At 41.3% G+C, this 144,179-nt stretch overlaps 2 protein-coding genes across 2 annotated transcripts; one reads left to right on the top strand and one right to left on the bottom strand.

Moving 5' to 3' along the window:
* Positions 1 to 29,695: 29,695 nt before the first annotated feature.
* On the top strand, positions 29,696 to 50,643 carry LOC145416937 (uncharacterized). The gene is made up of 5 exons (XM_080285792.1): positions 29,696 to 31,582; positions 44,750 to 44,957; positions 45,594 to 45,775; positions 46,667 to 46,810; positions 50,524 to 50,643. The coding sequence occupies exons 1-5, from the start codon at positions 29,696 to 29,698 to the stop codon at positions 50,632 to 50,634; spliced, it is 2,532 nt and encodes an 843-aa protein (XP_080141918.1). The 3' UTR covers positions 50,635 to 50,643.
* Positions 50,644 to 55,436: 4,793 nt separating this feature from the next.
* On the bottom strand, positions 55,437 to 109,779 carry LOC145416936 (uncharacterized). The gene is made up of 16 exons (XM_080285791.1): positions 109,596 to 109,779; positions 109,051 to 109,230; positions 108,211 to 108,374; positions 103,058 to 103,118; positions 101,589 to 101,815; positions 81,242 to 81,348; positions 80,449 to 80,622; positions 73,623 to 73,957; positions 72,516 to 72,733; positions 70,931 to 71,097; positions 70,482 to 70,565; positions 68,610 to 68,718; positions 67,679 to 67,761; positions 66,160 to 66,343; positions 60,876 to 61,066; positions 55,437 to 55,551 (listed from the first exon to the last, which is right to left on the bottom strand). Exons 1-16 carry the CDS (start codon positions 109,777 to 109,779, stop codon positions 55,437 to 55,439), a joined length of 2,583 nt encoding a protein of 860 aa, XP_080141917.1.
* Between the last annotated feature and the right edge of the window lie 34,400 nt (positions 109,780 to 144,179).

Raw genomic sequence — 144,179 nt, 5'->3', positions numbered from 1 at the left:
AGTGAGAATAATGAGGAGGGAGGGAAAGAAGAGGGGAGACTTTGGGTGAGGGTGGGGGTGGGGTGAGGGTGAGTGTGAGTGAGTGGGTGGGGTGGGGTGAGGGTGGGAGTGGGTGGATCATGAAAACCCCATGTTGTAAGCCATTAATGTTCGGGTGCACATAGTTTTTATACACGTACCCTACAGCTCTCTTTCTCTCTCTCTCTCTCTCTCTCTCTCTCTCTCTCACACACACACACACACACACACACACACACACAGAATCGAACACTCATGATACAACGAGGAAGATGAGTCAAGTTGTTGTTGATATATAGATTATTTTCTCCTGCCATCCACTTCTCCTCATCCTCTGTTCTCCACTTCCTCCTTTCCTTCTCTTTACCTCTACCTCTCTCTCTTTTCCTTCCCATCCTCATCTTCCCCCTCCCTTCCTCACCTCTTCCTCACTTCCTCTTTTCCTTCCTCTCTGTCCTTCCCATGTACTCATCTCTTTCACCACTCCTTCTCTTCGCCTCTCTTTCCTTCTCTTTGCCTCTCCTTTTCGCCTCTCTTTCCTTCCCCCCGCCTCGCTTTCCTTCTCTTCCTCTCTCTTTTGCTCTTCATCTTCCAGTTTTCATCACGTTTCCTCCTCTGCCTCTCTTTCTCTTCTTCATCTCCACTTTCTTACCATCGTTCTTTTTTGTTACCTTTTCTTTTCTTCATTTTCCATTCTCTCTGATCTCTTTCTCCTTACCGCCTATCCATCTCTTCTCCATCCTTCCCTCTTCTAGCCTTCCACACCTCTCTTCTTTACTCTCCCCTCTTTCTTACCTCTCTTCATCTTCCCCTCTCATTCTCCTCTCCATCTTCTCCTCTCATTCTCCTCTCCATCTTCCCCTCTCATTCTCCTCTCCATCTTCCCCTCTCATTCCCCTCTCCATCTTCTCTCATTCTCCTCTTCATCTTTCCCTCTCATTTTCCTCTTCATCTTCCACTCTCATTCTCCTCTCCATTTTCCCCTCTCATTCTCCTCTCCATCTTCCTCTTCTTATTCTCTTCTCCATCTCCCTTTCTCCATAGCCTCTTCTTCGCCTTCTCCTCTCCTCGCCCTCACCACCCTCTCTTCCCCTCCATTCTTTCATTTCTGCATCATCTCCTTTCACTTTCCACTTCCACCTCCCTCCATCCACCTCCATCTCTTCTCTATCTCAGCCTTTGTTTCTTCTCCACATCTTCTCTCTCCATCTCTTCATCTCCACTTGTGCCTCCCTCTACTCCACCTCTTCTTTCCCACCGCCCTACCTTTTACTCTCTCTTCATCTCCCTCTCCTCATCTCCTTTTTTCCTCTTCTTCTCATCCTTCTCTCAGCCTCTTACTCCCATTCTCTCTCTCTCTCTCTCTCTCTCTCTCTCTCCCTCCCCGGGAACAGTTTTGCGGGCATTTAGTCTTGGGTTCTTTCTTTGCATTAAAAAAAAAAAATCGCTTCATCAGTTTGGGTATTTCGGGTCGGAGTGAGGGCCGAGCTTGTCATCCATCCGTTCGAATCCTCTCAGGGTGATTGGAGATTTATTTTATTTATTTATTTATTTATTTATTTATTTTATATGTAAGATGTTGACAAAAAAGTAAGTCAGGATTGGTGTTATGGTAGTTTTTCATTATGTCTCTGCTTTTTTTTTTTTTTTTTTTTTTTTTTTTTCCAGAGTGCCAATATTATCTGAGGGAGGTTAGGGTTATATATATATTTTTTTTCCAGTTAATTTTCTGTCCATCAATCTTGACAAGCGAGGGCAATTTGTATCTCGATATTTTACAGATTTGTTTTTATATGTTTCTCAGTTTCCTCGTCCCTCTGTCTGACTCTCCATATCGTATCTCAGTTATGTATTATTGACGGCTGAAGAGTCACACTATCTGTCTATCTATCTATTGCCAGACGCCACAATCCCGTCGTGAACATGAAATAGGAGACAAAAACCCACACTGGCAGACGAAAAAAAGATGTATTCCAAACAGTTTCGGCGACAGGAATACATCGTTTCTCGCCTGCTAGTGTGGGTTTTTGTATCCTGTGTATTATTTGTTGTATTTCTGCATAGGATGTGGATGAGATAGAAAGCGTTAGGAGAAATACATTGAGGTGGTTTGGCCATATGAAGAGGATGCAGAGTGAGAGACTGACGAGAGAGTGTGAGTGAGGTGGAAAAGGGGAGAGGGAGGGGGAAGTCAAGGATGAGATGGGGGAATGGAGTGGATAGGTATATGAGAGAGGGATGTATGAGCTCGGAGCAGGGCAGTGAAATGTTGGGGGACAGAGCGACATGGAGGCGATTTGCTTGTGGTCACCCCATACGGGATTAAGGCGTCGGGCAATAGATAGACAGATAGATTTCTGCATAGTACATTTATCATCGCCAGCGGAATTGGACTGAGGTTATATATTCACCCGTGTTTGTGTGTGTGATTGTGTACAGATTATCTTAAAGAGTTACTTGGTTTCAAAGATAGATGGGCAGTAGGTCAAGGAATACCTAATAAGAGTCTGAGGTGGATCCGGATACAGATTCAGGAATAAATCATAAATTTTATTGGCGTCGGCAGAGGTATTCGCTTTCTGAGATTGTGTAACAGGGCAGACTTTGATCGTAGAATTAATTTACTGACTTTGTGAGACCGTAATAGTATTCGTCTGGTAGGGAAGAGGGATTAGAACAGTAACTCCTAATACTTTATTGACAAGTATAATACAGTACGTACAAGATACATTGGTCAAAATAATAGAGATTTATATTTATCACAAAAACAAGATGAAAGAACGAAGGATGGGAAAAGGCAAGAGAAGGGGAACAAATAAAGAAGGAAAGGAAGAAGGAAAAAAATGAGGAAGGGAAAATGAAAGAATATGAGAGGAAGATGATGGAAAGAAGGGTTGAGCAGAAAGAGATGGTTAAAGACAAGGAGAAAAAAAAAAGAGAAATTTTATAGAAGAGGGAGAGGGAAAGCGAGGTGAGAAGGGGGAAAGAGAAAATGAAAGAAAGAGTGGAGAGGAAGGAGAATTAGAGATTAAAATATTGTTAGTAAGTGAAGTAAAAGAGAAAAGGAAAACGAAAGAAGAGATGGCAAGAAAATATGAGATAAGAGTAAGACGGAAGTGAAAAAGAGGAGAGAAGAAAGAGGAGAAAAGGATAAAGAAGAGAAGAGATTGAGAGATGAAAAGAGTAAGAGGAGAGAGGAGTGGAGTAAGTAAAAGAGGAGAGGAGTAAAAGAAGAAATGCAAGCAAAAGTGAGTATTGAGTAAGAGAAAGGGAAGCGTTGAGAAGAAAGAAGAGGGAGAGAGAGAGAGAGAAGGCGACAAGAAAGAGGGTAAACAGAGGAGAGAAGAGATGCAAGCAAAAGTGAGTAGTAAGAGAGAGAGTGGCGTCGAAAAGAAATAAGAGAGGGAGAGAGAGAGAGAGAGAGAAAGGCCACAAGAGAGTAAAAGAAGGAGATGAGGGTGAGCGTTAATGAAATGACATAAATCTTGCTCATCTTTCTCTTTCATATTCCTCAGTCCTTTTGCGGTGGCAGAGATGGTAGTAAGGGTGGAAGTTTATAGATAGGTAGAGAGATAGACAGATAGATTCATAGATGCAGAAAAATTAACTGGTAGACACAAATATATAGACACAGATAAATAGATAGATAGATAAACAGAGAGAGAGAGAGAGTGTACGAAGACGAGAGTGAAGGAGCGTGTAAGGCTTCTCGGTGCTCTCCGCACCACCACACTCACCACCCTTGCCTCAGAAGATGTCGTTTTAAGCCTTTACCTGCCAGTTACTTACTTTTTATTTGATTCTGGTGGACGTGAGCCCCTTTGCACTGACCACCACTTCAAACTTCCACGATTAAAGGTGAAAAATTGAGAACTTCGTATCTTACTGCATTTTTTGAGAAGTGTTTTGATTTAGCTAAAAGAAAGGCACCGCAAATATAAGGCAATCCCAACACGGTGTATGTACTGCATTGGATATCTTGGAAGGCCCCAGAGAACCACACTCAGTTGTTTATTTATTTATTTATTTATTTATTTTATCTAGGCGAGGATTCACTTGACAGGTTGGTTATGATTGGCTGAATGCAACATGTTCAGATAACATCATTGTTTTTCATATAATTACCACAACGACTACCACAGTGATGTTATTCGGACCTGTTGCATTCAGCCAATCACTACCAATCTGTCAAGTGCATCTTCGCCTCCATTAAAAAAAAAAAAAAAAAAAAAAAAAAAAAAAAGTATAGTTTCTTTCGTGTGGTCGACGGGTCTGCTCGGGGTTAAGCAACAAGTACAACTCCCACAAATTCCAGACTTAAGAAAATGTTGAAATCCCAGGAAATTCGCTGAAAATTGGCCATACTACCTGGAATATCGCCAGGTGTCTTGTTGCTGATCATGTAACCCTTAATTGTGATGGCGTCTTTTGTCCTTAACCTATTTATTTTATTCGTATGATTTTTCCCACCTAAGGGCAGACTTATGTAACTTTTGGGGGTTAAATATAGCCGTCATTAACCCCTTTGAGATTCTCCTTAGCTATGTAACCCCTTCACCCCGAGAAAGTAATTTTTTATATACTCTTTATACTCTGACTTGGCCTGAAATTGCGGTCTCTCCATCCTGATTACTGAGTTTTTGCGAGAGATTAACACGAATATGGTGCTAGTCACGAAGAAGTGCAATGGGGAGGATATAGAGCAGTAGCATTCTCTTTTCCTACCACTGACGTGCGTGATATAAGCTGCAAAAGGACGAAAATCTGGGCAAAGTTACAGTAAAAGGAGTATTTTAGAACCGCAGTTAGGCTAAGATTTATGTCATTTTGCTTTTTATTTCCCATAGTTTAGAGAGAGAGATAGAAAGAAAGAAAGACATTAACACACCTTTATCCATAACACTTCTTTGTGACTAGCATCATATTCCAGCGTTAATCTATTGTTACGGCTCAGCATTCAAGATATGGAGGTGGCAGTTTTAGGCCAAGTTGGAGTGAAAGGAGTATAGTGAGGGAATTGATAAAGGATGCATCTCTCTCTCTCTCTCTCTCTCTCTCTCTCTCTCAAGGTAAATAAAATCGCTAGGAGTTGATAAGAATAAAAGATATGTCCTTGATCTGAAGAAGTTAAATTCTCTCTCTCTCTCTCTCTCTCTCTCTCTCTCTCTCTCTCTCTCTCTCTCTCTCTCTCTCTCTCTCTCTCTCTCTCTCTCTCTCTCTCTCTCTCTCTCTCTCAATAAAATCTCCAGGATCCAATAAAAATGAGGTACGTCCTTAATCTGAAGAGGTTGAGCTCGTCTGGTGGTAATAATGAACTAGTAATGATGCCATGTATGTAGATGCATCACACACACACACACACACACACACACACACACACACACACACAGCTACAATGAAAACTCGATACCCTCCAAGGATAGGGACAAAACCGCAATGGACAACCCCCCCCCTCTCTCTCTCTCTCTCTCTCTCTCTCTCTCTCTCTCTCTCGTGGCCATAGATAAGTCCATAACACATCTTCCTTACAAGCTTATTTTATCATCATCATCATCCACACGTTTTTCTTACCTGGAAATCCTAGTAACAACATAAGTAAGATAATATTCACCCATAGAATCCGATGATATGTTATTATGTTACTACTACTATTACTACTACTACTACTACTACTACTACTACTACTGCTACTTATATTTTACCTTTACTGTAGGTGATACATATACACCAAGAGTATCCTTGCATTTTCCTGTCTTTATATTTTGAAACAGCGAAGCATTTCAGAATTTCTCGTTTATGTATCCCTGGCGTCCTTATCAGTAACCCATAAAGAACGAACTTTATATAACACGTGAAAAAGGAGTCACTCAAAACTATCCTGATTTTAACTTTTTCTAATATTGCCATCTCTCCATCTTAAGTGCCAAGTTGTATGAAGAGATTAACACTAAACAATAATGATAGTCACGAATCAGTGCTTTGGAAAGAATGTGAAGCCTTAGTATTGTCTTCTGCCTCTGGGCTATACGAAATAAGCTTCAAAGGGACGAAAATCTTAGTCAAGCTAGAGTAAAACGAATCTAGATGCTTTAGGAAGATACGTGAGCAGCAGAAATCATCGAACACCTGCGTACCGGTAGATTGAAACCAGATTATGATGCTGGTCACGAAGAACTGCAAAGGATAGGATGTAGAGGCACAACGGGGGCGCAGTATTGTCTACGTGGAATAAGCTACAGAAGGAGGAAAATTTAGGCCAGTTTAAGGTGAATGAAGTAAAGTAAAAACAAGGATAGTGAGACAGGCACAGTTAAACAGGTGGACGCTGTGAATATTCATTATTTTCAGTAGGCCTTAGATATTTGCATAGCTAATGAGAGTTTGTGGCGTGTTTATGGTAATTGTGGTTTTGTCTGTGTGCCTGTGTGTGTGTGTGTGTGTGTGTGTGTGTGTGTGTGTGTGTGTGTGTGTGTGTGTTTGGCGGTGTCGGCAGCAACTAGAGAAGATGAAAGTAAACTAAAAGAGGAGCACAGAGAGAGAAGATGAAGGTTGAGTTAGGGCGAGTTAGAAATATTAGTGTATCCAAGAATGTTACAATAGTGTGTTAATTTAAGCTAGTTTATTTTGAAATTATGCGTGAAGTTAGGGTAGAGCATAGAATTGTTATTAGGAGGGGAAGCTGTTGATGACTGATGAGTTGCTTCTTGCTGGATGTTACGGTTGTGCTTAGAAAGGGTGTTATTGTTAGTTTTATAGTTATTATTATTATTATTATTATTATTATTATTTTGTTTCTCTCTCTCTCTCTCTCTCTCTCTCTCTCTCTCTCTCTCTCTCTCTCTCTCTCTCTCTCTCTCTCTCTCTCTCAACTAGTTACTACAGGGCACATTTCTAGTTTTACCTTGTAGATTTCCTAACACAGTTTCCTAGATGTTATACAGGTGTGAAGCTCGTGTTTTTCGGGGACGGCTCTGCGTTATTAATATCTACAGTACCTGCATCATTTATTCATTTCCTACTGCCACACCCGCGCCCATACCAGCAGACTGAACCATCGCCGGAACACACAAGATACCTCCTGATGAGTTTCCAGTCAAGTGCTATTTACGGACCAGCCTGTAAAAGAAAATAATAAAGTATAAGGTGGATAATAAATCGCAAAAGAAGTAACATTAAGAACACTCCATTATCCATTACATGAGAGAAAGTAAGGTGTAAAATTGGAAATGAATCGCTGAGGAAGAGACGCAACGATATCTTTTCATTTACAGGTACACGTGTAAGATGGAAAATAATTCGGTAAAAATCTGGCATTACGACATCTGTTAATTTATGGATACACGTGTAAGATGGAAAATAAATCGGTAAGAAACTGACATTAGGACATCTTTTAATTTACGGATACACGTGTAAGATGAAGAATAAATCGGTAAGAAACAGGCATCGCGAAGTGTGACAATACGCTCCTCTATCCACTCCACTTTCCTTCAGTCACGCCTCATCCTTCAAGTTGTAGCTTGACCTAGGGGATTACGGGGTCACTCTCGTCATTCTTCTCTACGTCCTTCTTTTCTCCTTCATTCTTCTTCACTCTTCTCTACGTCATTCTTTTCCTTCATTCTTCTCCCCCTTTCATTCTTCTGTACTTCATGCTTCTCTGCTTCATTCTTCTTTACTCCATTCTTCTTTGCTTCATTCTTCTCTCTTTCATTCTTCTATACTCCATTCTTCTCTCCTTCATTCTTTTCTGTTTCATTTTTCTCTGCGTCATTCTTCTCCTTCATTCACCTCTCAATTCTTCTCAGCTTCAGTCTTCACTCCTTCATTCTTCTCCACATCATTCTTCTCTCTTGTTCATTTTTCTCTCCTTCATTTTCCCCAATTCATTCATCTCTCCTTCAATCTTCTCTCCTGTTCATGCTTCTCTGCTTCATTCTTCCCTACTTAATTCTTCTTTCATTCTTCTCTCCTTCATTCTTCTCTCCATCATTTTTCTCTGCTTCATTCTTCTCTCCTTCGTTATTTTCTTCAATCTTCTCTCATTCATTATTCTCTCCTTCATTCTTCTCTCATTCTTCACGTCTTCGTTCTTCTCTGCTTCATCGTTCTCTTCATCATTCTTCTCTCCACCATTCTTTCGTCCTTCATCCTTCTTTACTTCATTCTTGGCTGTGCCATTCTTCTCTCCATTCTTCTCTCCTTCATTCTTTTCTGCTTCTTTCGTGTGTGTGTGTGTGTGTGTGTGTGTGTGTGTGTGTGTGTGTGTGTGTTTAAGTCTACGGTAGTCCCCCACCAGAGTTCACATATTCGCCTCCCGTTTTCTTTCTCAGCTTCCGTTCATCCCTTCTATGACTCACCCTCAGCTGATTAAATGCTGTGGTCTCAGTAGGAGTTAAATTGATAGAGTTACCCGACCATGAAAGGGGTATTGTTCTCTTCTTAATTGTCTCTTTTCATCATTATCTCATCTTCATTCATCTCCTTCATTTGTTTCTTCTTCATTCATCTCGTCTTCTTCGTCGTCTGCTTCATTCATCTTCGTCTTTCGTCTCCCTTCTTCATTCTTTTGACCTTTTCCTCATTCATCCTATTTCTTCACCTCTCTTTCGTTCTTTCCTCTGTCTCTCCACTTCTTGATGCCTCTCTCCTCTTCTTCATTCTTCTCTCCACTTCTGCATTCTTCTCTCCACTTCTTCATTCTTCTCTCCTGTTTTTCATTCTTCTCTCCTCTTCAGTCTTCTCTCCCCCTTCATTCTTTCTCCTTTTCTGCTTTTGTCTCTGCTCTTCTTCAGTCTTCCCACCTTCATTCTTCATTACTTCTCTTCATTCATTTCACCTTCATATTTTTCTTCATTCTTCTCTCCTTCCTTCTTCATTCTTCTCTCCTTCCTTCTTCCTCACTTTCTTACTAATTTTCGCTCTTCTCGTCTTCATTCCTCCCTTCCCTTCTTCATTCCTCTCCTCATTCGCTTCTCCAGCCGATCAGACTCGAAGACGAAGTTTGTACACCTCCCTTGTCCCTGTTCAGCCATCAGTATAAATAGGAACCTTGATAAAACATCGATTATCGCAGGTCGTATTCTAGGGGAAGGGATGGACTGAGAAAAAAATTGATTATCTTCCGATTGACTCGTGGAGTTGATAGGCAAAAGTCTCCTCCTCCTCCTCTTTCTTCTTATTATTATTATTCCTTCTCCTCCTCCTCCTCCTCCTCTTTCTTCTTATTATTATTATTCCTTCTCCTCCTCCTCCTCCCACATCTTCCTGCATTTCCTATTCCCTTTGCTTCGTGTTCAATTCTCTCTTCTTTCACCTTTTTTTCGCTGAACTCATTTTCAACTCCCACTTTCTTCTCTCTCTCTCTCTCTCTCTCTCTCTCTCTCTCTCTCTCTCTCTCTCTCTCTCTCTCTCCACATAAACCGGCGTCGTAAAACCAATTTGCCATCTAAAGAGAAAGTTACGATATTAAAAACCTTCATTTTCCGTTGCCAAGATTAAAGAAAACGGAAGATGGTAGGCAGCAATGAGGGGGGTCTAAAACATTGACCTCTAACAGTCATTATTATTATTATTATTATTACTACTACTACTACTACTACTACTATGCCTTTTTTCATAAACTTAGACCTGAATTAGTGTGTCTATATTTTTTCTCTTGTTTTTCGTCACTGCTTTTCATTTTTCCTCATATTGTGTTGTGACTTTACTGTGTTTGTATTTGAAACTTGAATGATAACTTCTGCTTCATGTATGGGTGAGTGTATCCCTTTGCTCTCATGTATCCTTTCCTGCTTGAGAGAGAAAGAGAGAGAGAGAGAAAGTGGATGAGGTGGGGGGGGGGTGAAGGGGAGAGGAAGATCGAATGGAAGGAAAGAAATTAAGGGAAGGCGGCAGGGAGGGAGGAGAGATGAAATCGGAAGAGCTAGTTAATAGAAGGGGAAAATGTCAATTACTCTCTCTCTCTCTCTCTCTCTCTCTCTCTCTCTCATCAGGAGCGTAGGAACCCGGGGCTAGGCTTCTTGGTCCTGACACTTATGGCAAGGGTTTCCAGCTTCCCTCGGCCCTGAGTAGCATTGTGCGGACTAAGCTCCAACCACTCCTCGGATGGAAACCCTTACGTACCCCGCCCGGTTGAAGCGCCGTAACCCACCAGACCACCAAGTATCCATTTCGTTATATGGTTACCCTTCAGCGTAGTAAATGGCTTTCTGGGTTGCAGGAAACTATTGTCACTCAGTGGAGAGTCACCTGGAGGCAGTGCTACGTAAAGTGAGTGAAGGCTGTACTGCATAATGAAAAACAAAAAATAAGACAAATGAAATGAGAAATAGGAAACTAAGAATGATAGAAAGAAAATCATAAGGAAAGAAGGTTGATAAGTCGATGAAAAAATAATAAAATGACTAATGAATGGATAGAAATTGAAGGAAGACGATGAGAAGAAAGAAATTTTGAAAGAATAACGGAAATGAATGGAAGAAGGAAGAATGCAGGTCGAAGGAAATAATAAGAAGAATGAAAGGTGAAAAAAAGAACGCGGAAAAAGGGGAAGGAGAAAGAGATGCAAATCGAGTACGCAGCGAGAAGGAAAAAAAAAAACGGAAGAAATAGGAGAGAAAATTTCAAATCGTAGGACATTGGGAAAAATAATGGGAATGAAAATTGAAGGAGAGAAAGATGCAAATCGGAGGAAGCTGCGAGAAGGAAGAAAAATTTTTAAAAAGGTAAAATGGGAGAGAAAAATTCAAATCTAAGGAAGCCATGATAGGCCTAAGTCAGAGTTACAGGCAGGGTTCAGGACGCGGCGGCTGTCTCGACCGGATCAACTTCCTTCACATGACGAAATTTGAGACGTACCTGGATGTGTGCGTATGTGTGCGTAATTATGTGTGTTGTTATTGTTTATGTGCACTAAGTTCTGGGATTAGGATAGATGTGTGAGTGTGCTTATATGTATGTGTGGATGTTTTGATGTGTGTGCGTATTTACGTGTGTGTTGTGTTGAGGGGGTTGGGGGGGTGCGCGCGCTTGGTGTGCGTGAGAGGCTTCAGACGTTGGGCTTAAGCACACACACACACACACACACACACACAGACACACACACACACACACACACACACACACACACACACACTTGAAACGAGCTAAGATTGATTTCTCATGTAATAATTTTTTCTTGTTTTGTCGCTTCCATTTTTTCCCCAGTATACTTTATTTTGGCGTGATTTTTGTTATTTCTTACTGGCTGCTTTTATTTTTTGGGGGGTTGTGGTCTTAACCCTCTCATGGTAAGGACAGCTCTAGTATTCCAACTCACCTTAGACGATTTTTATCACTTAAGCCACTGGAGCCTGAGAGAACCCCTTCAATCCATGGACTTTATATATTATTTTCTCCAGTACCAGACGATTTTATTCAGCCAGTGGGACACCTACTATAGAAATGGAAAACCCTGCTCAGGTAGAGCCGGGTCTCTGAGACCCCCCCCCCCCAGTTTGTTAAGTAAACTACCTTCTAAACACCCGGGAACCCTGTACCCCCCAATAGCTGCCTGACTTTTTGTACCCATGTAAGAGGTGAAAGGGCAATTTCGAACTCTTCTCCGTTTCCGGTGTAAGGGGGGGGGGGGTCTCAGAGACCCGGCTCTACCTGAGCAGGGTGCTTTATTTTGTTCCCTGATTGCAAATAAGGTCGCAGCTTCAGGCATCCCAACATCACACCATGAAGCTCCATGATGCTGCTGCCAGTTGCACCACACAAAGTTACAATCAGATTTTGTTTTCATTTTTTCCCTGAATATTTAAAAAGGGAACTTTTTTTTGTTTTGAAAGTTTTTTTTTTTTTTTTAATTGGAAAAAATATATAATGAATTAAAAATTAAGTTTATTTACATGGCTGTACAGTATTGCATATACATTGAAGAATGTCATACTATGTTTGGATCTGTCATAAATAAAACAAAAGTGTGTTATCTGACCTTGTTTCTGACCTGGGTCTGGTAGACCCAGGTCTACCTGAGGCGAAAGGGTGGACAAAGGTCTACCTGTGGGGTTTATATCAAACTTCCCTGTCACTGAATATAACTTAGATTTAAAAGGGAGCATCGTAATGAAGGGATCACTGCGTATGTATTGGATTGGTTTGTTGTGTTTTTGTTAGGCCGCACTTTGTTTATATCGGGCAGTTCTGTTTTGGAGCATTTATTATTTATTTATTTTTAATCGTCGTTTATTTGTGCTGTAGTTGTTTTGTATTCATGTAGTTGTGTATTATTGGGTTATTTTATTTGTTTTATTATTTTTATTGTTTATTGGTGCTTATTATTGGGTATATTTTAATATTGTTGATTATTGTTATTCTCGTTTATTATTATTATTATTATTATTATTATTATATTTTTATTATTGTATATTTTATTATTATTATTATTATTATTATTATTATTATTATCAGTAGTAGTAATAGTAGTGTTCTTTAATCTATATTGTGATTTGTTTTGTTAATGTTGTAATGCTTTGTTATTGTCATAGTAGCATATTTTTGCTCTTTTCTTTGTTGTACTCTTGTGGGTGAGAGTCACAAGATGCCTAACAGGATTATTATTACTTACAAGGAGAACAGTAGGAGGGGTGAGGTAGGTATGCAGGTACTGTAGGTAGAAGGCAGGTGGGTAGGTAGGAAGGTAAAAGGTAAGTAGGTAGAATGTGGGGAGGAAGCCTAAACGAGTAGGTAGGTAGGTAGGTAAATGGATAGGTAGCAGGTAGGTAGGTAAATGACTGGTATGCAAGTAGATGGTTAGTAGGTGGTGGTTGAGTAGATGGTGGACGTTAGGTAGATAGGTAAGTAGGTAGGCAGGCAGATGAGTAGTTAGATAGGTAGGTAGGTTGATGGGTGAGTAAGTAGTAGGTACGTCGGTAAGTAGGTTTGTAGTTAGGTAGATAAATGGGTAATAAGTGTTGGGTGAGTAAATGGTAGACGTTAGGTAGGTAGGTAAGTAAGTAGGCAGGTAGATGGGTAGTTAGGTAGGTAGGTGGGCTGAGTATGTAAGTAGGAAGTATGGAGTTAGTTTGGTTTTTAGAGCCTTAAGTAGTATGGAAAGGAGATGTGTAGACGGGAGAGTTGGGAGGCAAATATAGTGGGGAGAGTTAGAGAAAGATTGATATATGGATGATAGATATATAGACGGTGAGTTAGGAGATAGATAGAAAGGATAGATAGAAGGAAGAAAGAAGCTGAGAGAAACTAGGAGGGGATGGAGCAAGGAGAGGAGTAGAAAAGGAAGACTAGGAAATGGTAAGAGAGAGAGAGAGAGAGAGAGCAGGTCAGAAGTGAACCCGAATGAGATGCCACGAAAGACTATTGATTCTGGCGACTTAATTTTTCGGCCTTTCTTCCATCGTCTCAGTTACCCCTCCCCCCCCACCGGTAGCCTGACACTAATTAGGCCACATCAGGTGAGGTTAATTAAGGTAAGTTTAGGTTGGGCTAGGTTAAGTCAAGTTAGGTTTAAGTTAGAGTAGGTTAGGTTGGGTTAGGTTAGGTTGGGTTAGGTTAGGTTGGGTTAGGTTAGGTTGGGCATAAGGTGGGATAGGGTAGGTTAGGCTAAGTTAGTGTAGTTGAGGTAGGTTAAGTTAGGGTAGAGTAGTTCAAGTTATATTAAGTTCCTATTCATCAAGGGTTCTTACCGAGTTTTACGCTGAAGAAAAATCCACAGCAATGATTTATGATAAGAAGTAACTGATTAATTTTATGGTGTCCTCACAGCGGTAGAGGCCACACTGTATTTGCTCATTTTCTTCTCCCTTCCTTTCTTCCAAATTGTGTGTGTGTGTGTGTGTGTGTGTGTGTGTGTGTGTGTGTGTGTGTGTGATTCCTTCATTTTTCCACCACTTCACTTCGAACTTTGTACATTGTTCCTTGGGCCGTTATCTCCAGCTACTTATTTTTTTTTAGCTTTATTCTAATATGGGGCTTTTAAAGGGTTTCGTGGGGTCAAAGGTCAAAGCATACATAGACATATTTTGGACTCCTGGATCGAGAAAGACAAACACACTTACGACCAATTTCCTGTCGTAAGTTAGGTTTTAAATTGCAGGAAGGACAAGGAAGCGGTCGAATCTTCCTCTCGTCCCCCTGTTCTAATTTCATAATAAATCTTAGTTACGAGACGGATATTGCTGTAGGTTATAATTTTTTTTTTTTTTTTTGCAGGAAAAACAGGGGAGGGAGTGCAAAAATCTTCCCTTGTTTAGTTCTCCCTGTAAAACCATATCTTAAGTTACGATTAGGATTCGATCGTAAATATTTTGAGATTCACACCTTTATTATTATTATTATTATTATTATTATTATTATTATTATTATTATTGTCATTACGAGCTAGTCTCTCGTCAAGTAGTGGCATTTTCTCACATGAGCGGCCCGACCGTAACGCTTTTGAGATGCATATATCTCAGCAACCACAGGGCCGATCACTGCGTGGTTTGCGCCATATGATGCCCAATTCTTTAAGATATGTTTTTGATAGGTTTCATCACACCCAGGCGGTGCACGTGACACGCGCCAAGTGCAGCGTGTCGAAAATCTTCAAAAGAGGGCCACATTTTAGACAGTTTGTCGTTGTCATGAAACTTGGTAGGTAGATAGCCATCAGTATACTCTAGGCATCCTCGGGCTACAAGGCGACATTTCAATGCTTTCGGATTTCAATGGCCTCGCTCGTACAGGGGGTGTATCCAAATATGCTTAACCCCTTCACTGCGATGACGTATTTTGTATGTGCATCATACTGACATGATCTTATTTTTATTTATTTTTTTTTTTTTTTTAATGGAGCGCTGTATCGCTTTCTTGTGAGTGGAAGAGGAGCGCTATATATGAACCACCCTGGATGTGTGTGTGTGTGTGTGTGTGTGTGTGTGTGTGAGAGAGAGAGAGAGAGAGAGAGAAAGTTATGAAATGGTGAGAGACGAGAGGCTTGTGGTTATAATCCCATCATTCTCCTTTCTAAGCCACAGACTAGCCTCTCTCTCTCTCTCTCTCTCTCTCTCTCTCTCTCTCTCTCTCTCTCTCTCTCTCTATCTCACACACACACACACACACACACACACACACACACACACACACCAATCTAGGAATCATTACCTACCGTATTCACATAGGATTACATTTTTACAATATTTTCTAGTCTTTTACACACTTCTTCCTTATCGTATTAATTTACACAACTACACCTCCATAATTTCTTGTATTTTACTAGTCCCGGGTTCACAAACACACGATACTTACGATAACACACTTACGATAAATTTCTTGTCGTAACTGTGACGTATTTTAGCGGGAAAGATAGTTAGGTGAATTCCGATCCTTCAGTGTCTGCCGTTCATCCTGCAAAACGAATTCCTAGTTAAGGGAGGAATGGTATCTTAAGGTATTTTATTTATAGGACGAACGAGAAAAGGTAAATGTTGAATATTATGTTGTATCTTGAGAAAATAAATGGGAGTTACGAGACAGAGTTGATATTTATTTTATGCGTGGATCTAGGTTATGATTTCTTGATATGGGTTTGCCTTTGCTGTTTTTGTTGCTGTTGTTGTAGTGCAGGAAAACGGACACTTCAACCGGTCGCTCCCAGTAATCCTTTGTTGAACGCCTGTGTGTGTTGTGATAGTGTGGTGAATGAGGATAGTGTATTTGGTGTGGGGTGAGTATGCTGTGGTGTGGGATGAGGGTGTTGTGGTGTGAGATGAGTGTGTTGTGGTATGGAGGGGGTGTTGTGGTATGGGAAGAATGTGTTGTGGTGTGGAGTGAGGGTATTGTGGTGTGCAGGGAGTGTTGTGGTATGAGATGAGTGTGCCGTGGTGGGTGAGTGTGTTGTGGTGTGGGGTGAGTGTGTTGTGGTGTGGGGTGTGTGTGTTGTGGTGTGGGGTGAGTGTGTTGTGGTGTGGAGTGAGTGTGTTGTGGTATTGGATGAGTGTGTTGTGGTATTGGATGAGTGTGTTGTGTATGGAGTGAGGGTGTTGTGGTGTGGAGGGAATTTGTTGTACCATGGGGGGTGGGGTGCATAGATTGCCAAAAAAAGAAAAAAAAAATCTGATAATTATGTGGGCCGGAAAGTTTTGTGAGTTTGGGCCTAATGTTTTGTTATTCTGTTTTATTTATTTTCTTTTTATATTCATTGCCCAAAGAGCACGCAAGAAATCTAGTATTTGGTTTGTGATGGCCAAATTGTGTGTGTGTGTGTGTGTGTGTGTGTGTGTGTCTGTGTCTGTGTCTGTGTGTGTGTGTGTGAGAGAGAGAGAGAGAGAGAGAGAGAGATGCGAGACGTGTAGGTCAAAGGTCAACCATATGTAACCCCAAATAGCCCCACCTCCCCCTCTGACCCTCATTCTTGGTGATGGCGGCTGAACAAGAAACCCAATTAACACCTTGTCGGAGAAATATTTACCTGGCAGTTTTTCTACATAACGTCAAGCATTTTTATTCCTCTCAGAAACACCAACTGCAGTAAATAAATAAATAGGTAGATAGATATGTGAATAAATAAATACCCCTTCAATCCGATATATTTTTGCTGAACCCACAGGGGAGGTCAATTGTAGTGCGTTTCTCTAACTGTGTCACTCACTCACTCACGAAGTTTCTGTATATTTTGGAGAGGGGGGTGTTAGGGATGCCAGATTTTTCACATTAGTAGACCTTCACTCAGTCCAAGTTTTAGCCTGAGCGGAACTCCTAGGATTCGCCCCTTCCTCATAAATATGTACTTCTTTACCTTTACAATATTAAGGGGTGGGTGCGGTTATTAAAGGTGTTCTCTGTCATGTAATATTTAATTCTTGCCAGCTTCAGACGATGTTATTCATTTATCGACCTGGAGGGGGCAGCTGTAACCATCTTTAACCCTTTCGTTACAACATGTCCCTAATCAGTTCAGTAGCCAGAAAAAAAAAATGAAAAAAAAAATATATATATCCTCAAGCGAAACTTTCAACCTCTCATGGGCGCGTCTTCCCTCAGTCTTTATTCCGGTTAACGCCAGACGATTTTATTCAGCTGAGAGGGAGGATAAGAGCTTGAGAGTGTTAAGCCTGTCACCGTTTTTCCTCTCGTGTGCATTGTCTCGTGTTTTACTCCAGCTTATTCCAGACGATTTCTTTCAGCTGAGAGTGAGTGTAGGATCCAGAGGGCGTTGGTGATGTCACTACCAACCCATTCATGATCGGGAAAACTCTGGTTCTCAATTACACGAATGACCAGACGATTTTATTCAGCAGAGATTGAGTCATGGGATCCAAGGATTGTTCATATTTTCGGTTTAATGATGTACTTTAATTTTGCTACTGCTGCTACCTGGCCATTTTGCTCTAACTTGGCCTATAATTACCGTCTTACCAGAACATGATGCTAGTCACGAAGAAGTGCTGTAAAATCTAAATAGAGCCGTAGTATTGTCTGATTTTGCCACTGAGCCACGTGAAATAAAATGCAAAAGAACGAAAATCTGAGCCAGGTTGAGGCGAAAGGACCTCAGTAACGAAGTAGGTTGTATTGTTTTTACTTTATTTTGCCCTTGATTTTCGTCCTTTTTGCAGCTTAGTTCACGTAGCTCAGTGACAGAAAACACAACGCTGCGACTGTACATCCTCTCCACAGCACTTTTTCGTGACTAGCACCATATTCGAGTGTTAATCTCTCGTGTCACCTCGGCATTCAAGATGGAGAGAGGGATATTTTAGGCCACGTTAGAGTAAAAAGAGTGTAGTGAAAGAGTCAGGTGGTGATAACTGTATGTAACCTTCCCAGCTCGGAAAATGTGTGTGTGTGTGTGTGTGTGTGTGTGTGTGTGTGTGTGTAACGTAAATATAATCGTTTGGTAATAGTAAAAATAAATACGTTTCATGTCGAAGTAGTTAACCCGCTCACTACGATTACATTTATATTTTTATTTTATTTTTATGTATTTATTTATTTATTTTTTTGCTACTATCAGGCGTTTTTCTTTTCTTTTTCCTGTGTTGTGTCTTCTTTTTCTTTTTTCTTATTTTCTTTCTTTTTTCTTTTTTTTATCTCGTTGCTTTCTCTGTTTCATTTCTTATTGCTTTTTTTCCATATTACTTTTTCGTTTTTCATTTCCTTTTCTCCTTTTTCCTTTTTTTTAACCTTTGGAGGGAGTAACTATTTTTAACTTGGAAGGGTGAGACATAACTTTCATTAATTCCTTCACTACGAGGATCCTTTTCTAAGTTAGGTTAAGTTCTCTTGAAATAACAGGAAATAAGAGAAGGACGTCTTTTTTCTGTCTCTTTTTCTATGTGGCTGTCTCTCTCTGTGTCTGTCTCTCTCCGTGTCTGTCTTTCACTGTGGCTGTCTTTCTCTGTGCCTGTCTTTCTGTCTCTCTCTTTATCCGTCTGTCTTTCTCTGTGTCTTTCTTTCTCCGTGTCTGTCTTTCTCTGTGTCTGTCTTTTTCTATGCCTGTCTGTGTGTGTCTGACCTTCTCTGTGTCTGTCCTTCTCCGTGTCTGTCTTTCTCTGCCTGTCTTTCTCCGTGTGTGTCTTTCTCTGTTTCTGTCTTTCTCTGTGGCTCTCTTTCTCTGTGTCTGTTTCTCCGTGTCTGTCTTTCTCTCTCTGTCTGTCAACTCTCGGCACGGTGATGTCTGCATTATTTTTTTTTTCACGATCAGACGGTTTTATTCAGCTCAGGCCAAGACGATTAAGTGTGTGTGTGTGTGTGTGTGTGTGTGTGTGTGTGTGTGTGTGTGTGTGTGTGCGTGTGTGCGCGCGCCTTTGTGTACCTGTGAGTGTCGGCCTTTGTGAGTGCCGGGGCTTCTCTTTACCTTCCCGGCCTTTCATTTATCACCTTCACCGCGCTTACTTTTTTTTTTTACTTTTCTAAGATTGTGTGTGTGTGTGTGTGTGTGTGTGTGTGTGTGTCAAGATTTTGGTAAACTTAATAGGTGTTTTATTACAGTTTTATTTAGATTTTATTCAGGGTTTATTTTTTCTATTATGCTCAGTTTCTTTTTTCATTTTCTTTTTCTATTTCTTTTTCCTTTTTTTTTTAACCTTTTTCTTGTTTCAGAGGCTATGTTTACACTGTTTGTTGGTAAAGGCAGGAGAGAGAGAGAGAGAGAGAGAGAGAGAGAGAGAGAGATGCTATGGACAATGAGCCGTATTCTCACTCTTAGGTTATTCCGTAGCATCCCTTCCTTAGCGATTTATTTGGCATAGCGCACCTTAACCCTTTTAAATAATCCTTTTTCGTTCTAGTATTAGCATTGGACGATTTTATTCAGCGATAGAGAGATTTTTCGAGTTGGAGGAGTTAGATATTGATTTTTATTATTCTAGCTTCATTGATATCTTAACTATGAGAGGTGAATGAAGTATTATTTTAAAAGCAAGAAAAAAATAATAAAAAATCTGAAGACAAAAATAATCAAAATTTTCATGGATTTCTTGAAGTTCTTTTATGGGTCTCTTGAGGTTCATGGACATTTTAAGAAGTTTTAGGCTGGGGAATGAAAGTGGCACACACACACACACACACACACACACACACACACACACACACACACACACACACACACACACACACACACACTCTCTCTCTCTCTCTCTCTCTCTCTCTCTCTCTGTCCAAGTCAGAAACCTGTCTTGAATGTTAAACAGTGTAGCTTCCCTCCCAGGCCAGGTGTGTGTCAGTCAGTCTTTGCCATTCATTAACACTCTCAGGCTCTTATGCACATTATCGGCTGAATGTAATGCGAGTTGTACCTGCCATAGAAAGGTTAGTAGAGTTGACAAGCGCCTAGCAGCCCGAAAAGGCCGCTTAGCATTTGTTGAAGTGAGAGCCGTTGCTGAACCGTGCTTCGCTTTGCTCGAAACCAACGATTTATCCGTCGACGCAAGAGCACGTTTCTTACTTGCTCCTGTGGAAACACATGAAACTCCACGGAAATGCCCCGCCAAGTTTTCCTCGTAATTTAACATCAAGGGGGACAGTAGTATCAAAACACTGCCCTAGAAAATTTCAGTCAACATGAAACTGGAACGAGCCCACCTGTGATTCAGTTATGAGTTACTGAAGAAAAGGAGGAAAATCAGAACTTTTGTAGGACTCTGTACAGAGGTATACTTTAATCATGTTGCGTAAACTACCGTGTACTGTATTTGTATATTCATAGCTATAGGCTACTAGATACACTGTATACTGGTACAGATCTCCGCATGGTGGTGAATATTACTGTATACGTATTGGTTGTGTTTTTGCAATTTTATGTAATTTTAATGAAAGTTACACTTGTCTTACACTCGATCAAATTGCATGGTATAGAGGGTGGTCCGTAAATTGCGCTTCACCAGAAACTCACATGGCAGTATCTTATGTGTTGCGGGGACGGCTCAGTCGGCTAGTGTGGGCGTGGTCGTGGCATTTGGAATAGAAAAGGAATAAATAATGCAGAGTAGCTACTGGCAGCACTTAGCCGTCCTCACAACACACGAAAACTCGCCCGGTGGAGTGGAAATGGAGCGTTATATACGGGCCACCCTGTACATGAACAATTATACCCTTTTTACGTTTACTTGGCCCAGATTTTCGTTCTTTTGCTGATTATTTCATGTAGGCGAGTGGAAGAAAAAGACAGTGCTACGTCTCTACACCCTTTCCATAGCACTTTTTCATGACTTGCTTCATATTCAAGTGTATGGCCGTATTCTGAAACGTAAAATGGCAAAGTGCGATGCAGACCCCTTTTTTTTTAAGCACGTGATGATGAGGGAACGTACTTGCCCTTCCTGACTGCGTTCTGTAATATGGGATGCAGGCTAACCTTACCTAATAACCACAGGCGTTACATAAATGGCCTTAAGTAATTAGGGATTTGCATTTCACTCTTCGATTAATTTTTAAGTATACGACCTATAGTTCCAAGGCCAAAAATAGTCCCTTGAGTCTCTATGGTCCTTTCACCTTAACTTGGCCCAGATTTTTTCCTTTTGCAGCTTTTTTCCTGTAACTTAGTGGTAGAATAAGACGATACTATACCTCTACATTCTTCCCATCACACTTCTTCGTGACTAGCATCGTATTCTAATGTTAATCTGCTTTTACCGTTCAGTATTCCAGATGTATAGATGGCAATTTTAGGCCAAGTTAGAGTACACAGGGTATAGATAAGTCAGCCTTCCCATATAACTACACCTGGCCATCAACCGAGCTGGAAGGAGTTACGAATTTTTGCCAGGTGAAAATAGATCGACCATAACACCTCCCTAGTGGAGAGATCCGGCCCCACAACGAACCAGTCATGTGTTATCCAGGGTTATGATTTATAAATGGAAAAATGTTCACTGTCGTTGGATTGTGTTAGTTCTGTGTGGTGTTGTGTGTTATGTTGTGTTGTGTTGTGGGTTTGTATGGTGTGGTGTGATGTGGTATGATGTGATGTGTGTTATGGGTTAGTATGGTGTGGTGGTTTGCTATGTGTTTTGATGTGGTTTTGTGTGTGTGTGTGTGTGTGTGTGTGTGTGTGATGAATTTGTATGGTGTGATGGTTTGGTGTGGTATGGTGTGATGTGAGTTAGTATGGTGTAGTGGTGTGTGATATGTTGTGATGTGTTGTGTTGTGGGTTTGTATAGTGTGGTGGAGCAATGCGGCATGATGTGGTGTGGTGGTGTGTTGTAGTATGATGTTGTGTGGTGGTGTGATGTAGTATATGTTGTGTGTTGTGGTGTGGAAGTGTTGTGGTTTGTGATGTGTGGTGTTGTGGGTTTGTAGGGTGTGGTGGTGTGATGTAGTATGATATGATGTTGTGTGTTGTGGTGTGGAAGTGTTGTGGTTTGTGATGTGTGGTGTTGTGGGTTTGTAGGGTGTGGTGATGTGATGTGATCTGGTTTAGTGTTGTGGTGTGATGTGGAGTAGTGTGATGTTTGTGTGTTGTGGGTTATTATGGTGTTGTGTGTTGTGGTGTGGTGTGTGGTGTGATATTGTTATGGTGTGTGGTGTGATATGGTATGGTGTGTGGTGTGATATGATATAGTTTCTGTAGTGGCATGTAGTAACCTAACCTCAAACAACACACCGCAAAGAAAATAACACAGAATTGACTATAAGTTTTTCATTTCACTGTTACAAAGATACAAGTTACATAGACCACTGAAAGGCTGTATTACTCTTTCTTTATCCCACAGAAAAAGGGAAGAAGGATCAGAAGCATCTTTATTTTCTGGATCATGTCTTATAAGAAATCAGAGAGCTTAATGTCCACCTTCTCAGCCCTTGTGACAATGAGAAGTATGTCTGGGATGATGAGAAAGCGAATTAAGCTCAATTATTCTTCTGTTATTGTTTGACTACCTCACCAGAAATGCTAAAAGTTTGCACCAAGATGAAGTTATGGTAGGCTTATATACAAACGCTCACTCGCTCGTCACGCGGTCACAAAGTGCTGTTTACTGGCTTAATTTCACTGAATCGTGCCCGTCTCATTTTTTAGTAGGAAATGAAGTGATGACGGTGGTGGTGCTGCCTGTGGTGATGATGGTGATGCTGGCGGTGGTGTGATGGTAATGTTGGTGGTTGGCATTGATGATGATGGCGGTGGTGGTGGTTGTTGTGGTGATAATGATGGTTGTGGTAGTGGTGGTATTGATGGTGGCGGTGATAGTGGCAATGATGATGGTAATGATGATTGTAGTGGTGGTGGTAGTGGTGATGATGGTGATAACGATGATGGTAGTGGTGGTGGTAATGATGATGATGATGGTGGTGGAGGTGATGATAATAATATATTCCGTGATCTAGGATAAGTGTGAGTTATGTGACACTTACGTATGTTGTACACGTGTCTAAGCTCCTTCCTTCTGACCTCTTTTGTTCCTCTTTTATGTAATCTGTGTCAGCATTAATTCCCTTATGTATCAAGACTATTTTTTTTTTTTTACCTCATTTGGTTCCTTAGCTTGACTTTCTTGTTTGTAAAAGTCTCCTGTTGTTTAATTGGACATATGAAGGATAGTGTGGTAAAGCTTAACTACATATTATAGAAACTGAAGGATATCTGTGCCCTGTTCACTTAAAATTGGCGTAAAAGTGCCCTCTCCCTACCTTGATTTTTGGTATGAGATTAACACTAGAAAATGGTGCTAATCACGAAGAAGTGCTATGGAAGGGAGGTACACAGGGATGAAAATCGCCGTCTAGATAAAGTGAATCAGGTACATACAGATTTGATTACCATGCTCCTTTTACACTAACTTGGCCTAAAATTCCCATCACTCCATCTTGAATGTAAGTTGTATGACTAGAATGACACTAGATTATGATGCTAGTCACGAGGAAGTGCACTATGGAGAGGACGTAGAACCGTAACATTGTCTTTTCCTTGCATAAAGCTACGCGAAATATGCTGCAAAAGGGCGAACAATTAAGCCAAGTTAGAGTAAAAATGGCGTAGTTTGGGTATCGTATTATTTTTTTATTCATTGTTTTTTTCCTTCCTTTGTTCAGTTATAAAAAAAAAAACACGAAAAATGTAGTAATACTGAATGTGAAAATATGCCGTAGCACCAGTAATTACCGATTTACTTTTACTGTTTGTTGAAGTTTCGAGAATTACAAAGATTTGAATGATACGTACATGTACACCATTTCCCGATGTACTGTGATGAGTGTATAAAGTGAGGGAGTTAAACGGGTGCCTTTGTGTGTGTGTGTGTGTGTGTGTGTGTGTGTGTGTGTGTGTGTACTATTGCACTGTGGACTCTGATGTGTGGACCATTTGCACTGGACCAATTATTTGAGTTTTTTGTGTGTGTGGAAGAAGGAACCTAAGGCCACGAGCTGTTGATTCCCCTAATTTAATTCTAATGTGTTTCGTGTTTCTAGTTTCCCCCATCCTCCCCCTTATCAGTCACCCAATCTTGTGTTGCCCACCAAGACGTAGGGTCCCGGGGCTAGGCTGCGTCCTGACATTTAAGGCATAGGTGACCAGTTACTTGCCCCTGACTGGAATTATGCGAGCACCTCATTTTTACGTGAGAAGTAGGATGATGATGATGGTAATAATGATGTTTTTGGTGGTGATGATGATAGTGATGTTTTTGATGGTGATGATGATGATAATGTTTTTGGTGATGATGATAATGATGTTTGTGGTGGTGATGATAATGTTTTTGGTGATGATGATAATGATGTTTTTGGTGATGATGATAATGATGTTTTTGGTGGTGATGATGATAATGTTTTTGGTGGTGATGATGATAATGTTTTTGGTGATGATGATGATGATGTTTTTGGTGGTGATGATGATGATGTTTTTGGTGATGATAATGATGTTTTTGGTGATGATGATGAATTTCCACGTGTAAGCATCGCCCTCACCTAAGATGGATACGCAGAATGGCGTAAAAGTGATCCCAGAAGCGGTAACGACTCAACGCAATATAAATAAATCATCCGTAGACCTGGAGAGAGTTGAATGCAGCGCCGTTATGGGATTTGGGTATTGCGCTCTTGTCACTTTCCCTCCCTCTCACTCCTTTTCCCTTTCCCCTCCGCCCTCTCTGACCCTCCCTCATTTCCTCCCTTCCCCCTACCCCCACTCTCTCCATCCCCCCTTCTCTCTCTGTCCGTCTGCCCCTCTTCTTCTTCCCCTTTCCTCACCTTTATTGCAGAGTAGATTGGTGCAATATTTTTAACATTTTGAGGACCAATATAACTTCTTTTATTCTTCTACCTCCAGACGATTTAATTTACCTGGGCAGTGCCGGTCCTAGCTTTTCTGAGGCCCTACGCTTGATCCCCTTTGGAGGGGGCCCCCCCCCCCAACTCTTATTTACATTTCACCCTCTACCCTTATATTCACCAAAGTTATACCCTATCCTGAGCAATGTAAAGTAAAAAACTATCTATCTATCTATATACCTAGGCTGCTTCCCCCAAGGAAAGGGAGGTAGCCGAGACAGGACGACACACTCCTCATTTACTCATCCATTCAAACACGTTCATTCGCATCTTAGCCCCAAAGGGGAGAACGGACAGATCCTCACCGCACCACACCGCACAAAGGTCAACTGCGCAATGCAATCAGTGACATCCGCAGCAGGGCCCGACAGCAGAACTGGTTTACCCCTGCCACATCATAACAGACCCATCCCCTTACCTGCACCTGACCTGACTAGCTGATCAGATCAAATGCGGGAGAATATCCCCTCAGGGCTGCGTCATCACTTATTCATTCACAATTTCTCTCCATTTATTTCTGTCACGCACTGCATAATCTTGTATTCTCTGAATAAAAAAAAATAATGATACTTTGTGTGAAACTATAATTACAATTTAGTATGCATAATTTAATGTCCTAACTCCAATATTAAGCGCCACGACGCCACCATGGAAGTTTTTGTTTACTCGTATTCGTTATGGAAACGTTTAGTCTTGTAAAATTTTATGAACAGCCTTGTATTTCTAATATATTTTAGCCTGTTAAGGAAAATTTTCTTCCTGAATTATTCAGTGTTTATAAATGGAAAAACCTTTACCATATTTATGAATATTTAAATTTGTTATACTAAAGGAGGGGGGGAGGTCTCTTGTGGCGTTTATCCTATCACATTCCAGTACTATTTTACGCCATAACCAGGTGACGAACGCCTAGCGTGAACAGAAAATTTATTTTTGGTACGAAAAACAGGAACGTCAGATACCTTCGTCAATACTGGCTCTTAGTTTTTATAGTACGGCCATAAAACATCGGTCAGGAACGTTAACAGAAAAGTTTGGTCAGTTTACCACTTTCGATATTAGAAAAACAGTAGCCTACAATCGCATGATGAGTGGCAATATTAAATAATATAATACTAACCTTTACGGTTAGCATCAGCTTCCTCATGTAGCCTTTTCTTTGTTCGTTTATCAAACCTGAGAGATGTTTACGCTTCGATGTCAGTTTCTGACTGACAGCAACAGTCAGCGTGACAGGCGCTCTGCTGATCTGCAGTGCAGCACTCAGTATTGTCACCAGAATTTAATGTGAAATCCCACTAAACAAATTTCTAGTTACCACTATTTTTTGTTACTCTAAAAGACTAATGTAATTTTCGCCTGCAATTATTCAGTTATTATTGTTTATACAACGTTCATGCACGTGGAACCAATTAATCAATATAAGCACCATTCTCGACGTATTTATTTTTTTTATAATTATTTATTTTTAAAATACACATCCTGAGGACGGGAGGCCCCACCAGTGATCGGAGGCCCTACACACTGAGCGTAGTGAGCGTACAGGAAAGACCGGCCCTGTACCTGGGGAAGGGTTGCGCGCAGTGAAAGGGTTAACAGATTTTTATTTTAAACTTTATAATGAGTCTCCGCTAAAATAATGGAATAAATTGAATGTAACAGCTAAAATTAAGGAGTGTCATCGTAGTAAAGAGTTAATTAATCTCATAGTCGTATTCTCCATGTCTGCAGCACCTCTTCCTCAGCGATTTATTTTGCACTTTAATTTCTATGGTATGCTACTAAATGCAAAGTATGTCGATATTAAGAGTGATATAAATAAAATACAGTAGAATATTAATGTGCTCTATGCAGAATAAGTCACTCAGGAGGAATTGCCATGAATCCTGCCATGCCAACGAGAATGCAGCTTATACTGTTTCGAAAAGTTGGCGGTCTCGTACGTGGGACTTCCTTGATCAGTTGGAGGAACGATTTTATTTTTATATAGTTAATCGATTTGATGGAGAAATATTTTTTCCAGCAGTAGAAAAAAAAACGGGGGTAGGGGCTTCTCTGCACCGTAAAAAAAAAGGGGGGGGGGCTTCTCTCCGTCTTAAAATATATATAAAAAGGAAGGGTTTCTCTCCGTTTAAAAAATGGGGGGGGGGCTTCATATAAAAAAAAAAAAAAAAAAAAAAGGGGAGGACTTCACGTCTTCAGCTCCTGCATATTCATGTAACTTTCCGTACCGTACTAACTTCTTGCGCGCGTGGCAAAGAAAACGGAAGACTAAAAGCAATGTTGTCAGCTCTTGTGTTACCAGCTGTGATGCGTGACTGTACTGTGCTACTTTTACGCTAACTTGATCTAGATTTTCGTCCTTTTGTGGCGTATTTTACATAGCTCAGTGACAGGATAAGACAAAGCTTCACCTGTACATCCTCTCCTTAACACTTCTTTGTGACTAGCATCATATTTTAGTGTTAAGCTATTCCTACGACTTAGCATTCATGAAGGAAAGAAGAATTTTAGGCCAGGTTAGGGTAAAAAGGGAGATAATCCTTTCAGCACGAGGACATTTATTCACTTTATTCTTGACACCACCAGACGATTTTATCAACCTTAAAAAATGGAACTTGAGGGCTTTGGTATCGTCATAACCTCTTCATTACTGTGACGCTCTCCTGCGTTGAAGGGAACCGTCTGGAAAAAAGCAAGATTGAAACAGAAAAACACACAGGTGGTTTATCTGTGGAGAGGATGGAGAGAGAGAGAGACTGACGAGGAGAGTGTATGTGAGTGAGGTGGAGGGGGGAAGAGGGAGGGGGAGGCCAATGATGAGATGGAAGGATGGTGTGGAAAGGTATATGAGAGAGGGGGGTGTGAGCTGGGAGCAGGGCAGTGAAATGGCGGGGGACAGGGCGACATGGGGACGATTTGTTTGTGGCCACCCTTTACGGGATTAAGGCATCTGGCAATAGATAGATAGATAGATGGAAATAGAAAAATACATCATGGAATTGAAGGACTTAATAATGTAGGTAGTGAATGATTATACGTAGTAGATGCATAGTAGTAAAGATTGAAGGTTTCCTGGTGTGTGTGTGTGTGTGTGTGTGTGTGTGTGTGTGTGTGTGTGTGTGTGTGTGTGTGTTTACGTTATGAAAGATTGTTCGGGTGGCAGGGAAAGGGATTTATTTATTTATTTATTGAAGTTTCACTACGAGGAAAATTTTATGAACAAGCACGTAGTGGAATATAAAATAATGTTCGTTAGGGTCAGGGTTATATGCTTCCATGTTTTACTGCGTTATCATCACCATCGTCATCATCGTCGTCGTCGTCAATCATCATCATCATCATCGTTATCATCATCACCATCATCGTCATCATCATCATCATCATCATCATCACTTATTACCTCCGCTAAGGAGGTTATGTTTTCACCCCTGTCCGTTTGTTTGTTTGTTGGTTGGTTGGTTTGTGAGCAAGATCACACAAAAACTACTGGACGGATTTCCACGAAACTTGGTAGAAGAATGGGCCTTGGCCCAGAATACACTCCATTAAATTTTGGTGCGGATCCGGATAAAGGTGCTGATCCAGGATTTTTTCTTTTCTTCACTTTCTGTAACATTGCGAGATAGGGCGTTGGCGGAGGTATGCGCTCTACTGAGTGCCATTCTAGTTTATTTATTTATTTATTTACAGTACCCTAGACACTGTAAATAGCGCTTAAATGGTGTGGTGTTGATGCATTTTAGCGACGTTGAAAAAAATGAAGTATGGGATTATGTAACATTATGAGATGGCAACACTGACTGGCAGTATTAGGCTCGTTTTATTTTATCAAAGGTGGAAGGTCTATCTATCTATCTATTGCCAGACGCCATAATCCCTTAAGGGGTGGCCGTTTGACTTTGAGTTACTTGTTTTACGGGGAGGGGCACTAACCCTCCACCAACCCACTTGTTGACACGTAGGGAGGTAATGTATGTTTTTGTGTCAGAGTGTATTTCGGAATTTGCAAAGTTGTGTATGTCTGTGTTTGTGTGAGTGCGAGAAGCCCTAACCATCTCTCCTCCCCCCCTCTCCCTCCCTCCCCGCTACTTCCTTTCAACCCCTACGACCTGATTCTTCCACCCTCCTCCCTGATATCCCTCCCTGCTCCGTTGTCCCTCCCCCCCTTCTTCCCTCCGTTCTTCCTCCGTCTCCCCCTCCTTCCCTCCAGTTCTCCCTCCTCCCCCTTCCCCTCCTTCCCTCCAGTTCTCCCTCCTCCCTCTTCCTCTCCGTCCCTCCAGTTCTCCCTCCTCCCTCTTCCCCTCCTTCCTTCTAGTTCTCCCTCCTCCCTCTTCCCCTCCTTCCTTCAAGTTCTCCCTCCTCCCTCTTCCCCTCCTTCCTTCCAGTTCTTCCTCCTCCCTCTTCCCCTCCGTCCCTCCAGTTCTCTCTCCTCCCTCCTCCCTACCAGTTCTCCCTCCTCCCTACCAGTTCTCCCTCCTCCCTCTCTCCCTCCCTCCTGCTTGGACTGCTCACTTGTCTCGTGCCCTCCGTTGAACGTGCCGGGTCAGCCTCTCCTCAGCTTACCGCCTGCCCTGCCTACCCGCCGCCTGCCTGACCCCATCTTACGACTTAGCAGGGGAGCAGGAGCAGCGAAGGGGGGGACTCTGGACTTAGCAGGGGAGCAGGGGCCGAGGGAAGAGTCAGGGCAAGAAGGGAGTGTCCTGAATACCAACCAGGCTCGTGGATTAAGTAGGTGGGGGGACAGCCTACCTCGTGACGGTGGCTATTGTCTGGCGCGTGTGGAGGCTTAGGGGGAAGGGTATCAACTGGATGCATAAGATGGCTGGGCTGGGATGGATCATGACAGCGGCGTATTTCAGTGGCAGGTGGTGCTGGTGTGGTGAGTGAGGGTGTGGTGTGAGTGAGGCACGGTGGCTCATTGTGATGAGCAGCGACATCACCGGCGACGCCACACGAGCAGCGGGGTGTAGCGGCGCGCGCCACCTCAGGAGTCACCAGTCAGTTCCCTCCGTGGCTGCCCACCACCACCACCTCCACTGCCCCGCCTTCTGCGATAGTGACCAACAAGACATTAGTCCTCCCATCAGCCTCATTGGTGCCGGGTTGGAGTCGTCCACCAGTTTCAGTGACAGCCTCGAGTCTGACAGCTCGGCTACACTCGACAGTGACAGCGGATCATTCTACTCCGTGCAGTCACACCTTACCTGGCGGGGCGCTAACAGCTTATCCTCGCTCCAGCAATCTGATTTTCAAAGTGAATCAACTCTGTACAATTCTGCCCAGTCCCTGTACACGCCTATCACCTCCAGTCGTCCCTCGGTGGCCTCTGTATTAAGTGGTAGTGCCAGAGTGCCAGGTGCTGCCCCCCACAGTAGTAGCCTGACCTGCCTGTCCACCGCCATCCCCACAGCCAGTGGGGACTACACCAGCTGCCCAGACCTGTCGCCCTCTGGTGGTGGTCGTCGTCGCCCCCCTCCCCCGTCCCGTCCTGCCCCAACACGCCCGCCACACACACGTCACCCGCACACCTACACCCACACAGGCATGAACTCTCTGGAGGAACACTCGCCCCCCACACCGACTGATGATGGTGAAAAGAAAAAGAAGGGGCTGATCTCGTCCTTCCGCAAGAGCCGCAAAACGGGCAGGAAGCTACGGCAGCAGAAAAAGTCCGATAGTGATGGAGCCTCACTGAGTACGTCAGTGACCAGTGACGGGGACCAGGAGTCGCTGCAGGAGTCTGAGGTCAGCGCCCCTAGCAGCCCTGCTCTTTCGAAGAGTGAGGTGGTTGACGGGGTAGGGGAGGGGGAGGCGACCCCACCTCCCCTGGACAGCCACCAGGCCACACACGAGCGCCTCAACGGGTCGGCATCACCAAGGGGGTCCTCGGGCGGCAGCAAGAACTCATCACCTGTGGCCATCAAAAGTACCAAGATGGAGGACGCAGCCACAAAACAGGAGGACAGGGAGGACAAGAAAAAGGAAAAGAGCAAGTTCCCCAGTTTCCTTGCAAGGAAGGACAAAAAGAATAAGGCCGACTCTGCCTCCAAGTCGTCCCTGGCCAGCACAGCCTCGGCCGCCACGGATGCCTCCCAAGCCTCTGCCTCGGACACTGTTGGTATGAAGGGTGAGGGTGGACAGGGTGAGGGTGCCCCGGACCTCACCAACCCGTCCTTCCGCTCGTACATTTCCACCGTCCAGTTTATGAAGAACTACACAGTGAACTCAGAAGCACCGCAGGACGCCGCGCCCCTCGTCTCAGTGGACCAGTCGACTCCGCCACCACCTGCCGCGGACACCAAGCCGGCCGGCACGCCGTCCCCTGAGGTAACCTCCCGCAGAACCACCGTCACTATTGTGTCCAAGCAGAGGGGGTCTCCTAAACTTAAACATTCCTTTCGTCATCAGGGGGGTCGGGCCCCTCAGGCCCTTCAGCCCACAGACCCCTCCTCCCTCCCCACCAGGCCCCGTTCCCCCACCCCAGCCCCCGCCCCCAGCCACCGACTTACCCTGGACACTTCATCCCGGCCCACACCAGTGCAGGGTGGCGATGGCCCGCCCCGCCCCGCCCCGTCCCAGCCCCCGCCCCCGCCTCTCACCGTCACCCCACCGGAGGATGATCTGTCGCCCGGACAGGTTGAGGCGGCCCCTGAGGTGAGCCCCTGGGCGGACCACCCAACCCCTAACCCCACCCAGGCCACACCAACGTCCAGCCCAGAGCCAGATGCCCGCGAGACTCCCGAGGGCGACCGCCGTGAGGGGGAACAAGACCCGCTGCTGGAGGAGTCAGGCCATAGCAGCAGCTCCTGGGTAGGCTCACACTGCCTTACCCTAACATGTATCCCGCCCTCCACCCTGCCCCGCCCCGCCCCGCCCCTCCCCTTGCCCCCTGTACAGTGCTCCCTCTCCCCCTTCCATTATATACGCTACTTATGCTTCTCTTTGTAATTTACTTGTTTGTGTATGTAATTATGTATGTGTGCGTTGCTGGGGCTGGTGACGGTGGTAGTGACACTTTTTTCCTTCATTCCTTCCCTTTTCACTCCTTCATTCCTTCCCTTTTCACTCCTTCATTCCTTTCCTTTTCACTCCTTCATTCCTTCCTTAAGTGCCTTCGAAACCCACATTTTTCCTTCTTCATTCCAACCACCATTTTCCTTCCATCTTCTTCATTCCTGCTGTAGGGTATTCATTCCAGTCACATTTTCCCGTCCTTCATTCATTCTGCCCACCTTCTGTTCATTCTTCATTCTAACCACCATTTCCTTCATCATCCATCTTAACCACATTTTATTTCATCATTCTGATTACCTGTATCACCTGTCCTACCATCTTATTTCCTTTAATTCCTTTCAACTGCCTTTTTTCCCCTTCTTCATTCCCCCTACCCATTCTTTTCCATCCTAATCTTTCATTCCTTTTCACCTCCTTCCTTTCCTTCATTACGTCCCTTCCTTCATCCCTGTCTTTCTTTTGGTCATTTTCTCTCCTTCTCTGGCCATAATACAGCTCCAGAAAACAAGAGCTCAGTGCCTCAGTGGACGGAGCGTAAACAGAACTCCCAAAGACACATAAAAAAGCCTATTATATCTCGCTTTTTGTCGAGAATTGAGAGAAAAATGGTACTAAAAAAAAATAGTTATCGTAAATAATTATTCCCCCTATTATTTTGCGAAGAATTCAGTGTTAAAGTAATATAATGCAAGTTTTCTTCTGCAACTCCAACTGTCTTTATCATATTTTTCTCCATCGTTTTTCCTGTTTTATTGTTTTGTTTACTGAGAGAGAGAGAGAGAGAGATTTTGTTTGCTTAGAGAAAGAGAGAGAGAGAGAGTTTTGTTTACTTAGAGAGAGAGAGAGAGAGAGAGAGAGAGAGAGTTTTGTTACTGAGAGAGAGAGAGAGAGGGAGGGAGGAGGGAAGTATAATGTGGTAACGTAATATGAATCTGGTTCGTCACTTCGTATCCCAAATCCCTCCACCCCCCGTCTCCTCCCCTCACCCTCCCTGCCACCCATTCCCTCTCGCCTCTCCCTTCCATTCCTCTCATTCCACTAACTGTCTCCCTTTCTTTTTCGCCTCTCTCTTCCATTCCTCTCATTCCACTTCACTGTTTCCATTTCTCTCACCTCCTCCCTTCCATTCCTTTCATTCACTATTCTGCTTTCCTTTCCCTTTCCCTCCTCCTTCCGTTCCTCGCATTCCACTAACTGCCTCCCTTTCCCTCTCCCATTCATCTCATTCATTCCTCTGTCTTCCTTTCCCTTTCGCCTCTCTTTTCCATTTCTTTCATTCCACTGCACCGTCCCCCCCCCCCTTCCTCCATGAAGGGATGTGGACGTCGCACAAGCCTCTCACCTCAAATATGAAACCCATTGTGGTCATTTGTCGTAATTACTTGTACTTTTATTATTATTATTATTATTATTATTATTATTATTATTACTGCTACTACGACTACTACTACTACTTTACAGTTCCCTTCTCTCTGCCTTCTATCTTCCACTCTTTTTTTATTCTTTTTATTCCACTCCTTCATCCCATCCACTGCCCCCTTTCCCTTTTATCTCCTCCCTTCCACCCTCTCCCCTTGACTCTTCCCTCCACCCCTCCCTTTACCCCTTCCCTCCTCCCTTTCCCTTTAACCCTTTCCCTCCTGCCTCTCCTTTTAATCCCTCCCCTGCTCCCCTTCCCTTTTAACACCTCCCCTCCACCCTCTTCCCTCGCCATCTCACTCCTCCTCTCCATCCCCTCACACTCCCACCCTCTCCCCACCTTCTCACTTTCACCTCACCCAACCACCCCACTGTTATGACGTCTTATTTCATTCATAGTTACCCCAAGACGATTTTATTCAACTGATATGCTACCCCTTCACTGTGAAGAGATAAACATACACTCCAATAACGCATTTATTTTCTTCTTGCTGCAGACGATTTCTTTTCAATTTACGGGAGAGTTTTTGCACAAGGTGGTTAGATAAGTACAGTTTTTGACTCCTTCACCACGAAAAGGAACTTAGGATGAATAAAATCGTCTTAAAGTAGCAAGTATAAGCCAGGAAAACATTGTGCCTCACTTGCTTCCCATTCTCCTGTGATTCGTATTTTTGGGTGAAATTCTCTGACGGATTTATCGTAACAGTGACTTCTTTCTCACCTGTCTCCCCCTCCCTCCCTGCCCCACCTCACCTGTCTCCCCCTCCCTCCCTGCCTCACCTCATCTGTCTCCCCCTCCCTCCCTGCCTCGCCTCATCTGTCTCCCCCTCTCTCCCTGCCCCACCTCACCTGTCTCCCCCTCCCTCCCTGCCCCACCTCACCTGTCTCCCCCTCCCTCCCTGCCCCACCTCACCTGTCTCCCCCTCCCTCCCTGCCCCACCTCACCTGTCTCCCCCTCCCTCCCTGCCCCACCTCACCTGTCTTCCCCTCCCTCCCTGCCTCACCTCATCTGTCTCCCCCTCCCTCCCTGCCCCACCTCACCTGTCTCCCCCTCTCTCCTTGCCCAACTTCACCTCTTTCCCCCTCTCTCCCTCCCCTATCTCTTAAGTGCCAATAGCTTTTCATAAATACATTGTTCACCAGACCACTTAATCTGTTCTGTCATCTTCCCTTCCCCCTTACCCCAACCCTTCGTCAGGTGTTCAGTAATATTTTCTCTCTCTCTCTCTCTCTCTCTCTCTCTCTCTCTCTCTCTCTCTCTTTTCCATCCCAGTTCTTCAGTCAGCCAGCCGCCTTTTTTCTTCCTTCCCTTCCTTCTTCATTCGCTCCTGCCGCCCTTTTCCATCTTTCATTCAAACTAACTACATTTTTCTTCTCTTCCAATCAGCTTCACATTTGCTTCACTCTTTCCTTCCTCCTTTCTCGTTCCGATATTCCTTCTGCCATTCCTTTCTACCTCCCTCCTTTCCTCCCTCCCTCCCTCGTTTCCTCTCTCCCTCCCTCCTGCCTACTCTTGCAATACTTCTTCATCCACTTTATGTACCGTTCCATCCATCCATCTTACACTGCACTCTGTATGCTGCCATTATTCCACTTTTCCTGCATTCCTTTGTCAAAATTCCATAGTATCTCGTCATCCATTCTCCCTTGTATCATGCCACCCACCCTTCCCCTTCATCCACCCTCCCTACACCCTCCATCCACCCTCCCACACCCTCCATCCACCCTCCCTACACCCTCCATCCACCCTCCCTACACCCTCCATCCACCCTCCCTACACCCTCCATCCACCCTCCCTACACCTTCCATCCACCCTCCCTACACCCTCCATCTCTCCTACTCAGATGCTGTTTCAAGATCGTAGATATCTCCCATCTCTCCCCTTCTGAGCCCCACCTTTTCTTCATACCTTTTTTGTATCATATTTTTTCTCTTCGCCACGTTGTATTCTCAGTTTACGTAGTCAAATATCCGGCACGTGACCACATCCACCTCGTGAGCGACGCAGAAGGGCGGAATGATATTTTGAAAGAGTTTGAGTGGCGGGAAGAATTGGAGGGGTGGGGGGATACGGAGGACAGTGATCCGTGTGTGTATATGTGTGTGTGTGTGTGTGTGTGTGTGTGTGTGTGTGTGTGTGTGTGTGTGTGTGTGTGTGTGTGCGTGTGTGAGGTGGTGAAAGGGAATTAAGAATGCGGGTTTAGAAATAAGGCAGCAAATGACACAACTTTAGCACTAACATCATTGCGTAATCCACACCATACAACTTGATCACCAATTTCCGTTTTATTTACTGAACTTCCTTGACCAACCCTCTTTCCTTCCCTCAAACTACCCAGAGAGAGAGAGAGAGAGAACTGAATGGAGAGAGGCACGGATCTTTACCTTTTTCAGTATGATGATATGCTTTTCTGTTTTTTCTCGCAGACCAAGATGAGATTTTTAGTTAAGTAAGAACAACCCCTTGTTTTGAAAGACTTGTAAATCTCTCAGTCCCCCAAGACAAGGATTTTCTTCTAAGATGGGTATAATAGTCTTTGAAGAGCAAGAATACAGTAAGGAAGACAACCGCGCTGAAGGGAAAAGTATTGAAAAGAAAAGAAAAAGTTTTAAAATGATCGTGAGGATGGCAGGAGGAGTCAGGCAGTGGAGGAAAACCGCATCGAATGAAAGCAAGTGCAAGTATAGCCAAAGAAACCACTTAAGTAAAAATAAGAGGGTTAGAAGTGCGGTTACGGCTGCGGTGAGGAGTGTGGTGGTGCTCGTGCCCGGGGTGAAAGCCGGGATTGTGTCTTGTTTCACCGCGGCAGGAATGGATCAGTTGAATTTATTTGGAGAAAGAGAGAGAGAGAGAACAGTGGAAGTCCAGGTTAATTTCACATTGGACCAGTGCTTTTGTATCATTACCATAAATACACATCCAGTATGTGTATATAATTAACTCTATAATTAAAATCGCGTGGATTATACTGCCCAAAGAGACTCTATAATTTTCTTAATGTAGTAGCGTTACGGTGTGGGAATGATTATAGTATTTTAGCATTTTTTTTTTATGAGGTCGGTGCTGTTCAGTGTTCTATAATTAGTGTAGAATTAATTTTGTTGATAAAAGTAGAGAGGAAGGTAGGAAGTTGTAGTGGTAATAGCATTGTTTTTGTTTTGACTTGTTTTTGTTTTTGGTGGTGGTGGTGGTGGTGGAGAGAGTGTGTTTTTGGTGGTGGTGGTGGTGGGGAGGGGAGGTACCGTACTCTTGTAAGGTTTGACCACTGGCACTAAGCTACCTTGTTGCTTCACCTTCAGATCCTCCCACCACCACCGGGCACTTCTGGGCCATTTCTTGTCCGTTTCTACACTCACTTTAACTTGAGATTTATGTTCTTTTGCAACCCATTTCTTATTTCGATGGTGGCAGAATCGGTAGAGAGGTGGCCTGCAGTCGTAATGAACCCAGTTTTGGAATCCCGGCTGGGGCAGGGAACAGTATAAGGATTTGAATTTTATTAAAGCAGACTTTACAGATCTACCAGAAGACCCTCCGACGTGTATAAGTACCTCCGCTAATACCAATACACCACTTCAGTATGAGACAGCCTTAGCGTGTATTCAATATGGACAGTGGGTGTTAGCGCCGAAGTGGTGACATGTGGAGGTGTATGGAATGTAGGGGGACTGCTGGACCTTGGGATTGGGTTGTGAAGTCCATGCTACACCCGTGCAACCTTTCCATAACACTTCTTCGTGACACACACCTTATTCTCGTGTTAATCTCTGCTCCTAGTTAAAGTAAACGGAATATAGTTTCCTCATTATTTATTGACACGAGTCGTTTTACAAGTGACCTATGAGATTTCGTAACATTTTTTACTTATCGATTTATTCTGGTCATTACACCTCAGTATCCTCTTGAAGGTTATATATTCTACACATTACTGTACACCTCAGTATTCTCTTGTAGGTTATTAACATCCTTTCCGTAGCGAATTATCCAGCACATTACACCTCAGTATCCTCTTCAAGGTTACATAATTTTTAATCCCAGTATTCTCTTGTAGGTTATTGATAGAAGCCATGTCGATATTAAAACGAGATTAGCACCACACAAGACAAGGGGGGCAGAACAAACCGCTAAGGAAGAGGTGCCACGGAGCCTCTCATGCCTTCCAAAATGCATCCCAGTGTAAAAATAATAATGATGGTAATAATAATGATAATCATAATCATAATAATAATAATGATAATAATAATCCATCCATCCATCCATCATCCAATCCTACGTTGCCCCATGAGGAGCGTAGGAGCCCGGGGCTAGGCAGTTGGTCCTGACATTTAAGATGAGAGTGACCAGCCTCACTCCTCCCTGAGTGGCATTACGTGAGCAATCAACCCCAACCACCCCTTGGATATAAACCTTCACCGGCTCAATCCGATTGGAGCACAATAATTACCCACTAAACCACCAGGCGCCAAAATTTGGTTATATGGTTACCACCCAGCGAAGTAAATAGTTTCCTGGTGTACAGGAAACCATTTGGCTTGTCACTTAGTGTAGAGTCACCCATAGGCAAAAGGAAGAGGAAAGAATGAAGGATTGAAAGACAAGAGGGAGTGTAAAGTCACCCGTAGGCAGAAGGACGAGGAAAGAATGAAGGAAAGAAAGATAGAAGATATTGATAATAATAATAATTGCTATACCCCTTTCACGCCAGCTTGACCTAAAATCCCCATCTCTATCTTGAATACCGAGTTCTAGCAGCGGATTAGCACTAGAATATGATGCTAGTCACGAAGAAGTGCGTAGAGAGGATGTAGAACCACAACATTCTCCTTTTCTGTCACTGAGCTACGTTAAATAAACCATAAAAGGACGAAAATCTGGACCAGGTTAGAGTGAAAGGATTATAGTGACTGGGAGCTCCCTAACACCTCTTCCCAAGCGATTTATTTTTGTATGTGGCTGTTTAATATCCTTTTCGGCGTTATTTATGCAGAGTATAGCGATATTTGAAAGGATTTATTTAACACAAGAGGACGGTAAAGTGTGATAAAATAAATCGCATAGGGAAAGGTGTTACGGAGCTTCCTCAACCGACGGGCATACGAGCCAAGAAGTAGATGTATAAACCCACCCCGTCCAGTTTCAAATAATAATAATAATCATCATCATCATAATAAAATAGTAAAAATAATAATAATAATAGTAATAATGATAATGATAACAATAATAATAATATTTATAAAAATAGTAAAAATAATAATAATAATAGTAGTAATAATAATGATAATAATAACAATAATAAGCTGAATAAAATCGAATTAAAGACACTGCCTGAGAGAAGTAATTTTTTTCAAGATTGTGATAGGAAGGAAAAACAAATTAATAAAAAAAACATAGGAAGGAAAAACAAGAAATAAAATCCATATACCAGATTATAGGCGTCCTCTGTCCTGTAAAAAAAATCTTAACCCCTTCACCACGACTTACGGCTGATTGAAATCGTCTGAATCGTCTTGTTGAGAAAGGGAAGAAGAAAAGAGATGTTATTTTGTTGAAGGGGGTGAATGGAGACGGTTTTGGAGTCAATTATTGAGTTTGAATTTGATTTGGAAGGAAGAGTATAGGTTAGAAATCGTCACTGCATTATAGGGGTTGATAAATAGATAAATAGATAGATAGATACTGTTGAGACACTATATGGATTTTTTTTTATATGCAAGGAAGAAGGAATCCAAGGCCACGAACCCCCAAACCGTTCCTCTCAAGAAAACAAAAAATACAAGAGAGCCAAATTCAAGATCCATTCGTTTCGAAATGCCTGGACACACTGCGTTTGAAAGACTGGAGATCATAGGAAGTAGGAAATACAGAGGGAGACAGTTCCAGAGTTGACCTGTTGCATAAATGGAGGAGTGAATATGCATGTTTGAAATTCTGTCTGTCTACCTACCTACCTATCTATCAATCTATATCTATATCTATCTTTCTGTCTGTCAACCTATCTGCTTACCTATCTATCTATCTAATGGAATGAATATGTCTGGAACTAAGTCTGTCTATCTGTCTGTCTATTTGTCAGTGTGTCTATCTATCTGTGTATCTATCTATATTTATCTGTTTACCTGTTTCTTTATTTGTCTGTCTATTTATTTCTCTAGCCAAGCGCCTTCATCCGTGGGTCACAAACAAATCGCCTCCATGTCACACCCTGTCCTTCCCATCAGGCTGCCCTCCCCTCAAACCACACCACCTTCATTCATATACCTCTCACCTCTTCCTCGGTCTTCCCCTCCCCCCGTGCACCTTACTCACACACTCTTCTAGTCAGTCTCTCATTTTGCATTATAACCAGACTATCTTAGAGTACTTCCAAATTCTCTCTCTCTCTCTCTCTCTCTCTCTCTCTCTCTCCAAAAAGACTGATTGTAAATATTAACAGAAAAAGATATTAAGACATTATGGCAGTTTTATTTTATTATATTTATTTATTTATTTTTGCATTAGTGAAAAATTGGGCAGAGATAATAGTGATGATGATAATGATGGTGATGATGATGATAATGAATGGGGATGAATATGATGATGGTGTGTGTGTGTGTGTGTACGTTTTTAGAAGAGGTATATGAGTATGCAGGTGTGTGTACTCGTAGTGCTTCTTGTTCGTCTTCTGTATGGTGTCAGTACGCCACACACACACACACACACACACACACACACACACACACACACACTCTCTCTCTCTCTCTCTCTCTCTACGCTAACCCACAGTGACTCAGTGAGGATATATTACCAACTTACACAACGTACACACACACACACACACACACACACACACACACACACACACACACACACACACACACACACACACACACACACACACACACACACACACACACACACACACTGTACCTACATTTTTCGCGTAAAATCTAATAAAGGAGACTCGAAACATGCATCCTTTAGGTATATATAAGATTTTTTTTTATTATTATTATTTTCCATTTCCATAGGCAAAGGCATGTACAGGTAAGACTTAGGTAGGATAGAACTCTCTCTCTCTCTCTCTCTCTCTCTCTCTCTCTCCCGATTATGTAATGTATAAACTGAAGATAACTTGGTATATTGGTATTAAATTTATAGGCAAAAATACTGATAAATATACAGAGTCATCCATATATAACAGCATTGTACTCCGCCGAGGGATTATTTGTGTGTTGCGGGGACGGCTCATTCTGCTGGTGTGGGTGTGGGTGTGGCAGTGGGGGTAGAAAATGACCAAACGATGCAGTGGACATTGATAACACTAACAGCCGTCCCCAGAAGACATTAGAAACCCACTGGCGATCTCAAATATTGTGGGAACGGCTCAGTCTGCGGGAGTGGGCGTGGCAGTGAGAGGAAATGCTTCGTTTCTTAATCCGATATTCGTCAGTTAAGGAAGCTCCCTAACACCTCTTCCTTAGCGATTTATTTTGGATATGGGTGGCTAACATCCTTTTGGTCGTTTTTAAGGCAGAGATGGCGATAGTTAACACATGACAGTGAGGTATAGTAAGCTGAATAAATCGCTTAGGGAAAGGTGTTTGGGAGCCTCCTTAATTCTCACTGCTGTCCCTCCACCATTACTGTTCTGCTGGTTACGTTGGGTTGCCGTCACTGTTCAGTGTTATGATAAGCTTACGTCACTACGATAAGCTTCCGTCACTGTATGATAAGCTTCCGTCACTGTATGATAAGCTTCTGTCCCCTTATGATAAGCTTCTGTCGCTTTACTTACGAGAAGGTTCTGTCACTTTACGTACGATAAGCTTTACTTACAATATGCTTCCGTCACTTTACTCACGATAAGTTTCCCTCATGTTACTTGCGATACACATCCGCCACTTCATACACGATAAGCTTCCTTCACAGTTACGATAAGCATCCGTCACTTCACACACAATAAGCTTCCTTCACTTTACACACAATAAGCTTCCTTCACTTTACACACGATAAGCTTCATTCGCTTTACACACGATAAGCTTCATTCGCTTTACACACGATAAGCTTCCTTCGCTTTACACACGATAAGCTTCCTTCACTGTACACACGATAAGCTTCCTTCACAGTTACGATAAGCTTCCGTCTCTTCACACACGATAAGCTTCCTTCACAGTTACGATAAGCTTCCATCACTTCACACACGATAAGCTTCCTTCACAGTTACTATAAGCTTCCGTCTCTTCACACACGATAAGCTTCAGTCACTTCGCACACGGTAAGCTTCCTTCACAGTTACGATAAGCTTCCGTCTCGTCACACACGATAAGCTTTCTTCACATTTACGATAAGCTTCTGTCTCTTCACACACGATAAGCTTCCGTCACTCCACATAGCTCCCGCCAGTTTATAGTTACGATAAATTTCCATCACATCAGTTACCTCAGCCTTCCGTCACAACAGAGTTACGTTTAAATGCTTATACGGCTACCCAGACTGTACACTCCCTCTTCTGTCTGTCTTTCCTTCATTCTGGGTGCACGGTGGCTCAGTGGTAGAGCATCGGAGTCGTGATCGGGGGATTGTGAGTTCGAGCCTCGTCCAGGATTGCCGTGCTGGGAGTGGTAGCACGCTCCTGTAACCTAGCGGGGCCAAATGGCCATAGTTGCCTAGCTCGGGGATTAAATCCCTTTCCATCATTCTTGTCTCTTCCTTCTGCCTGCGGGTGACTTTACACTCCCTCTTCTGTCTTTCTTTTCTTCATTCCTTCCCTTTCCTTCTGCCTACGGGTGACTTTACACTCCCTCTTCTGTCAGTCTTTACTTCATTCTTTCCTCTTCCTCCTGCCTGTGGGTGACTCTTCACTGAGTGACAAGCGAAATGGTTTCCTGTACACCAGGAAACCATTTACTACGTTGGGTGGTAACCATATAACCAAATTTTGGCGCCTAGTGGTTTAGTGGGTAATTATTGCGCTCCAGTCGGATTGAGCCGGTGAAGGTTGATATCCAAGGGGTGGTTGGGGTTGATTGCTCATGTAATGCCACTCAGGGATGAGTGAGGCTGGTCACTCTCATCTTAAGTGTCGGGACCAACTGCCTAGCCCTGGGCTCCTACGCTTCTCATGGGGCAATGTAGGATTGGATGATGGATGGATGGATACACTGTTACGTTTCCGTTAAATAGTAACAGTGACGCATTGCAGATAACATTTGCTTCTGATACTGTTCATGTTGAGCTTTGTAATTATTATTATTATTATTATTTTGCAGTTAATTTTTTTTACATATCCGTTTCTGTCAGAGATAGAGAGAGAGAAGTTATAATGGATGCTTGCTTGGAGTCTAAACATTTTATTTTTTATTTTTTACCTCCAGCCCAAGGACGCGTTTAGAGAGAGAGTGTGTAATTCACCGGGTCGGTCAGGATCACTTGATGGTCGTGATTGTCAGCTTTTACCCTCCCGGAAGGGAGCTGAGAGCTCATATAGTCCGATCTAAGGGCAAGGCTGTGACCTTCACACACGCACACACCCGTCCCCTTGCTCGAGGGGGACAGTAACCACCCACTTCGTCAGTGAAACTTTTCGCAACCTGAGCGAGGCTCGAACTCCCGTCCACCAGATGGCAAGCGAGAACGTTACCACTGCACCAGCGAGCGGTGTGTGTGTGTGTGTGATCTTGAATTAAAATGAGAAATACATGTAATTTATTTTTCCCCTGAAGAATACTGTACTCGTATATTAAAATGTTTATTGGACGAGAAAACACTTTATACCAGATGTGAACTACCTGATGAGGGTCCAAGCAGGGCTGAAAGTGTTGTCTTCCCATTAGTAGTGTTTCCGTAATGGGTATAATTGTGATATTTCGTGAGTTGGAGGGAAGGCAGCTTAATGACAGGATGGGCCAACATGGGGGCGATTGGTTCATGGACATCCCCTCCGGGATTGAGGCATCTAGTTGGAGATAGACAGACAGAGATAGATAGACTGATAGATAGAATTGATGAGATTTAGTCATCTTGTAAATAAATAAACAGATGGGATTGAGGCGTCTAGTTGTAGATGTAGATAGATAGAGAGATAGGTAAATAGACAGACAGGCAGATAGATGATTAAACAGATTGATAGGTAGGATTAAGTGTTTTCAATATATGCATACATACATACAGTACATACAGACATATAGAAAAGTAGAGATCAAAACATATTCAGTACATACAGACATACAGTATATACAGAATTACAGAAAGGTAGAGAAATAGAATAATTCATGGCGCAGTTATATCAGACCATATTTTTCTTCGCCTGTGTTTCGTCTTGGCTTACACACACAAAAATTACAATCCCGTCTTTTGTCCTGGCGGCGTTTCATATTGTCAGGGCGGAGCAGGGCATTCTCGGGTCCAGCACGACTCGGCCACAAATCTCGTTATGCATTAACACGACTATACCCAGATCTGTGCAGCTGCAGGTCACGATTATTCATGGATTATTCAGCCGCTGGTCACTGTTATTCACCAAGGCTATGTTAGATCATTATTCTTCATTGTTCTGACCCGTTATAGTGTTAGTATCACTGACGTATTCATCATAGTTATCAGCTTATAGGCATCACGATTTTCATGTATATTTCATCAGTCTCTCTCTCTCTCTCTCTCTCTCTCTCTCTCTCTCTCTCTCTCTCTCTCTCGTCACTTTTCACTTGCTTCCATACACTAAATTCACTTTCTCACTCACCGTAACCTTCAGACATTTTCATCACCGCCTCACTTCTTTTCACATTTTCTCATTCTCTCACATCAGTCGCATTCTCACATTTACTTTTTCACTATCATTTTCACACTCATGTTGACCACACTGACACCCGTTCACTCTCACTCATACGCTCATACTCCCACTCCATCGCATACATTCATTGGCTCATATTTCCTGCTTTCACTTTTGTCCACATTTTCTCGCACTCTCTTACCCATGATCATTCCCTTGTAGTCACCCATTCTCGCTCACTCTTGCTTCACTCACATTCGCATTATTTTTCACACGTTTCACTTTCAAACCCTACGTCATATTGATTCACACTCACTCCACTTTCTCATAGACTGGATGTATGAATATATGTATGTATGTGTAACCAGTCATATTGATTCACACTCCACTTTCTCACAGACGATGTATGAATATTTGTATGTATGTGTATACAGTAGGTATGATTTTATGGTCATACTCCATGCATAAGCCAATATTTGCAGTATATAGATAGATAGATAGATACCGAAACATAAAAACATATTCTGTCTATCTGCATGTGAAGGAACACCATTGTATCCATTATACATGTTTATATGCAAGGTGCTGTGACTGAGTTTTACTGAATTTTTATTTTATCTGTTTACAGTTTAAGAAAATTACACGTATACTTTTTTATTGTCTAATTTCTCATCAACAGTTTCCGCATCCTTTATATTTCTCCCACTTTTCTTCCCTTTTATCCTAATTATTTCCTTATTTCTCTTTATATTACTGGTTCATTAATTGTATCCCCTCTTTTCCACCGGGCCAGGCCAACTCCAGCACAGACAAACGGGAGCATCTGTACAAAATCCTGGTGATAGGCGAATTGGGTACAGGCAAGACGTCCATCATCAAGCGTTATGTACACCAGTTCTTCAGTCAGCACTATCGAGCCACTATTGGGGTTGACTTCGCCCTCAAGGTCCTCAACTGGGATACCAACACTGTCATACGTCTACAGCTCTGGGACATTGCGGGTAAGAGAAGAGAGAGAGAGAGTACTGTACTGTATGTAGAACAGGATCCAAGGCTTAGAGTTTGCAAAACTTGTTCTTGTGAAGGTGAATGAAGGCATGGACAGTTAGTCCTATGCCCAATCAGAAACACACACACACACACACACACACACACACACACACACACACAGGTCTAAAAAGATGCAGCAATGCAAGCAGAAGTAATGAACATATGTTTCCAATCACTTTTCACTAAAGAAAGGGAGTTTGTGGAGGGGAAGGAAGAGACTAGAAATGTAGTGATAAAAGATATAAAGTTGGAAGTGTATAAATTCCTGGAAGCTCAGGATGTAAGGAAAGCCCCAGGACATGTCAAGTGAATATTACTGAAAAGCAATCTGAATACTCTATTTTTGAATTATGGGTATTATTGGATATTAATCCCATTAGATAAATGTACTAATAGTTAGGTCTTTGAGGTGGAGCCTAATTTGCAGGGCTGTGGCTGTGTGAATGAGTATTTGGCCCATTTCACTGGGCATGCTGTTGATGATTCCTCCCACTTTCATGCTCTCTCATTCTTTGTTTTCTTTTTCAAACCTCATCCCATTAAAGTCAGTGTAATGATGATACTTAACATGTCCTTAATATTTACAGGTCAAGAGCGATTTGGCAACATGACGAGAGTGTACTACAAAGAAGCAGTTGGTGCGTTTGTGGTGTTTGACGTCACACGGGCACAGACTTTTGATGCCGTCACCAAGTGGAAAACTGACCTGGACACTAAAGTTACACTGGCAGATGGCTCTTCAATACCCACTGTCCTTTTGGCCAATAAAGTAAGAGCTTTAGTTTTATCTTGAAGGGAATGGAATGCAGTTTCAGTTGTCTTCGTATACCGTACTCAGATAAATTCTGTTGCCGACCCTTTCATTATGGTAATGCCCTTTTTTTATATGGTCTTGCTAACAGCAGGCATTTTCTTCATTGTAGAAAGACCTGCTTTTTTTTATAATCTGTTTCCATTGACCCATTCAGTGTGATAGGTGATGATGATGATGATAAATTTGGTGTGCAGATATTTATGTACTGTATGTATGTCCTGCATCTAGCAGCTGCTGCTTTGCTCATTGACACATTTCCTTCACTCACTGGCCATTTTTCACTTCCACATATAAGAGTTGGTAAAAGTTCACTTTCCCTTCATGCCTTCTTCCCCTGGAAGCCAATAAGTATCTCTCCCAATGCATTATTAAGTTCTCCAGACACTCCTCCTGTGACCTCACTGTGCATGCTTCCAGATTAGACCATTACAGCTCTTAGTATCCTAGAGCTCTGTGCTAACTCAAGCATCTCCTTGCTTTGTCCAATATGATTCTTCATTTCAAATCATAATTCTTCATTAACACATGACATCATGAGTGCATTAAGGGACACATGTTCACTTACTAAATCCACTGCATTTATGTCACACTTGGCATTATCCATCACTTTCCTCCATGATGTATTGTATCAGAGAGGGTCATCAATGAGCAAAGAAACATACCAAGCCTCTGTTGTAGAATGTTAGGCAGCAGAGGAATGTGAGAAGAGAAAGAGGTCAGATGCTAGGTGAACTTGTGTATCCAACTGTACTTAAATCTGGATGCTAACAGAGGGGCCACCGTACAGTATGATATTGCATTTTTTTTTTTTTTTTTTTAACTCCTTCATTCCCTCCCATGATACAGTGTGACCAGCCAAAGGAAGGTGTGGTAAACAACCCTGCCAGAATGGATGACTACTGTCGAGAACGAGGATTCAGTGGATGGTTTGAGACCTCAGCCAAGGAGAACATCAATATTGATGAGGCTTCACGCTTCCTTGTTAACAAGGTGAGTGCAAGACAGGTGCTGTAATACTGTCAAGGGCTAGAAAATATTCAGGTTCTTGAGTATGAAAGTCGTACCTTGCACAGTAACTGCTGTAGCTAATTGTTTCTTTTGTCATTTATTGCACTGTCTCATCTGTATTTGCACTTTTATTTAACTCTTAAAACTTTAAGTTGCTCTGTAGTAATACGCACAAAATATATTGAATTACTAACTTCAGAGAATAACTTTGCTGAGACAGACCTGAGTCCCTCTTTTGTAATGCTCTGTAGCCTGTTAGATACCACTGAGTTGTAAGCCAGTGGGTGTGCTGATTTGCTTGGCATTGTGTGTGTGTGTGTGTGTAAGAAAAACTCTTAAAATTTTGATCCATTTTAACCAGACTTGGAAGAGTTGAGAGTTAGCCAAGTGATTGATTTCATATTTTTGGGAACAAAAAGGTCATATGTCATGGTCACTTATCATGGTAAACTTGAGCAGTTTGATTTGATTTATAGCAAACTTACCAGAAGAGTTGAAGGTAAGGCAGGAGCAGAAGGGATTTGATATTGAGAACAAGCAATGAATGCTCACAGGGGAAGGTAAAAGTTCAGTGCATGTTTTTCTGTGTGTAAACCAAATAACAAAAATATTTCTTCCTGAATTGAAACAGTCTTGAAGAAAGGGTTGAGGGTCAGCCAAAGAGTTGATCTATTGTTTTTGAGAATAATACAGTACTGTAGTTCAAAGGTTCAGGTCACATGGCAAGGTCAGCTTAAAACAGGTTTTATCCAGTTTAATCAAGGTAGGACAAGCATAAAGAGGTTCAGTTTTGACAACAATCAGTCAAGCCAAAGTCACAGGGAAAGGTCAGACAGTTGTGATCTGATTCAGACCAGGTATCAAGGAAGGGTGAAGCAAGTGTAAAGATGGAGGGATTGATTCTAAGAACAGTCAAATAACATTGAAGATTACCGGGCAAGGTCAGAGTTTGACTCTGTGTACCTATATGTGAAGAAAATAATTATCACAGTTTGATTAGATTTTAGGTATGCTGGGTAGATGGTTGGAGGTCAGCCAAGGGATATATCAACCGCTTTGGAAAACAGTAGGTCAGAGGTCAAGATCACATGGCAAAGCCAGCTTAACTCATTAGCACCCAGTGTTCTCAATATAGGACGGAACTGGATGTTTTCAAATTTTAATAAAGAAGGGAACTCCGGGGTAGGGGCCTATGAGCTTCACGACTATAAGCCTACAGGCGGAGGGCATTACGCAGAGCACCCTTCTAGCAGAATCCCTCACTCAGGAAATCTGGGAGCCAGTGGGTTAAACACTGGCAAATCTGTCAGTTTCTTTAATCCATTAGTGCCCAAAATCCTCAATATAGGACGGAACTGGGCATTTTCAACATTTAATAAAGATGGGAACCACGGGTAGGGATGGACCTATGAGCTGACAGGCGGAGGGCGGTACGCCAAACACACTCCCAGCAAAATTCCTTGCACAGGAAATATGGGAGCCAATGGGTTAAGCAGTATTAATCCAATTTAGATCAAGCTTTTAGAAAGCCCTCTGGGTAAAGAAAGTGATGGGGAGATTTGATTTTGAGAAGAGTCTATTAAAGGCCAAGGTCATAAGGCAGGGTTAATTGTTTGGCCTTCTAACTCAAACAGTTTTGATTCAATGTAGACAAGGTTAGTGAAGTGACTGAGAGTCAGCCAAGGAAGAAGTGACCTGATTTTGACGATGAAAGGTCAAAGGTTAATGTTATAGAGCTAGGTCATTTCAAACAGTTTCTCTCCAGTTTGCAATAAAACTGAAGGAAATATTGCAGGCCAGGCACGAATGTAGCAATTAAATTTTTAGAACAACTGGTCAAAGGTCAACTTTACAGAATAATGTCATATACAGTACAGTATTTGGCCCTTAGCCAGACCATTTGTAGAGCATGGGTGTTGCACTCAGAGGGCTCCTTCTTTTAATTTATATTTGGGTCACGTGGTTATACGTAATTACCAGTGATTAACACACAGCTACAAGTACTGTACCTTATTACTGTATATTCGGTCCATTCCCACCTTTTGTGCTTATGAACTGGATATGCTACTGTGGTATCTGTCAGTCTCCTGTACTTTTTATTGGCAGTCACTTCTCAGGATTCCACTTGTTTAAAGTTTACAAGAACTGACAGAAAGTTGTGTAAAAAGATTCAGCACAAAAATTGTAAGAATTCAGAGAAAATACTCTAACTGAGCTGTATGTTGCTTTTGATGTGCAGTTAAATACTTTTTCTTTAACCGCTAGGATACGCAATTTGATTGACCATACTGGCATGAAAATCTGTGTATGGATTCGATTTTTTTACTCTTACATAAGTAAAAAGTGTTATGCCCAAGGTTTAGAACTTGAATTACACACTTTATGCCACAAACCAGAGCATTTTAGACCAACTGGATCATGAGCTATAGCCCGTCAAAGTTGAAAAAAGTTATCCTTCCAGGCGGCGCGACTCCCATTTTCTATGCGCTCCCACCCCATTCCTCCTTCATTCCTCCCCTCCCTCCTTACCATCTATCCAGCACTTAGTTCTGATTGGTTGGAAGGGATATACATCACAATCGGGGCAGAGCATGTTTTCCCCAGTTTTTCCCTGAGCCCCTCAGTCAGTCACATTCGGTATCTTGCGTAATCCTGAAAAAGGATCAATCGATCCCGTTAGTGCTTAGGGATTAATTACTGTGCTTTTACATTATACTTGTATGCAGGTATTTAGGCATATACCTAAATGTAAGAACTTATTGTGGAGGTATGGTGCATCCTCCCCACTTAAGCCTGAGGTAGATCCCTCAGCATGAGTACATGCTATGTGAGGGTGGGAGAAGATGTGAAAGACCAAGAAGATGTATATAATAGGTGAATTTGTTGGGAAGCAGTATATGGAATTTAAGGAAACGAAACTGATGGAGGATAGAAATGGAAGGATGAAGTATGAAAGGAAATGTTTAGTGGAATTATCTATACCCTACAGGGATTGCAAAAGCAGCACAGTCTTGTAGAGCTCATTACACTGTGGGTCAGTTGCTTATGAGGTGGAGCCAAGGATAAGAGAAGTTTGCATAATGTAAGAATGGATGTTTGGCCATGTTGCTAGGCACTGTATTGATAGTTTTACACTTTATTGCTGTCCTTTTCTGGTTTCAGGATCCTACCCACCTCATTAATTAATAAGGGTGGAGAGAATGATTGTAAATTGTGTGGTGAAAAGGGTACAGTATACTGTGTGAGTGAGACTGAAGTTGGGAGTAGGCTGGGTAGGACAGGAAGGTGGATATATATGGTTAGTGAGTGTGAGAAAACAAGATATAGAGGTTGATGAGACTAAGGAATTGTTGGATGAATTTTGTACAAAGGAGTGTAGAAAAACAGTCAGCATTCACTCCTCGTTTAACTTTATTATCATCAGATTGACTCTGGTTGATGTGTGTGTGGATAGTTATGACTGAGGTGGAATTAGGATTCTGGGGACAGGAATGGGGAGTGAATGAGTGTTTGGCCCATTTTATTGGGCATGCTGTTGATCAGTTGTCCCTCTTGTTATGTTCTTTTCTTGCTTTCTAAACCCTACCTTATCCTGTCTTTGAGTGGGACGTCAGAATGATGATATAATCATGATGATGACAGTACTGAATGCCTGTAAAACTCCTGACTAATTTCCCTCTCCTTATCCCCAACAGATCCTGAGCAATGAAAAACAGGGGATGATGATGACAGAATCTTTGGATACAGACAAGTTTTCGGTTGATGGGAAAGCCAATCCTGTGGATAAAACTGGCTGTCGATGTTAATTCATCTCTTTCACACACACACACACACACACACACACACACACACACACACACATATGCATAACTACCATGTATGCATTAAGATGTCTGCTACTGATGAAGGAAAGGGTGAGGTGCTTTTGTCATTGTAGTAATGGTCACAATTTTTAAAAAAGGTAAATTATGCAGAAAATGTTTGTACCATTAACTTCATCTTTATTCTGAATGTGGTGCATTATGCATTCAGATTTCACAGCACATCTGCTATGTTATGTTTACTTACTTTGGTAATGTATGTCTGTGTAAGATATATAGCTGGTCTTGGGTGTGTTTTAGTGTTGGTTAAGTAGATTCCTAAGCACCCTTCTTCCTTATCAGTATTTTTCTGCATTTGGCGCTTTAATATCCTGTTGTTTGTTGTTTATGCAATCTATGTTAATAACAAAAGACATAACTATCAAAAAAAAGAGTATTAAGGTGTTATATGCGAAATGCTTTGTCAAGGAAGAGGTGCTAAAAAGACTCCAAAACTGATAAGAGTATGACCCCTAGTGTCTTATGAAAGGTGAGAGGAATGAGAGAGCAGGAAGACTAGGTTACCCAGCCATTTCACAGCTAATAATCGGAAACACTCCTTTATTTAAGTAAAGGCATCCATTGTGTGTATTTCTTCTCTTTTTAGGATAAGTTATAAGTACAGGTAGGCATTTACTGTACTGGAAGATGAAGGGTATGTTTGATAATAGCCATGAAAGCTTCAGTTGACAAGTGAAAGCATTTTGAAAGTGACCATCACTTGTACTGATTATTATAAAGAGATTTTTCTAGTTGTGATACATCAGGCACATTACAGAATTGTCATCCTAGTGGTGTACCAGGTAACACATTATTGCTGGAGGTCACAACAGTTGCAATTTTTAATATTGTCTTGTACATATAGTTCAGCTGATGTTCCTTGTTCAGGTGGCCACCGCAGTAACAGTGACCACTTCTAATATCGCATAAGTAAAATATTGTGCTTTTTTTTTTTTTTTTTTTTAATGGTACTGTATTTTCTCAGTATTCCACTTGTTTATATCGGAGGTATTGTTATTGGGCCAATATTTTGATATCGCTCATATACTGTAATCATGATTTTTTTTTTTTTTTTTTTTTTTTTTTTTTTTTTTTTAATGGAAGTATTGCACCACCATTCTCTTGTTGTATCATATAAACTGCCTTATTTTCTGCTGGGAATTGAAGTGTGTACCAACACATGTTACACATATACGGTATACTATTATTAAGAAATAATGACACATACAGTAGCCATGATATTCAAGCTTCAAGCATTCCTTCTTGCTTTTGGACAGAATCCCTAAAGCATAATATTTACCGTACTTATGAATACTGTGACAGGCTTTGTGAAGAGCCATGTCTGACATGTTTGGGGACTGTGAGATTTTCATTTGTGTTTAAATACCAGTCAATCAGTTATTTTTTAATGCTATTTTTGGATTCCTTGTTGCAGCTAGTGATGTACCTGCCACTGTAAATCAAATTAGATATGAAATCCCTCTTGCATCCCATATCTTAATTTGCTTTCTGAAAGGCCAGTGGTATATACCCAGTAATTTTTTTCTCAGTGTTCATCATGGGGGAATAGTATGAACTAAGACAATATAGTGCAGTATTATTTGTGAAGAGTATCCACCTTTGAGCTGACCTTTTTTGTGCTCTCACCACTTAACCGGGAGTAGTGGATTCACTTCATATCAAATTAATTAAACTGGACCAATTTCTGTGATACGACCTGTGTACAAATTGAAAATGTAAAGAAATTCTTTTCATAAATTTCTTTCAAAGTGGCATTTACAATATTAAGCATAAGCTGTAGAAAATGTTTATAGTATGCTGGCATGTAGTTGCTATGTTAGGCTGCAATATGAAACTGCACCTTAAACCATTGTCACTTCCACATTGCAATCATTTCAAAGCACCAAGTGGTATTTCAGCTAATTGCTTGTAAATAGGATTGACATTTCTTGTCACAGCTGGCTGCTGAAACTCTTGGAGAATTAGTATGTATCCGTACTCAGCATCCCAAAGATGTAAAAATACGCTTAATGTTAGAAAGATTACTCGTGTCATTAACTTGTGCATGGTCAAGCATGTACCTTATCATAATCAGGCTAATGCCAGACCTCTGTCCATCAAGGAGTCAAATGCTGAAAATTGTGGTTCTGGCCATTGTTGTATTATGTCTCAAAGATTTTATGTTGCAGTAAGCATGCAAGTACTGTACCTTAGTTATTTTTTAATTTTAGGTTACACTCGTGATGCTTCTTGACACATCCCCAGTTACGGCCCTTGGTTCTCTGGTAATGTTTGGCATTATTTATACATTCCTTACTACATCCATGCATCTAAATCTTTTTGTTCATTTGTTTAGCACTGATTTTCTTACATTACACATTTCATAATATATCAAAATAGTGTGCAGTTCAAGTATTATTTATGCTTTTGTATCCGTCCACTCTCTCCGCCGTATTAAAGTTGTTTCCTGCCATGAAATATCCCTCTACCCAGTTTTGTCAAATGTTACTAAACACTCAGTGTCATTAGTCCAGTTCACTACAGTAATCTGGCACTGATGAGGAGCCTAGATGTGAAGGTGCTGCACCCCTGGGTGGAGCATCTGCAGCATCTACTTGAACCAAACCTCCTCGTATTTCCAGCACCTAGCCATGGGAAGGATCCTAGTCTGACCCTGGTGAGGTGCTGTCTGCCGCAAGGGGATGCTTGATCCCTACACAGGTGTATATACTGTACTGTACGAGTAGGATGGCCTCATAGAAGCAGTTGCCTACCTTTGGCCAATGGGTCGGCTCAGCTAGCAGACTGGGGTTAAGCAACAACAACAACTACAGTAATCTGTTTGCTCACACATACACAGAGGAATATTTTGTATTCTGTCAATAATATGAATATTACATGTATAAAAAATATTTTTCTAAATTTTTTAGTATGGTGCATTATTAGATATGATTTGAGTGATATAACAATACGGTACGTACAGTTTTACATGCAGTGTATACTGCATTGTATTATAGTACTGTATATGTACAAGTACAGATTAATGTTGGAAAGAATATTATTGTACACTACAGCATATTCTTCTTGGAACACTGATAAGCACATTTGGTATTTGGTCAAGCTAATTATTAACACTGTACTGTATTTTTTGTCAAGTATATTTAATCCAGCTAGGCATACACAAGGGTCTGAAAACTTACATTAGAGGGAAGCTATGTAATGTACGGTATGCAGTCTCATAAAATCATTAGTGTGCTTTGTACCACTCCAGACTCTTTTTTGCATACAACCAGTGTTACCAGTGACAGTGTATAAATATTAGATAATTATATTGTACACACATAAACTTGAGATTACTTCTTCTCTTTGCAGGAATTGTTTCTTGCAGTGCAATGTAAACAATTTTGCCCTGTTGTGCATTTTTCTATTGAATGATGCAGTTGAGCACATTTTTTAAACAGAACCTAGCAAGTTGCCAAATTACCAGTATGACTTCTAGATAGGAAGTATATGCTAGGGTATACTGTACTGTTAAAGACTAATCTTAACGGATGTTGTTTATTTGGCACCCTCAAGGATGCTACACAAGAAATTTTTGGCAGTTGCTTGAATGTTTCTAACTGAATATACACATATGTAAAACTTGACCTCGCATTGCTTTATTAAAGTCATAATCTTGTACAGGGTTTTCAGTTTCATTGACAGCTTGTTAATCACGATGCTTTTTTTTTTTTTTTTTTTTTTTTTTTTTTTATACAGTATGCAGTAACCGTGATATGACATGGCCTTCCGTCAAATGTCAACCTGAGCAGTTTGCCTACAGTACAATATTTCCATTGAAGAATGCAGGTTTTATGTTTAAGAGAGCTAGAGCTCACCATTTTTGCTATTTACCAGAGGCACATCATGCTTTTTTAATACAGTGTTGTGTATAATAGTGTCATTCTTCAGTTGCAATTTACTTACTCATGGGAATACAAAAAAATTGGTATCTCCATACTTTAACCCATATGCTTTGTTAATTGCTTTCACTTTATACATACAAGTTTATATTTGGTGATGCTTTAATTATCTGTGTAGTGTCAAGTGTTACAAATTTGGTCTACCATCTACTGTATTTGCAGGTTGAACCATTTTCTGTTTTCATTTTGTATTGCAGAATTGTAAGGTATATTCCAGTGTTTAAAACACACAGACACACACAGTAATACACATTATGCTTTAATGTGCAATAATTGTAATCCATACAGGTCACTATAATACTATATCATTTATATCCATAAATTATCCATTCTTTTGAACTACATTCCAAAGGAGTAGACACTACACTATTGTACTATTACAAGACTTAGTTTGGTACAGTATGTGTCCTTTAAATATCCACTCATGTGAGATATGGTCTACGGTACACAGCACTTAGTGCATGCGTGGCTTTTGTGACTGTGGACACAGTTTTTAATACAGTCATGCCTGGTGGATCCAGAGGAGGGGGGGGATGCTAGGGGTCCTGACTTCCCCCTTTTTCAGCTGTCACATTTCTCCAGGCTGCCAGAAGAAAAAATGTTCATACAGATAACTAACAGAACCTACAGTTTGTAAACAGAATTATTGAAGGGTATAAGCAACAGATCCCTTCTTCTATGAATTTTACCTTTCCGATAAACCTTTGTCATCAGTGGGTAAAGAAATACTGGGCCCTTCCTTCTTCTGAATGCTGGATTTGTCCTTCCCTGGATCAGGTATGAATATCAGGGTACATTTATCCTGCTTGAGGCATCCTCTGCTGTCAGTCCCATTAAAGCAGTGATGAGTTTGCCTCCATCCCTCACTTCCTGCCACCCAGCCTTAGTCGTCCACTGTCTTCTGTAATATACAGTGCAGATTATTTGTGTAAATAGCTGCTGTACCATAATATAAGGGAAACTGTAACTAGCTGAACAGATTAAATAACATCCAGAAACCACAAATGCATGTTGTGAGAATGAGCATATAGTATATGTGCTGTACAGTTAGTCCAATTGTAAGCTTATCAGATTTATTATGTTTGTCATCACAGTAGAACAAAAGTTCTCAGTCAGTGTATGAAGCATTTCCTCGCTCATCTCATCGATTACAGTGTATAATTGATTAAATTCAGAGCAGTTCATATGATAGAGTCATTTATTCATTACTGATGTGAAGAGTTATGGCTGTATACCTCATATCAATTAATCTGGCCAGCTATGTATGGCAACAGAGTTCCTGCCGAGATTCTGATTGGCTGGAGGTGTTTGTTCGATTTCGTTGTTGCTTAAACCGATACTCTCTTTTTTATCAGATGTGATACTGAGCTTGTCGACAGTACAGTGGTCAAAAGCAATAAGAAATTCGTTATATACTTAACAACAACGAAGTTTTCGTAGGATGATAGAGATACGGGTCAACAAAGTTTTATAACAGTCCAAAGCAAGGTCAGCATTCAAACAATTCCTTTAAATCTCTGACACTCCGTAATGTAACAGAAAATTAAGGAAACCTGCTTAATCTAAGCGTTGGTATAACACATTTAAATTTTAAGATCAGTCCGTACTGTGATAATAGAGGATATATAATGAAATAGTTTTCCTTTAGCCTACTTTGATTTTTCACGATTTTTTCAAACCTCCCTCCCCACAGAACTCGTCATGTCATTAGCATTTTTAATTATTCAGAGTTGTGGCACGATTTAAGGGTGCGGACTGATCTTAAAATTTAAATGTGTGTTATACCAACGATTAGATTAAGCAGGTTTCCTTAATTTTCTGTTATATTACAGCGTGTTGGAGATTTAAAGGAATTGTTCGAATGCTGACCTTGACTTGGACTGTTATAATACTTTGTTGACTCAGTATCTCTATCTTCCTACAAAAATTTCATTGTTGATAAGTATATCAACGAATGAAGAAGTGCAGGAACGTTGTGGGGTGGATGCGGATATGGTTGAGAAGATTAGGAGAAATACACTGAGGTGGGTTGGACATGTGGAGAGAATGGAGAGTGAAAGACTGACTAAGAGGGTGTATGTAGGTGAGGTGGAGGGAGGGGTAGACCGAGGATGAGATGGAGGGATGGAATTGAGAGGTATATGAGGGAGGCGGGGGGTGAGTTGGGGGGAGGGTAGTCAAATGGTGGGTGACAGAGCGACTTGGAGGCATTTTGTCTGCTGCCACCCTTTGCGGGATTAGGGTGTCGGGCTATAGATAGATAGATAAGTATACAGTATAACGGATTTCTTATTGCTTTTGACGATTGTATTGTCGACAAACTCAGTATCACATCTGATAATAAAAAGAGTATCAGTTTTAGCAACAATGAAATCGAACAAATACCTCCAGCCAATCAGAATCTCGGCAGGAATGGTGTTGCCATACATGTCTGGCTAGATTAATTGGTATGAGGTATAGTAACTAGTACTTTAAACTGCTCATGTTTAATTTTATTTGATATAATACAAATATAGATACACCTTACTAACATATTTTATATATATATATATATATATATATATATACATGCAGGCAGACCCATGTTTTATATATACATATATATATATATATATATATATATATATATATATATATATATATATATATATATACAGGCAGACCCCGAGATACAATACCCCAAGATGCGATACCCTGGCATACCGTTGGGGATAGAATACCACCCTACCCTGTCAACCAATGGCCAAACCCCGGTATAATAATGTTTTTTTTTTTCCCCCCACCGATTTTGATATTTTAGACTTAAATTTTGTGTTTAAGTTAATTTATATACTGTTTTTAGACTTAGATTAATGTGTTTTAGTCATAGCTGGGGCATTGTCATTTTGGGGTACAGTTTACTTAGTTTGATTTTTTCCAGACTTTTTTTGATGATTTTCAGATTTTATTTTTGGGTTTAGGTGAGTTATAAACTGCATTTAGGTTTAGTTTAGCTTGTTTTAAAGGGTTTTGGGAGTTCAGGTTAGCTAGAAACTTGGTTTTGGACTCATTTGGGTGGAATTAGGACTTGGTTGAGGGAGAAACCCAAGGCTTAAAAACACATCCTTATACTTTACATGTTAAATCTACCCTGGGATATGATACCCCACCTAGTGATGGGTTTTTACTTAACCAATTGCATCATTAAACCGGGGTATACCTGTATGTATGTATGTATGTATTGATACTGTTTTCACTTGCAAATACCACTGTCCAAATTCAGAAGATAATCACTCGTGGTGGGATATTATCACCATTTATGTAAAACAAGTGTATTAATAAAGGCAGTTTTCAAGAAACCATCAGCAGTAGTATATGAGGAATTACTGTATACAGTAATAGACACAAGAATTGATTGAAAGTTATAAGAATGTCAGACTTTTGAGCTGTTCAGTACACTTGCTGTCATAAGTAGGAACATAATGTATATGACAAGGAATGGTAAAAGGTATCATCATCATCATCATCATCATCACCATCATTATCATTTTTGTCATCTTCATCATCATTCTGTGTCAGTCTGCTTCAGGACAAAAACTCTTTCATCTCCACATTGGCATATTTGTTGTTAGCCATATTTGTATCTTATATTTCCATCTTGTTCTTTCCCAGACACTTCCTCTCTGTGTCTAGATCCTGCTCTGTTACTCTAACTCTGGTATCTGTTCTGTGAGGAAATGAGCTCCTTCTGGCTATTTCTGCCTTTTCAATTGTTTGAGCATGAGAGCAAGAGCACTATCAGACAAGTACAGTAGTATGGTGTGGACATCTATACCGTACATAGCACCAAAATTGTATTATTATGGAGACTATTAAAGATTCAATAGAGTCACACACATTGTTGGAAAGCTTATGAAAGAATTATAGATGTTACTTAAGTGATATTTATAAGAAGAGTACATTGCTGAAAAAAGCAAAAAAGCACCCAGTTAAGCACCAAACCTGCATTGTCTCAGAAATTTGCAAATACAATATGCAGTGACCTATGCACATCATTGGAAAGCTTATGGAAGAGCTAAAAGTATAACTTAAGTGGCATTTCTCATCATTCTTGACCACCACTGAAAAAGGCTAAAAAACACTTATCTGCGTACCAGAATCGGATAAATTAGCAAAGCTTCAACAGACCTATGCATATCATTGGAAAGCTTCGGGAAGAATAATAAGTGTTGCATAATTGGGTTTTCTGAAAATTCACAAAAATTATACAAAAAAAAAAAAAAAAAAAAGTCATTTTATCAGGAAAACAGGCCTATCTCAGAAATTATTAAAGTTACAGTGGGCATATACAGATAGTTGGAAAGGTAAAATAAATAACTTTAGCAACTTTGCTCTCTTGAACACATTCCACATTTGCAAACATTGATGCCTATAACTTCATTGTAATGGCTCAAACTTCTTTAACCTGTTCCCATGCTCTCTCCAAGAAGCCTGATCTTATCGTGCCGCTTTGTATTTGATACTTCCATTTTCTTTCAGCATTTTTAAGTTAGCATACTGGAAAACACAGTCATTGCATACTTTTTTTTTTTTAAGAGGTCATTTAATTTTTATTTTGCTATTCTGTTTATCTAAAACTCTCATTCCAATTCTTTGCCTGGTTTCTTTATCATGAACTGAGGCTGTCTGAACTGTCTGTCCTAAGTATTGTACTGTACACCATGCATATTCTTCAACACTTTCTAACATTTATCATTTTTTAAATGAAAGGGGCAAAACACATCCCTATTAAAAAAAAAAAAGCTTCATACAGTATTTATCTTTTAAAGCTGCTCTCAATGTCACCATGTATGTCTACTGTCACATGCTGCAGATTTCCCCTTAATTCTTTGAAAAGAAATATGCCATCACTAAATCTTAGGCTGTTCAGTCACTCACCATAAATGTTGATGCTTTTGCATTCCTAGTATAAACAGCTAAAAATGACATTGAGTCATGCAGTATATTGTGTGAACATGAAGTGTAATACATTTGATGAGCACTCTGCCTGTAAGCTGTTTCATGATCATAAAAATTTTCATGAATTTCATGCATTTTGTTCATCATTTTTTAATGTTTTAAGTAGGTTAATTTCTTGAGTGAGTGAAAGAACCCTGAAACACGGGCTACACACATGACTTGCTGTATGTATCTTCCAGCAAACCAGTTACACACAGACAGCAGCTTCCAAGTGTATGAATGGAGTAGCATGAATGAACTTAGGGTTAGTGTCAGTCTTTGTACAGAGATTGTTGAAGATTTGATATTGACATTGACTATTTAAGAATGGATGTTTTAAAAAGATGTCACTAGTTAATAAGTATGAGTATTTTATCACCTGTTATAGACTTTGCAATTTAAAGTATTTTGTGTTAGCATTACTGCAAAACAATGGCAATAAAATATGCTTCATATTTATATTAATTTACAAACCTCCTGAGGATCAAACTTAATATTAATGTCTTCACTCCATAGTGGCAGGTGTTTCAGGTGCGGTACTTATTTACCACAGCACTAGCAACCCCCACAGCCAGTCGCAATGGTCAGTGAGGGAACTATCTCGACACTGCCGTGAGTCAAGAAAAGTACTGTAATTTTAATGTCCTGTGGTGCTTGATGATTAGTAAAGAAGCTTTCCCTGATGTTTTAAGGAAATAAGAGTAGGTTGCATCTAGTAGCAGATGAGGTGGACTGAGGTCCAAAACAGGGCAGTGCTGCACCTGTGATCCCCAGACCAGCCATTGTTTTATGATTATCACTTTATATGGATGTTCACTCCATAGTGCTCATACATCATCCTCTCATTTAATCCCCACACTACAGTATTATGTTTGTGATCTTATTCTTTCTTGGGTTTTACTATGTTTTGTTCTTTCTCGGATTTTACTATGTGTTGTAGATTTTATTGGTGAGTCTTGTTAATGTTGTTGTTTTTGTGTTCCCAGGCACATATGGACGTGAAACTGGTGGACTGCAGGCTGAGGGTGCCCTTCTCCCACAATCCGTCCTCCTCCTTTCGTGGGATAGGCAGGGAACCGAAGGATGTTTGTATCAGTACCATTGCATGATGTATTCATCTCTAGCACCACTGGTGAGTCTTAGCATGATAATATCGTTGATTCTAGAAACTTTTGTGACTCTGTAGTGCTGCAGGACTCTTGGGTAACGGTTTGCTTGCTGGTGTCCTTGACAGCTTGCCATGCTCACCCTACTGTGGTCATCTGTGGGTTCCCATTCGAACTTGGGATGGTATCATTGTGAACCAGAGGTTTAGTTACACTTGCCAATGTCACTCTGTTACTGCCACCAACACACATGAATACATCAAGGTTATTGGATGTATCAGCTACCAGACCTTTGATATGCACTGATGCTGTACCAAGTTCAAGTGTGGCATACTGTCCCATGTAAAAGCATATTATGCTTATAGAAAGCTCAGAGGGGTGGGTTGCCTGTTGCTGTCCCTTGCCCTCCTTCCCCAACCACATCTAGGTGTAGGGTGGAGGTAGGGTTAGAGCAGGTGTACATCACTTGAATTGGTTGAGGTGTTTTGTGAGCTTTTTATACTCGTTGACTTGTGCTTACCTTGAATTTACATGTCAAAATTTTGATCAGACAGGGAAATAATAGAGCATTTTGAATGCCATTCTTCTTGTGTTGTTTGAAGAATGGACTTGTTACTTGAAAAATGCAAGGTATATAAGAGTTATATATGCCTGCCTTCTTGTTGGTCTTCTTTGGAGAAAGCTTTGATTTAAACCCTCACCATATCCATACCATCCAACCTACAACTCATCTTCAGTAGCTGTCCTGTCCTAAGCCTTTTTTGCCATCCAGTCCCATTCTGCTCACTCCCATTTGCTTATCTTTTCCTTTATAGTCCCACATTGAGTATTCAAGAAAAATTTCCTTCTTTTGTTGCCTTACCATCCAAACCCATTGTGCCATCTCAGTCCAGCAAGGTAGTTAGAACAGGAAACTTGTAGCACATTACACCTTGATATTCTCTTTTAATGTTAATTTTGATATAGATTTAGTTGTTATTGTTGGTCAGTCCCGTAGCAGACTCTACATCACTGTGTTACATGGTTATATGGTTACCATCCAGCATTGTAAATGTTATCTCGGGTTACAGGAAACCATTAGGCCTGTCATTCTGTGTACAGCTACCTGAAGTGGAAAGATTAATAAATAGTGACAGGAAGAAAATGGTGAAATAGGAAGAGAAGAGGGTAGACAAATATAGAGAATGATAAAAATGAAAGAAGTAGACAGCACTATATAACTGAATCAGTATCATACATGAGAATAATGAGGTGCAGTTTGCAGAAGAAATTGCTAAGACAGCAACTTGCAAAATCTCCCAAGCCACTTACAATATATGATCATCACCTCCACCAACCCCATTCATTTATTGTTTGCCATCATATTTCTGGTCGAAATCTTTGACTTACAACTTGACTGGATGACCTACAGTAATCATCTTCACTGGGTGTATTTTCTCCATCATACCCAGCCACGCATTGCAGTCCCAGTCATCCTGCCCACTCCTTCCCTCCCAAATCTGATAGACTTGTATTAATACTTAGTAGCAGACCTGTAACACCCACCTTCACAGGGAATACCTCTGCACTGTGTGCCATCAGAGTTTCAGCCCATCCTTCCCTCACTTTTCTGTCCACCAAACCTGTTTCTTTTCTGATATTTGCAAATAAGATTTGCTACCACAACTAATGGCCAGGACAAAGTGCATATCTTACACCGGCTGTACTTTCCCCATGTTGTACCATTATCCGTTACTAATAATTCAAATTATTTTGTGTACTCCCTTATGCTAACTCCATCAGAACTTTCAAGACCTAAGTCTTTAAGTATTTTAAAGACTACTGCTCTGACGAGGCTGATATTTTGGTACGTATCTGTATTGTCAAAATATCTGTATATCTATTACCAGATGCCTCAATCCTGCAAAGGGTGGCCACAAACAAATTGCCTCCATGTTGCCCTGTCCCCTGCCATTTCATTGTCCTCCCCCAAGCTCACCCCCCCCCCCCCCCCTTTCATATACCTCTCCACTCCATCCTTCCATCTCATCCTCAAGCTTCCCCTTCTTCCCCCCCCTCCATCTCACTCACATACTCTCTCCTCATTAGTCTCTCGCTCTCCATCCTCTTCACATGGCCAAACCACCTCAGTGTATTTCTCCTAATGCTTTCTATCACATCCACATCCACGCTACAATGCTCCTTCACTTCCTCATTTGTCAGTCTGTCTCCCCATGTAACTCCACATGCTCCTCTCAGATAACTCATTTCCACTGCTCCCACCATTGACTTCTATCCTTCCTGTAAGGTCCAAGCTTCTCTTCCATATGTTAGGGTTGGTATCACAATACTATCATGTGTTGTCTATTTTTACTTCCATGCTCACTTCCTTGTTTCTTGTCACTGATATCAAAGAACCAGCAGTCTTTCTTCCCTGTTGTATCCTTTCAAGCACTTCATCCTCCAAACTTCCATCCTTACTCATCACACTACCCAAGTACATAAATGCATTCACATTTTCCATTTCCTCATCATCCTTCCTCACTGTTCATTCAGTGACTTCATTTCTTTTGAAGACCATAACTTTTACTCTTCCCTACATTCACCTTTATATTCCATTTCTTACACACTCTTCCAGATTCATTCACCAAACCTTGCAGTTCCCCTTCGTCTTCACTTAACAATACAGTATCATCTGCAAACAACAGTACAGGAAGTTTCCAAACACTGCCCTCTCTCATTAGGGCCACTCCAACATCCACTGCCCTACCTTGTATCTCTTATAACCCCATCCATATACAGACTGAACAACCAGGGAGACATGACACATCCCTGTTTCAATCCAACATTCAGATAGAAAAATTCACTGAGTTCACCATCCACACACACTGCAGCCTCGTACATACTCTTCACAGCATTCAGCAGTTTCCCATTTACTCCATAAGCTGTATTCTTGATATTTTCCACATTCCTCGTCTATCCATTCTGTCATATGCATTCTCCAAATCCATGGAAGCTGCATACAATTTCTTCCCCTTCTCTAGAAACTTTTCCACCAAAGACCTAAGGATGAATATATGATCTACACAGCCTCTTCCCTTTCTAAAACCTCCCTGTTCTCCAACTAATTCCTCAGTCATTTCCCAAACTCTGTCAATACATATCCTACCATATACTTTTCCTATTACATTATGAAGACAAATGCCCCTATGATTACCACACACATCTTTTTCCCCTTTTCCTTTGTACAAAGACATAATTATACCTGACTTCCAGTCATCCAGGACTCTACCTTCCTCCCAGGCCAATCCTCACTTCTGACATATCCATTTTACTACCATCTCTCCCCCATGCATTAGCATTTCACCACACACTCTATCAGTTCCTTGGATTTTCCCCATTTTGACTTTCTTCATTGCTTTCACTACTTCCATCCTTCTTACCTCCTTCCTTCTTCCAGCCACTAATACCCACATTACTTTCATCCTCTGTGTTTAACAATCCCTTAAAGTGTTCTCTCCATTTGCTCACATATTCTTCCATCTCCATTGTCAATCTACCATTTTTATCTTTCACTCTCCTACTAACTTCTTTATCATCCTGTCTAACTCTCTTTACCTCTTTTCAGAACATTGTCTTACATTCCCTCCATTTTCCACTCAAATCCTTTCAAATTCCTCATCCACTTTCTTCTTACTCTCTCATACTAATTTTTTCACATCTCTCCCTCTACATATAACTCTTCTATCTCTTAACTTCCTCCATGCCTCTGCTTCCCATCCACTCACTACTGTATATACTTTCTTCTTTTGCACCACAGCTTGTCTCACCTTTTCATTCCACCAAGCTTTTCCTTGCAACCTCTTTCGTCTCTTCTTCACCCCACACACCGCCTTACATGCTGCACAGATTTCTTCTGTGAATATCTTGCACACACTTTCCACCTCCCCCATCTGCTCCAAATCATATATACCCAATCGCTCCTCCACTTCTCTCCTTTATTCTGCCCTTTTTTTTTTTTTATCCTCTTGCAACCTTTCTACCCTCCTTGTATGGACTACATCCTCCTGTCCTTCCCTCCTTCTGTTCATCCATTGCATTTGTACCTTGAGTTTTGTCACCACCAAGTGGTGGTCAGAAAGTCCACTCCACCAACCCTGCATCCATTACATACCTTCTCAATCTGTCATCCACACACATGAATCATTGCCTTCTGTTCATTCGGTTAACCACTCACCCTTCCCATCACTTGTCATGTATATGTGTGGATCATTTTGTGCGTAAAGTGTGTATTGGCTATCACCAAACTCCTCCCGGCACAAATGTCCACTAGAGCACTGTCATTCTTTTCCATATCTACAGGCACACCCCACTCATTAACTACTCCATCCACCCTCACATTTTCTACATTTCCATTCATATCTCCAATCAAATACACTCTCTAATTCATCTCAAACTTTTCCATGCACACTTCCATATTTGCCTAGAACTCTTCTTTCACTCTGCTTGCGCGATCTTGTGTTGGCGCCTATGCACACATAATCGCCCACATTTGTATTCCTACTTTCAATCTTTCCCACACAATCCTTGAACCAAGTAATCCATACTCTTATATTCTCCTTCCATCTCATGCAAACAATACATACACCCTTTTTTGCCTTCTCATTCTCACCTACTTCCACGCATATACCCCATCCGTACTCCCACTTTCACCTCATCATTTAGTCTCAGTCAGTCCACATATGTCCACTTTTGCACCGTCAAGCATCTGGACAATCTCTCTTTCACCTCATCATTCGCACCCCTTACATTCTAAGTTGCACTCCTTACCATGTCGTTGAACGGTCCCTGGTCGTCACCTGTTGGTCTGCCCTGGTCCAAGACACTGTATTTTTAGCTAATTGTTTTCCGGGGAGGAGCACTAACCCTCCGCCAACCCACTTGTTGACACGTAGGGAACCCATGTTGGTTGGCTATTAGGTTTCCACCCAGTGTATTAAATAATTTCCTGGTTTACAGGAAATCATTTGGATTGTCACTCAGTGTTGAGTTACCCTGAAACAGAGAATCACTACACTGTGTGAGTGGATGATGGGCATCCCCACTGACCACCGTATTGTGCTGTGAATAATTTTCTTCTGCCCTGCCTTACGTTTGCAGATGTAAACTTGCACCTTTACAGTAACTCCTTCACTACCTCTAGACTGTTTTATTTAACTGTGGAACGGAGTTAAACGATGAAGGGATTAAAGAAGGATATACACCTTCAGTCTGAAAAGCCATCCTTAAACTGAATAAAATCGTCTGGATGTAGCAGAATTAAATAGAAAAGTATGTCATTGGATTACAGGGGCTAGAAATACTCTTTATAGTTGCTTGAGACCCAAGAAATGGTTTCACTATCTTTGATTCACACCCTGATCTTTGTACTGTATCTCAGAGCTAACAAGACTAAGGACATCCTTGATAGCCACGCTCTTTCCATCCATATTCTGCATCCCAATACATCCCAAAAGGTTGCCTTTGTCTTTGGACAATCCCTCCCTCCAGATATGCCCCAAACGCGCATCAGATATGTCACCAATACCCCCCACCCTGCCCCGCATCACATCCCCAATAAGCCCTGGACCCCTGTGGGTGTGGCAAAATTCGATGGAAGTGAAAGTGTGATGCACATAAAGCTCTGCAGTTGCAACTTTCCATATTTCATCTTTCAGAAGGGTACAGTGATTCGGTGAGTGAGTGACACATTTACGGAACGCACAAGACTTGGCTGCCTATGTGGCTGCTGGAAAAAATAAAATAAAATGGAATGAAGGTGGTCAAGATCTCCCCCTCCCCTCCGGTAGGCCGTTTCTTAGGCATGACGCTACTTCAGTGAAGGAGACTTTCATTTTAGGCGTGATGCTACTATTGTGTTTTTTCTTTCTGATCTGACAAAGTTTTGCAAGACACTTTCAGTTCAATGGATGGCCAATAACTAAGGCTGATTGAATTTTATGCAACCATGACCTAGTATTCAAATTGCAGGAGTGTCCCAGTGTCCATCAGGTAAAAATAAACTGACTAGTGAAACTACTACCATGAACATGAGGGGGAGCAGAGGGAGGGATAGCTCTCCCAACAGTTTTCACAGACATACCCAGAACCATTCTGTACTTCGTGAATTTATCTGATGAACCTGAAGTGACCCGAATTTGCTGAAACAGGCCTGACTGATCAGCTTTAGTCTGAACTTAATTAAAATAAACGACTATACCTGAAGTTCCGTAAATGGACCAGAAGATACCTGAATGGGCCTAAATGAACCTAAACTGATACGACTAGGCCTGTACTGCATGAAACAGATCAGAACTGATTTGACTGCCCCCAACTGAATGCAGAAGCTCTGAATTCGGTCTTTCTGACTATACCTATTTTGAAATGAAGGATGTGAATGACCCTCAAAGGCCTGAATTGATAGTATCATCAAAGGGGAAGTGGTGGTGAAGTGGATAGAGCGATGGAGTGGAGCTGTAGGGCCTTGTTGATCCCGGCTGTCACAAAGAACAGTTTGAGGATTTGCAGTAGGTATCACCATGTTCGTTGTTGCTCTCTATGGCACCAGCTGCACCACTGACCCATCATAAATCACCCTCAGTAGTACCATAACACTAGATATGCAAGCGAAATTCCTAGTGTATCACAAAATGAGACAGTGATTATTAGAACCTAAATGGTCACGTGTGAGAGCTGCTGGTGTGTGGTAGGTGATCATTAGAACCTAAATGGTCACGTGTGAGAGCTGCTGGTGTGTGGTAGGTGATTATTAGAACCTAAATGGTCACGTGTGAGAGCTGCTGGTGTGTGGTAGGTGAATTTCTGAAGCTCGTAAAGAGGCTTCGTAACCTGTGTCCAGCGTAAGAAACAAAACAGAAAAGGAAAAAATTGTGGATTGGCTTACCTTAAGCTAAAGAGACGGTTTACATTGGGCGTTTTAGTTTCTCGAAGGTGAGGAAAATAAGGCTCATTGCCGCCCCAATCCCCAGCATCACAAACGCTGTGAATACCTGCCAGAACAACGAACTGTGAATCACTGAGGTCTGGGTGTTGGAAAAGCAAAAAATTAATGAAAGATAGGATGCTTTGAATGAGGTATGTATGAAGATGGACATGACAAGTGTTGCATTCTGTTTTTTATATATAGTTTTGCAATAATTAAGAGAGTGGTCTCTCTCCCACACGTTATTATGAACATTTTTGTGTAGGTAACTGGACGTGAGGTAGACCCGAGAATTTTGAGTGTTAAGTAATGGATGTATGACCAGTTTCACTAGACACTCTGTTGATAATATTCATGTAACTGTGCATTGCTATTACTGGATCCTTCTTTACTTCATGTGTTAGTGGGACAGTCAGTGTGATGATGATAATGACAGCCTACTGGGATTGTACTGGAGCAATGTAGGTTGATAGTTTAGACACGTTTAGATTAAATTAGGCAAAGTTAGGCGAAATACCCACTGATGAGAGAGCTGCAATATCACCCGTGAGATCCATTTAACTTCGTCGCAGTACATACATGAAGGACATTAAGGAAGAAAGTCAGGAGAGATAGGAAGAACAGTTATGTGATAAGGTAGGAGTGTAGACAATATGCTTTAATCGGAAGGAAAATGAAGTCAAGAAAAAATATAGAACAACACACACACACACACACACACACACACACACACACACACACAGAATATTCGAGTACTGGAAGTAGAAGATATAGTGACTCTAAAGAGGGAGAAAAAAAATTATAGTGAGTAAATTCCTGTCAAAATTTAAAGGGACGAAATAAACAGGACAAATTTAAAGGGATAACAAACGGGAAAGCTGAAATTTAAAGAGTGAATAAACTTTTTAAAATCACCTGCTTAAAACCGAGGGGAATGACACTCTGGATGGGGCAAGAGTAAGGCCGTGAGTACCACATCGCCATCATCTTGTTCATCAGGCCTGTCTCGCGGAATTTGTTGATGCTGGGCGGGAAAGGGAGAATGTACACTAGAATCATCACCGTCGTTGTCATTATCATTATTATTATCATCGTTACTACCACCACCACCATTATTATTATTATCATCATCATCATCGTTATCACCACCACCACCATCATCGTTATCACCACCACCACCATCATCATCATCATCATCATCATCATCATCATCACCACCATCATCACCCAAATCCTACTGACCACATATACACTGGGTGGAAAGGAAATATATATAGGTTGCTAAAAAGTAGTCTCCAAAATGTCGCCAAATCCTCAAAATTACAGGGCTGAAATTTACACATAACTTACAATTATTTATTAAAGTTACATTATCACGGTTATATTTCGTAGGAAGAATAGAGAGACATGGAAGGTATCTACACTTCTTTCCCTGTCCTTCCTGCAAACACAAATCTTAGTTACGAATCGGAAAATGGTAAAAAAGGGGGGAGGGGGAGTCAACTCATCACATCAGATATCTGTGAAGTTGATTTTGGCAGAGAAGTAATGTGATCTTAACTCTTACCAACACAGAATGACGGAAAAATAAGAGACCAAGGATACTGGGAGATGATGAAGGCTTGAGCTACGTGTTGTTGAAGGTAAAAGGAACAAACTTCATCCCCATTAGACTTATACTTATTATTGCTAAGGAAGAGGTGGGGCCGTCAAAAATACCACCGCATGACGCAACACACGCACGATGTTTATAAATAGGATCCTGGAATTTTACCTGTTATTCGCACTCCCGGGATCCCACACTTACTCTTATCTAAATAAAATCGTTAGGCGTCAGCTGCAATAGAATACTAGGGTTGTCACCATAATATAGGTAATTGTACCAATATTAACACCCTCAGGCTTTTATGACTCACTCCCAGCTGAATTAAATCTCATGTTAGCTATTAATCTTAAGGCAGTCGGTGCAATCAGTCAGGTCAGACATTGTGCTGCTACTGGTACCATGTAATCCAGTACTACCTGTTTCATGACTGGACTGTGGGCGACTAAACCGGCAGCCCAACTGATTTCAGTCAGTAAGGAGGGTGACTAGATACCCAGCAGGCAGCAGGACGATAAATAAAACCTGTTAATGGTCAGGTAGATTTCATAAGTCAACTGCCACCTAGTTGGGTAGGTGAAGCTTGTTGATCTTGGTTGGCAGTCCACCTGGATGGCTAGGCTTGGTGCTAAGGAACCCACACGCCCGTCCATGGGCTGGTAGTGGGTCCTGCCCTGACTTGGGAGGTTTGAGAAGAGCTTGCACCCCGTCCCCAGGGAAACTATTACCGCTGCTAACATTGCAGGAGTTGAAAAGAGATCATGGTCAGTTTGACTTTTTTTTTTTTTTTTTTTCCCTGTAGGCGCTCCTCACGTGCTAGTTTGGCAGGACTCTCGTTCCAGCCCGACCGCGGATTTACCACTTGGGTAAAGTAGTCGGATGTAGGGATGGGGTTGGGGAACTAACACCACCCTGTTTTCAACAACGGGAATTTGATAGCGCATTTTTCTTTTCTTTTATCGTTACCAGATAACTATGCAACTTCAGACAAACTCCAGTAGTCAGAATGATATGTATTGACAGTATAATGTTGACATGTACAGAGAGACGGACAACCAGGTAAACAGACATGTATAGGCAACGATAGACAGATAATAGGGACACCCAACTCAATATAGACAGATGAAGAGGGAGGTAGACTAGTGTGAGCAACCAGCATGGGCTTAGTATGCAGGTATACTTACAAGTGGTCAAACAGCTGTAGGTAGGGCGAGTTTCGTGGCCACCCCAGCGCACCATCGTTGAAGAATAGGTGCTGCCTCGCTGACCTGCATATGCATATATCGTTACGTTTATTTACAATTTTATTCAGTGACACAGAGATTTAGTGAAAAGCAGTAAGGTATATATGCAGTTTTATTGGTATGAGTTGACGATACCCAGTTATGCTAAAATTACACACACACACACACACACACACACACACATCATCATCTTCAACATAAATGGGGTTTAGAATATAGAAATGCGTCATCTGGAACCTAAACGTGCACTTAAAAAAAAAAAAAAAAAAAACGGGTTAAGAAAGCTAACAGTAACAGAAATTTGAGTGAACATAAACACGCGAAAATAAAAAAACGAAAAAGTCCTAGAGAAGAAGAAACTAGGAATAACAGAATCAATTTGACTGAACTTGAACGTGCAGGCGCCGACGGGATCCAAGCGCTGCACTTCGAATGATCCCACGTAGGCGTATCTCGAGTCCCGCTTGGCATTGGCGCGCAGTTCCTCGTAGGAGGTGGCCAGGGTGTCCGAGTAGGGCTCTATGAGGGACTCCCAGTAGTCGCGGAAGTGTTGGTTCTGTGGAGGGGAAGCGGCCTGTTTTATCATCATCATCATTATTGTCATCATCATCATTATTGTCATCAGCATCATCTTCATCTTCACTATCATTATTATTAGTAGTAGTAGTAGTAGTAGTGTTATTATTATTATTATTATTATTATTATTTATTATTATTATTATTATTATCATTCTTATTATTATTATTATTATTATTATAATATTATTAAACAAAACTAATAACTCGTCCCTAAATTGCTCCCCTAGTATGAAGCTTGGCGTTTGTATTAGCAAGACAACAGACAGTAATAGATAGAGGTCATAGAATAATAAATAATAGCTAGATAAGTAGGTAATGGGGTAAATATGGCAGACACAGATAAATAGGTAGTAGTGTAATAATTTATAGATAGAAACGTAATAGAAAAATAATGATAAACAGATAGGGAGATAAGAGAACAGTAAATGATGGACAAATAGAAAGGTAATAGATAAGTAAATGATAAGTAGATGGAGGTAATGGAATAGTAAATGTTAAACAGACAGACTGGCATTATATGGTAGACAGAAAGGGAACCGAAGCATATATAACAGATAGAAAGGTGATGGAAGAGAGACAGAGAGATACCGTAAGTAAAGTAGGCTAAATATATCAATCTGTTTTCACCTAACAAAGTTCCCTACTCCACTTTCAGCTTTGTTAATGGCCAAGTGTAGTCAGATTGGAGGATAAATCTGACTAGTAACCAAGGAGACGCATTCTTGCCTCATACCCAAGGATCATTGATTTTTAAGCATACACGACTTAGCACTGATGAAAATAAAGTCTCTCTTTCTCTCTCTCTCTCTGTCTCTGTCTGTCTCTCTCTCTCTCTCTCTCTCTCTCTCTCTCTCTCTCTCTCTCTCTCTCTCTCTCCTTGAAGATTATCCTCCTTTTACTCACTCTAACGTGGCCTAAAATTGCTAACTCTCCGTCTGCAGTGCCGACTTGTAACAATAGGTAAACACTAGAAAGCGGCACTAGTCACGAAGAAGTGCTGTGGAAAGGATGAAGAATTACAATACCGTCTCTTTCTGCCACTGAGCTTCGTGAAATTAGTTGCAAAATAAAACGGCACTAGTCACGAAGAAGTGCTATGGAAAGGGTGAAGAATTACAGTATCATCTCTTTCTGCCACTGAACTACGTGAAATAAGCTGCAAAATAAAGCAGAACTAGTCACGAAGAAGTGCTATGGAAAGGATGAAGAATTATGTACCATCTCTTTCTGCCACTGAACTGCGTGAAATAAGCTGCAAAATTAAAGGGCACTAGTCACGAAGAAGTGCTTTCGAAAGGATGAAGAATTACAGTATCATCTCCTTCTGCCACAACTACGTGAAATAAGCAACAAAAGAACGAAAATCAGGGCCGAGTTAGGGTGACACAAGCTCACCCTGAAGTACTCCTCTAGTATGGACCCCTTCAGGATGCCAAGCCTGTAGTTACGAAGTCGCTTAAGATCGGCCAGGGAGTCAAAAGGCAGCCCATCCCCCGCCACGGTGAGGAAGGAGACGAGTGTGGCTGAGTATGCGGCCACCACCACCACCCCCATCACGTAGCTGGTGCAGAATATCGCGCGAAGGCCCCCACGCTCAGGAGTCTCGGGCCAACCTGGTGAGAGAGAGAGAGAGAGAGAGGTTAATCATTTACACACCGTGAAGGGCAGTAATGGGTAAGGGATCTTTTTTTCCCACCTTGCTCATCACATACACGACGCACAATATGGCGCGCAGATCCCACACTCTGGCCAACCCTGATGGGAAATTAATAATAAAAAAAGGGTTATTCATTCCTGCTTCAGTGGAGTGTTTTTCATCTGACGGGACTGGGTCACTTCTTTAAGGAAAATCCCTAACACCTCTTCCTCGATGGTTTATTTCTAGATACGGCTGGCTAATATAGTTTTCTACGTTACTTATGCAGAATATGGTGATGTTGGAATGATTTAAAGTAACACAAAGAGGAGGGCAAGGTGTAATAAGCAAAATAAATCGCTTAGGAAGAGGCGTTAGGGAGCTTCCTTAATCAACGACGACTATGGGCTTGGGTAGGATGCAACTAGTGTCAGTGTCCCGTCGGTGAGTGAATATAAGTAGTTATTGTTATGATGACAATTATTCATACATTCCTTTACCTTCCTACAGACATCCCGTGTTCCCTCCAAAACAATCTTTCTTCCTTTAACTTCTTGCAGGCTTTCTTGAACTTAAAGAAAAAATCTTTCTTTACCTTTCTGCAGGCCCTTTTGAGCCTTTAAAAACAATTTTTCTCTACTTTCCAGCAGATCCTTTTGAACCTTTAAAAACAATCTTCCTTTACCTTTCCGCAGACATCCCTTGAACCTTTAAAAACAATCTTCCTTTACTTTTCTGCAGACACCACCTGAACCTTCGAAAACAGTCATTCTTCCTTTATCTTCCTGCAAAGCTAACTGAACCCTCTCGTGGCCCATTGGGGATCCACGGACTTCTGATGACTTCTAGCATCAATAAACACCCACCTTGTTGGGTCATGGCCGCCCACATCACGAACGGCGAATCCTTCTTCCACGTCTGGCAGCTTACACCTTCCATCAGGGTACCTTCACTCACTTTGTCCTTCATCTTGTCCTTCGGTTTCCCTTTCTCTCCCTCTTTCACCCTCCCTCTCCCCCTCTCTCCCGCCCTTTGCCTGGCAGTCTCCCTCTTCAGGTACCATTGTGAGATGAGCCAGAAGAATATAGCAAGGGATATAAGACAGAGACCCAAAGCCACCCAAAGCCCGCGGGAGAAGGGGCGAGTGTATGAGGACCAGGAGACGGACGAACGTTCAGGTGGCCGGGCGAAGATGCGGTAACTGGAAGAATGAGAGAGGAGATGAGAAGGGAAGAGGATGGGAAGAATGGAGGAGAGAGGGTGGGATGGTATGGGGAAAGGGCAGGAAGAGAGGGGAAGCAAAATAGCAGAAGGGAGGAGAGGAGGGTGGAAGAGAGGAGAGGTTATGGTGTGAGGAAGTAATGGAGGAAAGAGAAAGTGCAGGAAGTGAGAGAGCAAGAGACATGAGGGGAGGGAAGAGCAAGGGCAGGAAGGGGGGGAGCAAGGGGTAGGAAGGGAGGAGAAGAGGAGGACGAGGGAGAAGGGTATATGGTGGTGTATGAGGTAATGACAAGGCAAAAGGAGTCAGGTCGTGTAATTAATAAGATTTAGGCTCTTGAAAGAAATAACGTAATCGGTGAACAACTTACCTCATACTTATAAACCTTAAATAATTCGATTTGTGGTCCCCTGATATTGTACTAAAAATCCATAATAATTTCTAACCAACGAAGAATGATAATAATCAGTCTCACAGTAGCAGTTTCGAGGCAGAGGTCAGGGGTAAGCATACTGTTATCTCAATTTAAAAGTAGATGACCAGCCTACTTCCTGGTGGCACTACATGATCAGATAATTTCCAGCCACTTCTGTAAATCACACACACACACACACACACACACATGGGAGGCGCGTGGACTATAGGAAAATGTACTAAGTAGCCGAGCTAGGTAGTCAAATCCTGTAGGAGTAGGGGGAATGTGGGGGCACCTACCGAAGTTATATTCCTTTTCCTTTAAGCGCGCATTACTTTCATATTTTTTCGTTATACCAATGCATGTTTGAGGTCCAGTGGTTTTATTTCTCTAAGTGATACTTTAAATACCTTCGTGTAACCTACGTTATTTATGCAGTGTCGATATAATTATAAACAAAATCACTTGAGAAAATAATGTATTTGCAAATTATATCGTTACGGAAGAGAAAATCGGAGCATACTACTGTATTTATTTATCTATCAGGGTCAGATTTAGGCATGGTGAGGCCTTAAGCTATGTTGAGGCCCTGTATAAGGCAGTGTAACAATGTACTTCACAAGAATGCTGCCAAAATGCTTAACAAATCCGTGCAGTGGGTTAATTAGCTAAAATCATTGCTTACATGTAAATTATTATAAAATAATGAAAAAAAAAAAAAACATTTTCAGAGGCCTCTTCAGATTGTGAGACACTAAGCTGTAGCATATTTAGCTTATGCCTAAACCCGGCCCTGTATACTATCTATAGGCATACTCCTTAATCCTGGAAGGAGTGACAACAAACAAATCGTCCCCGTGCCATTCTGTCCTCCGGCATCGGACTGCCTCCTGTACAGCTCATTCCCCCACACTCTTCGTCTCCACCCTATCCTACCATCTAATCCTTGTTTCCACCCCCTCTCCACCTCATTCATACACTCAGTATCTCATCATTTGAAAAGCCTCAAGGAGCCATACGGTCTACATAAGAGAAGCTAGGAACGTCAGGGAGGGGGGGTGGTAAGGATAGCATTGAACAGAAACGAAAACACTCGAAAGTAACGTGTGGGGGAGGTTCCAGATGCCATTTTTCAAAGACAAATTTTATGTATTTTTGTCGCTTTTTACTTCTGGGAGCGACCGAAAAAACAAAAATGAAAATAACAGAAAAACATCCTGGAGGGCTACAAACCTAGTAACCACAACCCACCATTAATGAAAAATAATGTTACGACATTTTGTTTCGGTTCAGTACCTTCACTCACTGTAGCCAAACCAGAGCAATCTATATTACACTTAATACGAAAAACAAAACAACAACTGGTAATAGTAAAGTGCTATAAAGATGATTGTCTTAGAATATCTTTAGACTTTATTAAAAAGGACGAAAAAAAAAAAAAAAAAACCATGCAGAATCCGCCGGTTGTAAGCTCCGCCCACTCCGTCAGCAGCAGTCTGTTTCTGCTAGTGGGAGGGAGGTGAGCACGTTGGTTCCTCTATCTATTTTTCGACTCCTAAGACCCGATTGGGACTCATCCGTGGCCATTTTCCATCCCATAAACCGCGTGAGGTGAGTACAATAATCAGTGGATAATTTACTTAGCCTAATTAGTACCGTGCTGGTCAGGTACCGTGTAACAATGGTGGCCTATCACCAGAACGTCCATCCTTGCTGATGCTGGCCACTTTGATATCTGTATTTCTTTGTTTTCATGCAGCAGAGAGATATGCTGAGGTTAAATTTGTATTTATGCCATTTCATAATGTGCTAATGTAATGCTGCGATGTTGAGTAGTGCGCATTTTGTATGAACACTAGTGCTTCGCGAACTTGCTTCTGTGACGTCAAGTGTTGTTGAGTGGTATGCGCGTCGATTTTCCTCCATATATTTGACACCCAGGGCATGGTTTGAGTCTACCGTAGCCGTTTCGTGCAGCATAAATCGTGTGAAGTAAGGAAAGTAATCATTAGATTATGTATTTAGCCTGGTATCAAAGTTTTAGTACTGACGCAACAATGGTGGCTGGTTGCCACTGCGTCGGTGATTTGCATGTTGGCCATCCTGATCTCCGTATATTTGCTTGTTGCACTGAAACCTTTAAATGTATTTAGAACTCCGTCGTATTGATGCCATTTTTTTTTTTTTAATGTATTTTTAAGATATGTATTTGGAAGTATGGTGCACTGATGTGTTCTCTTTGTGTCATGTTTGTGCTGATGTTTTGAGGTGATTTATGCCATGTTATTTGCAGTTAACGCAGCGGATTTTTCACAGGCGCCAAACCCCAACTTTTTGTGGGTGTACCAGTGTGTCTGGTCTCTCATTTTCCTGTTAAGGTAGCAGTTATGTTTGAAAACCATTACAGTGTGTGAATTGCTTTAAAAGTATGTACGTGTTTCTTATGCTCCAGCGAAATTTTCAGGTCCGTTCTGGGAAGCGGTTTGGAACCCTAGTTAACATCTTCGTAGATGAAATATTTTGCAAAAATCACAGGTTGCCATCACATCATACTGCACGTTTGCGGTGTTGTAGTTTTCAAATTGTATCAGCGCCAGCTAAAATATAGATATCATCATTATAGCTTACTGAATAACGCATTACATTGATGGGTAGTTGTGTATCCTTTGAATAGCATCAAATGTCATAATCAAGTGGTAACCATGTAATGTGATAGCACTGAATATATAGTGATTGCCTATGTTGTGACAGCGTGAATGTCTGAGAAGTGTGGCCAAAGGTTACGACAATATTTACGTTTAACATGATCGAAACTGTCTTACCACTACGAGAGTATTACAAATAAACCTACATTGCAGTAACACTAAATATAACATGATCCAACGTATACCCTGTAGTACGGTGATACATTATAGCCTTGTTATAAATGTAGCCTCTCTTACCATAACACTGAATATAAACAACAGAAATGCAGCCTGTGTTACGGCAGCGGAGAATGTTTTATGATTTGGCCAAGATAGCGTGCAGAGAGACAAGTGTCTTACCAAAGTTTGACGAATACATGCAGGAACAATCGAGCCATCGGAAATAAACACTAGTAGAAATGGGACTTTCAATGTATTCCACTAGTTGTAAATTTTCTTCAGACGGAACTGGGAAAGTAGTTAGTTCCTTGCACATTATGAAGACATATACAATATTTTATGTTCTTAGCCAAAGTGTAGCGTAAATTAGCCTGCGAAATGCTAACAGTGAATATTTTATGTTCTAAGACGATAAGTGTAGTGGAAATTGCGAAAATATATATACTGCCCGGAAATATTTCCCTCAGCAACAGCACGGTACCTTATGAACATTGATCGCGGTATCTGGCAACTGCAGACTAACTGAACAGAGGCACGATAGGGATTAAAAAGCTGAAGGATGAGCCTTAATTCCGTTAAAATTACAGTTACAATACTATTCATTGAAGTTAAATGACATGAGTTATCCCAGCATTTGATCCATTCTCACCAAGGATGCCAGGTTTGAGAATATCTAAAGGTTTAAACAAGTTGTAGATCCACGTAGAACAAATATCACGTCTGAAAAAGTTAATGTAAAGCTTGGTATGATGTCTCTCCCAGACCTCTCCTCACTGAAAATTTACTACCCTTCAGTTTACAAATAATATTGCTTTAATAACCCACAGAGAACCCAGGTCCAGTAGACTGGGTTCAACTATAGGCATTTTCAAAAGCTAATAAAGGAGAGAACCCCGGGATTCGGACATAAGCTTCGCGACTATAAGCCGATAGGTAAAGTGCGGACGCTATGTAACTTTCCCGTAACACCCCACACGTGGCAGCCTTGGGATCCATGGACGCTACACATCCCACACGCGTTAGCCCAGGGATCCAATGGGGTGCATACGGCATTACGGCATACGGTAAGAGAGAATCACTCAGGGAGGATGAACAGAAAAACAGAAAAAAAAATCAATAAGAAGAATACACCACGCTGCTATTATCTGTGTATCCGTAATAAAACCATAATATAAATTAATCATATCCCCAAGCAAGCATCATTTCTGTCCAGGAATACTTTGGTGCACCATAATTTCTCAAGCTTAGGCTTTCTTATAGTTTCCCCATACCTATTTATTATATGCACATTACACCTTAGAGTACCATTCCGTGTTATTTAGGCTGTATACTAGTTTATTTTTCCCGTCTTACAAGGCTCCCACGGGAACTTTTTTTTCATTAATCCTTGTAACTTGGTCCAAAATATTTGCCATGATACAGTTTATTTTCATATTGCTAAGTGGCAGAATAGAAGTCTGTGGCACTATATCCTTTCCATAGCACTTTTTTGTGACTGACAGAAAATATCAGTTTGAAAGAGGAATGAAAATGAAATAATTGGCATGTCCTCTCTGACACCGAGTTTTCCCGCAGCAATACAGTCTTGCCGTGTTATGGTCTTAACTCTACCTTGGCCTAAAATTGACACCTCTATCTTGAATGCTGAGTTGTAACAGTCGCTTAACAGTTGACAATTGTGCTGCGAAAAGGATGTAGAGGTATAACATTGTCTTTTTGTACCACTTACATAGACAATATTTAAGACTGAAAAGGACGAAAATCGACCAAGTTAAGGTGAAAAAGGTATAGTTTTGGTGCGTGCTGTGCTCTTTTCGCGAACACTATAAACATCCTAAGAAGTGTGGTGATGAAGGACGAATCACATCCTAATTTTTCAAAGTTAGAACGTCAAAATATTAATGTGTGATCAAGATTGGTGTCCGTCTCCCATTTAGTTTGGCCTGGTTGTTTTTGAGTACTGTTCATCTTTCTGTAGCCCGGCGCCTTAATTCCGTAAAGGGTGGTCACAAATAAATCGCATCCATGTCGCCCTACCCTCTACCATTATGCTGGCAGCCCTTCCAGCTTACACCCCTCCTCTCCACCTCATCCATTCTCTTGTCTGGTCTCCCTGTCCCCCCCTTCACCTGTCATCTGTCCCGGCTACTCAGCTGTGTTGCGGGTGGCGAATCTCTTATGTCCTTATAATAGTCTCTTCGTTTCAGTATTTTTTTCACCGTTTAAACTCATAATTCAGGTTCATTATACATTAGTTCTTTTATGTTATTTTCCGTACTTCACGTTCGTTGTTGAATCCCTGTATGATGGACATTTAAATAGAGGTATAGAATTTCCAGATTGTAGGTGCCGTGTCTCAAACGCTCACGTACTTATTTATTCAACTAAGGTAAATGTAGTAATGCCAACCAAACTAGGGCTGATAGTTCTGTAAATGGGTATTGAATGAGAAAGAAATGCAGCAGATCAGGAGGAGGTTATGACTACGCTTGTGTTATGTCTATGCATGGTATGACTGGAATATAAATAATGATCGCATACTGGTGTTTTTGACCATATGATGTTTAGAACCGTGTGGTGTGGCGATGTTTATGATCACTTACTATGGAATTTTACATTTATTATCACAGCGTATATGTTGCTGTGGAAGAGTACATTTTGGGGGGCCGTTTATTTATGGAAAAAGTAGCGTGTGTGACTATATGGCCGCGAAAAAAAATATGGAATCGGATGAAGGGAGGAGGGAGGGACGTTGAAATGAGGACCAACTGCTTCAGGGGCGCGACCCATAAAGGCTGCATTAGTTGAAGAATCAGATTTAAATTGCAGAAGTGAACTTGATAGGGATGGAGAAGCCAGTCACCTCTCTCTCTCTCTCTCTCTCTCTCTCTCTCTCTCTCTCTCTCTCTCTCTCTCTCTCTCTCACACACACACACACACACACACACACACTCACACACTCTCACACACACACACACACACACACACACACACACACACACACACACACACACACACACACGGCCATCTCAGAACGTGGCCCCGGAGAGAGAGGTGTTCATTTTTCCTCTCCGCTTGACACCTACGCGTTCTTGCATTTCACAGTATATATCCGGCTCTACTAACACTGAGAACTTACTCTAGAGGCGAAGGAACAACCGTAAAGGCCTGGAGGTGAAAATAAAGGCACTGACCTGAACTTTATGAGGTCGGAGGAGAAATCAATGACCTGGGACCTGCCATACGTACGAGACAGGAATGCTACCGACAGATTGGCCCGACCCGACAACACGTCACCAACCAGTCCTGTCCATTTACCGTTTACCTCTGCGCCGAATTGACCATCAGCAGGCGTCATTACCGAATACCTAAATGGAAGAAAGTCATCCAGTGTATTCAGTATGGACGGTGCGTATTCAGTTGTACATTTTAGCCTGCACAGAGACAACCTCAGCGTGTATTCAGTATAAATGGTGGGTGTTGTGGCGATATGCTTAGAACTTGATCCCTTCAATCCAGTGGCGTGTTTTTCATTTTATTTTTGCGTTCTCCAGGCATTTTGAGAGAAAGAGAGAGAGAATCCGGTGACGTATTTTTCATTTTACTCATTCTCGAGGCATTTTGAGAGAGAGAGAGGAGAGAGAGAGAGTAGCTCCCAGTACCCCTTCACTACAAGAAGTCTCCCCATTTCATAATAAAATCATCTGGCGGTAGAAAGAACAAGCAGATAAATAAATAAATAAATAAAACACGTCCCGGGAATGAAGGGATCATATTGAGAAGAGGAAGACAGACCCTGAATTTTTGACGAATGTTTATGGAAGGCCTAGGGGTCTTAAGATTAATTAGCATGCATCCCACAGTGCAGAATAGTGTGTGGCAGTGATCAAGGGAACCCAGATTCATTGTCATCATCATCATCATCATCATCATCATCACCACCATCATCACCGCATGCTTGAAAAATCGCTGTCGAAATGTACTCACGAAAAGTTCATCTCGGCCCTGAGCAGCTCCCACACGTCGCCGAAATATCCACTCATTACGTCCCGTCCCTCAGCCTTGTCGAAGCGGGAAAAATGGGCCAAGGAGTTCTGTAAGGGAAACACATATCTCTACACACTCTCTCTCTCTCTTTCTCTCTCTCTCTCTCTCAGTGATTTACAAGGATACTGAGGTGTAATACGCAGAATAAATCGCAATGCAAGAGGTGTAACGAAATCAGATCCACGGCAGTACGAGCTGCTAGTCACGGCCATGGGTCGTTAAGGAAGATAATAATCAGAGTGGGTTTAAGATTTGATCACACACACACACACACACACACACACACACACACACACACACACACACACACACACACACAGAGGAGGGGAGTACATTCAACAAAAATATTACTAAGACCTTTTCCTTCGATAAAACTGAGGGCCTTATATTGATTGGCATTGTAGGCTGCGTAGCATATTTTTCTAGGCGATTTATTGTCTGTTACTATTTGATATTCACATGTTTTGCCTTTGCCCATTTATGGTTGCCCATTTAGTGATTGGTCTGTCCTTGCATGCGTGGGCCCGTGCGTCCGTAACACTCATGTGGCCGCGATATCTCCTGAACCCATCAACGAGTTTCCACCAAACCTCTGTCAGTGATGCAGTGTGAGGAGATAATGAACCAATTAGGTCAGCTAGGTCAAGGGGCCAAAGTCAAGGTCATATAGGTTCAGCTCAGTTTATCATTGTGGGCTCGGTATCTCCTGAACCCATTGATGGGTTTCGACCAGACTTTTGTCAGTGATATCTCATTTCAATCCACAACGAACCCTGGCATGGAGGTGGTATGGCGAGTCCGTACGCAAGGCTTGGCGGAGGCACACCCAGCGACGCTTTATGTCAACAGGACGTGACTGGAGTTTTCGGCGTTTCATTTATATGTATATTTTAGTTCTGAATAACTGGCATCGTAACATAAAAAATACTGAGGCTTACCGGGCCATATAAATCGCCGGGGAAGAGGTGTTTGTACGGTATTTATGCAGCGTATGGCGATGTTTGAAGAATTTATATGCCAGAGAAAGACAGGTGTAATAAGCAGAATCAATCGCTTAGAAAAGGGTGTTAGGGAGCTTTCATGACAGACAAGAATACAGGCCTTAGAATGCGGTCCTGTTGAGTAACTCTGCAGGTGGTCAAATTATTTCACTTTAATGAGTGACAGAAGCTGATATATCGTTAGTGGAAGGGGTCGTACAATACTATACAGTGCTTCAAGGGTAATTCTTCGTCTTTCAGAATGTAAATCGTAAGTTCCATTTTTAAAACCTGAATGTGAGGGAACTGTGCTTTCATATTTGGTATTTTCCGTTAGTGTGCCGTTATTGGCGTTATAATATTGGCACAAGACACCTGTAAAGCGTCTCTCTCATTTCAAAAAGCTTCTTACTACTTTCACTTCAGTCCATAGTGAGATAGGAGGGCCATGTTTGACTAGTAACCAAGGAGATTCATTCCTGCCTCACAACCAAGGCTCATTAAATATCATACACTCACGATTTAGTACCGGTATTGAAGTAGCGGGGAGGGTGGGTGTGGCCTAATTTAGTCAGATGAAAGCAGACTGACTAGTGATTTAGTAAGCAGAATTAGCGTGACGGCTTTGTTGTGTTTACGAGTTCAAGCCCAGTGTGTGTGTGTGTGTGTGTGTGTCAGTGATGTAGTTAAAGAGAGAAGGACTGTGAACTTTACCGCACTCAACAACGGTAGCCTAATCAGGGTCTGTTGTACTTAGAAGGTTGTATAGTGAGATGGACTGCTTGTGTCATCGCGAAGGTGGATATAACCTTGAAATTACAGTGAAATATGGCCTCTAATTTACGGGAGGACGTGGACGGACCCTGCCGCCGCCCGGAACCAGAAATAATGAAACAGTGATATTTCTTCCCGCCGCTGACTCGAGTACTCTTTGGCACTAGAAACTCCTTAGGAACTCTTCCTTAGCGACTTATTTTGCTTATTGTCCCTTAAGATTGTGTGCGCGCGCATATATTAGGGTATGTACACACACACACACACACACACACACACACACACACACACACACACACACACACACACACACACACACGAATTTGTTCAGAGACTTCATCTGTCAGAGTAGGAGTTGTAGCTGTTGCCCCGTCGACTGCAGGCTGAAATTGCCCTTCTCCGATAGTGCACCATCATCCTTTTGGGGGGATATGGAGGGAGTTGCATGACGCTGTTTAACGTGGCAGAGGAGCCGCTTAGTTCTAACGGTGCCACCACATGCAGGCGTCTCTCCCTAGCGTTCCCGAATAGAAAATAAATCTTCACAGCTGTGTATTGGTAGCCAACGCCTGTAGTAGCCCCGTCGTCTCCACAAGTACAGCCGAAGCCAAAATTTTGTATTCAGTATGGGACAAACTCCTTGATAGCAGTGTTGATATCCTTTCTGGCAGTCACATTAAACTTCCTCTACACCAATTTAGCCTTGTAATGCCATCTCCCCAACGTGAATGCCGAGTTGCAACAATAGATCGACAGAAATATCATGCTAGTCACGTAGAAGTGCGATGGAAAGATTATAAGAGCCGTGATATTATGATGCTTGTCACGAAGAAGTGCAGTGGAAAGGATATAGACCAGAAGTATTAACTTTTTCCGTCATTGAACCATGGGAAATAATCTGCAGGAATACGAACATAGTTGTGACAATACTGTAGATTAGCATTGGAATATGATGCTAGTCACGAAGAAGTGCTATTGAAAGGATATAGAGCCTTAGTGTTAGTTGTAACAATAAATTAACATTGGAATATTATGGTAGTCACGAAGAAGAACTATTGAAAGGATATAGAGCCTTGTCTTATTCTGTCATTGAGCTTCGGGAAATACCAGAAAGACGAAACAAACTGGACCAGGTGGAGGTGAAAGAACTATAGCCTCTTCTGTGCAGTAACGTTTTTTTTTATATTTTATTCTTGTCACCACCAGACGACTTAAATGAACGTCGGGAAAACCTCTGGCAGTGAAGGGGGTATTAACAGACTCCATTAAACTCCACTGTAAAAAACACTAAAAAAAATCTACTATAAAAAACACTGTAAAAAAATCCACTGTTAAAACTCCACCGTAAAAAAACACCACTGTAAAAACCTCAACTGTAAAAAACTCCACTGTAAAAAAAACTCCTGTAAAAAAAAATCCACTGTTAAAACCTCAGCTGTAAAAAACTCCACTGTAGAAAAAAAGCTGTAAAAAAACCACTGTAAAAAAAAAAAACTCTGCTGTAAAAACTGCTGTAAAAAACTCCACTGTAAAAAACTCCACTGCGAAAAATCTATCCAGAGTTATTTTAATTCTTCAGCCGATATCAAGAATCCGTCATCCATCCGTTCGTCATCCATGCCGCCCACTTTGTTATTTTTCCATCAGGAGTGCAGGAACACGGGATGAAGCTACTCAGTCACCAGTGTAGTTTCAGAAATCTCTCTCTATTTTTCACTATGATAATAATGAAACTTTTACACTTTATTTTGAAAATTTTTGTTGGACTCCGAAGATAATGGGTTTCAGAATTCATTGTTTAGTGTCTTGCCATACGAGTATATCGTAATGAAGTATAGTGTCATCGCTCACTGTCTCGTTATATATCTTAATAAAGTGTATCGATATTTATGTCCGCAGCTGCAACTTCCCCCGTGACTTTCATTTATTAACAGTCATCGCCTCGCCAGCACCCCAGGCCTCACTGCTTCACAGTTACAGTCGCATAACTATCATGGATTATTGGCACCGCAGACACCCAGTGGAACGCTATCAGTCACCTGTTAGCGCCTCCCTCATTTGCCACCCATTGTATAGCGGGGCTGACTGGTGGCCATATTCCTGATGTACTATTTTTATTGGCGTCTTCCCGTGTTGCTGCGGCGTCCACCAGGGAACCAAACCTCATTTTTCTCTGTATCTGGCCGTAGACGCTGGTCGAACCCTAGCAAGGCGCTGTCTACCGTAAGGGGGCGCCGAATCCCTACACGGTGTATATACTGTACTGTACGTGTAAGACGGCCCCACATATGCATTTGTTTACCTATGGTCGACGGGACTTCTCGGCCACACAAGGCAGAGTTAAGCAGCAGGAACAACAACAACTATTTTTCACATACATGTGGCTTAAAATTGCATTACTCCATCATGAATGCTCAGTGATGGCAGTGGGTTAACACGAAATAATCCTTTATTCACGAAGTGCCGTGGAAGGGACGTAGAGCCGTAGTACTGTCCTATTCTGCCCCTGAGTCAAGTGAAATAAGCTGCAAAAGAACGAAAATCCAAGTCATGTCAAGATGAAAAGTGGAAACGAGAAGACTGTCTTAGTACCTCTAACTTCGTAATTTATTTTTCAGCTTCCACCCTACTTTCTCCTGAATATTAAGTATGTCTGTTTAATATTGACACAGTTTGCTTCATTAATATATATGATGATCATTAAGAGGTAATATGCTGAGTAAAACGCTGAGGAGGAAGCGTTGCGAAATTTCCAAGGATAACTAGAAATACGTCCCTGGTGTCGACAACTGCCAGTTATCGGTAGTTAGATGGGACGGTGTGGAGGTGAGGCCAATTACTGTTATCTCAAGCTTGGATCTCATTAGTATGGTAACGTTATGTACACACCAGGTGCTTAGATTGTATTTCTTCCCACAGTTGCCGCACAACTCCCATCGTCTCTGACAGGAAAGACCCACCTTTAAAGAGATTGCTGTTATTATACTGTGGAATATAATATACAGTAGTAGTTGTTTATTAACCCCGGTATGTGTGGCCGAGCAGACATGTCGACCACAGGTAAGCGACTGATTCTGTGGGGTCGTTCTAAAGGCACAGTATAGTACATGGGCGGTGAAGGGAACCAGCTTCCTCTCATGGTAGACAGCGCCTCACCAGGGTCAGCCCAGGGTCCTTCCCACGGTGAGGTGCAGGGAAATGAGAGGTTTGGCTCCTGAAAGAACGCCGCAGTTGCTTTGCTTCACTCAGGGTACACAGAGCCGCCACGTGCAGGCTCCTCGTCAGCGTCAGCATAAAGTTGTCGGTAATTACTCGTATAATTGAACCAGGTACTCGTGGTTCACTCGTTATAATACGGTAAATCCAGAAATATACCCCGCTTTAGGTATAACGATTTACAACAATGAACCACAAGAATAATTTCAAACTACATTGTAATCTGATACAAAAAAAAAATCATGGGAGACTTTGTGGTTGTAATTACTGTATTTTTACCCTAACTTGGCCCACATATCCTTTTGCAGTTTATTTCTCCTAGCTGGCCCGTAGGAGATGCCAGCAGTGCGGCTCTACATCCTTTACATATCGGTAGCACTTCTTCGTGACTAGCACTTTTCTGTAGTGTTAATCTCCAGTTACAACGCAGCATTCAAGACGGAGAGATGGTAATTTTAGGCCAAGTTAGAGTGGAAGGAGTATAGAAAAAGTTACGCTGTCAGGTCACCTCCCCCACACCCCGATATCTAGCATAAAAACTCTTAGGCTCGTATTCCCATCGGTTAAGGAAGCTCCCTAGCATCTCCTCATTAGCGATTTATTTTTGGATGCGGCCGGTGTATATAATTTTGTACTTATTTATCATGAGTATGGTGATATTAGAATGTCTTAAATACCGGTATCACGGAAGCGGGTAGCATGGTGTAGTAAGCAAGATAAATCGCTTAGGAAGTGGTGTTAGGGAACTTCCATAACAGACGAGAATACGGATCTTAATCACTGCCACTCCTGTAGAAAGTGTGCACAGTTTTTTTTTTCTTCTTCTTCAGACGAGTAAGGTAAAAATTTTCATAACCAACAGTCTGTAGTAATAATAATAATAATAATAATAATAATAAAAAGAGCCTTTCCTAAGTTTCTCCACTCTGGCCTCTTCGTTGTTAGATTTCCCCGTTCGTCGTAAAATTGCTATACTCCTTTTACTCTAACTTGGCCTAAAACTGCCATATCTCCATCGTGAATGCTGAGTTGTAACAATAGATTAACACTAGAATATGATGCTGGTCACGAAGAAGTGCTATGGAAAGGATGTCGAGTCATAGCACTGCCTTTCTCTGTCACTGAGCTACCTGAAATAAGCTGCAAAAAGACGAAATTCTAGGCCAGGTTATGGAGAAAGGATTATAGCAGCTTTACCGTTCCTTCCACAAATATTTTAGGTCCTTTGCTATAATTGATTCACTTTAATTTGGCCCAGATTTTCATTCTTTTACATCTTATTTCACGTAGCTCAGTGGCTGAAGAAAATGCTGTGACCTTACATCCTTTTTTTGTGGCACTTCCTCCTGACAAGCACCATATTCTAGTGTTAATCAGTTGCTATAAATCGGCAGTCAAGGTGGAGGGAGGGCAGTTTTAGACCAAGGTAAAGTGAACAGAGTATAGGATCGTGTCGCATAGGTACTTTATTTGTGGCTGAAGCTTTACTATAATATTCCGTAGTGATGATGTCTTGGGCAATTACTGGGAAGAATATCGGAGTTAGGGCGATACGGTTACTTTCGTGCGTAAGATAGCATCAGTCATTTAGATCTGACACACGGAAACTAGTGAGTTGTAGTAGCAGTGGTGGTAGTAGAGTAGTAGTAGTAGTAGTAGTAGTAGTTGTAGTAGTAGTAGTGGTAGTAGGGTATTATAAATCCAGCAGCCGTGGCAAGCTGCGAACATAGAAATTCACTTAGGCTTACCGAATGCATGTCACAGATCTGCGCCCCCGTTGAGACGAGTGAGATCGACCACCAAAGGCAGAAAGACATAAAGACACAGATAAGCAAGGAGCGAGAAGCAAGACAAAAGGACCAGCTGTGGAAAGGATGTAGACCCGTAATATTGTCTTTTTCTGCCACTGAGCTGCGTGAAGTAAGCTGGTCAAGAAAGAAAATTTGGACCAAGTTTAAAAAGAGTATACGCATTAATTTTCTCATGTATGCTGTATAATTTTGGCATCGACATACTTTCCTTATATATAATACACAGGAGAATACAAAACGTGATATACTCAGAAATAAGTCGGTAGGAAAAAAGGTGTTAAGTAACTTCCTTGACATGCAGTACGAGGCAACGTGTGAGGGTCGTATTCACGTTGGTTAAGGAAGCTCCCTGACACCTCTCCCCAAGCGATTTATTTTGCTTAATACTCTTTATCCTTTTCTATGTTATTTAAGTCGTTCAAACACCACCATATTGAGCCTATCTAAAAATAAATCGCTAAGGAAGAGGTGCTAGGGAGCTTCCTTAACCGACGAGAATACAGACCCGAGAGTATGTGAAGGAGGGTAGTGATGTGGTGGGGAGAGGAGTCGTTATTGAACAGGGACAGATATCCAGATGCCCTTTTCTCGTAGCCACCCCTCACAGGATGCGGTGTTGGGCAGGAAAACCACAGATACCAAGAACTATAGCTTCCACATCGACCACGCCATCAGTACCGAATAAATCATAACCCCGATTTATATCCGTGTCAGTTTTTGGCGTGACGTGACAGGATTCTATTTAGCGCGTATTCCTGGTGGCGAAGGAGGCGTCGTGGTTCCGTTTCCTTAGCGATTTAGTTTACACAATTATTTTCTCGTTTGTTAGTTATCGTGTATGTGGCAGCTTAGTGAGCATTTATAAAGTACTTACGAGGATACTGAGTTGTGGTAAGGAATCGTTCAAGAGGCACTGTAAACACACACACACACACACACACACACACACACACACACACACACACACACACACACACACACACACACACACACACACACAAACACACACACACACACACACACACACACACACACACACACACACACACACACACACACACACACACACACACACACACACACACACACTGTAACCCATAATATCATTTGGAAGGTTGATAAAAAGAGACTTTGGGTAATGGGAATAATTGAAAACAGTTGACGAAGAAGCAGAGGAAGAAGAAAAAGAAAGAGGAGGAGGAGGAGAAGAAGAGGAAGAAGAAAAGGAAGAAGCAGAATTATTATTATTATTATTATTATTATTATTATTGTTATTATTATTATTATTATTAGTGGTAGTAGTAGAAGAGGAAGAAGAAGAAAGCTGTCAATCTCATCTACCACCCTTAATCTACTGCATAGAAGGCCAGAGGTAGATTCACGTAGTCCATCGTTTTAAAGGGTAGATGACCAGACTACTCCCATTCGTGGCATTGAGAAAACCTATACTCACCCGTTGAAGATCAGACCAGTGCCCGCAAGTAAGACCGTCAGTCCGAAAGGGTGTTCTTACTACTAGACCAGTATAAAGGGCGAGAGATAGGCTTCGTCGGTCACAGATGAGAAAGTAAAAGGAAAGCAGAGAGAGAGAGAGAGAGAGAGGGAAGTAGTTAAGTAAAGAGAAAGAAAGGAAATGATAGGCAGAGAAAAGGGAGTAGTTAAGAAATAGAGAGGGAGAGAAATGGAAGTGACAGCGGAAGGAAGGAGGGAAAGAGTCAACGGAAGGAAGGAAAGAAATAACAGAAGGCAAGGAAGGGAAAACACAAGGAAAGGAAAGAGGGAAAATGGAAGGGGGAGAAAAGGTAGGTAGGGGTGAAATTTGCATCTTAAGTGAAGTAGAGTAACAACCAATTAGGGATAAAAGATAAGAGAGGCTATTGTTCCATTGTTGTGCAGTCTACTATTACAAGCTGTTGTGTTGATAAGGGTCATAGTCTTGTTAAATAAGGTGAATATTTAGCACTACTCGTTATCAGGGTATTCCTCCATATGCCACGTTAATACACTCTTGTCTTTGGCTTTTGTATCTAAGCTATTAAAAAGATATAACTCCGTGCAAGAGAATATAACCCATAATAACAGTATACCTTGCATAGTATATCGCTGAGGATTAGGTGAAAAAAATATATATATAACCCCAAGAGAGAATAAATCCAAGGCTCCAGGTAACTCGACCGTATTACACACTCACACCGTCCCATTACCACATCCAATAATCTAGTCACTGAAGCATTATACGTCATGCTGGTGTCATTTGGTAGTAGTGTGGGTGTTGGCAGGGGTGGAGTGGTGTGTTGGGAGGAGTGGAATGTGTTAGCAGGGATGGTGTGTGTTGATAAGGATGGTGTGGTGTGTTGCCAGGGGTGGTGTGGTGTGTTGGTAGGGTTAGTATTGGTGTGTTGGTAGGCTTAATGTTGGCAGGGGTGGAGTGGTGTGTTGGCAGGGATGGTGTATGTTGGTAAGGATGATCTGATGTGTTGGCAGGGGTGGTGTGGTGTGTTGGCAGGGGTGGTGTGGTGTGTTGGTAGGCTTAATGTTGGCAGGGGTGGAATGATGTGTTGTGGTGGTGGTGGTTTATGCATGAGGCGGTGTGTGTGATGGGCCACGTTATTGACCTTACCCTAACCATCCCCTCCTCATCTATGCAAACGACTCACACCACACTGACGCTCCTCACCTGACCTCTTTATGCGATGTGCGTTTCCATCAGCTGAATAAAAACGTTGTGACGATAAACAATGAAATACCTCTAGTAAGTGAGACCGCCTGTAGATGTGTATTTAGAGTATTTACATATGTATTCTCAGGTGTATGGAGGGTTGTTGTGGTTTTAGTGGCACACCATTTAGTCCACTGACTCTATTGCTGCTCATCAAAATTTATCGACACCATACTTTAGTCACCAGTTCACCTTTGCTAATGCAGCTTCGTACGAGCAATGCAGTTATGTTAAAGATGAAACATATATATTTTCAGGACTCTAAATCCCTCTACTCTTAGTTTGTAGACGTTTGATCGGGCTGCTTAAGCACGTAGCAGACTCATGGTAAGAGCCCAGCTTGTTGATTGCCATGGTTCAGTGTGACATACTATCCCGTATGGTCAGTAAGGGATACACTGGTATTTAATGTTCACCAAATGGACTGGGCTTGTGTGCTGTTTAGTTAAGAACTTGAATTACTAACCAAAAAAAAAAAATGCACAATTCTGTTATACCCTTTAGAATAAAGTTTGCCTCGCCCAGACAGTTATCTACTATTTACAGGAAATCCTTCACACTGAAAGAATTGGGATATTTGAAGCACATATCCACCTGTTTAAATGAGACAAAAGAGTTCGCTTGCAATAAACTTTAGCAGCGGCACGAAGGTTGGGAACTCACGACCACAATACTTAACGGAGTGCACAAAGGGTAAGGCAGGGCCCCAAGTTTTTGGCAATTTCTGAGGCACGTAACGAAAGCAGGGCGTGTCTAGCTTCTTAGTATCATTGCTAACTGCACACTACAAGGTGGGATGCAGGCTGATCACATCTAATAACCCAACATATTCCACAAACATCATTAAAAAATTTGGGGTTCGTTTTCCCCTTTACGGTTCAGGTTCTGTGCACACATTCTTTAGACTTTTGGTTGGAGTCCGGTAGCTCTGATGAGACAGGTTAAGTTGGGGTTGTAATTTGCAAGAGACATTTTTCATTTTCAAGGGGAACCATCCAAATCTCAATCATCTTCCCCCAAATGCTGGCTCGAAAAGGAAGTAAAGATGGAGATTTCACTTCCAGGTGGTCGTGTACCATGCCATGCCGCAGGTGTCGTAAATTTTCTCACCTTTTACTTACGCTGTATCAAAAATACGTGTCAGTGATAGAGTGGTGAATGCTAGGAAACAGCACATTGGTTACTGTCTCATGATGCTAGACTATATGCTTTTTGTGTTGATGGTGAGCTATGAGTTTGTGTGTGTGTGTGTGTGTGTGTGTGTGTGTGTGTTTTGGGGCGAGGGGGAGGTAAGTGGTTGACGGACGGCTTATTATACCAGAATAAAGCCATAAGAAGTTATTATCTTCGTTCATTAATGCCAGAACAATGTGGTCTGTTGTTTAGGAAAGGCAAGACATGTTTAACAATACGCACTTGTGGAAAACCATTATCCTTACCCGTAATTGTAATCATATTTGCTATAATTGCATCCACGAATTATATATACAGTGTGACCGAAAAGCCGCCAAAATGAAAAAAATTATATATATTCTTTTGGGGCAGGTACCAGTCAGTGTTTTAAGGAATGGTAGAGTGCGTGAGGATTTGTTTTCATTGGGGAACGGTGCAGTGCGTCTCCGTAGAATTATTCAGGCTGGCAAAAAAAACTACTTAAAATACCTTAAATCTCAGCCCAAGTTTAATAATCCCTTTAGTATTCCATGTGGCTTTGAGGATTTCGTGACATTTCTTCATGAGCGATTTTTTTTTCTGTACATTTCATCTCCTTATCCTCCTGTTGTGTCATTAGTACAAATTATGCTGATATTAAAACGATCTAAATAACATACAGGAGAAGTTTCAGGTATAATTAGCAAAATAAATCGCTAGTGAAGTGGTGTTACGAAGCCTCCTGAATGCCTCTGAAAATACGGTAATTAGTCCGACGGTTCCTTATTTTATTTTTTTATATTTTTTTATATTTTGAGTCGTTTGGTAGTAGAAAGAACGACATTCTTAAAACCCGTCGTTGTGCTGAAGGGGTGAATGCAAACTCTTCCTAACCCTTTCACTCTGCACACACTTCCTAACCCCTTCACTCTGCACACACTTCCTAACCCCTTCACTCTGCACACACTTCCTAACCCCTTCTCTGCACACACTTCCTAACCCCTTCACTCTGCACACACTTCCTAACCCCTTCACTCTGCACACACTTCCTAACCCCTTCACTACGAGAGGCCCTTCTTAAGTTGGGTAAAATTCTCAGGTTAAGAATAATATTAAAAAGAAAGGTATTGTACTTAATAAATCCATCTGTGTTTCCTACTGGTTGAGCTTCAGGGGCACGACTTTATTTATTTATTTATTTTTTATTATTATTATTATTATTATTTTTTTTTAGGGGGGTGTACAGTGGAAAGCAATAATTGGTACCCCTCCCTGGCCAACAGACAAAGCAGCTGTAGGGCCAGGGAACGGGCCAATCACACTGAGGTGGATCATACGCTAAGAGAGTGCTAGTTGGGTGAGGTGATGGGGAAGACCGTGGGAAGTGACAGATATGAATTTTCGGATCGTGAATATTTCGTCTATACACCCCCCCAAAAAAAAAAAAAAAAATAATAATAATAAATAAATAAATACACGCGTCTCAGAACATTCTGAAATATGGACGAAACATTTTGATATACGGGGCACTCTTAATGTAAATGCTGATATTAGCCTTATTACCTCCGTCAACGAAGCTGGACGGAGATAGTGCATTCACCCGTGTCTGTTTGTGTGCGTGATAACAGTGAAATCTGGTGGATAGGTGTGTAGATGATTAAGGAAGAGATTATTAGATTTTGAAGTCGATACAGATCCAGATACAGGAATAAATAATACCTTCATTCGGGTCGGTGGTGGTGTGCGCTGGCTGATAGTGTGTGACAGGGCAGACTAAGACTGGATAAGTAATTGCCACAGTGATATAAAAACGTTCGTCTGGTGGGAAAGATGAATTGCAGCGGTAAATAATAAATGCTGGAGCTGTCTAGGATGGGCCAACTGGCTTACTGCAGTTATCCATCATTAAAATATGTTCTTATTGATGTTAGCTGAGGTTTGCGCTCATTCAATGCCTACTGGTTATATTAAGTACTCTGAATTACACAAAATACCATGATACAGGATTCCAATGCCTGCTGGTTATATTAAGTACTCTGAATTACACAAAACACCATGTTACAGGATTCCATAGAGCTTGGGGTATGGTATAGAGCCTAGGGTACTAAACTGGATCCAACTGTGTCTGAAAATGTGGTATAGAGCCTGGGGTACTAAATTTTATCCATCTGTCTGAAAATTACATCATATTCCAATCCATTGAACCCCAGGACCATGATATATTTTCTTGCTGGGTGTCCTTGCCTGGCCGGTTTGTTCTGGCTAAAGCGTTCATGCTAAGGCCTTTTTATTTATTTATTTTTACCTAAGTTCTGATCAGCTAGTCAGGTCAGGTGCAGGTAAGGGGATGGGTCTGTTATGATGTGGCAGGGGTAAACCAGTTCTGCTGTCGGGCCCTGCTGCGGATGTCACTGATTGCATTGCGCAGTTGACCCTTGTGCGGTGTGGTGCGGTGAGGATCTGTCCGTTCTCCCCTTTGGGGCTAAGATGCGAATGAATGTGTTTGAATGGATGAGTAACTGGGGAGTGTGTCGTCCTGTCTCGGCTACCTCCCTTTCCTTGGGGGAAGCAGCCTAGGTATATAGATAGATAGATCAGTTCGCCCTGTATTAATCGTTTTTTTTTTTTTTTTTCACGCACAAGATAAATCTAATAGGGCAAGCGTCTCGTCCTCAGCACATTTTCTATTTACTGTATATATAAATTCCTTTCACCGTCACTAGTCTCAGCCCAAATTTGTCATTAGTGTTCAAAGTTTAGTTCTTTCACATTAACTTGGGCCAGATTGTTTTTCATGTTCTTTCTGAGCTTATTTCACGTAGCTCAGTGGCAGGAAAAGACAATGCTACGGCTATAAATCCGTTCCCTAGCACCTCTGCGTCACTAGCATCATAATTCACCGCTAATCTGTTGTTATACCTCAATATTCAAGATGGAGAAATGTCAGTTTTAGTCCAAATTTGAGTGAAAAAAATGTAGTGAGGGGGAGATGTCAGGTTAGGCCAGATTCTAGGAAAAAATGTATAGTGAGACAGTGGTGTCAGTTTTAGGCCAAATTAAAGTAAACAGGGTAGAGTGAGGGAGTGATGTCAGTTTAGGCCAGATTATAGTGAAGAGAGGATAGTGTGTGTGTGTGTGTGTGTGTGTGTGTGTGTGTGTGTGTGTGTGTGTGTGTGTGTGTGTGTGTGTGTGTGTGTGTCAGTTTTAAATCAGAGTGAAAAAAGAGTATACAGAGGGACTACAAAAGGCAATGCTGTCCACATTTGTATCACCAGTACCCAGAACCAGTGTATATAATTTCAGAGAATGACACCCTCACTGGCAGGCTGGGAAGGCGTCAAGGTAAATTAATTATGAGTCTGACGGTGATTTATGAGAGGGGATGCGTTACGACTGACATTAAATAACAATAAATAACAACAATAAATGACAACAATAAACGACACATCAAAGCGGTGACAGATGTAGAGGAATAATGGATTTGACACTGACCTACCTTTTTTTTTTTTTTAATGTATTTTTGGATATATTTTTGTGTTGCTACCTGACGTATATGTTTATTTTAAAACCCGATTTTTTCATTTTACCACCTGAATTTGTTTTGCTTCCTGACGCTGTTTATTATTATTATTATTTTTTTTTTTTTTTGGCTAGCTGATTTTTTATTTTTTTTTTTTTACCACCTGATATTTTTTATTTTGCAACCTGACTTTTTTTTTGCTGTTTTGTTTTTTCATTCTTGCCACCTGACTTTTTTTTCTACCTGATGTAATTTTTTCCTGCTACCTGATTATTTCTTTGCTACCTGTCGTATTTTTTATTCTTGCTACCTGACTTTTTTTTTTTTTAATTCTTGCTACCTGAATTTATTTTAGTCTTGCTACCTGACATTTTTAACTCTTTCTACTTGACGTATTTCTTATTCTTGCTACCTGACATTTTTTTTATTCTTGCTACCTGACATTTTTTGTATTCTTGCTACCTGACATTTTAATTCTTCCATCCTGACTTTATTTTTTATTCTTGCTACCTGACATATTCTTCCCATCTGACTTTATTTATAATTCTTGCTACCTGACATTTTTTTTTTTTATTCTTGCTACCTGACTTTTTTTTTTTTCTTGCTACCTGAGTTTTTTTTTTTTATTCTTGCTACCTGACTTTTTTTTGTTTTTTTATTCTTGCTACCTGACATTTTTGCCACCTGACATTTTTCTTCTTGCTACCTGACGTATTTTTAATAGTGCTACCTGCTGCCTGACATTTTTATCCTCGCTGCCTCCAGACGATTGTAGCTATATGTGAAGGAACTCGTGAAGGCTATGGCTTGTATTCTCGTCGGTTATAGAAAATCCTTTTAACCTTTTCCTTAGCGATTTATTTTACTTACCCCACCTGGCCACTCTTTTGTATACTGTTTATATATTTTTACTTCCAAAGTAGATTACGCGCATAACACAAAGTGATTATTAAACTAGCTATATGCAGAAATAAATCGCTAAGGAAGAGGTGTTAGGGGCTTCCCTAACGCACATTTTTCTCTGTGCATTGTCTGTTTTCCTTCTTTTGTCGTGCATGACTGAAATATTGCTTTTCCATGGACATAGGCGTTCCCTAAATACGATACGTACATCAGGCAAGCGGCTGTCTTAGAAAAATAGTTTGATAGATAGAAAAGACAGTCTTCACCTGTAATAACTTTAATATGCATGTTTAACTTGGCCCAGATTTTCGTCCTTTTGCAGCTTGTTTCATATACCCTAGCTCACTGGCAGAAAAAAGCAATGCTGCAGCTCTATATGATTTCCTTAACACATTTTCGTGATTTGTACCATAGCCCAGTGTTAATTTGTTGTAACAGCTCAGCATTTAAGGTGGAGAGATGGTAATTTTAGGCCAAGTTCCACCACCCCACATCTCGGAGTATCTTAGTAGTTACAGTTCTCCTCGCTTCGAAACAGAGTCGGAATTATAATACTCTGTATGTAAGAAAACATTGCTTATAGCCCTGAAATAATAACACAAAACTGTATGCAGTGAATTAAGTCTTTCAGCATTTGACTAAAAAAAAAAAAAAAGATAGTTATACAGTTTTCTAGAATCATCGTCCGCATCTTGCAAATAACGAATTCACATTTGTTATTCAAACACCACCACGAATGAAGTCACGATATTCACTACATGTGTATCTCATTCATCTATAGGAACGCTTAAAAAATAGGACTAGAAGCAGTAATCCTAGACTTAATGTACTAGAGACTATTTTCTATATCCCACAAGCTGTATTTAACCTAGAGACAAAATCTGAATGGCATTTGCCTGGCTGACTGTACGTGAGAGGGGGAGTTTATGTTTGTCGCCTTCTAACTCCTACACCGTGGGAGAAGACATAGAAGAGATGCAAATTCCTCCTTTGTTCATAGCTCATAAGAAATCCCACACGTTTTATCGATGGAATATTGAATTAGGACGATGGTTGAAGATGCAAAATTTTATGCAGTTACAGCCGCGTTTATTTTGACCTCTTCTTGGCCATAGTTGCCACAATGAACAGTATTCTTTTCAAAACCCCATTTTCTCGGACGATGAATAGCTAAACACTATCCTTGAGAGAGAGAGAGAGAGAGAGAGAGATACCAGCAGCATGGAGGACAGGCGCTGGTAATGGTGGCACTATCTGTTACTTATCCATTCTGTGGGCCATTAATCAGACTCTGACCCACCGTCGCCTATCACGCCCTTGCATTATCCATAACACTGCCGCCTCCATTATCATGCCTCACCACGCACTGTAAGGCATGTATTCTCGTCGGTTGCGGAGACTCCGTAACACATTTCCCTAAGCGATTTGTTTTGTTTATTAGGGAACTTCCCCTGAACCGTATTCTTGTCGGTGAAGGAAGCTTCCTAACACCTTTTTCTAAGCAGTTTATTTATTACACCGTACTGTCCTCTTCGGTGCTACATAAATCCTTCCAGTATCACCATACACTGCATAAATAACGTACAAAAGGATAAGAAGCCGCCATAGCCAAAAATAAATCGCTAAGGAAGGGATTTTAGGGAACTTCCATAACCATATTCTTGTCGGTGTAGGAAGCTCCCTGACACCTTTTCCTAAGCGATTTATTATTATTATTATGCCGTACTGTCCTCTTCTGTTACATAAATCCTTTCAGTATCACCATACACTGCATAAATAACGTACAAAAAGATATTAAGCCGCCATTGCCAAAAATAAATCGCTAAGGAAGGTATGTTAAGAGAACCTCCTTAACCATATTCTTGTCGGTGTAGGAAGCTCCCTAACACCATTTTCTAAGCGATTTATTTTGTTTATTATACCGTACTGTCCTCTTCTGTTACATAAATCCTTCCAGTACCACCATACACTGCATAAATAACGTACAAAAGGATATTAACCAGCCATATCCAAATATAAATCGCTAAGGATGAGGTGCTACGGAGCTTCCTTTCTCGACGAGACTACCACGTTAAGGTTAACACGGTACTGAGTCCACACCAGTTTTTTTTTTTTTTTTTTTTTCCTAAACTTGCTGGAGATATTCGTTATTATTTTATTTTTATATTTATATTTTTTTGCCGGATCCTATAGCTCGGTGGCAGAATAAGGCAATGTTACGGCTCTGCATTCCCTCCAAAACACTTCTTCGTGACTAGCATCATATTCCAGCGATGGCCTATTACAGGTTAATGGTAAAATAAGACTACTACGGCTCTACATTCTCTCCAAAACACTTCTTCGTGACTAGCATCATATTCTGTCGATGTCTTATTACAGATTAATGGTAAAATAAAACTACTACGGCTCTACATTCTCTCCAAAACACTTCTTCGTGACTAGCATCATATTCTGGTGATGTTACAGATTAATGGTAAAAACAGACAATTCTACGGCCCACATTCTCTCCAAAGCACTTCTTCGTGACTAGCACCGTATTCTAGTGATGTTACAGATTAATGGTAACATACAGACAATACTGCGGCTCTGCATTCTCTCCATATCACTTCTTCGTGACTAGCGCCATTAATTCTCTCTCGTTACACCTTAATCCACGAACCCACAACGGCATCATATATTTTGAAGTGTTGGGCTCGTGATACACCTCAGCATTCAGGATGGAGGGATGCCAGTTTTTCCAGGCCAAGTTAAAGTGAAGAGAGTATAGTGAGTTTTTTTTTTTTTTTTTTTTTAGAGAGAGAGAGAGAGAGAGAGAGAGAGTTTTTCAGGTCGTGAAACTGGAGAGTATAGTGAGTTTTTTTTTTTTTTTTTTTTTTTTAGAGATTACAGTTGTTTTAGGCCAAGTTAGATTGAAGAGAGTATAGTGAGTTTTTTTTTTTTTCTTTTTTTTAAAGAGATACCGTACACCAATTTTTCCAGGCTAAGTGAAAGGGAAGAGAGTATAGTGAGTTTTTTTTATAGTTTTTTTTTAGGCCAAGTTAAATTGAAGAGGGTAATATAGTGAGTTTATTTTATACCCCCTTTTTTTTTTTTTTTGGCCAAGTTAAAGTGAACAGAGTATAGTGAGGTGTTTTTCTGACTGCTGCAGGATTAACTTCAGCACCGAACACGGGAGCTCAGCACAGGAGAACATACCTGGCTGAGTTAAGCTGTGTCTTGAAGAAAAACTGTACACGCTACCTCCCTTCCTACCTTATTAGTGTAAGTAACAGTTCATTGACACACACACACACACACACACACACACACACACACACACACACACACACACACACACACACACAAAATATACCAGAGAGAGAGAGAGATAAAACACGGAGAGTACAAAAAGGGGGGATTAGGAAATTAAAGAAGTATTACAACATGATATCGTAGACGACATGGAGGGAAAAGAAAAAAAAGGGGAGAAAATGAAAATATGAGAGGAGAAAGGGGGATAGAAGAAGAAAAAGCAAGATGGGAGGGAATCATCCTGCTAGTACCATACTGTGCATAAGTAATGAACAAAACGATATTAGCCAGCCATAGCCAAAAATAAATCGGTATAGAAGAGGTGTTAGGGAGGCTCCTTACCCGCGCAGAATATGGACCGTAACCCACTAGACCACCGGGCGCCTGATTGTGGTAGTTTAGTAAAAAAGAAAAAAAATCAGAGTTTGCAGAATGGTATTTGTATGATGATCGCTTCTACAAATTACAAAAGAGGAGAGAAAGAAGGAGGGAAATATAAAAAGGAAGAGATAGGAGAGAAAGGGAAAGAAGTGCTAAGGCAAGAAGCAGAAGAGGTTGAGAAAGATGATAAAAAGAAGAGGAGAAAAGGGGAAAAAGAAGAGAGAATGGAGAAATGAAGGAGAGAGGAAGGGTGAAGATGAAAGAGTCAAGGAGAGATGGGGAAGAAAAAATGGAGAGAAAAAAAGGGAAAAGAATGGAGGGGAGAAAAGAGGAAGAAAAACTGGAGAGAAAAGAGGAAGAAAAAAGGGAGGAGAGAAAAGAGGAAGAGAAAATGGAGGAGAAAAGAAGAGGAAGAGAAAATGGAGAGAAAAGAAGAGGAAGAGAAAATGGAGAGAAAAAAGGAGGAAGAGAAAATGGAGAGAAAAGAAGAGGAAGAGAAAATGGAGAGAAAAGAAGAGGAAGAGAAAATGGAGAGAAAAGAAGAGGAAGAGAAAATGGAGAGAAAAGAAGAGGAAGAGAAAATGGAGAGAAAAGAAGAGGAAGAAAAAATGGAGGAGAAAAAAGAAGAGGAAGAAAGAGTGGAGAAGGGGAAAAGGAAAGGAAGAAAAAATGGAGGAGAGAAAAGAGGAAGAAAAAGTGGAGGAGGGAAAAGATGAGGAAAGGAAGTAAAAAAGAGAGAAGAGAGAATAAAAGAGGGAGGGAAAAGAGGACAATGTAATTAAAAGGAAAGAAATATCACAAGACAGTGTTGTATAAGAGTCATTATTTGTAGAGGAAAGACATGAATGCCGATCTTATGGTACTTCTCTTTCATTGCCCCCTCGTAAACTCTCTCTCTCTCTCTCTCTCTCTCTCTCTCTCTCTCTCTCTCTCTCTCTCTCTCAGAAGGATAATTACCTTCACTAAGGAGGTTATGTTTTACCCCGCGTTGGTTTGTTTGTCTGTCTGTCTGTTAGCAAGATTACTCATAAAGTTATGAATGGATTTTAATGAAATTTCGTGGAAGGGTGGACCATTGGCCAAGAAAGAAAGGATTAAATTTAAGGCCGGATGTGGATCCGGAGTATCCCGCACATTATCTCCAAAAGTTTTCAATGTCTTTCAGTGAAATATTGTGGAAAGGTGAGCCATGAACCATGAATGAATTGATTAAATTTTGAGGCGGATCCGGATGCAGATCCTGTATCTGTGGATCCGGATCCGGATCCTTTTTATTGGCAATGGCACTGGCGGAGGTATAAGCTGTCTGAGCGCTTTTTAGTTCTGACTGTTCCTGTTTGAGAAGACTTAAAGGTTAACTGTAATATCTTAGAGACATCTTGAATAAAGTGCAAAAATATTCCTCGTTACTAAATTGAATAAGTCAAGCATGAAGTGCAAAAATGTGTGTGTGTGTGTGTGTGTGTGTGTGTGTGTGTGAGAGAGAGAGAGAGAGAGAGAGAGAGAGAGAGAGAATGAAAAAGGAACAGCCCCTACTCACATTAATACAAGTGATGACAAAGTGCACGCCCGTCAAATCACTCCTTCTGTCGTACTTGGGCTTGGCACTTAAGGTCAGTCTGCCGTCCGTGATCACCTTTGCTTCCTCCGGCCCCACGAACGACACCATCAGCCTGTCCTCTCGCGTCCCTCCGTTGTCCGTGGGGTTCCGTTTGTCCTTCCGTTGCCAGGTCGCGAACGGGTACGATCTGACTGGGACACCGGGACCTGAAATGAGGTCGTAGGGAGAGTTGTTTTAGGTCACGTTGCTTATTACTTAAATCTAGTAAATACACACACACACACACACACACACACACACACACACACACACACACACACACACACACACACACACACACACACACACCACCCAAAACATCCACTCTGGCTTCGCGAGCGCCAGTGTAATAGACCTGTTTTTTTTATCTTTTTCAAGTTGCACTACCAGTTATATAAAAAAAAATGAGATATATGGTTTGCAGTACATTCTTGGCTTTTAGGGCTGCATTGTACGTTGCACTTCTTCCGTAGCGATTTATCTTGACTTTTTATACCTCAGTGTTATCGTAATTATTTTATTAGTATCGACTTAGTTTGTATCTTTGACGTACAGGAGGCTACCGAGGTGTAATTTGTAGAGTGTATTGTCAAGGAAGAGATACGCCTTGGGTTCTTTTTCCCCTCGGTTAAGGAAGCTCCCTAGCACCTTTTCCTTAGCGATTTATTTCCCTTACTACACGTTAATGTTCACTTTTTGGTCATTTACTTCGGTCTAACATTGACAATTTTCATATCGAACATGCAAGAAAATAATATCATGCCATGTTCAGGGATAAGTCGGTAAGGAAGAGGTGTTAGGGAGCTTCCTTTAGGTCTGCTATGCTAACGGGTATACTATTCCTACAATATATTATAGAGAATTTGCCCGTTATACTTCCATTTCTAACCATACTCTTCTGTCAGTTCCTTCCAGTTTTAAAGGCCTCGTTTTGTTATGAAAAAAGATATATTTGTAGCATATCCCTCTGTTATGATGTAAACTTTTAATTTGGCCATTTTTTATATATTTTTTTTACTTTTTTTTGCCTCACAATTGACTTTTTCTAACTTTGGGGGTTAAATATAGTTTTCGTTAACTTTTCTACTACGGTCTGCTCAGCTGAATAATGTGATCTGGTAACTACTTCGATTCCTCTCTCTCTCTCTCTCTCTCTCTCTCTCCATCCAGATGATTTTATTCAGCTTTGAAGATAATTTTTTGAAGAAGTGAGGTAAAAAAAAAATTTTAACCCTTTCATACCGAGGCCGCGGCTTTTATTTTATTCGTACAACTGACACACAAATTTATTTGGTTCATAGGAGTCCCCAGGTAATTTTTTTTTTTTTTTTAGCCAAATAAATCGCCTGGAAGTGGAAAATACGTGACTTAATTGAGGGGAACGAAAATCAGGTGTGTGGATACCTTACCTGGCGACCAGATCTCGTACAGGTAAAACTTGTCGCCTCCCATCCACTCCACTTCCTGCACCTGTGTTGGGGAGGGAGAAGGTGGATTATTAACTCACGCATTGAACAGGGAGAGACTGGACGCAAAGGAGAGTCAGAGAGGGAGAGATTGGACATGAGTGAGAGGCAGAAGGCAAGATAACTCAGCAAATGGACAGGAAGAGATTGCCGTGTGGGAGAGGCAGGATATTAACTCAGCAGACGGACAGGGAGAGATTGGACGTAAGGGAGTGGCAGAAGACAAGATAACTCAGCAAATGGACAGGAAGAGATGGCCGTGTGGGGGAGGCAGGATATTAATTCAGCGGACAGATGGGGAGAGATTGGACGTAAGGGAGAGGCAGAAGGCAGGATATTAACTCAGCAGGCAGACAGGGAGAGATTGGACCTGAGGGAGAGGCTGAAGGCAGGATATTAACTCAGCAAACAGATAGGGAGAGATTGGACCTGTGTAGGGGGAATGTGAAGGCAGGATATCAACTCAGCATACAGATAGGGAGAGGTAATAGATTAATAAAAAGCACGAAATTGGATGAGCCAGTGGGAATATTTAGTGTGCAGACTGACTTGCGAATCTTCCCAGTTTCGTCTAAAGAAAATGTACAACTGGCGAAATACATTGAAAACCCCATCCCTACTAGTGCGTGTCTCAAATGGTTCGATTTTTCCGCTATGTATTCGTCAAGTGAAATGGCGGGGCGACATGGAGGCGATTTGTTTGTGGCCACCCCTTACGGGTTTAAGGCGTCTGGTAATAGATAGATAGATAGATATTCGTCAAACTTGGGGAATATACTGGTCTCTATATCAGGTGTATATGATTGAAATAATGGCTGTGTTGGTATGCGGGAAGACATGTGATATAGTGGACTGTCCTGCGTGTTACAACTGCTCGATGCTACGTGTACATGTGTGCGTGTTGGTCTGCTGTGTACGTGTCATTGGCTGTGTACGTGTGGATATGAGAGTACGTACTTATAGGGGCAAAAGTAGACCTAGAATTCCACTGCGTCTACTTCACACTTAGGCCGTGTCCGCCACTTTATTTCATTTCCTTTATATTTCCATATTTATTTTCTTATTTTCACTTGATTCTTTGCTAAAACTAGACGATTTTTCTTCAGCATAGGAAAGATCTCAACCAGTGAAGGGGTTAGTTAAGTCGTATTCTCGTGGGGTAAGGAGGCTTCCTAACACCTCTTCCTTAGCGATTTATTTTCCAAACTATCTGTTAATACCTGTTTTTCTTCTTATATCTTTTTAATATCGACGTAGATTGCATGGATAACACACAAGAGTATAGTAACGGGGCAAAACAAAGGGGAGAGAGAGAGAGAGAGAGAGAGAGGTGGTAATAAGCTTCCTGACCGCTCAAGAATCCCTCCCAGTATCTATCTGTCTATCTATCTATCTATAGCCCGACTCCCTAATCCCGCAATGGGTGGCCGCAGACAAAACGCCTGTAAGTCGCTCAGTCACCCACCATTTGACCTTTCTAATTTAAAAAGCTACTCCTAATTTCAGTACAGCCGCCTGTAATGACCAAAAGAAAATAAAAATAAATCGAAAATATAAAGTACATCATGAAATATAAAGTAGGTCATGGAATATAAAGTAGGTCATGGAAATATAAAGTAGGTCATGGAATATAAAGTAGGTCATGGAAATATAAAGTAGGTCATGGAATATAAAGTAGGTCATGGAATATAAAGTAGGTCAAGGAAATATAAAGTAGGTCATGGAATATAAAGTAGGTCATGGAAATATAAAGTAGGTCAAGGAAGTATAAAGTAGGTCAAGGAAATATGAAGTAGGTCATGGAAATATAAAGTAGGTCATGAAATATTAAGTAGGTCATGGAAATATAAAGTAGGTCATGGAAATATAAAGTAGGTCATGGAAATATAAAGTAGGTCAAGGAAATATAAAGTAGGTCTTGGAAATATAAAGTAGGTCATGGAAATATAAAGTAGGTCATGGAAATATAAGTAGGTCAAGGAAGTATAAAGTAGGTCAAGGAAATATAAAGTAGGTCAAGGAAATATAAAGTAGGTCTTGGAAATATAAAGTAGGTCATGGAAATATAAAGTAGGTCATGGAAATATAAAGTAGGTCAAGGAAATATAAAGTAGGTCAAGGAAATATAAAGTAGGTCTTGGAAATATAAAGTAGGTCTTGGAAATATAAAGTAGGTCATGGAAATATAAAGTAGGTCATGGAAATATAAAGTAGGTCATGGAAATATAAAGTAGGTCATGGAAATATAAAGTAGGTCATGGAAATATAAAGTAGGTCAAGGAAATATAAAGTAGGTAGGTCATGGAAATATAAAGTAGGTCAAGGAAATATAAAGTAGGTAGGTCATGGAAATATAAAGTAGGTCATGGAAATATAAAGTAGGTCAAGGAAATATAAAGTAGGTAGGTCATGGAAATATAAAGTAGGTCATGGAAATATAAAGTAGGTCATGGAAATATAAAGTAGGTCAAGGAAATATAAAGTAGGTAGGTCATGGAAATATAAAGTAGGTCATGGAAATATAAAGTAGGTCAAGGAAATATAAAGTAGGTAGGTCATGGAAATATAAAGTAGGTCATGGAAATATAAAGTAGGTCATGGAAATATAAAGTAGGTCTTGGAAATATAAAGTAGGTCATGGAAATATAAAGTAGGTCATGGAAATATAAAGTAGGTCAAGGAAATATAAAATAGGTCAAGGAAATATAAAGTAGGTAGGTCATGGAAATATAAAGTAGGTCATGGAAATATAAAATAGGTCAAGGAATTATAAAGTAGGTAGGTCATGGAAATATAAAGTAGGTCATGGAAGTATAAAGTAGGTCATGGAAATATAAAGTAGGTAGGTCATGGAAATATAAAGTAGGTCATGGAAATATAAGTACCAAAGAATATAAAACAGGTCATTGGAGTGAATGGGGTTATAATTAATGTGAAAAATTGGGTTAAAAATACCGATAAATGACAAAATAACCTGAAATAAAAATAAATTAATAAATAGAAAGAAAACCTGGACCTGTTGTGAGTGAGCCAGGAAAAGGGAAGATTCAAGCCCCTGAGAAATAGATAAAGTTGATAAAGCTTCTTATTAGCGACATAAGAGCAAACCCAAACGTTCTACTTTTTGTGTGTATATTGTAGCGCTCCGTGTGTGTGTGTGTGTGTGTGTGTGTGTGTGTGTGTGTGTGTGTGTGTGTGTGTGTGTGTGTCCTGCAGTCCCTCAAACCCCTTCAGCTAGGGATTTTTTTTTTCACCTAATTTTACTCTTGCTATCTCCAGACGATTTTATTCAGCTTAACAGAGACTTGTCCGACTCGAGGGGTAAAAGACGCCCACCATTATATTATTATTATTATTACTACTATTATCATTATCATCACTAATTATTATTATACTATTATTATTAACATTATATTAGTAGTAGTATTTGTATTAGTATGATTATTATTAATACTACTACTGTTATATTATTTATTATTATTATTGTTTATTATTATTATTAATATTATTATTATTATTATTATTATTACTACTACTACTACTACTACTACTACTGTACTATTATTATTAGTATTACTATTATTATTATTATTATTATTATTAATAGTAGTAGTAGTAGTAGTATTGTTATTGTTATTATTATTATTATCGTAGTACGAGAACTCATTCATAAATTCAAAAAAATCGTTTAGTGATAGCAAAAATGAATGTGACGTCATCGCAGTGAAGAGGTTGAATTAAATCTTATTCATTATTACAACAGAGCTCTTCACCCATTCAGCCCGAGGACTTTATTCTTGTATTCTCGCCAACACCAGACGCTTTTCCTCAGCTCAGGGGTGATATTTTTCTAGTTGGAGGGGTTAGATATAGACAAGAATTCTCGTCTGTGAAGGAAGCTCCCCAACACCTTTTCCTAAGCGATTTATTTTTATTATTACTCCTTCCAATCCTCTTCTGTCATTTAAATCAGTCAAGTACCACCTTACTCTGCATAAATAATATACAAAGTGATATTAACCAGCCGTATCCACAAAATAAATAGCTAAGGAAAAGGTGCTAGGGAGCTTTCTTAACCAGAGAGAATACAAGACATAGTCAGTTAAGGGAGCTCCCTAACACCTTTTTCTAAGTGATTTATTCTGCATTCTACACCTTAACGTTCTATTCTGTGTTATATAAATCCTTCAAACAGTGCCATACTCTGCATAAATAACGTACAAAAAGATATTGACCAGCGATATCCAAAAATAAATCGCTAAGGAAGGGGTGTTAGGGAGTCTCCTTTCCCAACGAGAATATGGAACCTTATTAGTTCATGTTCTACTTGATTTCCCTCTTTATAGTGCTTCTCTCTCTCTCTCTCTCTCTCTCTCTCTCTCTCTCTCTCTCTCTCTCTACCTGTGAGTCAATGGGGATGGTCAGTAGGGGTCTTTCTTTCAGCAGAGTCACAAGCCCTTCCTCAGCCACCAGCCACATATCTCGCCTCAGTTCACCCCCTCTGTTGGCCTGGAGAGAGAGAAAACGATACACTGAAAGAGGAGTGGTTAGAAAAGGCGTCTGCTATCCTAAAAGACGTGGTTTCGATGCCACGTTAGGGTAGGGAACATTTGGACTGATTGGATTTCGTTAGACATTACTTATTCACAAGACCCACCAACGTGTGATAATAGTAATAATAATAATAATAATAATAATAATAATAACAACGGTAATAATAATAATAATGACTAACAATAATACCATCAAACCAGACCTGAAAGAGAAGACGTTTGGTACTGGAGCCGAAGTGGTGACATGTGCAGGTGTACTGCGCATACATACTCGTACATACATACATGCATACTTTCCCTGGTAAGATGGCAAGGGGTTGTGGGTTGCGGAGTAGGACGAGAAGTACACACATAAATACACATACATATATACATACACACATACACACACACATATATACTAACCGTGGTGAAGATATTGCAAAGGGTTTGTGGATTGCAGAGTAGGAGGAGTACATACATAATACACATACATACATACATACATACGGACAGACAGACACAGACAGACATGTACACATACATACACACATGTATACTAACCATGGTAAAGATATTGCCCAGGGTTTGCGAGTTGCAGAGGAGGAGGATGACCCCCTGCTCCAGCGCGGTGACCTTTGGGTGTGTGGGGTCAGGGAAGGTCATGCACCGGCCCAGATGCCAGGTCAATCCAGGGTGACGCGCCAGCCATCGCACCAGTATTAAATCTGTAATATACCAGGTGTGTAATATACCAGGTGTGTAATATACCTGGTGTGTAATATACCTGGTGTGTAATATACCAGGTGTGCAATATACCAGGTGTGCAATATACCAGGTGTGTAATATACCAGGTGTGTAATATACCTGGTGTGTAATATACCTGGTGTGTACTATACCTGGTGTGTAATATACAAGGTCTGTAATATACCAAGTGTGTAATATACCTGGTGTGTAATATACCAGGTGTGTAATATACCTGGTGTGTAATATACCTGGTGTGTAATATACCTGGTGTATAATATACCAGGTGTGTAAGATATCAGGTGTGTAATATACCTGGTGTGTAATATACCAGGTGTGTAATATACAGGTGTGTAATATACCAGGTGTATAATATACCTGGTGTGTAATATACCTGGTGTGTAATAAATCTAGTGTGAAATGTACCAGGTGTGTAATACCAGATGTCTAATATACCAGGTGACCAAATGACCAGCATTCTAGCAATCACACACACACACACACACACTCATTCCTGTAAAGATACAATTAGGTAAGAACAATTAGGTAAGAACAATTAGGTAGGTAGGTAAGAACACACACACACACACACACACACACACACACACACACACACACACACACACACACACACACACACACACACATCCCCAAACCTACCTGTGGCCGGATCGTCGGTGTAGATGAGGAGGAACCTGAGGGTGAAAGAGGTGGCAATGTCCACTGCCAATTGACATAAGTTTTCGTAATATTTCTGCCTTTCCTCTGGTCTTACTGCCCTACGTCTCCTCCTCGCTTTCCTTCTCCGCCTCCTGATTCCTTCCTTCCCTCTCGCCTTCGCTCCATTCGTGTTGTTGAGAGAAAATCCGTGTATATATTTCAGGTCCCATTTTGCGTGAGTTCGTGTGTGGATATTCGTGATAGGGGTGCGTTTGACTGAGGTTGGTGGCACGATTTCGGTTTCCCACGCGTACCGAAAGCTCCAGGTTGGATTCGATTTGGTGGCTGTGTTTCGTAGTGGTGTGGTGTGGGAAGGGTGTAGTGTGAAGGTGTGGTGGTGGTGTGGTTGATGTGACAGTGTGGTGATGTCGGAATGTGGTGCCGAGTGTGGCGTACTGTGGTGAAGATGCTGTAGTTGTGTGGAAGTGTGATGGTGTGATGTTGCGGTGCGGTAGAATGGTGTGGTATGGTGATGTTGATGTGGCAGTGTGGTGGTGTGGGGCTGTGGTGTAGCGGGGCGATGGAGTGGCGTGGTATGATAAGGCTGGTTAGGATTTGTGGTGGTGTGAGGATGTGGTGTTGCGGGGTGGTAGAGTGGCGTGTTATGGCGAGGCTGGTGTGGCGCTGTGGTGGTGTGGGGGTATGATGGTGTGGGCCAGGGGGACACATAGTTAGGCACTGAATCACCCACACACTGCAGCTTCCACAACAAGGCCAGTGGCAGAACGAATCTCAGATAGGGAGGCATTAGTATCATTCCTGCAGTTTTTATTCCCCGTTAGCTTGAGTATACAAAGAAAACGAATAATAATCAGATCTAGAGAGGCACAATAGTATACTTAAGAAACAATGCAGTATAAAAGCCAGTCTACTTGCAAAACACGATTTTAATTTAGGTATACATCTTTGAGTATGTTTTCATTTGCATTTATTTTCCTTGTGGAGCGGTGGGAGAGAGACGGACACATAAATTGAGCCACTTCGTTTTCTGTTTTCTAAAATGTTGCCATAATTTCAAAGTGAAATCTAAACGTATTGGTAGTGAAGTGTTTTAAGAGTACGGAGGGGGTGCATTGATTTTTCTTGCATTTTTCAGAATAACTTCAAGAATCGGTAAAAATCGGTTCGGATACTTCATGTTATGGACTGTTCGGTATTTAACTTCATGCATACACTACAGAGTAGCATTAAGAACTCTGTCACTCTCTAGTCATGTCACTTTTTCGTCACTGTTGCGGTTGTGTTGAATCTGCAGGTGTTCCGCCGTATTCTGGTTTCCTTAGTCTGTTCTGGGGCATCTTTATCGGGGTAGATCTGAAAAGGAAATGACAAATATTAGCCAACATTTATTATTATTATTATTATTATTATTATTATTAGTAGTAGTAGTAGTATACGGAAAGGATGACGAGGGGTTAGACGAACAGCAATTTATTTTACGCAGTGTCCAATGGTTTGACGAATGAAAATGTCCGTCGTCCTATTCTTCACTTTTGTCACACATTTACCATTCCTCAGTCATTGCACCTTAATATTTCATTTCTTCCACTTTTTCCAGTCGGCCTCCATCCATCAATACTATAAATCATCTCTTTCAAGAATCGTCACTGTACGCTCATTTACACAAACTTTCAGACCTTCCTTCCCACAAACCTTCATAAAACTCTGAACCAATCCACAGAGCAAAGTTCATTACCAGCAATTAACACATCATTTAGCATATAATACATTTAAAGACGATCCATTGCGACAAGTGGAAATGTTGGGCGGGAGAGAGACACAGGGTAGATCTTGAATTCTTTGTCTTCTTTAACGTTTAGGGCAACACAGAGCCAGTCTTCAGTGATGGGTTATGTGTAGCCAGGAAAGATAGAAAAAATAAAGAATCCAAGCCTTAACCTGTGTCTCTCCCACCCAACATTCCCACATTCAGGTATTGCATTTCTCACTACCATTAGCGTCAGTCCCATTTCTAGAACTCTTGCTTTCACTTGTCTCTTAACCCTGGCCATATACTGTACATTATATATATATTAAAAAAGGACATCACACATAGGGTTGCAAAGGGTGAGAAAGTTTCCGGGAAAATGGAAACTTTCCAGGGAATCTTTCCGGGAATTTTCAGGGCCCGGGAATTTTGGGAATTTTCAGGAATAATCACATTTTTCACAAAATTTTCTGTGTATTAATAAGTAAAGCAATTTAGGGTAATATATATATTAATTAGATACAGTCTTCAACTTTTTCCTCTAAGCAAAAACTCATTTCTTAAACTTCCAAGTAAAACAAGGTGGGGAGGCAAAGTCCTGATGTTGAACAGTCTAACTGAAGGGAAAGAGGCCTTGCAGGAGCTGGTCATCATGGAAAGTCTCAGTGTCGATAAGGACATACGCAAGTTGAATTTAGACAACGAAGTTTTCTGGGTGCGTGTAAGTAGCTCACTGGCCATTCTAGAGCCTATTGCCTCTACTATCCAGGAAACAGAAGAAGATGATGCAGTGCTCTCAGATGTACCACGTCTCTTTGCTGGATTGAAGCAGAAAATAACTGCAGCTCTTCCTTCATCACCTTTACTCCAATCAGAAGAGGCATCTGTGACAACATATATTGAGAACCGAATGCAGTTTTTCATAAAGCCAATACATGCAGCAGCAAACATCCTTGATCCTGTGCACCAAGGACAAGACATTGATGAAGAACAAGTTGGCAGTGCATATTCTGTCATATCATCTATGGCCATTCATATGAATCTTGACGTTGGTGAGGTGATGGGAAGCCTGGCAAAATTTTGTGCCAAAGATGGTATTTGGAAATCAGATGGTGTCTGGAAGTCAGCTGTGCATGTTTCAAAAGCAACTTGGTGGAAAGGGCTCTGCAGCTCGGAACCAGTATCATCAATAGCAAGTATTCTCTCACAGATACCGCCGACATCCGCTTCATCAGAGAGAAACTGGTCTATGTATGGAAATACACACACCAAACTGCGAAACAGACTTACCAATGATCGAGTGGAAAAGTTGGTGGCCATTCGTGCTAATCTCAAACTGTTTGAAGATGACATGGACGAGAAAAATTTAACCATCTGCACCAGTGAAATGGATTCAGACAGTGAAGTGATGGAAGATTCAGTGTCATCTGATTCAGAGGAAACCGAAGTTACCGAACAACAAAGTGAGAAATAAATGTAGTGAAAAATTGAGACAATCTGCTCTATTGTTTTAACTTGCATGGCATAGCCAGTGATAATTAATGATAAGTTTTGCTTTCTTATTCTGCTTACATATTACTGTAAGGTACCAATTTTGAGTACAATTTTAGTTTACAAACAAGGTTTTCAGCTTACATACTAAATAACGCCACACATTTTGAGATAAGGTTATCTAAAGCTTAGGAAGTTATATTTGGATTGAAATAAACATTTTTCTTTACACATGACTTTTAATTCTCCTCAGGAATAAGGGGCCATCTCTTTTCTTTTATAATTAAGGCGTTCAAAACCTTCTGAAAGTTCCCGAAAATTCCTGAATATTCCCAACATTTCCAATAAATTCCCAAAATTCCCCTGGAAAGTTTCCGAGTTCAAAATTCCCGGGAATTTTACAACCCTAATCACACATCCCTGTCATACACCAACACAGATACTGAACCACTCAAATATCGTCTTTTCTTACGCAGGTTTCGGTACCGTCAGGAACTTTTACGGTATTTAGCGGTTCTCCTTCCACACCATACACACGTAATACCGTTCATAATTCCTCTCTGTTTACTTTGTCATGTCTTTTCCAGATTTATGTGCCAAAAAAAATCCTCGTCCTTCTCATGAGCTTTTCCCGTCTGTCTTTCTTCCTGCAAATGTTTTATCCACATATCCCCTATCTCTACTGACACCAACTTTTTTATCACTGTACAGATTGTACACCTGCCTTCTATCACTCATCTTCCATACACCTTACCCACAACACACAGCAGACTTATTTCATGATAATATTCGTCCTCCGGTCACTTTTTACGTTTATACAGAGGTACAACGCAACCTTCATCACGCCACAAGTACAGTACCACTTATCTAGATTTTTTGAAGTTCTTCCTACAAACAGTGCACCGCGCCCTCTCCATTACATTTATCTTTTTTCATTAGCCTCATCCTCACCAGCAGCCTTCCCATTCTTCAAAGGTTTCACAACATTTCTTCAAAGAGTGACACATATTCAAGCACCATATTCCTTTCTCATGCATCATCCAGCCTAATCCTGCTTACCAGTGCTGTTCTCTCGTCCTTCCCATTCATTAATATTTTTCCTCTTCAACCTGTTCCTTACTTCGTTTTCATTTATTGACATCTTCCTTTTTCATCCTTTACATTTTTCACATTTTATTCACATTAATTTTAACATTTTCGCACCTTTTCATTTTCAGAAAAATGTACAGGCGAAGACACAAATATCTTAACTTTGACGAACCGATAGCGGAAAAGTCGAACCAACTGAGACAGGCATTATTTGAGACAAGGTTTTCGTTATGTTTCGTCAGTTGTAAATTTTCTTTAGACAGAAATAAGAAGATACTTGTTTCTCTGAGTGTACGTTCATTTCCCTGACATATTCTTCATATTATTAACCTCTTTCTCTTATTTGATGTCGTTGCCCATTTCTTACTGTCAGTACAATCCCTCGACTTTTGACTACATCGCATTCCTGCATCCACTCCATGTACTCTCTCTCTCTCTCTCTCTCTCTCTCTCTCTCTCTCTCTCGTGTCACGTTTTTGAGTCACTTAAATTTCAACACCTTGTCCTTTCACACCTTTCTTCATTTTATCTCATCTTTTTCTTCTCTCCATCGCACCCTAATATACTGACCGATTCAATAAATTATTCCCCCTCCGTTCTGTTTAGCATTCCTCTTGATGTCTCCCAGCATAATACCAATACTCCAGTCCTGTATGGGAACCTTAGCATGTATTCAATATGGACGGTGGGTGTTAGCGCCGAAGTGGTGACATATGGACGTGAAGCACGTAGGAGGACTGCTTATACCCAGAGTCGGACGCATTAAAAAAAGAAAAATAAAGATCTGTATTCACTTTTGTGTTACATAAATCATTCCAGTATTTCCATACTCTGCATTAATAACGTACAAAAGGATGTTAACCACCCATATCCAAAAATAAATCGCTAAGGAAGAGGTGTTAGGGAGCTTCCTTAACCGATGAGAATACGAACCAAGGTATCAAGGACTCGTATTCTTGTCGGGTAAGGAAGCTCCTTGACACCTCTTCCTTAGCGATTTATTTTTTGCTATGGCTGGTTAACACCCTTTTGTACGTTATTTATCCAGAGTATGGCGATGTTTCAAGGATTATGCAACACAGAATATGACAGTAAGGTGTGATAAGGAAAATAAATCGCTTAGGAAAAGGTGTTAGAGAGCTTCCTTAACTACGAGAATACTGGCCAAGGTCACACTGAACTACATACGTTAAAAACCAGACTCATATTACTGTCCACAGGAGTAGGAACCCGAGGCTAGTCTGTCTTGGTTCATTACATTTCAGAGTTGGTCACCTGCCTATTCCCTTTCCTGGCATTACACCATCGATAGCTCTTAGTTCACATATTAGGGTCGAAGCTTGACTGAATTACCTCTCACTTGTTTATCTAGATCTACCAGTTACTCCTCTTGCCTTCTAAGTCACTGCTTTTTGTTTCCACTACACTTGCTAATAGTATTTGTCCTTTAAACATCGATCGCACTTATCTGTCGTATCCCACAGCTGAATTTTATGGTTTTGTAAAGTACCCTGCAGTTTCAATCATCCCTTTGCCCTTTATTGTTGCTCGTCTCAGTGTACCCGCCACTCTGACACCTCTCAGCCATATTCCACTGCTGAGTTCTATGATTTTATAAAGTAACCTACAATTTCAATCTTCTCTTTGCTCTTGATTGTTGCTCGTCTCAGTGTACCCGCCACTCTGCATCTTCGCAACACCTACTTATTTTGGTCGTTTTCCGTGGTTGCTGCTCTGAATGCCGCCACGTATCCATTTCCTTACCATATAGTCACACATCATGAATCGTTGCTAGGCTTCTTCAGGTGCCAATATTGTTGTGCTTTTACCTGCATTTACCTGAAGATTTATAGCACTCTTATTTAGTATGATATTAGGGTCAGATGACAAGAGTTAACATTACAGTATATAGGTAGGTAGGTAGGGAGGTAGGTAGGTAGGTAGAGAGAGAGAGTTGTTCCAGCAAGGGCAGGTGACTATTAGAGTAAGCATGGAACTTGTAAGAGACTTTGGGATTATCTTTACAAGGACTGGTTTGGTTGGATGGAGTATTAGCCACTGTATAATGGCGTCTCATTTAGATTTCTATGTTTACAGCTATATAATTATATAGCACATGAATTACCGCCTCTGTCTTTGTGGCTGATATCTCACGCATGGCCCTTACCTCGCCATGCCTTTCAAAGTATTTCATCGGTCTTGAATGATATCGTAGCCAGCGAGGTCTTCACTTGATAATTATGCCCTCGCGAATCCTTCACAATGCTTTTTTTTTTTTTTTTTACTTGATAACTCTGGGCATAGGCTTCGCAGCCTGCTTTCAAGGCCCAGTGGTCCTCCTACTTACCATACACCTCTACATGTTACCACTTCGGCGCTAACACCCACCGTCCATATTGAATTCATGCTAGGGCTGTCTCATACAGGACTGGTGTATTGATATTAGCGGGGGTATTTTTACGTGTCGGCGGGTCTTCTGGTACATCAGTAAAGTCTGATATTTATGAAATTCAAATCCTTAAACAGTCCCCTGCCCCAGCGGGATTTGAACCTGGGTCCGTTAGGAGTGCAGGCCAACTCTCTACCGATTGAGCCACCGCCACTTCTACTATGCGTAGTTTTTACAGGGGAGATTTATGCATGTGTTGTGTGGTGAGTTGCAATGATTATTAGGATATGTGTTGGGAGCTGCAAGTGTAGGTGCAAGGCGCTGTGTGTACACGTGTAGGTAGGGGTTAAATTGATGTCTTCCGCTAGTAGAGATTTTATGGTTGTCAGGTGTCGTAACTCTGCATTTGGAATGGAAGTTGCTTGCTGAACTGATGGCATTTACGCTCCCAGTTGTTAAGAGTTAAACTGAGGGCTGCTTTGTGTGTGTGTGTGTGTGTGTGTTTGTGTGAGTGCGTATGTTTATGTATGTGTGTGTGCCCTTCATTTTGGCGCGCACACACACACACACACACACACACACACACACACACACACACACACACACACACACACACACACACACACACACACACACACACACACACACACACACACACACACAGTCTTGATGAGTGCGTGACAGTACGACGCTCCGTTAGTGAGTCTTGTACCCTAAGTGGTCCAACATTATCTGAAATCGTAAATAATAACAAGTAATGTGAAGGGTGAAAGGTAGGGGGGTTGAGGGGGGAGATTGGTGGAGAGAAATGAAGGTTGGCAAAGAGGGAGTGTGGAAGAAAAATTGATGGAGGAATGAGTGGATGATTGAGGTGGAAGGATAAGGTGGAGTAAGGAAGATTAATAGAGGAATAAGTGGATGATTGAGGTGGAGAGATACGGTGGAGTAAGGAAAATTGATGGAGGAATGAGTGGATGATTGTAGTGGAGAATTTAAGTGGTGTGGAGTAGGTGTGGTGAAGGGTAAATGTAGGGATTATGAGGTGGTTTGGTGGAAATATTGGAAGGATAGAAAATAGCGCGTGTGGAAGAAGAACTGATGGACAAATAAGAAGTGGATGATTAAGGTGGATAGATATTGTGGCGTGATGTAGGAATGATGAAGAAGTGGTTTGGTGCAGAGAATGAAAGTTTTAATGTGTGTGTGTGTGTGTGTGTGTGTGTGTGTGTGTGTGTGTGTGTGTGTGTGTGTGAGAAAGGGTAGAAGGGGTGTTGATGGTTTGGTCACGTGAAAAGAATGGGTATCGATGGGGTGGTTAAAATGTGTGTGTGTGTGTGTGTGTGTGTGTGTGTGTGTGTGTGTGTGTGTGTGTGTGTGAAAGGGTAGAAGGGGTGATCTTAGAAGGTTTGGTCACGTGGAAAGAATGGATATCGATAGGGTGGTTAAAATGTGTGTGTGTGTGTGTGTGTGTGAAAGTAAAGGGAAGGCGTGGTAGACCAAGATAGATGGATATGGTACTGTACTGTACACGTGAATGGAAGTGAAATGGAAATATGGAAGTTGAGGAAGCTAAGAGATCAACATGGATGGATATAATACGGAGACACACACACAGGTTGAACCCATATCTAACTTGGTCTTTGGAATGATTGTATACTATAGGTTTATGTGAAGTGCATCTAAACAGCAACAACAGCAACTACTACTACTACTACTACTGCTAATAATAATAATAATAATAATAATAATAAGTTTGCTTGGGAGGTGTAGCCAGCACATCGAAGCCCAGTATGATGTGTAAATAACTGTATGCTTAATTTCACTAAACATTTTTTATGATAGCTAGTTTGCTTTTAGGTTTGTATTCTCGTCGGTTTATGGACGCTCCCTAACACCTCTTCCTTAGCTATTTATTTTTGGATTCGGCTAGTTAATAGAATTTTGCACGTTATTTGTGAAGAGTTTGGTGATATTAGAATGATTTAAGTTACACAGAAGAGGATAGTACGGTGTAATAAGTATAATAAATCGCTAAGGAAAAGGTGCTAGGGAGCTTCCTTAACCAGAGAGAATAAGAGCATTGGTATTTCTCTTTTTTTTCGTCTCTAGATCCTACCTCAACTCGTCTCTGTGGTGAAAATTAAGCTTAGAATGCTGATAATTCATTCCGAAGTTCGTCTATTGCAACTCATCACCATTTCCCCTCCAGCCGGTCAGAGTGGTGGACTCAGTCTGTTTTCCCCTTAGCCCCTACCCACCCAGCAGTGAAATTGGGGACCTGGATTTAACATTGGCAGTTTTGATTTGTTTTCTAGGGGAAGTACTGGACCCCCACATGATCGAGACAGCTCTAGTTTTTTCCCACCTAACGCCAGACGATTGTATACAGCGGTGAAATTGTAGAAGCCTGGCGTTGGTAATACTTGCACCATTAACCCCCTCATTCTCGGGACAGCTTTAGTATTAAGGTGCCACAAGAGCCAGGCAGTGATATTCAGCTGAGAGGGAGCCGTAGGAGTCTAGGGGTGTTGACGGGGCGCGTGTAGATGCTAGCGAATAATTTAAGTCATCGTCTATCATCATCATCATCGTCGATCTTCTTGTCCTCCTCCTCCTCCTCCTCCTGTTCCTCTTCCTTTTCCTCCTCTTCTTCCTTTTCCTCCTCCTCCACCTCTTCCTTTTCCTCCTCCTCCTCCTCCTCCTCCTCACCCCTCTCCCTTATTCTGCTTTCCTTTTCTTCTGCCATTTTCTCACGCGCCTGCAAACAACCCTCCCTCATGAATCACCACACACGCAGCAGGTGAAGGCAAGCAGAGGAGGTCACCGTAAGAAGGGCGGGAAATTGGCACCGTTATGACACTGTATGGCGAAGCGAGAGAAGACATCGATCCTGAGTTGCATTTTTAAAAGTTCCGATACTCCTTTTGCTCTAACTTGGCTTTAAATCATCTCTCCGCCCTGAATGCTGATGCTAGTCACGAAGAAGTGCTGCGGAAGTAGAGACGTAACATTGCCTTGCATTTTTAAAAGATCAGATTCTCCTTTTACCCTAACTTGGCTTAAAATCATCGTCTGTCCATCCTGAATGCTGATGCTAGTGACGAAGAAGTGCTGTGGATGTAGAGACTTAACAGTGTCATTTTCTCTGGGGTTGCGTTTTGAAAAGATCCGATACTCCTTTTACTCTAACTTGGCTTAAAATCATCATCTTTCTACCTTGAATGCTGATGCTAGTCACGAAGAAGTGCTGTGGCAGGGATGTAGAGAGACGTAACAGTCTTTTTCTCCGGGGCTGCGTTTTTAAAATAACCGATACTCCTTTTATTCTAACTTGGCTTAAAATCGCCTTCTTTCCATCTTGATTGCTGAGTTACAACAACAGATTAATACTTGTTAATGCTAGTCACGAAGAAGTGCTGTGGAAATAATGTAGAGACATAACACTGTCTTTTTCTCCTGGGTTGCACTTTCAAAAGATCTTTTACCATTTTTACTTTTGCTTAGCCTAAAATCACCGTCTTTCCATCTTGATTGCTGAGTTTTAACAATAGATTAATATTTGTTAATGCTGGTCACGAAGAAGTGCTATGGAAATTATGTAGAGCCGTAGCATTCTTTTTCAAGATCCTATACTCATTTTACTCTGACTTGGCCTAAAATTATCATCTCTCCATCTTGAATGCTGAGTTTTAACATTAGAGTAATGCTAGATTGGTACTAGTCACGAAGAAGTGCTATTGATGGTATGTAGAGCCGTAGCATTGTCTTTCTCTGCCACGGAGCTAGGTGTAATAAACTGTAAAGGGATGCAATTTTGGATCGGGTAAAGGTGAAACAACTATTATTTTTTTTCTTTTTACGATCAGCTGGTATCCACAAAAGTTATTGTCTAATTATTTTCTCTCTCTCTCTCTCTCTCTCTCTCTCTCTCTCTCTCTCTCTCTCTCATTAAAGTGTTTGGTAGATGTAGGAGAGAAGACAAACGCACATACAGTCTTCCTCATAGGCAACTGAAGCGGAAGAGACTTTATAAATCCAGCTCAAGAAACTTATAAATCCGGCTCGAGACTTTATAAATCCGGCTCATACAGTGGTGCCCGTGTCTCTTCCGCCTTTGAAAGAGAGACGATAAATATTAATAATGGTTTATAGAGAAGGTGAGAAAAAAAAAATCGTGTTATTTTACATTTTTACCAATTAATTTTATTCAGGAGGGGAAAAATCACGGTATATTTACTCGTTTCCCAATTATGGCGCGAAAACCCAGACGCCATTATTAGGTTATGTAAACATCATCATGGTCGCCGTGGAGAATTCGGCGCACCTTCGCTTTCAAATAAATTATGCATATTACTCATTATACTTTCTTGCATGATGTTTGTATCTGGTAAATAACAAGTTTTTAGCTTATTTATTTATTTTGGTAATGGTCCGTGTTCTTTTTCACGTTGGAAAATTCGTAGCAACTCTTCTTTATTGAATTATTTTGCCTCACACCTTGACATTTCCTTGTATCTTGTTTTTATCTGGTAAACTTATGCCTTTTATTATTATTATTATTATTATTTATTATTATTATTGTTATTATTATTATTGTTATTATTATTATTATTATTATTATTATGTGGTAGGTGGGGGCGCTCACCATCCACTCACTCGATGTAGTGCTGCTTTCGGGTATCTGCCCTTTCCTCTCTTCCATCCTTCTTTCCTTCCATCCTCTTCTGTCTTTCCTTCATTCTTTCCTTGTCCTTCTGCCTGCGGGTAACTTTACACTCCCTCTTCTGTCTTTCTTTCCTTCATTCTTTCCTTTTCCTTCTGCCTGTGGGTGACTCTACACTGAGTGACAAGCCAATTGGTTTCCTGTACACCGGGAAACCATTTACTCTGCTGGGTGGTAACCATATAGCCAGATTTGGGCACCTGGTGGTTTAGTTGGTAATTATTGCACTCCAGTCGGATTGAGCCAGTGAAGGTTTATATCCAAGGGGTGGTTGGGGTTGATTGCTCATGTAATGCCACTCAGGGATGAGTGAGGCTGTTCACTCTCATCTTAAATGTCGAGACCAGCTGCCTAGCCCCGGGCTCCTACGCTCCTCATGGGGCAATGTAGGATTGGATGATGAATGGATTATTATTATTATTATTATTATTATTATTATTATTATTATTATTATTATTATTATCATTATCATCATTATTATTAATATTATTACTTTTATTTTTATTATTAGTATTAGCATTATAGGACGTATTATTTTGGCACAGTAAATTCGTAGCAACTCATCCTTAGTGATTCATTTTGCCTCTCACCTTGACATTATCTACTATATATATCTACTTAGTGTCGATATAATCTACTCAGCGTAACTAAGATTTAATATACATAAGCAAGGAAGAAGTATCACGAAATACAAACCACGCGTACGCAGCCCGTAGAGTGTAATGTGCAAAATAAATCGCTAAGGAAGAGGAGATAAGAAGTGTGGACAGGACCGGATACGTCTGGAGCTACGAAGTACTGATGCATTATGAAGTACGCGATTTCGTTCAGTGTTTCTCTCTCTCTCTCTCTCTCTCTCTCTCTCTCTCTCTCTCTCTCTCTCACACACACACACACACACACACACACACACACACACACACACACGTACGTACGTCAGTTTTTTGGCTGCTACCTTTAAACCCTTTCAATAGCGTGACGTGTTTTTATTCGATTCCAAGTAACGCCAGACGATTTTATTCAGCTGAGGAGAGATTTTCCGAACTGGAGGGGTTAGATATAGGCTTCATCAACCCCTTCTCCACCACGTAAGCCTCTCCTAAGCGGGAAAAAATCGTCTGAAATCGTCTAATTAGCAAAAATGGTATGGGCATCGTCGTGGTGAAGGGGTAAAGCAGTCTCGCCTCTCAGAAGTCTATACCGTGTTCACTTTAACTTGGCGTAAAATTGCCGTCCCTCCATCGTGAAAGCTCAGTGGCAGTAAGAGATTAACACTACTCATTTTACTCTAACGTGGCCAGCAGTTGCCATGTCTCCATCTTGAATGCTGTGCTGTAGATTAAACAATACAATATGGTGCTAGTCATGAGGAAGTGCAGCAGAAAGGATGTAGGGCCATAGTATCGTTCTTTTCTGCCACTGAGCTATGTGAGATGTGCTGCAGTTGGATGGAAGTTTGGGCCAACTAAGAGTAAGAAATATATAAACACGATACAATACCCTTTTCTCCTCAACTTGGCCTGGATTTTTCCTGTTCTAGCTTATTTCACGTAGCTGAGTGGCAGAAAGAGACAATGCTGTGGCTCTACATCCATTCCATAACACCTCATTGTGACTAGCCTCATATTCTAGTGTTAATCTATCGTTACAACTAAGCATTCAAGATGGAGAGATGGAAGTTATAGGTCAAGTTAGAGTAAAAAGAGTATAGTCACGAAAAAGTGCTAAGGGAATGATTATTGAGCCGTAGTATTGCCTTATTCAGTTGTTGAGGTGCGGAAAAAAGCCAGCAAAATGACGAAAAGCATTGCCTGGTTGAAATGAATGAATGATACTGTAATTATAGCGTAACGTAACTTTCAGAACGCTTTGCACACTGTTTTTGTTCTGTGCAGTTACATTTTTAGTTGTGGTGGTGTGGTCTTTATCAGTAGGTTTGAAATATCCTGCAGCACCATTCATTGTTTTATTTTTTGCACTATATTGTTATGTGCCTTTTCAGTAAGCATAATATCCACTGTATTATTCTTTGTTTCACTGTCTGACCCTTTCGAAGTCCACTTTTATCGTATACACCTGCCTGGCTACCTAATCGAAGCTAATTAAACATACCTGTGCTTACCTTATTCAGTCGAGCATCGATTGAAATGGTTTGTCCCGTATGTGTGGATGTGTACATAACGTGATCTTTGAGTACCCCGTGTGTGTGTGTGTGTGTGTGTGTGTGTGTGTGTGTGTGTGTGTGTGTGTACTGTAGTTATGGATAGATATAGATAGAAGCGTGTATGTATGTATGTATTGCGATAGATAATGCATGCGTGTGTATTTGTATGAACACTGAACTAATATCAGTGTCCTCGCTAAAGCCGATACAATAAGAACCGAGACGATGATCATGAGTAACCAGCTTCGTAGGTCAGCTCATTGCCAACGTATGCCCGAACATCGCCTCCCCAAGCAAGCCCTGTACAGCTAATTAACAGCAGGACAAAGACACCAAGAAGGGTCAAAGAAGCGCTATAAACGTGTGCTCAAGCTCCCTCTCAAGAAATTTTGTATCAACAACATCAGGGAAGAAGAGGCCACTGATCTTATCCTTTGGCGCCAACGAGGAAAACGTGGCAAAGAGATATACGAGACTGAACGCAATTCTCGTTACCACAATCTTCGGCGACAGCGACAGGAACGGGGACAGCGACAGCAACTAGAACGAACTCTGCCTCAAACCAGGTCGTGTCAGGTGTGCCAGCGGGTGTGCGGTTCCCGAATTGTCGTCATTAGCCACCTGCGCACATGTAACTGAATATGGTGTCGGAAGTCAATATACTTGTCATCGAGGGAATGCCAAAGCAGGTGTATGCGTGTGTGTGTGTGTGTGTGTGTGTGTTGGAGTGATATTGGGAGTGACCACAAAACTATATATATATTGGTGCTGGTGCATTAGTAACACCACCACCGTACCCTGACACTTTCCTGTATTATTCTTCCCTCCCTGATTTCATAACAACCCCTACTCACCTATATACAGGGTTGTCCATATATAACGCCTCTTTTCCACTCCACCGGGCAATATCTTGTGTGTTGGGACGAAGCGGTCGATAGTCTACCGTGTATCTCTTATTTTCTACCCCCACTGCCACAGCCTCTCTCTCTCTCTCTCTCTCTCTCTCTCTCTCTCTCTCTCTCTCTCTCTCTCTCTCCAATTTTAGAAACACCTATACACTGAAGATTTAATGAAGGCTGTAACAAACCCCCCTCAGTTCGAGTTATCCTTAAATCGAACAAAGTCACCAAACGATAGCAAGAAGTGAACGTTACGAAGATGCAGAGAGAGAGAGTGAGAGTACGTAGAATAAATTATGCAGGTGCGAAAGTACTAAACACGGAGGTTATTTCCTGTGTTATTTAATGCTTTCAGAGCCATGACGACCTTTTTCCGTGTACGAGAGAGGTGGGTGTTGTGTTTTGCGCGCGCGCGCGTGCGTGCGTGCGTGCGTGTGTGTGTGTGTGTGTGTGTGTGTGTGTGTGTGTGTGTGTGTGTGTGTGTGTGTGTGTGTGTGTGTGTGTAGCAACCCATTAGCATTCCTTGATACCGACTTACTCCACGTGGGAAACTTACTTTTTTTTTTCTCTCTTTTTTTAATTCAAACTTGACCCAATTTTCTTCCTTTGCGGTTTATTTCACGTAGGTCAGCGGAGGAAAAACTTAATAATACGGCTGACATCCTTTCCATGGCTCTTCTTCGTGACTAGCATCACTTTCTAGCGTTCATCTATCGTTACAACTCAGCATTCAAGGTGGAGATATGGCAATTTTAGGCCAGGTTAGAGTAAAAAGAGTATAGTTTTAAAAATATTGGTGGGACTGGGTATGTGTCGAGTTCTTATTTCATGTGTTATAGTATTCTTAACGCCTCATTCTTACCGATTTATTTTGTATACTACAGTTAAAAATTCTGTTGCATTTTATTAATATGTTTCAGCATCGACTTGACCCATCAGTAATATACAAGATACTCAGGAGTAATGAGTAAAATAAATCGCTTAGGAAAAGGCGTTACGAAGGTAATGAGAATATGTTCCATGATTTTACAGTGCCGTAGGGAGTTGTTCAGGTGGAATAATTGTACCTGTATACAAAAATTGGGAATATTGTGATGGTAGTTAATTTGATTCCATTTCGTCTTACGTTTGGTATAAACAGAGACGGTACTAATGTGTGAATGGCTGTATAGCGTGGAGGGAGAGAGAGAGAGAGAGAGAGAATCGTCATGAACCCCTCTACTGCATGGTCGATTTCTCTGTGTTATTCTTGGTACCACTAGACGATATTATTCAGCTCAGGAAAATTATCTTGTGGCGAAGGGAATAACAAACTATGCCGCGTTAATTATACGGTATCATCATCATCATCGTCGTCGTCGTCGTCGTCGTCGTCATCATTCTTCATCCATCATCATCATCCATCACTATCATCCTTCATCCATCACCATTTTCCTCCATCCATCACCATCTTCCTCCATCCATCCATCCATCATCATCATCATCATCATCATCATCATCATCATCATCATCTTCATCCATCACCATCTTCCTCCGTCCATCATCATCTTTCTCCACCCATCATCATTTTCCTCCATCCATTATAATCATCATCATCATTATCATCTTCATCATCATCATCGTCATCATCATCATCCATAACTATCCATCCGTTGTCGTCGTATGGATGGCGTGAGATAGGGTTAAGAAAAGAAAGAAACAAAGGACCAAAAAGGGAGAACCATCATTAACAGCTTTGCCAGTGAAATGGGCTACACACTCACTCATAAACCATTCATGCACACGGAATCCTGGCTTCACCTGACATGCACATTAGAGAGAGAGAGAGCAAATTAAAACTTATAATCTTAACCCTAAATATTGTAAATGGCGCCAACTGAGGGGTTATAAAAGAGGTGCTGTCGTTTGTATGCTTGTCTGCCTGTCTGTCTGTCCGTCCGTCACTCACTCTCCATGAATACCCACGTCACCTTGTCAAACGAAACCCAGGTGAGGAGGCATTGGATCCCCCCCCCACCTACCTCCCTATTAACCTCCTTCCCTACCTACCTCCCTACCAACCTCCTTATATACCTACCTACCTACCTACATCTTACTTCTTTGCCAGCCTCCCTACCTCCCGACCTACCTCCTTGCCTTCCTGCTTAAATATCCTCCTTACCTACCTACTTACCTCTTTGTCTACTTTCTTACGTACTCCTCTGCCTATCTTCTTGCCTACCTTCCTTTCTGTCTACCCGCCAACCTACCTGACTCCCTCCCTGCGTCCCCGCCTGCCTACACCTCCGCCTACCTCCCTCCCTCTCGGCGTAGCTGCGTACCTCCACCATCTAATTCGTGAGCGACACAGGCCCGTACTTAATCATTTTTTCATTATTTATTTTTACAATGCCAGTTTCCAGAGGGTGTACCAAAATCCTGATGTGGACATAATTGCGACCCCTATTTATTTATTTGTTTATTTTTACAGTTTCCAGCTGGTGTATCAAAATCCTGATAAATTGCGACCACTAGAACACGGACGGAGGGAAAATGTCATCGTGATTCAGGCGAATTACGGCCCTCGACCTCGTCCATTATAAGTACAATAAAATGTCCTTAAACTGACGTAAAGGGATACTAAGTGGATCGCCAGGGTACAATAATTCATCATAGGTGGGCAATAAAATGGTGTACATCTCCCTCGTGTGTACATGGTTACGTATTGGGTAATGGCCACTACTGTACATCTTTCACGGCACAACACACATTCATTTCCCCCGTAATGTGTTGTGTGTCACACTAAAGCAACACTTTGCCGCATTACACACCCTAGATCCGAATTTACAGACATGGGAAACTTCGGCATTTTCCATTCCATGCCGTTCTTATCTATCTATCTACTCCCAGACACCTTAATCTCGTAAGGGGTGGCCACAAACAAATCGCCTCCATGTCCCCCTGTCACCCGCCATTTCACTGCCCTGCTCCCAGCTCACACCTTGTTCTTGCAAGTATATAATTTTCCTCTCGTAACCAAAATTTATCTTGTAAAATGGCCACAGAGAAGAGAGCTCATCATCATCCATGTTTCTTGTATTTCCAGTTAAATCACCTTTCGAGTTACGGGAGGAGCTGATCTTAAGTTTAATTCTGAATTCTGGCCGTGTTATGGCTGCCGCGTTTTTGAGCTGGCAAAGTCGTGTTAGGGTGCGGCCACACTAGCTCCATACATGTGGTCAACGAGAGGAAACGAGGCTCCGGGGCCCGATCAACGTTCAAACGCTTGTATTGCCGCAGCTCTCACCCGGTGCTTCGTTTCATCCTGTCGATCACATGTTTCGAGCAAGTGTGACCGCACCTTTACACGGAAATGAACGAGGGTAAGAGCAGGAATTAAGATATCCGAAATAGAACAAACCGGTATGTAGAAACCTACTCGAACACGCATGCTTTTTGCCACATTCTGACACTACAACACGAGACTAATGATTTAATAATATACGCTACAACTTAGTGGGTGGGCATGATTTACTACAAGCATAGGCATGTACAGCTGCAGACAAAAATAATGATCCACTACGAAAGTCATTGAGACAGTGAGCGATGGTTTCCGAAAGTCAGTGAAGCGTTTTGCGGGAACCTAACAAACTTTCCGACATATTAAGAGTTTCATAATTATATAGCCAAAAAGTGGAAAGATATTTATGGCCGCGGGTGTACAGTCTTTAAAGCTTGCCAACAATGCGAAGGGAATGCTAGATGGTCTCCACAACACTGCACTACGCTACCATACTTCTGCGCAAATAACCGATATGATTAATGAAGGTACAAGAATACAGGATCCCCAGATTTGTATATCTGCGTGGTTTGGCCTTTGACCACATAAAAAACCCTAAATAAATAAATAAATAAATAACGGGAAAAGGTTGTCTGAGGGTGTTTTGCTAAGGGACACTTATACCAAGTTTGAAGGAACTGACTAGCAATGGAACGGGAACGAGGAAGATGTAGAAGTGGTCTTGGCGTTGAAGTGGTCTTGGCGTTGAAGTTGCTGTGGCGTGGAAGTGGTCTTGGCGATGAAGTGGTCTTGGCGTTGAAGAGGTCTTGGCGTTGAAGTGGTCTTGGCACTGAAGTGATTTGGCGATGAAGCAGCTTGGTGTTAAAGGGGCTTGTTGAAGAAGTGGCTTGATTTGTCAGTTGGTTGGAAGGAAGGACGGGCCGACGTTAGTGTTAGGTCCTTAAACTGTTCATGCCATGGAAGCAAATGTCTAACTTGATAGGAGTGGAGGGAAAATAAAAGCCGAAAGAAACATGTAAATATTAAGGAGAGAGGCAGGACATGGGATCGAAAGTACAGTAAGGAAAAAAAGATTAGAGACAGAAAGACCCTTTTTAGTCGCCTCATATGACAAGCACGGATACTGGGAAGTATTCTTTCCCCCTCCCCCAAGGGGGTCTTAGTCACCAACAAATGTTGCGGAAACGATGTCGAGCCGTAATACTGTATGATTCTGACAATGACCAACGGAACCTAGACTGGAAGAGGACGAAATTCTGCCAAGTTAAAGCGAATGAACTGTACTGTGATTTATTTAGGGTTTCCTTCTTTGATGCTTTATTGAAGTCGTTGCTGTTGTTGTTGGGCGACCCCGGTTTGTCTGGCTAAGCAGACCCATCAACTGCAGTCAAGCAACATTCCCTGCATGGCCCTCCCGCGCAATGAACCAATGCTCCCTTGTGAGGGGAAGAGGGTGGAGGTTTGGTTCCTTGATGGATACCGCACTTACTTCTTTTCATCCTGGACACCATAGTAGGCTCCACATCACCCCTTTTATCTGCTTATACGGTTACCACCCAGTTTTGTAAAAGGTTTCCTGGGTAACAGGAAATCATTAGGCTTGTCACTTAGTGTATAGCCACCCGAAGAGGAAAGAAGAGTAGTAAAAAGTGACGGGAAGGATGGGAGGAAATAGGAAGAGTGGTGGACAGACAAAGAAAATTAATGGTAAAAATGAAGGAAAAGGTAGGCAGCACCACATCAAACGAGTGGATGATGGTCGCCATCATGTACCACCATTGGAGTCGTTACACCTTTCAGTTCGATGACGTCTTTACTGAGTATTTTAATTTCCTTCCAGACGATTGTTATAAACTTACAGCAAACTTCTAAACTCTCTTTACTTTAACTTGACCTAAAACTGCCATCTCTCAGTCTTGAATGCTGAGTTGTAGCAATGGATTAACACTAAAATATGATACAAATCATTAAGACGTGCAATGGAAGTAATGTAAAGCCACTGCACTGTCTTTTTCTGCCACTGAGCTTTGTGAAATGAGCGGCAAGAGGACGAAAACCTGCGCCAAGTTAGAGAAAAATCAGTCTAGTAATGAAAAGGTTAAAAACAGTTGCATTAATCCAGGCATTTTATAAGCCTGGAGATGATAGGTGGAGGGAGACAGCGCCACGAAAATAAGACAAGGATAGCGAAGATGACGGTCCATTATACTTCTTAAGCTGTCTGATGACCGAGAGAGAGAGAGGAGAGAGAGAGAGAGAGAATCCACAACGTCCTTTGATTGATCCAGGTGTTTTGTGTGGAGGTGGGAGGAGAAGGTGATTACGTAAGACAGTGGTGTGGAGGAGGAGGGGGTGGAGTGTGAGGGGTGTGAATTGTGGAGGAGGAGGGTGGGGGTGGAGTGTGAGGGGTGTGGAATGTGGAGGAGGAGGGTGGGGGTGGAGTGTGTTGGCCTGAATAAATGAACATCGTAAATCGTCATACCGCAGTGATGATAATGAGTGACTTCCCGAGGGTGTCTAGGAAAGTGTGTGTGTGTGTGTGTGTGTGTGTGTGTGTTTGTGTGTGTGTGTGTTTGTGTGTGTGTGTGTGTGTGTGAGTGTGTGTAGTACTAATAATGCATACATCGTTCCATAATTATACGAATGATTCCATGATTTGGGGATGGCCTTGATTTCAGTTATTATTATTATTATTATTATTATTATTACTATTATTATTATTAATTATTATTATTATTATTATTATTCTACTACTACTACTGCCACTACTACTGTTGTTTTTGTTGTTGATGTACTTGTTGTTCTGTACGGAATATAAATAAAATAAATAAACAGATAGGAATGTCGATACAAATGCTGAAGCGTTGTCAGGATTGCAGTGGTCAGGTAAGTTATATCCGGTAATCATTTATTGCTCTAATTTCTCCATTGATTTTAGGGACGAAGATGAGGCGCGTTCCATGGAGAGGTGGAGGACACATTATTATTATTATTATTATTATTATTATTATATCCTCCATATTTCTTCCAAGGGTTTCTGTGAATGTGGGGTTCGGTATGTTGGTATAAATATAGGTTGTTTTCTTTCTTTTTTCTTTTTTTTTTTAGGCTTGACTCTACTCCACCGGTTTTCTTTGGCCTAAAACTTCCTTCTCTCCGTTTTATCAATAGCACTGGATTATGATGCTAGTCACGAAGAAGTAATTTGAAAAAGATGTAGAGCCGTTGCAGTGTCTTTTCCAGCCACTGAGCTACGTGAAATAAGCAGCAAATGGACGAAAATCTGGACCAGGTTAAGGTGAAAAGAGTACAGTACAGTGCCTGGTAATTTTTCCCGTGTTAGTGATGGCTGATAGGCGATGTCTCTGCAATATGTCTAGTAGTTATATTCTCTGTTTGGATATTAGGGGATACTTGTGTTTTTTCTTATCTCTGTCATTGCATCATCCTCAGTGTTTGTACTATTTCCCTGTACATTACCAACTACCTAGTGTATTGGTGCTATCCTGTGTGTTTGTACCATGTCCTTGTACATTAACAACAACTACCTAGTGTATTGGTACTATCGTCTGTGTTTGTACTATTGCCTTGTACATTAACTACAACTGCCTCGTGTACTGCTTGTAAACTAAGCTCGATATTACATAAGTGAGTTTCCTTAACAAGGCTGGCAGTTCCTTGCATCAGATTTGTAAAGATGGCAATAGTTTCTCCATCACTGCGTATGTCAGTAATGGTTTTGCCATGTGACCCTGACCTTTAACCGTTGACCTTGCCATGTGACCCTGACCTTTAACCGTTGACCTTGCCATGTGACCCTGACCTTTAACCGTTGACCTTGCCATGTAACCCTGACCTTTAACCATTGACCTTGCCATGTGACCGGCCTTTAACCATTGACCTTGCCATGTGACCTCAACCTTTGGCGTTTTGCTGTAAAAAACAAGTAGTGCCAGGCACAACAAATCTCACCCGACAGCAGTTATTTTATTGCTGGTAAATACTGACTCTTTTCTGCCATTTAGTGTTAGTGCACAATTAATCCATTTGCGCCCAGTGCCCTCAGTATAGGACGGAATTGGGCATTTTCAAAAGTTAATAAAAGAGGGAACCCTGGGGTAGGGACCTGGAGCTTCGCGACTATGAGCCGATAGGCGGAGAGCGGTACGCTTAGTATCCTTCCAGCAAAATCCCTCACACAGGAACCCTGGGAGATAATGGGTTAAAGTCTAAGACTAAGGTAATGGCACAGATGTTTTCAAGCTAGCTCTTTGAAAATCCATGATCTTGCGTTTGACCTTTTAAGGTCACTGAAGGTCAGAGGTCATGCTGCCAGATGAAAGCCCATATGAAATTTCCCATATCTTGGTAATAGTAAATCTCTCTATCTTCAGCGAGTTTCGAGTTATAGCCCCCTGAATATCCGTGACTTTGTTTGACCTTTCAGGGTCACTTATGGTCAAAGGTCATGGTACCAATTAAAAACCCATATGGGATTTCGTATCTGTTGACAACAGTAAATATTTGTCTTCAACCAATTTCGAGTTATAGCCCCCTGAATATCCGTGACCTTGAGTTTGACCTTTCAGGGTCATTCAAGGTCAAAGGTGTTGGTGCCAAATGAAAGCCCATATTACGAGTTCCTGTATGTTCCTAATAGTAAATATCTTTATCTTCAACCATTTTCAAGTTACAGCCCTCTGAGAACCCGTGACCATGATTTTGACCTTGCAAGGTCAGTCGATTATCTCCTAAATTTAATCACTTTTTTGGGGGACCAGTTCCCACATATCCTGAAAGTTTCATGTAATTTGACTGACCCTCAGCTCTTCCACGAAGTTTGGTTAAGTCAAACCTGTTGAGTTACATTGTTAAAAGGCACGCTCGTGCAAGCCAGTGACTGGTGAATTAATACTCCCGCCACACTACAGCACACGGGGTTGGGGGTGGGGGGCTGATAACAAAAACATCGTGTGTCCCTGAGTGATGGGCTGGGCATTCCGCGTCACTGCCAGACATAATGCAGGTAACAGTGGGAGAAGCAGTGGCCAGATCTTGACCCACATAACGGGGTATTCTCTTCAGGCTTTACTCCGACGTACACGATCGGATAATTTACGTCACCATACCCGATTCAGAATCCACTGTGACAGTGCCTTGATTCTGATTAAGGCTGCGTTCATAATGAGTTCAGAATCGATTTTTCCCCCACAAATTGGTTTAATTGTGAAGGCCGGGATAGAAATTGGACAAAGAACATATTCCTTCACTGGTTCACATTCCGTTTCCAATATAAAATTATGGGACAATTATAAAGATCGTTGGGGTGAAAAAATACGTCCCAAGCGGACATTTAGCCTCTATTTTGGGGACATTTTAGTTGCTGTGAATGTTTCTTGTATTAATGGTGTGATGAGAATGATTTTTGTTCATTTGCTTATTTTCTTGAGTGCGAAAATTTACATTGAGGATTATATGTGCCTTCATTTCGGAAGCATTCTAGTTGCTGTGAATGTTCCCTGATTAATGGTGCTAGCCACGAAGAAACTCTGTGTAAAGGATATAGAGTCGTTGCATTGCGTTATTGTCTTTTTTGCTGCTTCGAAACTATACCGTTTTTACGCTAACTTGGCCAAAAATTGCAATCTCTCCATCTTGACGGGCGAGGTGTAACAGTAGATTAACACTACGATGCCAATCACGAAGGAACTCCATGTAAAAGATGTAGAGCCGTAACATTGCCTTTTTCTGCTACGTGAAATAAGTCACAAAAGGACGAAAATCTGGGCCAAGGTGAAAAAGAGTGTAGTATCGTGACAATAACAGTACAATAACAGTTTAATGCTTCGTTGTACTTCATCCACTTGCATGTAGGTACCGCAGAATATGACAGTACAGCACCCCTATTTCACTGGAGTAGTTGTGTCATTCATACTTTGGCAAAACGGTTGAATTTTCCAAGAGAAGGTTTGACAAAAACATACCAGAGTGAAACAAAACCCCTCGTCATTGCAGCTTACACCAGCGAATATACCGAACACACCCGTGATTATACCGAATACACCAGTAAATATACGGTACACCAATACACTCCCCTCTAACTCCTGTCAGCGTGAATTTAAAGGCGAATGTCATGAAGCAAAACTGTAATAAAGGGCCGAAGTATACAATTCGTGTATCATTCACTTTTCCGGGATTTATTTTTTATTGTTTTATATTCATTTTTGTTCTGCTGTTTACTTTTTTTCTGCTGTTTATTCGTATTTTCTTTTTTTGTTCTGCTATTTATTCTTATTTTAGTTTTTGTTCTGTTTATTTTGTTCTGTTATTTACTTTTATTTTCATTTTTCTGTTTACTTTTATATTCTTTTTTGTGCTGCTGTTTACTCTTACTTTCTTTTTTTGTTCTATTTACTCCTTTATTTTCTTTTTTATTCTGCAACTGACTCTTTTCTTTTTTGTTCTGCTATTTACTCATTTCTTTTTTGTTCTATTTACTCTTTTCTGCTGTTTACTTTTTTGTTCTGCTATTTATTCTTATTTTTTGTTCTATTCTTATTTTTTGTTCTGCTATTTATTCTTATTTTTTGTTCTGCTATTTATTCTTATTTTTTGTTCTATTTATTCTTATTTTTTGTTCTGCTATTTATTCTTATTTTTTGTTCTGCTATTTACTCTTTTTTTGTTCTGCTATTTACTTTTTTTCTGCTATTTACTCTTATTTTTTGTTCTGCTATTTACTTGTATTTTTTGTTCTGCTATTTACTCTTATTTTTTGTTCTGCTATTTACTCTTATTTTTTGGTCTGCTATTTACTCATTTGCATTTTTGTTCTGCAATTTACTTTTTTTTTTTGTTCTGCTATTTACTCTTTTATTTTCATTTTTGTTCTGCTACTTACTTTTTTTGTTTTGCTATTTACTCATTTTTTGTTCTGCTATTTACTCTTATTTTCATTTTTGTTCTAGTTACTTCCATTTTCTTTTTTTGTTCTGCTATTTACTCTTATTTTTGTTTCTGCTATTTACTCTTTTTCTTTTCCCTTTTTTTATTCTACCCTAAATAAAGGTAACTGTATTGCATTATCATTTGCGTTATCAAATATTACGCTTGTTTGAAAATACGAGTAGTTAAATGTCTGAGATGATAAGGACTGCCTGGTGATTGGTTACTGAGGTGATGGTGACTGACTGGTGACTGAGGTGATGGTAACTGACTGGTGACTGAGGTGATGGTGGCTGACTGGTGACTGAGTTGATGGTGACTGACTGGTGACTGAGTTGATGGTGACTGACTGGTGACTGAGGTGATAGTGACTGGTGACTGAGGTGATAGTGACTGGTGACTGAGGTGATGGTGACTGAGGTGATAGTGACTGGTGACTGAGGTGATGGTGACTGGTGACTGAGGTGATGGTGACTGACTGGTGACTGAGGTGATAGTGACTGGTGACTGAGGTGATGGTGACTGGTGACTGAGGTGATAGTGACTGGTGACTGAGTTGATGGAGACTGACTGGTGACTGAGGTGATGTTGACTAACTATTTAGGTGATGGTGACTGACTGGTGACTGTTGACTGAGGTGATGGTGACTGCGGTGATAGTGACTGGTGACTGAGGTGATGGTGACTGACTGGTGACTGCGGTGATAGTGACGTGACTGAGTTGGTGACTGACTGGTGACTGAGGTGATGGTGTCTGGTGACTGAGTTGGTGACTGACTGGTGACTGAGGTGATGGTGACTTTTGACTGAGGTGATGGTGAGTGATTGGTGACTGAGGTGATGGAGACTGGTGACTGAGGTGATGTTGACTAACTATTTAGGTGATGGTGACTGAGGTGATGGTGACTGACTGGTGACTGAGGTGATGGTGACTGACTGGTGACTGAGGTGATGGTGACTGACTGGTGACTGAGGTGATGGTGACTGACTGGTGACTGAGGTGATGGTGGCTGACTGGTGACTGAGGTGATAGTGACTGGTGACTGAGGTGATGGTGACTGTTGACTGAGGTGATGGTGACTTGACTGAGGTGATGGTGACTGACTGGTGACTGAGGTGATGGTGACTGGTGACTGAGGTGATGGTGACTGGTGACTGAGGTGATGGTGACTGGTGACTGAGGTGATGGAGACTGACTGGTGGCTGACTGGTGACTGAGGTGATGGTGGCTGACTGGTGACTGAGGTGATGGTGACTGGTGACTGAGGTGATGGAGACTGACTGGTGATTGAGGTGATGGTGACTGACTGGTGATTGAGGTGATGGTGACTGGTGATTGAGGTGATGGTGGCTGACTGGTGACTGAGGTGATGGTGACTGGTGACTGAGGTGATGGTGACTGGTGACTGATGTGATGGTGACTGACTGGTGACTGAGGTGATGGTGACTGACTGGTGACTGAGGTGATGGTGACTGACTGGTGACTGAGGTGATGGTGGCTGACTGGTGACTGAGGTGATGGTGACTGGTGACTGAGGTGATGGTGACTGACTGGTGACTGAGGTGATGGTGACTGTTGACTGAGGTGATGGTGACTGGTGACTGAGGTGATGGTGACTGGTGACTGAGGTGATGGTGACTGACTGGTGACTGAGGTGATGGTGACATCATAAAATCATACTGTACAGTTCTGGTGAGGTTCCGCCATTCCAACTGAAATGTGGATTAATTGCTAACTTGAGCGAGCGAAGCGAGCGGAGACCCTGTAATAATCTAGTCAAAGTCCATAGGGGTAGGAGGGTAATAGCAGTAACTACAGTCTTTTTTTTTCCCTTTGTAGTTTATTTCACGTTGCTCAGTGCCAGAAAAAAAAACAATACTGTGGCCTTGTATCCTCTTTCGTAACAATTTCGGGGATTAGCACCTTATTTTTTTTATTAATCTGTCGTTAAATCCAGAGTTCAAGGCTAAGAGATGGTAATTTTTGGCCAGTTAAAGCAGAAAGGTTATAGAAGTCCACTAGACATAATGTTCAATCTTCAGTGTGATGTAGGAACGACGATTATTAAACGATATATATATTTTTTTTTTTTTTTTTTTTTTTTTTTTTTTTAGATCATCCCTTCAGGTATCTTTGTTTAGGAGTTTAATACTTAAATTTTTAAAAGCTTATAATCGGTTACTAATAAGTGACACTCGTATGTTAGTGCGTTACAACGTTGGGTGATTATTACAACGAAAAGATGTTTGGTGGTCTTATTCCTCGCATAATGCCGCTTAGGGGAGAGTGAGGCCGGTCACCCTTGCCTTACATATCGGAACTGAATAGCCTAGCCCAGAGTCCCGATGCTCCCAAAAAACACAGTAAATCAAATCTCAGTATGATTGTTACGGAGGTTTATCCGTAAAGCCTTTCTGTAACGGTGTAAAATTAAAGGATTTTGAAACTTTCCTCCTATTTTCGTTAGTATTGATATATAATGGTGGTTTTTACATTTCAGATGAGGGAGCATCATTTGGAGCGGCCTGGTCAGTCAGTCACACCCCAAGGATTTCCACACTCGAGGTCCGTCACTATAGCGGACTATAGCGTAAGTGGCAAAGGATTTTCACAGGCAAGGTGGTAATCTCTGAGAAATCCCCATATAGTGCTGTCAGTTAAGCGAAGCACCCTATTTTCCTGTATTTATCTAGTTCTGTACTCGTTCGATTATGAGTTAGTATAGTGATTGCAGACACCAGACGTTCCTTGACTTATATAAATGGGGTCAGGTATTTAGAAACAGTCTTACTTGTGGGAATTATATCATTGAGTTCGCTTTGGCCTCACGTTCCAGCCTTAAGGGAGACGAGTTTACCCATTATTTCAAGGTGAGAGTAAGGGGATGGTTGTTGAGGAGGAAGGTGACTCATTGTGGTGTAATGGTGACTAGAGAGACGAATTGGTAAATGAGCTTAGTTTAAGTGCTGCAATAGACGAGATAGGTAAGTGAACAAAATGGAGAGTAGATTGGTTCAGAGAAGAAAAGTGGGTGGTGCTATGAAGGTCTTGATACGAAACAGAGACTTTGAAGGATGCATGAGGATTGCGTGAAGGTGTGTTAGTGTTCACGTTAAAGCATGCGAGTTTGGTATGACATGAGTTAGTTAAGAGTAAGGACGGTGAAAAATGGTACTGTTGGCGAGTGTGTGTGAAGTGGGTATGGGGGATGCATGAAAAGTGTGTTAGTCCCCACATCAAGGCATGGATGTGAGAGTGGTATGTTTGAGTCAAGCTAAGAGCAGTGGAAATGGAGCTGTTGACGAGTGAGTGTAGAGTGCGTGTAGTAGGGGAGAGGATGAACGGTAAAATTCGCACAAACTGCTATTATGAGTATCTTGATAATAGGGTAGAAAAGTCTGGTTTTATAGTTGTCTTTCCTTAACCTGGACCAGATTTTTGCCATTTTGCAGTTATTCACGTCGCTCAGTGGCAAAATAAGATAATACTGTGGCTTTTCATCCTTGCCACTGAACTTCATGACTTGCATCATATCCTAGCCTTAATCTCATGTTACAACTCGGTATTCAAGATGGAGTGGAAATTTTAGGCCAAGTTAGAGTAAAACGGGAGGGAGTGGATGTAGCGAGGGTGACAAAGGAGATAAATGAGTGAGTATGAAGGTGTGAGGAGGTGTGGAAAGCCGTACAGATGGTGGAAAGCGAAGTTTGGAAGTTTATGAGGTTGTGCAATTGACGGGGAATCGAGAAAGCACAAAACAGTCACTGATATCGCCAACCAATATTATAAAACTGTTCTCTTATCCAGTGGTCGCCAGCTTCCCGTTTTCTGCAGTAGTGCCCCAGACCAAGCAAGGGGAAGCGTAAGTATAATCTGCCGGTCCCTTGTGCCGAAATTTGTACTGAGTTTAACATAGAGAAATTTTGTGATAATGGTTTCTTAGTGTGTGAAATTATGTTTGGGGAAGGAGGCCACATGTACAGGGTAGTGGTGCACATCCTTTATTTTATTTTTTATTTTTTATTTTTATGTTTTTCAAGGGTAAAGAAGGATGTGAAACAAGAGGCACAGTAAGAAGGGGTCGTGGGGTGAACCAACCAGAAATAAAGCGTTATACTCGTAGGTGTATGGAGTAGGGTAATTGTACGGTATGTGTTTTTTGAGTATGGTAATTGGTGTATTTCTTTGGCACTTAATATACCCCCAGTGAGCTGTGTGTGTGTGTGTTATAGGTAGGTAAAGCAAAACTAAGTACTGCTCCTTCGCTCACCCCCTCCTCATTAGCTAGGAACTTGTGTGTTACCTGTATAGTCGGTTTGCTTTCACCTGACACAACTTGGTCACTCACAACTTGAACATAAGTCGTGGTTACGTAAAATTTTTCACAAGCCTTAACTATGAGGTAGGAATGAGTCTCCATGGTTACTAGTCAAATCAGCCTTCCAATCTGACTACACTTTGCCTTTCATCAGAGCTAAAAGGGGCTATGGATGTTTATCAGGTTAAAGTAAATGCCCATCTATTGCCAGACAGATCTTCCTCATCGATACTGCTTTGAACATCGTACAGTAGCATCTCTTCGTATAATTTTTTTTTTTTTTTTTTTTTTTATGTGTCCGACTCTGGGCATAGGCTTCACAGCCTGCTCTCAAGGCCCAGCAGTCCTCCTACATACCATACACCTCTACAATTATTAATGTCTTGTAAATAAAAGCTTTCCAGGCAGTTAAAAATGATTGTCAGTATTCCAGATAAAAGTAATATACAGATAAAAAATATACAAGTGTACAATAGTGTGGAATAAAATGTAAATGTGTAATAAAGTAAATGGAAGTGTTGGGAAGCCTGGTATGTGAGGGAGACGAAGGCACTGTCGAGACTTACTGGGTGGTGTAGGGATGCGGTGCCAATACCTCCACTACAGAAGGCACCTACTGACTAACCTGTTTTTACCGTCATTGCCTCACCACGGATACTCACTGCCTCACCCCTGCCTCACCACGCATACTCCCTACCTCACTATTCATACTACCTCACCCCTGCCTCACCACGCATACTCTTTCAGTGACGCAGGCATTGGTGGTGGTGGAGGTGACATTAGCCTCCCCTAAAAAAATGCGTCCCCCCCCCCCGTGTTCACCTCTTATATCCCTGAAATACACCCTGAAGAGTTCTCCTTTGGCCACCTCGTAATTAAATATTTAGGCTTTAATATCCTTTGGCCACTTTTTTTTTTTTTTTTTTTTAATCTTCGATACAACCTTGAATTCCCTTAACACACGCACTCACCACCTCACCTTATATATTCACTGCCTCAAACACACACACACACACACACACACACAGCGGTTAAGCGGCAGCTGGAACATTACACAGTGAAGAGATAAACTTCGAGCGAGGGAAAGTGAGCGAGTGCAGTGGGAGCGACTGGACAAGTATAGCTAAATTCAGCGAGTGTAGTTGTATCGTTCAAGATCCTTAGCGAAGTACACCCGACCGGTACAGAACCATAGAAAAGAAACAGTTGTATTCTAGTATACTGACAACAAAATCAATAAATAAATAAAATACCCACCATACTAAAGCAAGGTACACAGGTAAGGCCAAGATGATGAGAGCCAGACACGAGAAAGAATGGGAATAAAGTTACCTGACCTTCCTTCAAAAATCATGACGTTTGGATAAAGTTACCTGACCTACTGCAAAAATCATGACGTTTGGATGACGGATGGAACGTTTAAGACTAACAGAATTATTCATGGCGATGTCAAATATGCACTGGTTATTGGTGAATGACGTGATGCCATGTGTGTACAGCCTGATGACGGAAAAACTCAGGAGGGAAAATAGTATAGCATTTGGGGTTAGAGTATGGAATGGTCGAGAATGTACGGAGGATGTATTGCCTCACACAAACAGTAAAAGACAAGGATAGCATCAGGGCAATCTGTCCATGGGGAAACTGGTGGCCGAGAATTGACCGAACTAGAATAAGACAAGGATAGCAAAGAAGAAGGCTCTCCTCCCCCCACCAAATCCTCCAGCTAAACCGGCAGGGAAATTGAGAAAGAACACCATGCAGTATAGAAAAAATATGATGAACATTTTATAGGAAAAGGCGACGGGGAATAGACACTACCGTAGTGAAGCCTGAAAATGAAAAAGAATGAATCAGCACCGGTAATTGGGAAATTTCTTTTTTTATCCAACCCTTGCTTGTCATATGCTTACCTAGGATTGAAGCTTAATAGAAGGGGCAGTAACTACCTCAGGTGGCTAATTCCATTTCTGTTACTCATCTGTCAAACCAGTTTCTACCAGTCTTCCTACGAAAATGGAATTTATTTAGTAGAAAACTATTCTAGTTCCATCTACTATGGTCACTTTAATTACCTGTAATGTCACCATTATTAGACTATTCCCTTCGTCCACTTAAACAGTAAAGTTAGTCTGTCTTCATGTGAAAGCTTCCAAACATCATGTTTCATTTTTCCATTCTTTACAGTTTTTAACGAATGTTTGTCTATTCTGTAGTACGGACACAAAAAATTGCACAGCATAGTCAAAATGCGGCTTTACTATTGCTAGATAAAGTTTCAGTGTTACTTTGGATGTCCTGTCGCTCACGCTTTTCGAAACAAATCCTAGGACTCTGTTTATTTTTCTCATTAATGCCTTGGTTTAACGTCTTGTGTGTTGTGAGTAATAGCTAGTCGCCTGCTTTAGGTTCCGCTCATCTCCATCTACGCGTTTCGTTATCACTTTTGATAAGTAACAAAATATTTTAAAGTTCCTGTGGCTTCTATGGAAAATAATGACATGTTTAGGTACACACACACACAGACAGCAGGAGAGTATCTCGTTCGACCTTGATGTCGCCAGGCTTTGTGTATCGGATCTTAAGTAGCCAGTCATCTACTTTACCCATTCCCATCTGACTTACGCATCTCACTCTCACTTTTAATAAGTAACGTAATATAGCACATTATGCAACAGGCGGTGCTAGCCTGTCTTCCTTGTGTTGTGTAGCCGCGTAGCTATAGTCGCCTGCTTTCATCTCTACTCATTTCCATCTACGCATCTCACTCTCACCTGTAATAAATAACAGTATTCGTAGTTCCTGTAGCTGAACAAGTATTTGTTCGGATAATACAGGGGTATGGTGGGATGTAAAATGAAATGCATTTTTAATCATTGAAATCCACGCTAGCATAACGTGAGTGGTTGCATATGAATTGTATAATGATTAGGCTATACTGTACGTAAGTTTCTGTTGAAAAACCAGTAATGACAGGATTCGCGTATCGACGACGTCTTACGAACAAAACCCCCTTTAATAATTAAGAACTGAACGAGATTCGTCTAGTTAAGTCGCCCATGATGTGGTCGGCATCACCTTCAGGGCTGGCTCGTTTTCTCTCACCGAGAAGTGAGAAAATGCTGGTGGTAGGAAAGTTTTAGGGTAAACTAAACTTGTCCTCTCCCCCATTTTTTTTTTTTTTTTTTTTTTTTTTTCCGTAACTGAAAAGGCGAAAAGACAAAACTTGAGTCTAAATTGCCCTAGCTCGGACCATCGGTTTTTCGTCTAAAGAGCGCTTGTATAGCAGAACCTGCCTGTATTTTAAAAGTTGTATTAATAATATATCATCAGTCACACACACACACACACACACACACACACACACACACAGCCACTAACACTGACATACAAAAACCTTCAGATATATCACACAAACACTCAGACACATGTACGAAAGATTCTCTCTCTCTCTCAATGCCTTATCCGTCAGTGATTTTTTTTTTTTTTTACATACCGGTAATAATTCTTCTAGTTTTTCTTCTTTGTTACCTCCTTTATTTTATCCTGTTTACCTCTGGGTTGCCACTGTCGAAGGTGATGACCCTCCCCCCTCCCCATTACACTTGTTTTGAACACTGTGCACAGTTAACGCTGGGCCTCAAGGAACACGCTGATTTTATGCATAGACTTTGAATATATATATATATATATATATATTATATATACTTTGCGCCCAGTGCCTGCGTAGTATGGGTGATGTTCATTCCTTACGTAACTGCCACCTTTAGCCAAGCACCTCCATACACAGTTTATTACTACGCAACCGTCACTGCCAGCCTTCGTTGCCACTCATTGATCTGACTCCCATAAAGTCAGTTTGGCCCTGTACAATACTTGTAAACGCAGATGGCGAGAATATTTTAAGCCTGTATAAGGTTTGTAACCATTTTTTATTTTCCCCTACATACTCGCACTACCACGGGCTTTTTCAGGTAAGAGGTGGGCGTGGCCAAGGAAGCCAGAGTTAATTGCTATGGCGTCGTTATCTTATCACGTACCTTCCCGATACTGAATTTACGGAGAAAGCATTATTGCTGTGGATGCTGTATTTTAAATAATACCTCTTTGAGGACCGCCCCGGTGGAGCTGCCTCAAGTTGGCGCTGCAGACGTACACAGTTCCCCCGTTGCTTAAAGTCCTGTCTTACGAGGTTCAGTGAAAACAAGTATTTAAATGAACCTTGCTGCCAACAACATGCACCATACCCTGTACTCGTGAGTACGCCGGTGCTGGTAGCTCCTGAAAACAACGTAATGGTCCACATTTAAGTTGCATAGCAAAATGAAATCACTATGATATATAGTACATGGGTGTAGGTGCTGAGAGGAATATTTGCTTATCAAATTAATAATCGTCAGTGAACACTAAAGTTGCGGTGTTTTCATGGTTCCACTGCTAACTGCTGGAGAGGGAACCCTTTGTGTGTTTGGCATCGATATACCCGAGCTCTGCTGCACTGCTGGGTCATATAATCGTCTGAATTTTCTCACTATCCCTCGAAAGGAGGATGGTGGATTGCAGGAGAATGGCAGTACTGGCCTTCAATCTGCCAATTTCACGTTCAGATGAACGTGGAATTGCAGATGCAATAATCGAGATGATAGGACATTGCTCTCCAGTGTGTAGAGGAAGCAAGTTTACATCTTAGCAGTCTTGTAAATATAATCTGTTTACAATAAATAAAATATTACTTTAAGAACAATCAAATAATAATCATTATCAAAATGACAGTGCAGACAAATCCAAGGAAATCCGACTTGGAATCGTAGTAGGTAATGCGAACGCCAGCTGGACACGTCAAAATACTCAGGCAAAACAAACAGGTCAGCGACATTCATGAACTTTATTTCGTTATTGTTATAACCTGGGATAAATTTACTGGTGTATTACTGGTACGTGCCTTTATTCACAATAGTGAGTCTTATCGTTACTGTGAATATCAGTGTTAATGGAGGTCATAGGGCCCAGGCAAAACTGATACAAGCGGAGGCCACTACCTTGGTTTGCCACGTATATTCCCACTTATGCCCAACAGATTTTTGTTTGTACTGTGACACTTCTCGTATTATAACTCAGCCTACCTGTTATGTCAGGTAGTTGTTACTGAGTTAACTGACACATGATGGAGCTTTGCAGTTGTTTGCTTATTTACAGTTACATTTTTCATTTTCTCCAGTAGGACAATTATACCATTGTAGTAATTGTCATAGGATCATTTCTGTAATATGACTGCATGGTGTTGGTGTTCTTGCCCAAACAAGTGGCCAGCTACACCACAGTGAATAGGAAGCAGCCCTGAAACTCCCATCCTGTCCATTGATGACAGTTCCATTGTCATGTAGTGACTTGTCTCCTGGGTATTGTGTGCATGCAAGGCAGCAGCTAAGTTGTGGTGAGTTGTTACCTAACCCAACCAAACCTAACCCACTCGGATTTCAGCAAGAAATGGGAAAGGGCCATCTGACCATGGCTTCAAGTTTATCAGTTTCTGCACATGTGCACAATACCCAGGAGACAGCTTGCCCTGGAGGCAACTCGTGTCATTATACTGGCTCTTTCTGTGGGTCAAAGATGGCCCACACAGGCTAGTTTTTACGAGGCATTTTAGAGACGAGCACTGAAGTGCTAGGAGATGCAGGAAGACTCGCTAATCTATTCTGGTGAGTTATGTTCATAAACCTTATGTAACTTTGTTTATATTATGGTTGTGGATCTGTTAGGTGTACTGTACATGTTCAAATTTTCTTTACTATCTTAGATGGTCACTGGTTGGGTGTTGAGACAGGTATCATAGTCACATTAATTTCCATGTTATTCCAGTATTTGTCCAGGCATTTTTTAAATGACTACACTAGGAGCATTCGCAACTTGACTAGGTAGGCTATACCAAGTGACGTTATTCTCAGAGAGAAATGGTGCTGTCTCAGTCCTCCTGCCTCTCTGTTCTAGGAAGTGTTTCAGGCTATGGTTTCTGGTAATACTTTCAGCTTTATTCAATTCTTGTGCAATGTCTTTGTCATA

Source organism: Coenobita brevimanus, chromosome 108, assembly GCF_032717465.1.
Source record: "Coenobita brevimanus isolate Jiangsu-jjx chromosome 108, ASM3271746v2, whole genome shotgun sequence".
In the NCBI taxonomy this organism is placed as follows: Eukaryota; Metazoa; Arthropoda; class Malacostraca; order Decapoda; family Coenobitidae; genus Coenobita; species Coenobita brevimanus.
The sequence above is the reverse complement of the archived record's forward strand: the minus strand, read 5'-3'. Positions and strand labels throughout refer to the sequence as shown.

Excerpts from the sequence above, each read along its gene's own strand:
- LOC145416936 (XM_080285791.1), bottom strand. The coding sequence starts at position 109,779 with ATGTGTCCCCCTGGCCCACACCATCATACCCCCACACCACCACAGCGC. Across the intron at positions 68,719-70,481 it reads CTACAGCTGTTTGACCACTT|CATCAACAAATTCCGCGAGA; the intron begins GTAAGTATACCT and ends TTTCCCGCCCAG. Across the intron at positions 55,552-60,875 it reads CCACAGATGACCACAGTAGG|AAGACAGTGGACGACTAAGG; the intron begins GTGAGCATGGCA and ends TGTATATTACAG.
- LOC145416937 (XM_080285792.1), top strand. The coding sequence starts at position 29,696 with ATGAGCAGCGACATCACCGGCGACGCCACACGAGCAGCGGGGTGTAGC. Across the intron at positions 45,776-46,666 it reads CTGTCCTTTTGGCCAATAAA|TGTGACCAGCCAAAGGAAGG; the intron begins GTAAGAGCTTTA and ends CCCATGATACAG. Across the intron at positions 46,811-50,523 it reads CACGCTTCCTTGTTAACAAG|ATCCTGAGCAATGAAAAACA; the intron begins GTGAGTGCAAGA and ends TATCCCCAACAG.